This window comes from Hordeum vulgare, chromosome 4H (assembly GCF_904849725.1).
Source record: "Hordeum vulgare subsp. vulgare chromosome 4H, MorexV3_pseudomolecules_assembly, whole genome shotgun sequence".
Lineage (NCBI taxonomy): Eukaryota > Viridiplantae > Streptophyta > Magnoliopsida > Poales > Poaceae > Hordeum > Hordeum vulgare.
In genome coordinates, this window is record NC_058521.1 from 36,154,690 (window position 1) to 36,298,868 (window position 144,179).

Genomic DNA, 144,179 nt, shown 5'->3' on the forward strand with positions numbered 1-144,179 from the left:
TGCCTGTGTTGGGTGCAATTTGTTTGTTCTTTTGTGTGCAGCCACTCAAGACGGTTGTGGTTGATAATCCTATTGGTTCGATAAATCTTGGCTTCATAACTGAGGGAAATACTTACCAATTTTGTGCTGCGATAACGTATTTCTCTTGACAGAAAGCCCAATGTTGATCACGAGTATCAAGGACATGCCATACCAGGGCCAGCCTCTCCCCATGGTTGAGCATGGATGCACACCAAGTTGATAGATTCCTTGGCAAGTTGTCGATGAGTGGCACAAGGGTGGTTTAGTTGACCCTGCGCACTGATAGCGGGAGTGTAAGGTATTTGATGGTGAATGATGACACCTAGCAAGAAAGAGTGATGCCCAAGGCACCCATGATGTCGTGTGACACTAGATTGGTGTAACCGAGCATTTGGTGTAGTTGGTGCAAAGGCCATATGTCGCATTAAAAGACTATAGGATGCTCTTGACGGTCATGAGCACGGAGTGGTCCTGGTGGCAAAACATGACCACATCATCAGAAAAAAGAGATGCTCGAGGCGACCTGCATGAGGTGATGAAGTGAAGATCTCTTCCATTGATCTCACGTTACTTGGGGGAGTTCAATGCGTCAATGATGAGGACAGATAGCATTGGGGAGAGGGTGTCTCCCTGGCGATGTCCTCTAGCATGGATCGCGGGCGGCCTGGGCCTCGCTTTGATTATCACTCATGTCTTGGCGGTGGATATGAGGGTCGATATTCACTCCTACCATGTGGGGCCGAAGCTAAGGTGCTAAAGCATCTTGAGAAGGAAAGACGAGGTGATGGAGTAACACTATAGCAATGTTAAGCTTGAGAAAAGTCCATGGCACACACAACTGGTGGAGGTACGAAGTTGTATGTTGCACCAGGAGGAGGTTTTTATGCACAAAGAGTCCATCCGTGAATGCGTTCTGGTTCCTGGACACAAGGTCACCAAGATGCGGCATGAGCCGCAACAATAAAACCTTACCTAAGAGGTTGATTGTTTCATGCTAATATTCTACAACTTTCATATACTTTTGGCAACATTTTATATTATTTTTAGGACTAACTTACTTATCCTGTGCCCAATGCCAGTTCCTGTTTTTTGTGTATTTTTTGTTTCACAGAAAATCCATATCAAACAATGTCGAAACGCGATAAAAATTTACGAAGATTTTTCGAAATATATGTGAGTTTTGGGAAGAAGAATCAATGCAATACGGTTCCCGATGTGTTGATATGTCTCCAACATATCTTAAATTTTCGATTGTTCCATGCTACTATGTTATCATTCTAGAATAGTTTTTGTGAACTTATCTACCAATTTATATTACTTTTGAGCACTAACATATTGACCTAGTGCCATGAGCCACTTGATGTTTTCTGCAAGTGTTTCCACTTATTAGGTTCTAGTACCAAACGAATCCCAATTGACCTGAAACGTTTTATGAATTTTTTCTGGACCAAAACAAGACCGTGGAGCATAGGAAGAAGGCCTGGAGGCGCACGAGGCCCCCACAAGCCATTAGGGCGCGGCCTGTGGGGAGGGGCTGATAGCTTATGGCTGCCTCGTGGTTCTCCCGACCCCGTTCTCTGGCCTATGAATTCATATTTACCCTAAAAACTCTAGAGGATGTCCCGAAACACTTTTTACGCCGTCGCAAGTCTGTGTTCTGATGGGAGGCCATCTAGAGCTCCATTCTGGCACTCTCTCACCGGGGGGGGTCAATCACAGAGGGATCTTCATCAACCTTGATGCCCTCAAGATGATGTGTGGGCAGTTCACATAGACCTACGGGTCCATAGCAGTACCTAGATGGCATCTCTCTCTCTTTGATCTTCAATACAATGATCATCACATCTTTTCTTTGATCCATATGATGTAACTCTTTTGTACGGTGCTTTTGTTGGGATCCGATGAATTGTGGGTTTATGTCCAGATTATTCATGATAAATATTTTAGTCTCGTGTGATATATAATATGATTCTTATGTGCATGATTATTGTAGATTCGTAATTCTCTTTGATCTATTGAAATAATTTTGCCAACTAGATTGATATTTCTTCGTTGAGAGAGGTGCGTTGTAGTAGGTTCAACCTGGCGAGCTATATATCCCAGTGATAGAAGGGGACAAGTTGCATATTAATGTTTCTCCTACTAAGGGTAAAACGATGGGGTTTATTCATATTGGTTGAGTTTACTTTTTCTACATCCGGTCATCTTCCTCCAAGCATTAATTCGTTCATCATGAACTTAGTACGTAGAGAGGCAAGCATCAAAGCGCTCTTGAAGTGAAGTAATAGTAATAGGTTAAGGCAGGAGTCGACCTATTTCTTTATGGACGCGATGCTTATATTTACATGATCATTTCCGTGAAAATCGCATAACTATCCGCTTCTATCAATTGCCCAATAGAAATTTCTTCACCCATTGTATGCTATTTTTATGAGAGATACCATTAGGGAGAGCTATGGCCCCCGGGTCTATTCACAACCTATTGCTAAAACCTCCAATACCTTGAAGCCATTTATTTACTTTTATTTTATTTTGCATTTTACAATTATCTACACACCTCATTCGCTTGCAAATAATGAGACCAAGCGAATGGACAACCCTCTTGCCCTTGTTGGGTGCAAGCTGTTTGTTCTTTTGTGTGTAGCTGGTGAAGACGGTTGCAGATTGATATTCCTATTGGTTTCAGGACTGAGAGAAATACTTATGAACTTTTTGTTTTGATTACTCGTTCCTCTTCACGGAAAACCGAATGCAGATCGCGAGTATCAGGAATGATTTGTGGCGCCATTGCCGGGGAATATCATCACCAACTATCAAGTAACTCGATACGAGTTTTCATTCACTTGTTCCTCTTTTTATTTGCTAGTATATTTAGTTTTACGCTTATAAAAAAATAAAAATACAAAAATATTTATCTTAGCTTGTGTAGCTTGTCACTAGATTGCATCTTTGCTCTCTAGTTTACTTTCCTAGCTATGCTATCCTTAGCTTCATCACACACTAACAGAAAGTAAAAGGCAAAAATAAATATAAATGGATCCTCATCCACTAGCTAATATTTTCAAAAGACCCATTTATGTTGAAACAATTGGCAGTGAGGGTGTACTAGATTATCATTATGAGGTCTTGCTTGAAAATCATGAATAAAAAATTTGTGATATTTATGAAGTGATTCATGATAGTTCCTTGAATGAAAAGCATGATTGCTATATTGTTGAATTTGAATACGACCTTACATGTAATCATTATGATAGAGGAAACTATGCTTATAGAATTTTTTATGTTAGTCATTTACCTCTCTTGATATTCAAATTCTTAATGCTTAATTCTTCCTACTTGCTTATGCTAGGCACTTCTTGTCTTGACAAACTTTTTTCTTATAAAATGCCTATGCATGTGAAGTATGTTAGACTTAAATGTGCTTGAAAAATGTTTTATAATGCTCTCTTTGTGTTTCAAATCTTATCTTTTATGTGAGCATCATTAAAATTTCAAGCCTATCTTAATGACTAAAAAGAAAGAGCTTGTTGGGAGACAACCCAATAGCTATCATTTTTATATTAGTGTGTGATAAAATGATTATTACCTCTGTAATAATTGTGTTTTTATATTTTAGTTAGTGTTTCTGCCAAGTAAAGCCTTTTGTATGATTTGCATGACGAATAGATTTGATACAGTGAAAAAACAAAAACTTTGGCGCCCAGTGCAGAATTTCTATGATTTTATTGATATGTTTTTTTAAGATGAATTTATTAGACAGTACTGATATACAAATTAGTTAGGTCTTCCTAAGTTTTAAGAATTTTTGGAGTTACAAAACTATGAAAATTAAATATATTACTACAGACTATTCTGTTTTAAACATATTCTATTTTAGCATGCAGAATTTGCTTGTTTTGATTATGCTATGGATCATATCACGGGGTATAAGCCATGGAGAATTATAATACATTACCTTAAGCTAAAATAGAAGAATAATAATTTATAACAGTACCTAAAAGTGTTTATTATGTTGCATATACTAACGGATCTCACGAAGTTTTGTTGACTTTTGTGTGATTGAAGTTTTCAAGTTTTGGGTATTATGTCGATGGACAAAGGAATGAGAAGTGGCAAGATACTAATCTTGGGGATGCCCAAGGCTCCTCAAGTTAATATTCTAGGGATACTCAGGCATCTAATCTTGGGGATGCCCCGGGAAGGCATCCCCTCTTTCATCTCAATCCATCGGTATGTTACTTGGAGCTACATTTTTCTTCATCACATGATATGAGTTTTGCTCGGAGCATCGTTTGATTTTGTTTACTTTTACTTTCAGTTTGCCACAATCATTTTTTGCTGCACACACCTATTTGAGAGAGAGAAACCATCATCATGATTTGTTAGAATACTCTATGTGTTCACTTATATCTTTTGAAGTTAGGAGTTGCTCTAGTACTTCACTTATATCTTTTTGAGCACGGTGGCGTGTAGATTTTATAGAAATAATGTGATATAGTTCTTTACTTATATTTGTTTGAGAGTTAATAAATAGTGATGGTAATTTGCATGGGCCATACGACTAGATAAAAAATAATGAGTGTTCAATAAGTGATAATTAAAACCATCATGTAGCACATATAGAGAAATTATGGTTAACGATATTGATGTGGTGATATGAAAAGGTGTGAGTGCATAATCATTAATTCACGGAGGTGTTGATATTAAGAGATGTTAAAACTTCTTGAACATCTCAAAAGTTAAAATGGCATGGTGATGATGTGGGAGCATTTATATTCCTCATTGAAAACCTAATGTTGTTTCGAGTCGGAGTCGCGCGATGGTTAATTCCTACCAACCCTCTCCCTCGGGGCATGCGAGTAGTACTTTGATTTATATAAGAATAATAAAGCTTTTCAATAAGTATATGAGTTCTTTATGACTAATGTGACACCATGGACATACGCAATCTTACCTCCTCATATTTGCTAACTTCTCTAGTATTGCGCATAGCCCATTCTCACTCTGGATTGGTGCAACTTTTGCCGGTGCATCCAAACCCCGTGACATGATACATTGTGTTGCACATAAGCCTTATTATATCCTCCTGAAAACAGCCACCATGCCTACCTATTATGTTATTTATATAGCCATTCCGAGATATATTTCCATGCAAATTCCATCGTCACTTCACATGACTACTTTGGTCAGCATCATATTGCTTTGCATGATCATATAGGGCTGACATAGTATTTGTGGCAACGTCACCATTCATAAGAGAATTTGTGGCAAAGCCATTGAATATCATATGCTGAATACATGTCATGCTAGAGCATTGCACATCCCGGTACACTGCCAGATGCATTCACATTGGAGTCATGTTGCTTCATCCATCATATCGAGTTATCCATGAGTTGTAAGTAAACAAAAGTGTGATGATCATCATTTTTAGAGCATTGTCCCAATGAGAAAATAAAGATTGGGGCCGCAAAATGAGCCCACCATTAAAAATGAGAGAAAAAGAGAGAAGGGACTTTGCTACTATCCTTTACCACACTTGTGCCTCAAAGTGGTAGCATGTTCATCATGTAGAGAGTCTCATGTTACATCATTCATATGCTAGTGGGAGTCAAAATAATAATAAACTTTGCTTGCATATTCCAATAACGGGCTTCCTCTAATGCTCGTGGTCTTCATGAGCAAGTAAGTTTGATGCACACCCCACGTAGCTTTAGTGGAGTTTTCATACACTTATAGCTCTAGTGCATGATTTGCATGGCAATCCCTACTCCTTGTGTCAATATCTATCGATGGGTATCTCCATAACGCGTTGATACGAGACTATCTACTTCACTTTTGAACCACTTTGAAACCTACCACTTTACTCTATTCCACCTATATGCTATGTCCAATGGTTTACACTCATGTATAGCGTGAAGAATAACAAGTTAATGCATATTGAAAAAGTATTATCCAATTGCCTGAATTGGGCACCGAGGTGCTTGACATTTGTAGTTTTGTGATGAATATGGAGCTATGCCTTGCTAATATAATAAAGATGGAAAGGGTTGAAACAATCTTTGAGGGTCGTTGCTACGGCAACAAAAGACCTTCCCCGGCAACAGCGCCAAAAATCCTTCTGCTACTGGCTACGCCTATAGGGATTTCCTTGGCAAATATGCAAAGGATTCCCCCGCGGCCTTGGAGCCTTGCGTTGGTGTTCCCTTGAAGAGGAAAGAGTGATGTAATACTCCGGCTGTAAGTATTTCCCTCAGTTTGAGAACCAAGGTATCAATCCAGTAGGAGGATCGCGTCAAGTCACAAGTACCTACACAAACACAAAGAGCTTGCACCCAACGCTATGAAGGGGTTGTCAATCCCTTATAAATTGTTTGCAAAGTGAGAACTGAAAGCAAAAAGTAAACAAAGCAAAGTAAAAGTGAAAGCTGAGATGATAGTTGTGAGTAGACCCAGGGGCCGTGGTGTTCACTAGTGGCTTCTCTCATGAAAGCAAGTAGACGGTGGGTGAACGAATTACTGTCGAGCAATTGATAGAACCGCGCAAAGTCATGACGTTATCTATGGCAATGATCATACATATAGGCATCACGTCCAAAACAAGTAGACCGATACTTTCTGCATCTACTACTATAACTCCACACATCGACCGCTATCCAGCATGCATCTAGTGTATTGAGTTCATAAGAACAGAGTAACGCCTTAAGCAAGATGACATGATGTACATGGACAATCTCAAATCTATGATGAAAACCCATCTTGTTACCCCTGATGGCAACAACACGATGCGTGCCTTGCTGCCCCGTCTGTCACTGGGAAAGGTCACCGCACGATACGAACCCAAAACCAAGCACTTCTCCCATTGCAAGAATCATAAATCTAGTTGGCCAAACAAAACCCAAGACTCGGAGAGACTTACAAGGATATCAAATCATGCATATAAGAAATCAACAAAGACTCAAATATAATTCATAGATAATCTGATCACAAATCCACAATTCATCAGATCTCGAAAAACACACCGCCAAAGAGGATTACATCGGATAGATCTCCATGAAGATCATGGAGACCTTTGTATTGAATATCCAAGAGAGAGAAGAAGCCATCTAGATACTAACTACGGACCCGTAGGTCTAATGTAGACTACTCACGAGTCATTGGAGAGGCAATGATGTTGATCTAGAAGCTCTCCAGCTCCAAAGTCCCCTCCGGCAGGGCACCAGGAAGGGTCTCCAGATGAGATCTCGCGGAAACGGAAGCTTGCGGCGGCAGAAAAGTGGTTTCGTGGACGCCCTGATTTTTTCTGGGATTTTAGGGAATATATAGGCCAAAGAGCTAGGGCAGGGGAGCTCCAGGGAGGCCACAAGCTTGGTGGCCGCGGGGCCCCCTGGCCGCGGCCACAAGGCTTGTGGGCTCCCTGTGGGCCTCCTGCCTTGGCCCTCAAGTCCCCCGATCTTCTTCTGTTCTGGAAAAATTCATTTCAGGGATTGTATTCCGTTTGGACTCCGTTCCAAAATCAGATCTGAAAAGAGTAAAAAACACAGAAAAAACAGGAACTGGCACTTGGCACTGAATTAATAAGTTATTCCCAAAAAAGATATAACAGGTATATAAAACATCCAAAGTTGACAAGATAACAACATGAAACCATCAAAAATTATAGATACGTTTGAGACGTATCAAGCATCCCCAAGCTTAACTCCTGCTCGTCCTCGAGTAGGGAAGTGATAAAGAATGAATTTTTGATACTTCCATGCTACCTAGAATAGATGTCCTTTGTAACTCCTCTTATGTGACGTGAATGTTCAGATCCGTTAGATTCAAAACAATAGTTTGCTATTGACGTGGAGACAATAATACTTCAAGCAAACTAGCAAGGTAATCATGAACTTTCAAAATAACAAGGCCAAAAGAAAGTTATCCCTACAAAATCATATAGTTTGCCTATGCTCTATCATCCTTGCACAACGAATTTAAATCATGCACAACCTCGGTATTGGCCAAGTAATTGTTTTCACACCTTTAATTTCTCAACCTTTTTCAACTCTCACGCAATACATGAGCGTGAGCCATGGTTTTAGCACTATAAGTGGAATGGAGTGTAGTGGAGGTTGCAAGGCAAACAAGGAGAAGATGGTCACATTGACTAGGCATATCGATGAGCTATGGATATGCTCACCAATAGATATCAATGTGAATGAGTAGGGATTGCCATACAAATGATGCACTAGAGCTAAGAGTATGTGAAAGCTCTTAAAGAAAATTAGTGGGTGTGCATCCAACTTGCTTGCTCACGAAGACCTAAGGCAATTTTGAGGAAGCCTATCATTGGAATATACAAGCCAAGTTATATAATGAAAATTTCCCACTAGCTATATGGTGGTGACAAAACGAGAGACTCTCAATCATGAAGATCATGGTGCTTAATATGAAGCACAAGTGTGGAAAGATAGTAGCACTGTCACTTCTCTCTTTTTCTCTCTTTTTTGGTGGGCTATTTGGCCTCTTTTTTATATATTTTTGTGGGCATCTTTGGCCTCTTTTATTTCCTCACATGGGACAATGCTCCATCCAATGATGATCATCACACTTACAACTCAAAACTTAGAGCAATGATGACTCTATATGAAATGCCTTCGGTAGGGTACCGTGACAATGATCTAGCATGGCATAGACATCAATGGAAACATCATGCTAGCTATCTTATGATCATGCAATGGCAATGTAGAAGTGGTGGCACATGTAATGACGGTAGTTGCATGGCAATATATCTTGGAATGGCTTTGAAAAAACCATAGTAGGTAGGTATGGTGGCTGTTTTGAGGGAGGCTAATGGCGGTTTTATGCACCGACGGAAGTTGCACGGCACTAAAGAAGATAGTGATGGTGGAAAGTGAAAGTGCATCTAAACCATGGACACAACATTAGTCATGAAGAACTCATATACTTGTTGCAAAAGTTTTAGTAGTAATCGAAACAAAGCATTCAACGCATACTCCTAGGGGAAGGGTTGATAGGTATAAACCATCGCGCGATCCCGACCGCCACACAAAGGATGACAATCAATAATCAAATCATGCGCAGACTTCATCACACAACGGTTCACCATACGTGCATGCTACGGGAATCACTAACTTCAACACAAGTATTTCTAGATCCACAACACCTTACTATTATAACTTCAATATTACCACAACCACAACTCAAAACTAATTGAGATGAATAAAACTTCTCTAACTACTCAATGCACATGAAGGTGGAAGTTTTCATATCCCATAGGATAACTACCCCTTTTGAGACTACTTTCATAGCATAGATCAACTACCACGCCACGCGCTTCCGTTCTCTAAAAGATAGAAGTGAAACACCTAGAGCAAAATCAACTAGCTCAAAAGATATAAGTGAAACACATGTGAGCTGAATTGTCTAACCAAAGGATATAAGTGAAGCTCGACAAAATCACGGTGAGTGCATGTCTCTCTCTCTAGGTGTGCAGCAAGTAAGATTGTGACACAACAAAAATAAAAGACTCCTACGATACAAGACGCTCCAAGCAAAACACATAACATGTGGTGAATAAAAATATAGCCCCAAGTAACGTTACCGATGGATTGAAGACGAAAGAGGGGATGCCTCCCCGGGGCATCCCCAAGCTTAGGCTTTTTCGGCATCCTTGAATCAACTTGGGGTGCCTTGGGCATCCCCAAGCTTGAGCTCTTTCCGCTCTTTATCTCTTTGTCCATAAGAACTTCACCCAAAACTTGAAAACTTCACAACACGAAACTTAAACAGAAACTCGTAATATCATTAGTATAACAAAGCAAATCACCACTTCCTTAGGTACTATAGCAAACTTAAATTCTACTTATGTTGATGTTGGATTACTTTATTTTCAATCTTCCATGGCTAATACCCCCCGATACTATCCATAGTTTCATCAAAATAAGCAACCAACTCAACAAAAACTGAATCTGTTAACAGCAGACCAGTCTGTAGCAATCTGTATACTTCGTATATTTCTGGTACTTCAAAAATTCTGAAACATTACGACAGTCTGAAGAATTTGTGTAGCAATCAGCATAAAAAAGAATCAACTCAAAGCTCTCACAGAAAAAAATGAATATTCTTTTCGTGAGCAGAAAGTTTCTGTCTTTTCTAGCATGATCAAACGATCAGCCCCAAGACTAATCATAACGGTTTTACTTGGCACAAACGCAAAAGAAACACAAAAAGCACAATCTTAACAGAATTATGAAAGTGTGGAAAACACAAAACAGAAAGAAAATGATAGATTCGTTGGGTTGCCTCCCAACAAGCGCTATTGTTTAACGCCCTTAGCTAGGCATAAGGTGATGGAATCACGTATAGTCATCTTTGGTGCTCAAACCATAAGTAGTGTGATCATTTATCATATTAAGACCTTCATATTTATTGGATGACTCACCACTAGCTTTAGGAACAAAAGCAGACTTGACGGTCTTTTTGAGAGTGAGATTTGGAGTATTTTGCATAGCGGCAAAAACGAAACCCAAGTTGGTTATGACATCTTCTAGTTTGTCAATTCTAGAGGAATCATTAACTATAGGTTCCTTCTCCCTTGAATTTTTCAAAACCATTCCCACTTTGGATATGTACTGAGTAATTTGATTGTGGATCTTTCTATCCAAATCCTCAATAAGTTCAAGTGTGGCAATTTTCTTTTCAATGTCATCAAGCCTTTGCATCACGTGTTCCAAGGTCAAGCTAGTTCCATTAACCATGAGCGGGGGTGAGCCTACCAAATTCATGATAGCTCCATAGGAGTCAACAGTATGGCTCCCCAAAAAATTCCCGCCTTCGATGTTATCAAGAATATACCTATTCCAAGGATATATTCCAACATAAAAACTGCGAAGAAGAATGGTAGTGGATTGCTTATGAGTAGATCTACTTTGAGCATTGCAAATCCTGTACCAAGCGTCCTTTAAATTTTCTTCCTCATTCTGCTTGAAATTGAGAACTTTGTTCTCTGGGGTATCATTTGGACTAGTGGGTCTAGCCATTGATGGATTATCCCACACACAAACGAGCAGGAAGTAAGCGAGTGAAACTGGCAAAAGAGAACGGCAAAAAGGAAAATGAAAACGGCAAAGGAGAAAGGCAAATGAAAACGGCAAATGTGAAGTGGGGGAGAGGAAAACGAGAGGCAACTGGCAAAAAAGGTAAATGCAAGAGATGAGTTTGTGACACTTACTTGGAGAGATCTTGACTTGATCTCTCCCCGACAACGGCGGAGAAATCCTTCTGCTACGGCAACAAAAGACCTTCCCCGGCAACAGCGCCAGAAATCCTTTTGCTGCTGGCTACGCCTATAGGGATTTCCTTGGCAAATATGCAAAGGATTCCCCCGCGGCCTTGGAGCCTTGCATTGGTGTTCCCTTGAAGAGGAAAGGGTGATGTAGCACTGCGGCGGTAAGTATTTCCCTCAGTTTGATAACCAAGGTATCAATCCAGTAGGAGGATCGCGTCAAGTCACAAATACCTGCACAAAAACAAAGAGCTTGCACCCAACGCTATGAAGGGGTTGTCAATCCCTTATAGATTGTTTGCAAAGTGAGAACTGAAAGCAAAAAGTAAACAAAGCAAAGTAAAAGTGAAAGCTGAGATGATAGTTGTGAGTAGACCCGGGGGCCGTAGTGTTCACTAGTGGCTTCTCTCATGAAAGCAAGAAGACGGTGGGTGAACGAATTACTGTCGAGCAATTGATAGAACCGCGCAAACTCATGACGTTATCTATGGCAATGATCATACGTATAGGCATCATGTCCAAAACAACTAGATCGATACTTTCTGCATCTACTACTATTACTCCACACGTCGACCGCTATCCAGCATGCATCTAGTGTATTGAGTTCATAAGAACAGAGTAACGCCTTAACCAAGATGACATGATGTAGATGGACAATCTCAAATCTATGATGAAAGCCCATCTTGTTACCCTTGATGGCAACAACATGATGCATGCCTTGCTGCCCCTTCTGTCAGTGGGAAAGGTCACCGCATGGTATGAACCCAAAACCAAGCACTTCTCCCATTGCAAGAATCATAGATCTAGTTGGCCAAACAAAACCCAAGACTCGGAGAGACTTACAAGGATATCAAATCATGCATATAAGAAATCAGCAAAGACTGAAATATAATTCATAGATAATCTGATTACAAATCCACAATTCATCGAATCTCGACAAACACACCGCCAAAGAGGATTATATCGGATAGATCTCCATGAAGATCATGGAGAAATTTGTATTGAAGATCCAAGAGAGAGAAGAAGCCATCTAGCTACTAACTACGGACCCGTAGGTCTGAAGTAGACTACTCACGAGTCATTGGAGAGGCAATGATGTTGATGTAGAAGCCCTCCAGCTCCAAAGTCCCCTCCAGCAGGGCATCGGGAAGGGTCTCCAGATGAGATCTCGCGGAAACGGAAGCTTGCGGCGACGGAAAAGTGGTTTCGTGGATGCCCTCATTTTTTCTGGGATTTTAGGGAATGTATAGGCCAAAGAGCTAGGGCAGGGGAGCTCCAGGGAGGCCACAAGCCTGGTGGCTGCGGGCCCCCTGGCCGCGGCCACAGGGCTTGTGGGCTCCCTGTGGGCCTCCTACCTTGGCCCTCAAGTCCCCCGATCTTCTTCTGTTCTCGCAAAATTCATTTCGGGGATTTTATTCCGTTTGGACTCCGTTCCAAAATCAGATCTGAAAAGATTCAAAAACACAGAAAAAACAGGAACTGGCACTTGGCAGTGAATTAATAAGTTAGTCCCAAAGAGATATAAAAGGTATATAAAACATCATAAGTTGACAAAATAACAACATGAAACCATCAAAAATTATAGATACGTTTGACACGTATCAGTCATACACTTTGAAAAACTAATTTGTTTGTTGCTTATACTCATAAATATTGTTGTGTTAATACTTGTTAATTCATCGTTTCTCAATGAGCATACATGCATAATAATACATCATGGATAGAATGTCACATCAAAAATTCTGTTTTTATCATTTACTTACTCGAGGACGAGCAAGAATTAAGCTTGGGAATGCTTGATACGTCTCCAACGTATCTATATTTTTTATCTAGCCATGCTATTATGTTTTCATTGTAGAACACTTTTTGTGAACTTATATACCAAGTTATATTATTTTTTAGCACTAACCTATTGACCCAGTGCCAAATACGAGTTGTTGTTTTCTTCATGTTTTTTCACTTTTTAGGTTTCAGTACAAACGAAGCCCAATTGACCTAAAACTTTTTGTGAATTGTTTTTGGAACAAAATAAGACCGTGGAGCATCGAAAGAAGGTCGGGAAGCGCACTAGCCCCCCACAAGTCATGAGGGCGCGGGCTGAGGGGGCCGCGACCTGATGGCTTATGGCCGCCTCGTGGCTCTCTCGACCCTGTTCTCCGGCCTATAAATTTATATTTAGCATAAAAACTCCACACGAGGTCTCGAAACACTTTTTACGCCACCGCAAGTCTCTGTTCCGATTGGAGGCCATCTAGAGCTCCGTTCCGGCACTGTGTCAAAGTGTGGATCAATCACGGAGGGCTTCTTCATCAACCTTGCTGCCCTCATGATGATGTGTGAGTAGTTCACCACAGAACTATGGGTCGACGGCAGTACGTAGATCGCATCTCCCTCTCTCTCTCTATCTATCTATCTATCTCTCTCTCTCCCTCTCTCTCTCTGGTCTTCAATACAATGATCATCGCATCTTCGCTTTGATTTATATGATGTAACTCTTTTGTACGGTGCATTTGTTGGGATTCGATGAATTGTGGATTTATGTTCAAATTATTCATGATAAATATTTCAGTCTCCTTTGATATATAATATGATTCTTATGTGCATGATTATGATAGCTTCGTAATTCTCTCCGATATATTGAAATAGTTTGGCCAACTAGATTGATACTTCTTCAGTGAGGGAGGCTCATAGTTGTAGGTTCAACCTGGCGAGTTTCTATATCCCAGTGATAGATGGGGACAAGTTGTGTCTTTGTGTTGCTGCTACTAAGGGTAAAACTATGGGGTTTATTTGTATTGGTTGAGTTTACTTTGTCTACATCATGTCATATTACTCCAAGCATTAATTTGTTCGTCATGAACTTAATACGTAGAGAGGCAAGTATAGAAGCGCTCTTGAAGTGAAGTAATAGTAATAGGTGCAGGCAGGAGTCGGCCTATTTGTTTATGGACGTGATGGCTATATTTTCATGATCATTGCCGTGAAGATCGCATAACTATCCGCTCTTCTATCAATTGCCCAATAGTAAGTTGTTCACCCACCGTATGCTATTTTTGTGAGATATGCCATTAGGAAAAGCTATGGCCCCTGGGTCTATTCACAACATATTGCTAAAACCTTCAATTCCTTGCTACCATTTATTTACGTTTATTTTATTTTGCATTTTACAATTATCTACACACCTCATTTGCTTGCAAATAACGAGACCAAGGGGATTGACAACCCTCTTGGCTGTGTTGGGTGCAAGCTATTTTTTCTTTTGTGTGCAGCCGCTGAAGATGGTTGTGGATTGATATTCCTATTGGTTCGATAAACCTTGGTTTCATAACTGAGGGAAATACTTACCCACTTTGTGCTGCGATTACTCGTTCCTGTTCATGGAAAACCTAACACAGATCACGAATATCAAGGACATGGCATACCAGGGCCAGCCTCCCATATAGGGGGAGAAGACGGAAGAAGAAGGAGTAGGGGGGCTCTCCCCCCTCTCTCCCGATGGTGCCAGAACGCCGCCGGGGCAACCATCATGACGACGATCTACACCAAGAACTTCGCCGCCGTCATCACCAACTTTCTCGTCCTCTATGAAGTAGTGTAAAACCACTCTTACCCGCCATAATCTCTACTTAAACATGTGCTTAATGCTATATATTATTATCCAATGATGTGTGGCTATTCTTTCATGTTTGAGTAGATTCCTTTGTCCTATGGGTTAATTTATGATCGTGTTTGGCTTGAGTTGTATGTTTTATATTTGGGTTGTCCTAAGGTGCCTCCCGTGCCGCGCACACGTGGGGGATTCCTGCTGGAGGGTATTGTAATATGTTCATGATTTTCTTATAGTGGACGGCTAAAGTGACAAAATCTTACACCCGAGTAAGAGTATGTTTACGTATGGGAGTAAAGGGGACATGATGTGTTAATGCTATGGCTGGGTTTACCTTAATGCTTTCTAGTAGTTGTGGATGCTTTCTAGATGTCCGATCATAAGTTCATATGATCCAAGTACGGGAAGTATGTTAGTTCATGCCTCTCCCTCATATAAAACTGCAATAATGATTACTTGTCTAGTTATCGATTGCCTATGGACAAATCTTTCTCTTGTGTTATAAAAACACTTTATAGTAAACAACTAACTTAATTAATATTTATTTAAGTAGCCCCTAATTTTCCTACTAAGTACTTCTAGTTTTATTCCCGCAAAATAGATTCATACTTGTTCTAGGTAAAGTAAAGATTAGCGTGCGTAGAGTTGTATCGGTAGTTGATAGAACTTGAGAGAATATTAATTCTACCTTTAGCTCCACACTGGTTTTGACACTCTTACTTATCAATAAAGGCTACAAATGACCCCCTACACTTGTGTTTTATTAAGGCCTTTTGTGGCGCCATTGTCGGGGAGCAATAGTGTAGCGGTTGTTATTCCCGTGTGTGCTTATTTGCTTTATCACTAAGTAATTTTATTTTCTATTCTAAGTTGTTTTCTATCTTTAGTTATGCATGTGAAACATGAACACCAAACAAATAGCTATACTTGCTACTCATGGAGATGGGGAACCTCCTAAAATCCTCGATTCTGGTCATGTGAAAAACATTAAATACTACTTTGATAATCTTGAGAAATCACCGTTCATCTTGATAATGGTATACACGTTGGATCAACGTGAGTAATTTAGGGATTATCGCTTGACTCAAAAAGGGAAACACTTACGAGATCAAATTAAAATGTTGCATTGGTATGCTTGGAATTTAGTTTTGAGATGTGATTATACTTGTTGATATGAAATGGAGGCTCCACACCTTCCCTTTCAATGTGAATCTAATGATTATAAAACATTGTCTTCTTATGCTAATGGTATATACAATTACTATAATGTGGAACCAATAGAAGAATTTGATGCTTTTAAGGGTGCTGATGAAATTCCTTCTTTGATTGAAAAGTATGATACTATTCTTTATAAATATGAAAAACTTGCCATACTTAAATATTTCTATGAGAATTAGTCATAAATAAACTCATATACTTATTGCAAAGCATTATTAGCTTTCTCGAAGCAAAGCACTACCCGCATGCCCCTAGGGAGGAGGTTGGTAGGAGTTAACCATTGTGCGCCCCTGACCTAAACAACTCCTGGATTTGAACGAGGAATAAGAATGCTCACACATCATCACCATGCCATAACCAATATTTAGATGATAAACAAGTTAACACCCTTTAACTATCGATATATCTACTAACCAACAACCATGTACTCACGCCCTTTCATATTACCACATCAATATCATTAACCCACAATTTCTCTTCAATGAGCTACATGAAAGTTTTATTATATCCTTCTTGAAAACCAATCATTTTTGAACTACTCTTATAACCCATGTAAATTACCGTTACCCCCTATTAGAATCTCAAACAAATATAAGTGAATGACGAGAGTGCAATTATTTCTACACAACCTACACGCCATCGTGCTCTAAAAGATATAAGTGAAGCACTAAAGCAATTGCTTAGCTCAAAAGATATAAGTGAAGCACACAATGTATTCTAATAAATCATGATGAACATGTGTCTATCTCAAATAGGTGTGTCCATCACATAATGATTGTGGAAAACTAAAAAAATAGAACTATAATACACGATGCTCCAAGCAAAAGACATATCATGTGATGAATAGGGGATGCCTTTCGGGGCATCCCCAAGGGACATACTGATGGGATGGAGACGAAAGAGGGGATGCCTTCCGGGGCATCCCCAAGATTAGACTCTTGAGTATTCCTAGGATATTACCTTGGGTTGCCTTGGGCATCCCCAATCTTAGGGTCTTGTCACTCCTTATTCCTTCATCCATCGTGATCACACCCAAAACTTGAAAACTTCAGCACATAAAACTCAACAGAAACCTCGTGAGATCCATTAATATAATAGGAAAACAATAAACTTTAGGTACTCTTATAAATTGATCATATTTAATTATTTCATAATATACTGTATTCTAACTTCTCTATGGATTATACCCCCCCCCCCCGATACAATTCATAGCATAATGATCAGCACTAAAACCATATTCTTGTAACTCCGAAAACTGTGAAAAAATAGGAAAATCTGAGGAATTTATATATCAATAATGAGTAAAAAAATTCAACTTAAAAACATGTTCCGGTAAAACCACAAAATTCTGCACTGGACGTAAAAGTTTCTGTTTTTGCACTATATCAATTTTACTTATCATCCAAGTCATCCCACAGGCTTTCCTTTACACAAACACTAATTATAACATAAAAACACAATCATTAAAGAAGAAATAATCATGCAAACTGAAAATAAATATAAAATAGAACATAAAAATAAGATAACTATTGGGTTGCCTCCCAACAAGGGCTATCGTTTTACGCCCCTAACTACACATAATGCATAGTTTCAAGTGTTGTTGTGTTTTTCATCCACCTTAGCTACTTTAGAGGGACACTTATCGGACCCCAGAGGCTCCTTTTGTTTATTCATAACCTCTGAAAGTGAAGTCACCAATTTCTCAAGGGACTCAAGTTTTTTCTTGGAAGTAGTGAGGAAACAATTCATGCGATGAAGGCTAGGGCCTAATTTTTTCATAGGTTCATTAACTTCTCATATTGCACTTATATTTTTGGGCAAACCCCCTAACTTTTCTAATATTTGGATCCCTCATGTGTAACATAATATGTTCCTATCATTCCTTAACTTGTCTATTGGACATTCCTAGTACTATATAGAAATTACGAAGGAGGATCATCATATCATTTTTTTATGGTAGCATTACGATGAGACTCAATTATATGGTACCATCCATCTTTAATATTATCACCTTGTTTTTGTTTAAAGTAGAGTACTTAAAAATCTAGGGAAACATTATAGGGTGGTCCACACATTGTAATAAGCAAGGCGATCAAGTAAACTAGCAAAGAGAAATATTTTTGTGTTTTTGATATTTTTAGTCAAGCAAATATAAAGACATGTAAAAAATAGAACAAGTGAATGATAATTTGTACGTAGGTACATGATAGGAATGTGGTGATACTCCTCGACAACGTCACCAAAAATTCTTCCTCCTACTTGTACACTGCGTTGAGATTTTTCCCAAAGAGGATCAGAGATGCAACAGAGTAGAGATAAGTATTTCCCTCAATGAGAAGCAAAGTTGTCGAACCTATAGGAGAACCATGCAAGTTCCCATGTTCAGCGCCTACACACAAAAGAGAAAACACTTGCACCCAACGCGAGCAAGAGGGTTGTAAATCCCCTTACACTCATTACTTGCAAGCGATAAGTAATGGTAGATAGATAATATAAATATAAAAAACATAAAAGTAAATATAATGCAGAAATATTTTTAGGGTTTTAGTAATATTTGTGAAGACCCCGGGGCTATAGATTTTCCTAGAGGCTTCTCTGTTGAAGAAAGCATATTGTGGGTAAACAAATTACTGTCGGGCAATTGGTAGAAAAGCGCGTAGTTATGTAGTATTTATTCTCAAAAATTATCACATATACAGGCATCACGTCCATAAGCATGTAGACCAACTCCTGCCTGCATCTACTACTATTACTCGACCCATTGACCTCTATCCAACATGCATCTATAATATTAATTAAAAATAGAGCAATGCTTGAAGCAAGATGACATGATGTAGACAAAGTAAACTCAACTAATATGAATAAACCCCAACTTTTCTATCCTTAACGGCAACAATACAAATACATGCCATGCCCCCTTCTGTCACTTGGATTGAGCAACACATGATTGAACCCATTACAACGCACCACTCACGTTGAAGATAAATCAATCTAGGTGGCCAAACCAAACTGGTAGATAGGAGAGAAATACAAAGCTATCATAATCAAGCATATATATAACCAGAAAATACTCAATATATTTTCATGAATAATCTGAACATAAAACCCACAATTCATAAGATCCAAAAACACACTGCCAAGATGATTACATAGGATTGATCATGGTGGGAATCGGGGTGATCTTTGCATTGAAGAACATAAAGAGATATAGCTATCTAGGTACTAATTACGGACCCATAGGTCCATGATAAACTACTCACACATCACCATGGGAGCAGCAAGGTTGATGTAGAGGCCCTCCGTAATTGATCCCCCTCTGGAGGGCATCAGAAGAGGGCTCCAGATGGGATCACGGTGGAATAGAGACTTGCGCGATGGAAAAATTATTTCGGTTGGCTCTCTTGTGTTTTCCCAACATATTAGGTTTTATAGCACACTCTCAGAGGTGATCCCAATCCATCAGAGCTCGGCCATCCCCCTTGGACACGCCCTGTTGGCTTGGCGCCACCCCGTGTGGCCTCCGGTCTCCCTCCGAAACTTCCAGTTCTTATTTTTGTCCAGAAAAAATCATTAAAAAGTTTTGTTGCATTTGGACTTCGTTTGGAACCGATTCCCTAGAAAGCCAAAAACACGTAGAAAACAACAACTCGCACTAGGCACTTGGTTAAGAGACTAGTTCCCAAAAATGATATAAAAGAACATATGGATGCATGTAAAGTATTCAAGATTGAAAATATAATAGAATGGAACAATAAAAAATTATAAACATGTTGGATAAGTATCAGGGGGTATCCTAGTGCCTCCACTTCGGTTAGTAGTTTAGGTTAGGGAGTTTTAGTCCTCGTAGGTGTGACACTCCGACAGATGGCATGGCTTCTTCTTCGAGTTTGTCTTCCAGGCTTCAATCCTCCTCGTGTTTGTTTGTTTGGACGTAGTCGAGGGAGCTCCGACATAGATTCATGCCTTCTCTTTGGGGTAGTAAGGTTAGGTTTTCTCATCATGTGGCGAGATGTCGTGTCCGGTGCTTCACATATGTGCAAGTGTTCAACAATGAAGGTCGTGACTCTAGGGCATTGGTCCTTAGGGGTACGTGCATGAAGCTTTTTGGCTCTCATGAATAAAGTTAAGCCGACCCCGGTATGGGAGCACCAATGGTGGCATGTCAGTGGCACATTCTGGCAGTAGTAATTGTCATACGACGATATGAGAATCTTGATGGAAATTGAAAATACAGTATGCTCCTTTATTTTGGAACTTAGAATACATTTGGTGGCATTAGTTGTCATCCAGTGGTCTCGGAATCATTAAATTGAGGCGTTCAATTTCAAATTTTATTCATGATTTTGATTGAGATTGTTTTGAATTTGGTTCATACACTAGTAGAAAAAGGGCCTATAGCCCCGGTTCGGTTGGGTCATTAGTCTAATGAATTTTTCACGAACCAGGACTAAACAACCGGGACTAATGCTAGCCCCGATTCGGCCCCGAACCGGGGCTAATGGTCCTCCACGTGGTGGAGTTTGGAGCGAGGGGGGGAGGGTATTAGTCCCGGTTCTTATTACAAACAGGGACTAAAGGCTCCACCTGTTTATTTTGTTTGACCCGAAAAGGTAGAATTTTTTGTCAAATTTTATTTTTGAATATTTTTGATTTTTTTTATGTTTTATTCCAATTTTAAAATCTTTGAATTATTTGACAATTTAATCTCTAATCACCCAAACAATTCATGATTGTTTTGAATTTGGTTCATACACTAGTAGAAAAAGGGTCTATAGCCTTGATACATCTCCAACGTATCTATAATTTTTTATGGTTCCATGCTATTATCTTGTCAACTTTGGATGTTTTATATGCATTAATATGCTGTTTTATATATTTTTTGGGACTAACCTATTAACTCAGTGCCAAGTGCCAGTTTATGTTTTTTCCGTGTTTTTGGCCCATTTTCAGACGGAGTCCAAATGGAATGAAACTTTACGATGATTTTTTTGGACCAAAAGAGACCCCCGAAGCTTTAGAAGAAGGCCAGAAGAGCCACGAGGGAGTCACAAGCCCTGACACCGCCACCACCCCCCTAGGTGGCACATGGCAGGCTTGTGACCTCCTTGTGGGCCCAACCAACGTAAATCCACCACCATAAATTCCTATAAATTCAGAAACCTCCAAAAAGAAACCAAGATCGGGAGTTCCGCCGCCGCAAGCCTATGTAGCCCCCAAAAACCAATCTAGAGCCCGTTCCGGCACCCTGTCAGAGGGGGAATCCATCTCTGGTGGTCTTCATCATCCCGGCGATCACCATGACGAGGAGGGAGTAGTTCTCCCTCGGGGCTGAGGGTATGTACCAGTAGCTATGTGTTTGATCTCTCTCTCTCGTGTTCTTGAGATGTCTTGATCTCTATGTACCATGGGATTTTCTACTATAGTTGGATCTTATGATGTTCTTCCCCCTCTCCCTCTTGTAATGAATTGAGTTTCTCCTTTGGAGTTATCTTATCGGATTGAGTCTTTGAGAACACTTGATGTATGTCTTGCACGTGTCTATGTGCTATGATCAACTTGCGGGTTTGTGACATTTGGAACCTATGCATATGGGTTGGCACACGTGGATTCATGTGAGTGCTTGATGTATGTTTTGGTGATAAACTTGCGGGTTCGTGACATTGGGAACCTATGCACACGGGTTGGCACACGTTTTGACTCTCTGGTAGAAACTTTGGGGCACTCTTTGAAGTTCTATGTGTTGGTTGAATAGATGATTCTGAGATTGTGTGATGCATATCGGATAATCATACCCAGGGATACTTGAGGTGACAATGGAGTATCTAGGTGACATTAGGGTCTTTGTTGATATGTATCTTAAGGTGTTATTCTAGTACGAACTCTATGATGGATCGAACGGAAAGAATAGCTTCGTGTTATTTTACTACGGACTCTTGAATAGATCGATCAGAAAGAATAACTTTGTGGTGGTTTCGTACCCGACAATAATCTCTTCGTTTGTTCCCCGCTATTAGTGACTTTTGAGTGACTCTTTGTTGCATGTTGAGGGCTAGTTATATGATCCAATTATGTTATCATTGTTGAGAGAACTTCACTAGTGAAAGTATGAACCCTAGGCCTTGTTTCCACGCATTGCAATACCGTTCGTGCTCACTTTTGTTACTAGTTACCTTGCTGTTTTTGTAATTTCAGATTACAAAAACCTATATCTATCATCCATATTGCACTTGTTTCACCATCTCTTCGCCGAACTAGTGCACCTATACAATTTACCATTGTATTGGGTGTGTTGGGGACACAAGAGACACTTTGTTATTTGGTTGCAGGGTTGCTTGAGAGAGACCATCTTCATCCTACGCCTCCCACGGATTGATAAACCTTAGGTCACCCACTTGAGGGAAAATTGCTACTGTCCTACAAACCTCTGCACTTGGAGGCCCAACAACGTCTACAAGGAGAAGGTTGCGTAGTAGACATCAAGCCTCGGTTCGGTTGGGTCATTAGTCCCGGTTCACGAACCAGGACTAAACAACCGGGACTAATGCTAGCCCCGATTCGGCCCCGAACCGGGGCTAATGGTCCTCCACGTGGCGGAGTTTGGAGCAAGGAGGGAGGGTATTAGTCTCGGTTCTTATTATGAACCGGGACTAAAGGCTCCACCTGTTTATTTTGTTTGACCCGAAAAGGTAGAATTTTTTGTCAAATTTTATTTTTGAATATTTTTGATTTGTTGCTCCACCATGAAGCACTTATTCTAAATCGTCTAACTTCCCGACCGATTACGCATCCTCTCACTTCTTCACCCCTAGTTACCAAGTCTGCACTTGTTGTTTGCGTGACAATAATAAGCTATCAATCCTAAACAACCTTAGGTCTTGATGTCATGTCACATGATTTGATTTTTCGAATTCCAAACAGTTATTAAAATAAACAAAATAAGTAACAATAATAGTGAATTTCAATAAAAACAACCTAATATTTTTAAATAAAATTATTTTTTCTTATTTTTCTAGAAAAAACTTCTTTTTAAAATAACTTTTTCCATTTGGAATTTTGAGAATCTTAGAAAACTTCAGCGGGCAAGCCTGGGTGAAATCGAGTCCCAATTTTTCTCTAGTTTTTTTATATATATATTAAACTTTTTTTTGACATCGTATGCAAAAGTTATGGCCATTTTACATTTTTTTTCCTTTTTTTTGCAAAATCGGTCAAAATTCATATCTCAAAATTTCTATACCAACTAGACACTAAAACCTAACTACATCTCAAAGGATTTAATTTTTTGAAGATTTTATCATTTTTGTTTATTTTCTACAAAACTAAAAAAGACGGTCCCCGCTAGAGTCACAACTAAGGTTAACCAAGAGTCCAATCATACCCGTCAACTACATCTGCTAGCACCGTCCCTGCGAGAGTCACAACTAAGGTTAACCAAGCCAGAGTTAACCCTTTCTAACTTTATTTGCTATTTTTCATGCATTTACTGATTTTTTTGAGCTCAATGATCCTGAAATTGAAAAGCACTATAATGAACTTTGAAAATGCTGAAACTTGGCATGGTATCATCATTTCACCCACATAGTTTGTGCTAAAAAGTTGAGAGGGTTACGGCAAAAATTGGATACACTTCGTGTACAAACTGGACCATCTCCTTCGAAGTTCATTATAGTGCTTTTTGTGAATGGATTTCATTTTTTTGAACGAAACTCATCTGTTGCGAATGGATTTCATTTTTTTGAACTTATTTGAACTCCATACTTTTTGTGTGTTCAAAATGCACCATTCAAAGGCACATCAAAAATTTCAACATTTTCAGACTTCATTTGGTATTTTTCATTTATTTAGTTATTTTTTGAGCTAATTGACCCTGAAATTGAAAAGCACTACAAATGAACTCTAAAAAGGTTCAAAGTTGGCATGGTATCATCATTTCACCCACATGGCATGTGCTAAAAAGTTGAGAGAGTTACGAGAAAAACTGCATGCACTTCGTGTACCAAACAGAAAATCTCTTTCGAAGTACCACGGTTTCGAACGAGAACTCATCTCTTACAAAGGGATTTCGTTTTTCGAACTTATTTGAACTCCATACTTTTTGTGTGTTCAATATGCATCATTCAAAGCCACCTCATAAATTTTGAACCCTTTCTCACCTCATTTTCTATTTTCTATGCATTTAATGATTTTTTCAAGCTAAATGACCCTGAAATTGAAAAGCGCTACAAATGAACTCTGAAAAGGCTGAAACTTGTCATGGTATCATCATTTCACCCACATGCCATGTGCTACAAAGTTGAGAGGGTTACGACAAAAACTAGATGCACTTCGTGTACAAACTGGATCATCTCCTTCGAAGTATCAAGGTTTCAGACGAAAACCCATCTGCTACAAACGCATTTTTTTAAAATTATTTCAACTCCAGACTTTTTGTGCATTCAATATGCACCATACTACAACATGTTAAAATCTACAGAAAGAACTAAATAAAAATAATAAAAATAACAATTAAATGACTAAAACAACTATATAAGCAAAACAATATTGTTTTAATTAAAGTCCTAATTTAAATTATTCTAAAAATAACAAAATGAATCTTACTGTGACAACAATCTAACACATGACTAGGAGCAAAAAGAATTAAATTAAAAACTATTTGTAAATTCAAGTTATTCACAATCTGGGTTTGAAGCAAATTTGAACAAATTCAAATATAAACCCTTCAAATTTGAAAATTAATGGCACAAACAGAAACTAGACAAAATTTTGAATCTAGTACAAAAAGAATCACTCAAAAACATCAAATATCTTAAAAGATATAAGCAATTTAAAACAAAAATTTAAAAACAGGAAAAAAATCTGAACCCCTTTAGTCCCGGTTCGTGTCTCGAACTGGGACTAAAGGGTAGAGGTCTACCCTTTAGTCCCGGTTCAAGACATGAACCGGGATTAAAGCCTCCAAACACTTTTGTCCCGGTTCAAGACACGAACCGGGACTAAAGGTCTCATTTAAACCGGAACTAAAGCCTCCAAACCCTTTAGTCCCGGTTCGAGACACGAACCGGGACTAAAGGTCCCATTTGAACCGGGACTAATGCCCGACTGGCGCCCTTGCCGATCGAACTGGGACTAATTCTAACATTAGTCCCGGTTTGTAATGGAACCGGGACTAATGTGTAAATCGAGCTGGGACGAAAGCACTTTTTTCTACTAGTGATAGCTTTATTCAATTGAGGTGTTAAATTTTTTTTGATATGGTTCACAATTTTGATTGGGTCAACGATTTTGATTAAGCTTTTCAATTTGGAATTTGGTTCTTGATTTTGACCAAGTCGTAAGAACCGCCCTCGGAAAAGACATGAGTCCCCAACACCTTCTCTTGACCTGCAAAAAAGAATCATCAACAGGTGACACTATAGCACCAAATATAATCAGTAGCGGAGCAAGGACAAAATGATGGACGAGGGTAGCCCCCTATAGCACCGTAGCTACATTCATAGAAGCAATTTTTGTCCATGCCCTAGGCGATGGCCTTAGCTACAGTCAAGGAAGCAACTTTTGTCGGATTTTTTCACTATTTTGATCCTAGGGGTGCAAGTTAATCACGCAACGAACTCGTTTCGAAAGAATTTCATGTTTTGACCCTTTTTTGAAACGCCATAGGTCGTGGCGTTGCAGACCTGTTATGAAACGTCACTCTACAGTGGCGTTGCAGACCTTCGTAGGAACGCCTGTCTAATGTGGCGTTGCAGACCTGAGGCGAAACGCCTGTCTATTGTGGCGTTGTAGACCTGAGGTGAAACGCCAGTTGCTATGGCGTTTCTTGCCTTTATATTCTGCCACCCCGACCCCCTCACCCACCAACCTCCATTGCTCCTCTCCTCTTGTTCTTCTTTGCACGAAAAAGCTCTCCCTTGTCCTCAAGATCTCCCCCTTCGATCTCCCTCCTCCCTCAACCTTTTAGTTGGTTCTTTGGGGCAAATCGAAGAGGCCGGTAAGCTCCTCCAATCCCGGTCACGTAGGACGAGGGATTGGAGGAGCTTACCGGCCTCTTCGATTTGCCCCAAAGAACCAACAAAACGGTTGGGGGAGGAGGGAGATCGAAGGGGGGATCTGGAGGAGGAGGGAGAGCTTTTTCGTGGAGGAAGAAGGAAAGAATAGGAGGTGGACGAAGGGGCGCGCGGGGTAGTTACATAGCCCCCCTGCAACGCCAGCCTCATTGGCGTTTCTACTAAGGTCTGCAACGTTCAGTAGACTGGCGTTGCACATGAGGCCTGCAACGTCCAGTAGACTCGCGTTTCGCATAAGGCCTGCAACGCCACGATTTCTGGCGTTTTCAAAAGGGTCAGAACGTGAAATTCTTTCGAAACGAGTTCGTTGCGTGATTAACTTACACCCCTAGGATCAAAACAGTGAAAAAAAATCCACTTTTGTCCATGCCCTAGGCGACGATCCAGCTTGCGTGGGGCTCACGTTGCCGCTGAATATAATACATGAGATAGCCAAAATACCTCATTATAAAAAAAACATACACCATCCTTCCTCTCGCGTCAAACCGATTTTTAGAGACATCCGGATAACACAAAAGCATCAACACAGTGTGCACGACCCTTCTAGTTTTTATTATGAATGAGATGTTTTGTATTTTTAATGAATTTGTATAATATGTTTGTTTTTTTCCTATAAAAATAGTTGGACGTATTGCATTATGATCGATTGTCAGTCTTTATATTAATTGATATAAGGTTTATTTTCAAAACACACAGACACACACATATGTGTAGCAGAGCTCCACACACAAAACGGTGCCTATTGGCGCGGCAGGATTAAGTGTCAACCCTACCTTTGGAACTGGTAGGTACAAAGCGACTTGACAGTATAAGCAAGATCGTTCAAATGACTGGACAGAAAAAGGTCTGATAGATGACAGAATATGACTGGTACGGAAATAGATTGATGGAGTGCTTGAAGCATGCAAAGCTACCGGCCAGACCGACGACTGGACTGGCGCCGTTATTCGTACCGGCCAGCCCTTGTTCCCACGAATATAAATAAGAATATTTGCCTATTACGTGAAGTCCTACCGATGAGTAATTGCGTATCAGTGGCTTCAGATCAGTCATCGATCTCTAAAAAGTCACTGAAAATGACCGGTGAGAGTCCCACGAGGAATCATGGACTACGTGGACTGTATAAATACGTATGTTTATTTCTTGGCCACTTGAAATGCGTTTTTTTTTCTTGGACCCTGATAAATGTCATACGTGTGTCATAAAGTAATTGAATCTTGACATTTTTAAGAATAAATTTAGTTAACCGAGAATGACAACTTTTGTTATGAAGCATGACAACTTTCTGTTTAAATGATAAATTTTAGTTTTCTGGAATTTTTTTGTATGACAATTCTTGATGTAAAAACGTCGACGGTGTTACTTTTTCCATTTTGAAACCTCGGTTTTTTATTGCTTAGCCATCAGTGTTACATCGTTTATTACAAAAGGCAAAAGAAAAGGGGTGGATCACCATCCCAACTAAGACCAGAGTGAGTCGCCAGTTGATCATTTGGGTTTTCTTTTGAGGATTGACAATGCAGATTTGAAACGCGAAAGTAGAGAAAATACGTCACACATAGGGTACCAAGCCTGTCATATCACGGAGATACGTCGTTCGAGGAGCTTTTGAGACCATATGGACACCAATACCGAATGCTCCACCACTGTCGTGCGAATTGGTGTAGCTCGCATAGTTCGAGCATCTTCGTGCGGCACCTTAAATTATTTTTACAGCATTGAAATATCATTTTTAACGCGCAGCAGGACGTTTGCTCCGTTAGAGCAAGTACAATAGTATAGCCAGCTGCTGGCTATAAGCCATTGACATGTCATCTATAGTCCGTCTTATAGCCAACATGTACAATAGTTCATTGCAAAAGTGTACTACTTTTTTATTATATGGTCCACCTTTCATACTCATAAAATGCCTAAGAGCGCATGCTAGAGCTGGCTCTTAGCTAAGAGCCCGCTTACCTTCTCTCTCTTCTTCTCTTTCCTCTAACTAAACAAAAATATATTAGTTTATTCCTTATAGTCAGCTGACTTAGCTTTATTGTACTTGCTTTTAGACGTTGTAAAGTACTACACGACGTTATAACTTCAGCAGACGCGTTAAATTTACAGCACGCGCGGAACACAACAACAAATCTTCAATACATCGCGCGTGTTCAAACATACAAAAAAAATCAACTAGTTCATCAACAAATATTGAAATTCAGATACAAACTAACAAACAAATTGAAATTCATAAAGCATACTAATAAAATAAAGTACATCTAGACTACTCCTCCTCCTCCTCATTGCTTTAGTCCGTCGTTGGTAGCATCTCGTCCTTCCACCGCTCATCGTTCGAGTCCCAGGTCGTGTCCGGGTTCCCCATCTGGGAAAGCGCTAGTAGCTTGCACCTACGCTTTTCCTGACGTTGCGCGGCTTGCTCCGCCCTCCTGCTCGCCCAGAACCCATTCTCGACTACGACAATGTTTGGGTGGCGCGCCACTCTGCCATGGCGGCCTCGTCCTCTTGCCGATCAAGAGGCGGCGCTCCCGATTGCCCTGGACGCGGCGGTCCTACTCGGTGACCACGCGCGGGGGAGGCACGACTTCGTGCGAGCGCTGTCACATGAAAATGTCGCTTGAGGACGCTGGGGGCGTCAAGCCGCCGCGTCGTTTGCGTCGGCGGACTCATGGGCGATCTCGAAGGTGCTGAGTCCGAGGCGCATGTCATCGGAGCGAATTTGGTAGAACATGCCGAAGGGACAGTGGCGGACGGCAAGGAAGCCCGAGCTGCTCTGGGAGCGCGACGGCATGGCGACGTCAGGGAAGAAGGTGGCAGGGGTAAAGAGAGAGACGAGGAAGGCGGAGAAGAAGGGCGCAGCGGTGGCCAGGCATCGGCGGAGGCGAAGAGAAAGGCAACGGAGACGACGGTTGGCGGGCGCCCGCACGTGGGTTTTATAGAGCGCGTCGAACACCGCACGTCAAATCTGCCATGCGCGTTGCCGCTTCTTCCCGCGTGCAAATTTTTTAGCGCACCTAACTTTCCCTCACTTACTGGAACGCGCCAACGCGGCACACGCATGCAAAAAACAACGTAATTTCCCACGCACGCCAAATCTGGTGCGCGTGTTGGAGATGCTCTTAGACTCGCGTTAGAACCATCTCGTCAGGTTTTTTTAGATTTAGCATTTGTACTCGTATTTTTGGGATTTATTTCATACTTTGTGGAGATGCCCGTCCTTCCCGTCAGTGTTGACTCAGTATTTTAATGTTGTGTTTGGATGTTGATATTCAAGGCCACGGAATTGAATTGGGCTCAATATCAAATCTTCCTGACTTTGATATTGACATTGAACCCAAATTTTGTTGTTCAGATGTGCTCAGAATTCACACTTGGAATTTGCATGAGAGGCTCAGTTCTGTAGCTTGTTTGGATGTCCATACGATACATTGGAATTGCTTTGGATCTTCCTGCTTAGTGGGGACCCGCTCAAATGCATTGACCTGCAAAAAGGAAAAAAATCTCGACATACAAGCACATGCGATGGGCAGTCACTGCAGGTGGGGATTAGAGGATTAGGTTACGGTGGCCACAAGGGCTAGAAGAAGAAACTTCCACGGGGTGGGGGGAGGGGCTGCCGTGCCATCAGTCATGGGAGGCGGGCGCGTGGTAGTGGGTCAGCCATGGGAGGAGCAGATCCGCCATAGAGAAGAGAGGAGGACGACGAAGAGGGGCTGACCTGCGCCGTCGGGAGCTCCGTTGCCGCGCCTCTGTCCGCCTCCTCTTCCCATCGTTCGCCTGTTCCTTTCGCTCGAGCGCGGCGAAGCGGTAAGTCGAGCTCTTGACCTTTAAATTCGGGAATAGCTACACGGGCTGTGGGAGCGGGCCAGCGAACATCTCGGGCCAATTCAGCGACTCAATTCTCTAACCATCGAAACAATGGCATTCGGGCTACCCAATGCCAATATCAATGTCTGCGTTAATAACAACATCCAAACAAGGTGTAAAGTAGGATGTGCATGCGTGCAAATATATGTATAAGTGTATATGCATGTATGTGAAAATCTGTCGTTTGTACTATATTAAAAAACATATCTTTAGAGTCAACTCCTTGTGATGCAGACATCAGAAGCGCGAGAAAAAGAAAATCATGTGCCACAAAATGAATCATGGGCGACGATAAATCTATCGGTCACGATTTAAAAAGCAAGTTGTGTATGATAAAGGACACGCAGTTTAACAGAAAGAGGCATATGTGCATGGTTGTCATAACACACACAATTGAAATGCTTCAATAGATCACATTGATTGACAAATGATTTAAATTTATGAATTATATGAGATGATTGAAATCATCGCATATGTAGCATAATATGCGCACCATATGTGAACTCCCGCACGGTTTTTTAAGGGAACTTGTTTGTGATAACTCGTGACAACGTGTATGATTGTATAGTGAGAATTGTGTACTCTACCAGACATACAATTAAAAAAATTTGTTTCAGCAAATTTGGTTGTTATTTTGTGTTTACAAGGTTGAACAAAAGTATTTCAGAAATACAAATTATATTGCAAATGATTTCAGCGTGTAAAGATTTTTGAAATGTTTCATGGACGGGAGAGAAGCTTGCATGCACCTCGGTTTTAATGGTGAGTAGCATGTTGCATGTACCACTAACGCAACGCTTTTTTGCATGCGGAGACACACCATTTAGGACCTGTTTGAAACTACTCTACTTTATAAAATTGAGTTTGGCTTCATTATATTTACTTTGGAACGGTTTCATATAGAAGTTGTAACTATTTCAAAAAGGGTGTTTGGCTTTCATGTAGATCCAGCTTCAAGAATTAGAAATTTGATGAATATAATATAGCTGATTGGATGAGTGGGAAGAAAGGAAGGGGTATCCACATACTGGTGGCAGTGGTGGGTAATTTTCTTCCAACTCTAGATTCTATATTTTTTGAGAGCACCTCCTTAAGAGCTTCACAAAAACATGGGGTTGTATCCCAGATTCAGTTTTTTTACGCAGGGGCATGTCGTGAAGCTATCCTATTTTGCTTGCTTTTTTTTGCGAGTGAAACTTTGTATTACTCAAGTGGAAATACCACAGTCTGCATTACAAAGTTCAATAATCTCCGGTAAACCAAAGTTGAGCCAAACTACTGTTCTACTCTTCATTCTAGCATACTTTGCCAAATAATCACTAACATTATTTTGATTACGATGAACATAACTAAAAGTAGTGCTACGTAGGTTCTTCAGAACCTTGATTTCTTTCACCAATGTCGAGAGGATTGATAAGTCAATTGAGTCACTCATGATCATGTTCAAAGCCTCCCGTGAGTCCATTTCTACTTGAATAGGTAGTTCTGTTATCGGAATAGCCAGCAAAAGACCCTCCATACATGTGCTTAATTCAGCCTCCAATGCATTTCTACAGGAAAAGACCTCCCTGCATGATGTGTATATGATCTGACCCTTGCTGTCACGAAGAACCATACCTGCACCTGCTCGCCCATCGGATGTCCAAGAGCCATTGATGTTGAGCTTAGCCCAACCCACCGTAGCCAAAACCCACGTAATGTTTGGAGTAGGAGGCGGGAACACTCGTGATCTAGGAAACTCATCATAAGCAACCACTTGCTTCCCCTTCAGCAGTTCCTCCTCTAAGTATTTTCGTGATAGTAGTGACTCCAAGTATCCCATCAGGAAACATTTAGATGCCTCAATCGGAGAGTTTCTTTGTAGTGAGTAACCTCATTCCGATTGTGGCACACCCTCCATAAGGTCATCAGTAGCATGCCTCTCTCTATCATAGAAAGAGGGTGAAGTGCATCCAGCAACCATTCAGTACCTAAGTTCTTCAAATCCTCACGCTTAGGCAGGCGCCAAACTGACTCCATACAATCTTAGAGTTGTACTGCTAGAGGGCATTTGCAGAGAGCATGGAAAGTATCTTCCTCTTCCCGCTCGTAGATTGGGCATAATTCAGTCGTTTTTAGGGTGCGTTTGAATTTGTTCTGCCAAGTTGGAAGGGAATTCACCGCAACGCGCCATGCAAAGTTTTTGACCGTAGGGGGCACGAAACTTCCCCAAATAAACTTCCAGCACGCGCGACGACCATCTGGAGCACACTTGACGATTCCGTCGTTGTTCTATATGTTTCCTCGAAGGAAAACTCATAAGCTGATTTCACCGAGAAGACTCCAGATTTCACCGGTCCCCATGCGAGCACGTCCTCCTCTAGCCTAGGAGAGGCTCGGATTTTCAGAATCTCCTGAAAATCACAAGGCATAAATGCTTCTTAAAGCAGATTATAATTCCATGCACCATTTTGTTGGAGCAGCTGAGAGACATATCAAAATCTGCAAGTACCTTGAGATGATATGGGCCTGTAAGAGAAGGGTCTAGGGATCCAAGGATCCCTCCAGATTCTGATATTGTTCCCATTCCCTACTCTCCATATAAGCCCTTTCTTAAGAAGATCTAGGCCATGGCTGGTTGCAATCCAGGTTGAGGAGGCATTTCCTGAGAAGACCGTATCCTCCAGTTTACCAATGGGATAGTATTTGCTCTTAAGCAATCTTGCACACATGCTATGAGGTCCAGTCAACAATCTCCATGCCTGTCTAGCCAACAGAGCCTGATTAAATAGGTGATAGTCCCTGAATCCGGCACCACCTTTGCTCTTCGGACGTTGCAGCTTTTGCCAAGATTTCCAATGAGTTTTGTGATGCCCCTTTGTCGATCCCCAATAAAAGTTTCTGACCATCTCTGTGAGATCGTCGCACACCAAAAAGGGAAGCTTGAAAATAACCATGATGAAAACTGATAGTGGCTCTGCAACCGACTTAATAAGGGTTTCCCTGTTTGGTTGGGCTAGATGCCCATCACCCTATTGAACTAGTCTCTTCATAAGCCAAGCTTGAAGATTTTGAAATCGACCTTTCATCATTCTCCTGTTAGGGGTTGGCAACCCTAAGTACTTCTCTTTAAACCTTGCGGCAGGAATATTCAAACATCCCAAACGTCCTCCTATGTAGTAAGTGGGCAAGCTTATCCAAACATAATCGAACATTTATCATAGTTAAGAAGTTGGCCAGTAGAATTTGCATAAAGATGAAGACAATCTTTAACTTGTTCAGCTTGATCTCTTGAAGCCTCAAAGAAAAGGAGTATATGATCCGCAAACATAAGATGGGAGATACCCGGGGCGCGCTGACAAATCTTTACAGGTAACAAAGATCACATGTCCACACGTTGTCGAAGGAGTGTGGAGAGTCCATCAGCAACAAACAGAAACAAGAAGGGGGAGAGTGGATCACCTTGCCTCAGACCACACGACGGTGCAAATGAATCCAAGAGGGTTCTGTTAAATCTTATCGAATATCTCACTGATGTGACAAAAGTCATAAGCTAGTCAATCCATCGATGATCAAAACCCAGCTTTTGCATCAGTTGCGTCAAGAAGTTCCAATCTACCCGATCATATGCTTTTGAAATATCAAGTTTATAAGCACAAAAACTTTTTGTTGGATCTTTTTCTTGGTCAATGTAATGAATGCACTCAAAGGCATTTAGTGCATTATCAGTTATCAATCTGCCAGAAATGAAGGCGCTTTGCTTAGGTGAATAATGTCATCCAACAGTGGCCATAGTCTGTTCACCACACACTTGGCACCACCTTGTAAGTCACATTACATAAGCTGATAGGTCTGAATTGGGAGAGTCTTGTGGGATTAGAAACTTTAGGGATTGAGACAATAGAAGTGTCATTCACCCCTTCGGGCATTAGACCCGAACTGAAAAACTCCTTTATTGCCTTGATAATGTTTTCCTTCAATACATCCCAATTACGTTGGAAAAATCTCGCTCGGAACCCATCCGACCTAGGTGCCTTAAACGGTCCTATCTGAAAAAGAGCCTCTGAGATCTCCTTCTTAGAAAATTCTGCACATAGTTTCTCGTTATCTACATCAGTGATCACTGTGTGCAGCAATTCCACAACTCTAGCCGCATTTAGGCTCAGGTCAGCTGTGAAGATATTTTTAAAATATGAAGTAGCCATGTTACCCATAATATCTTCAGCTTTGAAGACAGTACCATTACTGTCATGTAGATCTCTAATTTTATTTGTCCTTTCTCTCCAAACTGACTTGCTATGGAAAAACTTTGTGTTTCTATCTCCTTCCTTGTGCCAAATTATTCTTGAGCGTTGAAGCCAAAGCATTTGTTATTTATAAAGACATTCATTAAGTTTATCTCACACTATCCATCTCTCCCATCTGTCAGCATTCATCCCAATCAATTACACTAGTTGGTTGCGTGACTTGCTTATCTCCCTGGTGACGTTTCCAAACCTTCTGTTGCTCCATGTTTTGAGAGCACTCATGGTGGATCGAAGATCCTCATTTACCTTTCCCAAGTTATCAATGGTGCCCAAGGCATCCCATGTATTTTTAATGACGTCCGGGAACCCAGCATCCCATTTTGAGAAGATCTCATACCTCCTTGATTTTTTGACTGGAAAATAGTAGGAGAGGCTCCTACTATGCTATATTATAATAAATAATATTTACATGAAGAGGAGGAAAGTCCTCAAAGTAAGAGAAGAGCAAATCAAAGATAGTCTAGAGATTGTTTACAAGTGAAGTGATATAATCACTCAGATCAGTAGACACTCTATATCTAAGCCAACTAAGATCAGCCTTAGTCCTTTCAATCCAACAGTTATGTGTAGGATTGATCTAATTGAAGATATAATTGTTCCTCTCTTTCCAAATATTCCAGGCAGCAATAGTGAATATTTCAAAGAATAGTCTGCCAGAATAATTTTCTTTTGCTCTAATTGTAGCTTCAATTCTGGATGTATTGGAGTTGTAAGAAATACCAATCTTGGTCCGGCAATGTTGTCTGAATTGGCAATTAAAGATTAAGTGGTCAATGGTGTCTTCCTCTTGAGCTGAACATAGAACACATGATTCTATGTGAAAGGATCGATATGGTTGGCTAGAGGGGGGGGGTGAATAGACAACGACCACTTTTTAATTAATCTTAACAAGTTAAGGTAAACACTATACGGGTTCACAAATAATATGACAATGAGGTGAACCCTATAGAAGCTAACAACAAGAGCTATTAAGATAAGTAAGATATAGTCACGAGCATAAGCAAATACAAAGTAAAGGGTAGAGATAACCACAAGTGGAACAGATGGAGACGAGGATGTGTTACTGAAGTTCCCTTCACTTTGACAGGAAGTACATCTCCGTTGGAGTGGTGTGGAGGCACAATGCTCCCCAAGAAGCCACTAAGGCCACCGTATTCTCCTCACGCCCTCGCATGATGCAAGGTACCGTGATTCCACTATAGGTGCCCTTGAAGGCGGCGACCGAACCTTTACAAACAAGGTTGGGGCAACTCCACACAAAGCTTGGAGGCTCCCAACTAAACCACGAAGCTTCACCACAATAGAATATGGCTTCGAGGTGACCTCAACCATCTAGGATGCTCAAACACCCAAGAGTAACAAGATCCGCAAGGGATTGGTGGGGGAATCAACTTTTCTCTTGGTGGAAGTGTGGATCTAGGCCTTCTCAACCAATCCCTAAAGAATCAACAAGTTTGATTGGCTAGGGAGAGAGATCGGGCACTTTAGAGCTTGTGGAGCAACAATGGAGCTTAGAGAGGTAAGAGATAGGGTTCCTCAGCTAGAAGAACCCTTTATATAGTGGGGGGAAAATCAGACCGTTTTCCCACTCTCTGCCCGAGTACCAGCGGTACTACCGCTGTGCCGGAGCGGTACTACCGCTGCCTGGCGGTACTACCGCTGGCTGCAGCGGTACTACCACTAGGCCTCCAGCGGTACTACCGCTGACACCAGCGGTACTACTGCTGGGCCTCCAGCGGTACTACCGCTGGCCCCTTGGTAGTGCACAAGCACTACTACCGCCGGGAAAGTCTTCGCAAAAGGGTCCGTCCACGAACTACCGCTAGGTAGGTGGAACAAAACACCTGGAGCGGTACTACCGCTGACCAGGGGCGGTACTACCGCTGGCTAGCGGTACTACCGATGGATGCAGCGGTACTACCGCTAGCAGTCCAGCGGTACTACCGCTGGCACCAGCGGTACTACCGCTGGGAACCATTTTGTAGAGATAATCGAGACGAATAGGCGAGGGCCGCTCCAAAAGATAAGGAAAGGGAGAATGTGAAGTGTGCGTGTGTAAAGATAGATTCCACCCAAACCTTTCCACTACGGATCCCCTCTTAATAGTACGGCTATCCTATGACTCAAATAAAGAGAATCGTAGAGAGCGCCGTGCTTCCGTTCCAGAAGAGAGGAGACGTGTCGTCTTGTGCCGTTGACGAGTGTTACCTGAAACCTTGACACACACGATTAGTCCTGTACGGTACTGTCATAAATCACCAAAATTACTTAGGCATAAACTATGCCTCAACAATCTCCCCCTTTTTGGTGGATTGATGACAATACTGGATTTGCACAGAGAATAATATGAGAACAAAAAGATAGAGATATATGACAATACGGGACATATGACTCACAGCATATGATGGAAATAAATCTCACATAAGATCATGTCTCACAAAAGATAGCAAACGAGAATCAAACCAAGTTCGAAGCAAACCATACGAGATAAAGCAAAGCAATGCAAAGTTCGAAATGAAAGAAAATCCTAGACTCTCTCCCCCTTTGGCACAAGACACCAAAAAGGGGCACACCTAATGCCACAGGTAACTACTCCTCGTCTTCAGGATCACCAGACTCGTCTGTCCCCTCCTGGTCGGTCTGCTCCTCCTCTTCTGCCTCATCGCCAGACCACTGGTACCCCTGAGCCTGCATCCAAGTGGCCTCAGGAGTGATGTCGTCCTCTGAGCCGCTGGAGATGTCCACATCCAAGGTCCTGAGAACACGCTTATGCCTCTGGCGGCTCTGCTTCTGAGCCACATGTGTATGGTACTGACCCTTGGCCTGCATACAAAAAAGTGTCTTCATCTTGTCCTGCAGTTTGATAGCCCAAGATGGCATGGCAGACGAGCGGGACTGAGAGGCAGTTCCTCTGTCAGCAGCGGTCTCTGTATCAGTATCTATGTGCTGAGAGGATGTAGATGGGTTGGCCCACTTGTCCTTGACGCGAAGCCTGATCGGGTCATGCACAATGTAATCAGACTGTGCGTAGAGCACCTCATCCGGAAAAGCCTGTTCCCACTTATGCAAATGTATGGGAACAGGTAAGGCCCGTAGATAGGAACCTTACGATTGATGATGCAGTTCCAGAGCTCTGTGAACATCACATCTGAAATATCCAGCTGAGCAGACTCTTGAGACATAGCCTCCTCACATAGTAACAACATCTCAGCCAAGTAGCCATGGACCTCATCAAAGTTACCACTCCGAGGGAAGAGGGTGTTGCGAAAGATCCGATGCATGATGTCCAGGTGCTTGGGAAGCACCCCCTTCCTCAGATACCGTGACTGCAGTCTGTCCTTTGCGGGGGCCCTATCGGAGGGGGCTGCAGCATGAGGACGCAGCCCAAGAGGAGTGTCAGCACCCTGAAAGTCAATGTGAAGGAACTGATGAACTCAGTCCAGGAACCGGTCATCTTCTTCGACCCAGTCATCCAGATCATGGAACGCTGTGCATCAGGAGAGAAATGGACTGTGACATAAAACTGAGCCACTGTAGTGGGATCAAAGTCCGTCTTGAAGGTGATGATGTATTTGATGCCCAGTTTGTCAACCAGAGAGAGGGCATCACCAAAGTAGTCCATGTTCCGCTGAAGATGTGCCAGATCAATCCACTGAACAGAGACATGGTTCTTCTTGAAGGAAGCAATAACATCCCGATAGATCCTGCACTGGTCCCTGGCCCAGACATTTTCAACCCCATCGATCACTTCCCTCTGCTTGAGATAGGGGTTCTTGGTGCGAAAGTGCAGAAAGTCCTTGGGGGACATTGTATGGATATTGACCCTCTTGTCCTTGTGAGCGACCTTCTTGAAGGACTTCTTCTTAGGAGGCAGACCAGACGTGGCAGACCCCTCGGTCGCCTCTGTGTTGCGAAACTGTTTCGACGCCGTGTCCCGTGGGGGGTTCGAACGGCGAGCAGAGCCACCTGTGACACAGACCACAAAGCGAAAAAGAGGCGACAAGAAAAGTCAAGGCAATGAATCTTGAAAACGCAAAAAAAGTAAACACGCATTGCTAAGCACAAAACACACAAAAATACACCGTGAATGCTCCTGGCGGTAGTACCGCCACCCCTGGCGGTAGTACCGCTGGGGGTCATAGCGGTAGTACCGCTACCCATGGCGGTAGTATCGCTGGGGTCCTAGCGGTAGTACCGCTACCCCCTGGCGGTAGTACCGCTGGGGGTTTGACTTTCAGATCTGACATATAAAACTCGTTTTCGAGGGCATGGACTGAATATGAACACTAAGACGTACACCCCAGCCCTACTGTCATGAGGAACACTTAGTAACAAGAGGTACAAACATGCCTAGGCAATAGAGAGCACGTTTTAGATCTAATCCAAAAGTTCAAGTATTCGATCTAAGACGATGAAATCCTAGAGCATGGCAGCAAACACAACAACAAACCATCGGACCTATACTCCCCTCAAATATTTCCTTCATGCCATCCAATAACTAGCCATAGGATCAACAAGATGAATCCGATCCCCAATGCTCCTAACCCTAGAACACGAAGAACAACCAAATAGAAGAAGGGAGGAGCTTTACCGGGATTCATGGCTCTTGGAGTAGGAAGAAGAGATGAAGCAACCCTTCCACACCAACGGGGAGAAGGAGCTCCACGAAGTGAGATCCAAACAGGGGGTTTTCGGGCTAGGGGAGGGAGGAGCCGCGAGGAAGAAGAAACAGATGTAAAAATCGGGCTCCCCCTCCCTTTATATAGCCCAAGGGGTACGGGCCAGCGGTAGTACCGCTAGCTGGCGGTAGTACCGCCAGGTGCAGCGGTAGTACCGCTAGGGTCCTGGCGGTAGTACCGCTCCCCCTGGCGGTAGTACCGCTCCCCCTTGAAACCCTAGAAATTTTCTAGCTGGTTGTGTTAGATTTTGAATCCTTTGGTAGTACCGCCATACCTGGCGTAGTACCGCTGGGGTCCTGGCGGTAGTACCGCTACCCTGGCGGTAGTACCGCTGTACATGTTTCAACACGGCTAAGGAAAAAGGGAAACTTGGGCACATGACAAGTGAGTAAAAAGGGATGACAACCAAGAAAATGTACTGACTTGTCATTGTATATCCTCTCCTTTATACGCAAGAGAGGATGAAGGGGCGGTGGCCGAGGCCACCTATGTTTGAGATAATGGCATGACACCGCGAAGAATTATCCTTGGGTTCATGACCAATGCTCGTCTTTGAAGCACAAGTGCCATTTGACAATGGGTAAAGTGAAAGACTAGATTGATTTACGCATAATGGGGGGAGGAAGAGTTCATTGAGAGAACCACACTCCCCCTATGTCCATGCCTACATCTAGACCAAGATGAAATGTAAAGTGAGGTGCAACATGCCTAGTTTCAATCCACATTACTTGAATCAATGATATTTAGCTCATGCCTTAACTCCCGGAACCTTGCTTCATCTAGTGGCTTGGTGAAAATATCTGCAAGTTGCTCTTCAGTGTGGATGAAGTGAACCTCAATATCACCTAGCTTGATATGTTCACGGATGAAGTGATGACGAATATCAATATGTTTGGTTTTGCTATGTTGCACTGGGTTGAGGGAAATCTTGATGGCGCTTTGATTGTCACATAGAAGAGGCACTTTGTCACAAGTGACACCATAATCCTTTAAAGTTTGCCTCATCCATAGCAATTGTGCACAACAACTTGCAGCTGCCACATACTCAGCTTCGGTGGATGATAAGGAGACACAGTTCTGCTTCTTTGACGACCAACTTACCAAAGAGCGACCAAGGAATTGGCACCCTCCAGATGTTGACTTCCTCTCCACACAATCTCCAGCCCAATCTGAGTCGGAATAGCCAACTAGATTGAAGTTTGCTCCTTTGGGATACCAGAGGCCAAAGTTTGGGGTATGAGCCAAATATCGAAAGATTCGTTTGACAGCCATGTAATGACTTTCTTTTGGTGCGGATTGAAACCGTGCACATATCCCCACACTCAACATAATATCCGGTCTAGATGCACAGAGGTAAAGGAGGGATCCAATCATGGAGCGGTATACCTTTTGATCCACTGCTTTACCATTGGGATCACTGTCAAGCTTGCATCTGGTTGGCATGGGGAACTTGACCGGTTTGACATCTTCGAGCTCGAACCGTTTGAGCATGTCTTGAGTGTACTTGGCTTGTTTGATGAATGTCCCTTCTAGACCTTGTTTAATCTCGAACCCGAGGAAAAACTTCAACTCTCCCATCATGGACATCTCAAACTTCTCAGTCATTAGCGCAGCAAATTCTTCATTGAATGAAATGTTAGGAGAGCCAAAGATAATATCATCAACATATAGTTGGCATATGAACAAATCCCCTTTAACCCTCTTAGTAAAAAGAGTGGGATCAATCTTCCCAATTTCAAACCCACGATCTTGTAACAACTCAGTAAGGTACTCATACCACGCGCGTGGGGCTTGTTTAAGGCCATAGAGTGCCTTATTGAGTTTGTACACATGATTGGGGAGCTTGGGATGTTCGAATCCCGGGGGTTGTTTGACATATACCAACTCATTCAAAGGACCATTAAGAAATGCACTTTTCACATCCATTTGCTGTAATTTGAAGTTATGATGAGAAGAAAATGCAAGTAACATGCGAATAGATTCTAGACGAGCAACAGGGGCAAAGGTTTCACCGTAGTCGATACCCTCAACTTGGGAGTAGCCTTGAGCCACCAATCTTGCCTTGTTTCGAATCACAATTCCATTTGCATCTTGCTTGTTCTTAAATATCCATTTGGTCCCAATGACATTATGTTCCTTCGTTGGTCGAGGCACTAAATCCCAGACTTGGTTACGCTCGAAGTTGTTAAGTTCTTCGTGCATGGCCATAAGCCAATCCTCATCATCGAGCGCTTCCTGTACCTGTTGAGGTTCACAATACGAGACAAACGCGTGATGCTCACAATAATTCCAAAGCTGTTGACGGGTAGATACTCCCCTTTTTAAACTACCAAGAACATTCTTCATAAGATGTGACTTGGCTCTCAGCTTGTTCGCATTCTTGGCTGCTCGACGCTCCAAGAGTTCTTCATTAGATAACGGAGGAGCATCGACTTGTATCTTTTGTTTGCCCTTGCATCTTGAGCTGGTTGTTGGAGCTCCAGAAGGGAATTGTGAGACAGTCTCCTGATCATCTTGTCCTTCGACTTGAGCAGGATCACTAGTTTGATCTTGTATTAGTGGTTGCTCTTGATCTTGATCTTGTGCTGGTTCAGGGTCTTGTAGTAGTGCTTGAATATCATGGGGCATATCACCATTGTTAGGCAATTGATCTTGACCGTGAGCTTGATCAACTTGTTGAGAGTCTTCTCTTTGTTCATCGGAAGCGTGTGGGGCTTGTGGGGGTGATGGCTCCACTTGAGTAGAGCATTGTCCTTCTCCTTCGGCCACAAGGGGTTCCTCAATGGGGAGTATTTGACCAATCCCCATTCTTCTTATGGCTTCGGGAGGAATTTCATCACCTATATCACAAAGACCACTTTGCTCCACTTGGGAGCCATTATTTTCGTCAAACTCTACGTTACACGTCTCCTCAATTAGTCCGGTGGACTTGTTGAGGACACGGTAAGCATGAGAGTTTGTAGCATAACCAACAAAGATACCCTCATGTGCTCTAGAATCAAATTTAGCTAACCGAGCTCCCTTTTTAAGAATGAAACACTTACAACCGAATACCCGGAAGTACTTGAGATTGGGTTTGTTTCCAGTTAGAATCTCATACGGAGTCTTGTTCAAGCCTTTGCGGATGTAGAGCCGATTGGACGCATGACATGCTGTGTTGATGGTCTCTGCCCAGAAGTTGTATGGAGATTTGAATTCTGCCATCATTGTTCTTGCAGCGTCTATCAAGGTCTGGTTCTTCCTTTCTGCCACGCCGTTTTGCTGAGGGGTATATGGTGCAGAATATTGGTGCTTTATTCCCTCATCACCTAGAAACTCATCTAGGGTGTAGTTCTTGAACTCGGTGCCGTTGTTACTCCTAATCATCAAGATCTTTGCTTCATGTTGACGTTGCGCTTCATTAGCAAAGTTGATGACCGTTTGTTGAGTTTCACTCATCCTTTTGAAGAAATATACCCAGGTATATCTTGAGTAGTCGTCAACAATCACTAAGCAATATTTTCTGCCTCCAAGACTATCAGATGTTGGAGGACCAAACAGATCCATATGGAGAAGTTCCAATGGCCTCTTAGTGTAGATAAGAGTCATTGGACGATGAGCAGTTTCATGAATCTTTCCTTCAATGCAAGCACTGCAAACACTATCTTTAGCAAAGCTCACATTTGTTAGTCCACGAACATGGTCCCCTATCAGAAAACTTTGCAAAGATCTCATATTGACATGAGCTAAACGGCGATGCCAAAGCCAGCCCACGTCAACTTTAGCCATTAAACATGTCGCAGTCTTAGTGGGTCGCTTCGAGAAGTTCACCACATAGAGACCATTTTCGACATGTCCAACATAGGCTACTTTAAGAGTCTTGCTCCTTAGGAGGACCATAGTGTCGATATTAAAGAATGTGGAAAAACCCATGATTGCAAGTTGACGAACCGAAAGTAAATTGTAGGCAAGTGACTCAACAAGCATGACCTTCTCAATAGATAAATCTTGAGAGACGACCACCTTACCAAATCCCAATACCTTTGACGAGGATGCATCGGCGAATTAGACATGGGTGGGCATAGATGGAGAAGGATGCACATCCACCACTAAGTCCTTGCTTCCGGTCATATGATTTGTTGCTCCACTATCGAGCAACCATGACACCCCACCGGAAGCAAACTCCTGCAATAGATCAAGGCTTGGTTTTAGGTACCCATTTTTTAATGGGTCCTTTCATGTTAGAGACAAGGGTCTTAGGAACCCAGATAACCCATTCAGTATCTTCATCGTAGGAACCAACAAATCTGGCATAAACATGCCCATCACTATCACAACATAACACATAAGAGGAATTGAGTTTGTCGGCTGTGTTAGTAGGAGCGGTTTTGCCCTTCTTGGGGTTCCCATAGTCCACCTTGTTCCTGTTCACCTTCTGAGTCCCCTCACCCTCTTTGACAAAGATGTCCATGAGGGTGAGAGATCGTTTGTCCTTGTTCTTCCTTTTACCTTTTGACTTGGAGGTAAGTCCAAGTCCTTCCTTTCCTACAACACCCTTTTGAGTGCTCAAAAGATCGTTCAGACTCTTGTCACCTTGTCTGCATGCCACAAGGCCCTTCTCAAGTTTCTCCTTTAAATTGGCATTTTCCTCCACAAGATGAACATGCTCACAACAAGGGTTAGTTGCACAAGTATTATCAATTAACACAAAGGGAGGACAAGTAGAGATCTCCTTGGTAAGCTTTGCTTGGAGTTGATCATGAGACTCTTTCAGAGAGAAATGAACACCTTTCAAGGCTTTGTGGGCCTTGTCAAGTATGTCAAACTCTTCCTTGAGTCTGTCACGACCAACTTCAAGAGCATACTTTTCAGATTTAAGCATGCGAGTAAGAACAACATCATGATCTAGTTTCTTTTGCATTTTAGCGCAGTCATCATTATATGACTCCTCAAGAGCCAAACGAAGAGTGCGTTCTTCTTCTAGAGCACTAGATAATTCGGCAATTTCATCGGCATAGTCACGGCTATGTCCCTGAAGCTCGGAGATGGTCTCCTCATGAGACTCAATGAGGTCAGTGGCCTCATCCAGTTGTTCCAAGAGAGCAATAAAGTGCTTCTTGGGTTCTCCCTTAATAGTGCATAGAAACTTATCAAGATCATGCTCATTAAGTTCTCCAACATCACTACCTTCTACACAATTTAACAATGAAGGAGCAGAAGTAATGTTGGTCTTAATGATGGGAGTTACCTGATTGGTACCTTTTGCCATGAGGCACTTGGTGATGTGGTTCTCGTTGGGGGCGTTGAAGAGAGACACCTTCTGGGAAGAGGTAGTGACGATAGCAACAGTTGCCGTTGCCACTGTATCATCATCATCGCCATCATCATCAGAAGGATACTCCTCCAGGGCCACCATCCCTTTTGGGTGAGGTTTCTTCACAAAGTTGTTCTTGATTGGAAATGATTTGGTTTTGTCTTTGCGAATGAGCTTGCCTCCGTTGTCTTCCCTCTTCTCATAGGGACATTCTGCCACGAAGTGACTCACGTTGCCACAGTTATAACATGTCCTCACTCGTTGTTTGGGTTTGAATCCACTCGAGTTGTTCTTGTTGAAGGTGGGTCTTGAGTTCCTTTTATTTCCCCAGAATTGCCTTGATGCAAGAGCCATGTGCTCATGATAAGCATACTTTGTGTCTTCAGGGCAGCTCTCCTCTTCCTCATCTTCTTATTCTTCTTCTTCAAGCATTGCTCTTGCTTTCAACGCAAGGTTGGGTGAAGTGGTTTTTGATCGGACATGAGCAAGTGCATTGTCGGCTGTTTCGTTCATGATTGACATTGCAATGAACTCATCCAACACTTCACTGGAAGACAAGGAGTGGAAGTCTGGTCGCTGACGAATGACAGATGACATGGCTTTATTAAAAGGCATGATGGCTTTGAGAAACTTGCGCTTGACCCATGTATCATCCACATCCTTACTCCCATGATCCTTTAGTGCCACAACAATAGCAGTCACCCTCCGATAGAGATCACGAGGGTCCTCGTCTTCCTTCATCACAAACTCATCGGCCTTATAAAGTATCACTTCATAGTTGGATCGCTGAATACTTGAGCTTCCCTTGTACAGTACCATAATATGCTCCCAACAATCCTTGGCCAATGTGAAGGGACGCAAGTGGGGAAGATCTTCAGGTGGCACAGCAGACTGGAGAATAAACAACGCAGAGTGATTATATTGATTGTCTGCATCTTCTCTTGGAGTGAGGTTGCTTGGGTCATGGGGATAATATCCTTGCTCGATAATTCTACACAAGTTTGTTGAGCTGTGATTCAAATGAGACTTAATAGAAAATACCCAGTTAGCAAAGTCACCTTTCACAAGTTTAGGAGGAGGACCAACAGGATTAAGACGAGATGCGAGAACGGGTCCTCTATATGTCATGGGAGGTGGAACCAAAGCATATGTTCCCGTCCCATCCTTTTCGTGAGGTGAAGCAGGTTGCATACCTTTAGCCGCTTCCTTAGAGGAGTTGGCCTCCGAATCGAAAATGGTGGGTTTAACCACTAAAGCCGGTTCGGGTGAACTTTTAAGACCATCAATTAATTCTTTAAGCATGGTTTTGACTTCGCTCGTCAAGGACGTCTTGAGGGCTGCCATAGCCGTATTCAAGTCGTCCCTTGTGACCGAAGTCAAGTCCATGTCCTCGGGTTGCCCACGGTTAACTTCCTCTCCGCCTTCCATACTCTTCGGGTGGTTAAACCCTTAATAAAGAGACGTGGCTCTGATACCAATTGAAAGGATCGATATGGTTGGCTAGAGGGGGGGGTGAATAGACAACGACCACTTTTTAATTAATCTTAACAAGTTAAGGTAAACACTATACGGGTTCACAAATAATATGACAATGAGGTGAACCCTATAGAAGCTAACAACAAGAGCTATTAAGACAAGTAAGATATAGTCACAAGCATAAGCAAATACAAAGTAAAGGGTAGAGATAACCACAAGTGGAACCGATGGAGACGAGGATGTGTTACCAAAGTTCCTTCCCTTTGACAGGAAGTACGTCTCCGTTGGAGCGGTGTGGAGGCACAATGCTCCCCAAAAAGCCACTAAGGCCATCGTATTCTCCTCACGCCCTCGCACGATGCAAGGTACCGTGATTCCACTATAGGTGCCCTTGAAGGCGGCGACCGAACCTTTACAAAGAAGGTTGGGGCAACTCCACACAAAGCTTGGAGGCTCCCAACTAAACCACGAAGCTTCACCACAATGGAATATGGCTTCGAGGTGACCTCAACCATCTAGGATGCTCAAACACCCAAGAGTAACAAGATCCGCAAGGGATTGGTGGGGGAATCAACTTTTCTCTTGGTGGAAGTGTGGATCTAGGCCTTCTCAACCAATCCCTAAAGAATCAACAAGTTTGATTGGCTAGGGAGAGAGATCGGGCACTTTAGAGCTTGTGGAGCAACAATGGAGCTTAGAGAGGTAAGAGATAGGGTTCCTCAGCTAGAAGAACCGTTTATATAGTGGGGGGGGGGGAAATCAGACTGTTTTCCCACTCTCTGCCCGAGTACCAGCGGTACTACCGCTGTGCCGGAGCGGTACTACCGCTGCATGGCGGTACTACCGCTGGGCCTCCAGCGGTACTACCGCTGACACCAGCGGTACTACCGCTCACACCAGCGGTACTACCGCTGGCCCCTTGGTAGTGCACAAGCACTACTACCGCCGGGAAAGTCTTCGCAAAAGGGTCCGTCCACGAACTACCGCTAGGTAGGTGGAACAAAACACCTGGAGCGGTACTACCGCTGACCAGGGGCGGTACTACCGCTGGCTAGCGGTACTACCGATGGATGCAGCGGTACTACCGCTAGCAGTCCAGCGGTACTACCGCTGGCACCAGCGGTACTACCGCTGGGAACCATTTTGTAGAGATAATCGAGACGAATAGGCGAGGGCCGCTCCAAAAGATAAGGAAAGGGAGAATGTGAAGTGTGCATGTATAAAGATAGATTCCACCCAAACCTTTCCACTACGGATCCCCTCTTAATAGTACGGCTATCCTATGACTCAAATAAAGAGAATCGTAGAGAGCGCCGTGCTTCCGTTCCAGAAGAGAGGAGACGTGTCGTCTTGTGCCGTTGACGAGTGTTACCTGAAACCTTGACACACACGATTAGTCCTGTACGGTACTGTCATCAATCACCAAAATTACTTAGGCATAAACTATGCCTCAACACTATGTCATCAATGTGAAAGTGTCTCCTCTTTAGCATGTCCCTTGTGTTAAGTCTGTCAGCTAGTAAGAACCACATGAAAACCTTCAGTTTCATTTGTAGTTTTGATTTCCATATCCATTTGAAGGGCTCTGGGAAGGTAATGTGTCTATGGCAGTGTTTATAATTTTTTTAGCTGAATAGACAGGTCCCCATGGGTATGACCACATGTCTTCATGTTCAGAGTGCAACACATTTGTGGGTTTTAAACTATTTATAGATTGCAACTCTGTGAGTGCCTCAGGGGAAGGTGGCAGATAGAACAGCAATCTCAAATCCTGAGTGTCATAATATGTGTGAACTGATATATCTTCCTCCTTTGCATAAGAGAATAGACATCCATAGTTTTCAGCCAGTATAAGATCATTCCAATTATCATGCCACATGGAGACATGTTTGGCATTTTGAACTCCACATTTGGCCAGTCCTCTGTAAATAGGCATTAATTTGATCAAAGATCTCCACCAAAAAGAGCCACACTTAGAGATAGCATGAGGGACAACACCTTCATAATATGATTCCCATAGCAATTTTACCCATTGAAGGTCTGCATGATTGTAAAACTTGTCCAAGAATTTCAAAAGAAGAGCTTGATTATCTACTCTACTGTTAATTACTCCAAGGCCACCTTTATCTTTAGGGAAACATACTCTATTCCAAGCAACCAAAGAGTTACAGGACTCACCATGTTCATTGTTTTTGTGCCATAAACATCTCCTTCTAATCTTTTAAAACACATCAAAGAACTTAACTGGCAGTTCTAGGGTGCAAGACACAAATGTGATCATTGAGGATACCATTGAGTTTATGAGGGTTATTTTCTGACCATGGCACATAAGAGCTGATGTACTAGAGATGTGGCGTTGTACTCTATCAATTAATGGCATGAGATCATTCATGGATGGTTTTGTGGTACCTAGAGGTAGTCCAAGATAGGTAAATGGGAAGGATCCAACCGAGCATCCAAATATACTTGCAAGCTGGGAAGCTTTCTCAGCCGAAATATTAGTTGGTATAAGATTTGACTTTTGAAAATTTATCCGAAGCCCAGTGGATATAGCAAAGTCATTCAATACTGATTTGAGGTTAGCAAGTTGAACATGGCAAGCTGGGATGATCAAGAGTGTATCATCAGCGCATTGAATAATCGGGTACTTGACAGAGCGGTGAACTGGGAGTTGCAGCCTGCCCTCATTGTACTCATTGTTCATAACATATTGCAGTAGATCAGCAGCTAGCAAATAAGAGAGGTGAAATTGGATCCCCCTGGCATACCCCACGTTTGCAACGAAAACTCTTCCCAGGAATTTGATTTAAGAGAACCGAAGATTGACCGGATGAAAGAATAGAGTTTACCCAGTGAATACATTTAGAGTCAAATCCCAACTTTTCCAACATCAAAAGAATGACATCATGTTCAATCAAATCAAAGGCCTTTTGAAAGTCTAATTTGAGAATGATCACTTCATTTCCAGATTCCTCACATTGGAAAATGTATTTAAAGGCCCACGATTCTCTTGTTCGGTTGATAATTTCAGAAAAGGGGCACATGATCCGAACAGGAGGAGGCAAGGTGATACACCGAGGAGAAAGCAAACAGATTCCTCCAATCATTCATAGAAACCGCGTGATCTCGATGTACACGAACATTAGCGGCTGCAGCTCGCATGTTATCATATGTGTAGGGGACTCCAGTGAAGCCCAAGTCTACCAATTCACATGCCGTCAACACGCCACGAAAGGCCACCATCTGTGCTTCAGGCCGGGAATTCAGAGACATATATTCAAAGCTCCATAATGCCTCATTAGAATCACCAACAACTAGCCATAGCAAGTCCGAAACTTGCTTCAACGCTTGAATCTGAGACCACATCAGGTGTCTGTTTTCAACGCAAGGCTCATCGTACACAACAGTTAATCTCCATTGAACACCTCCAGGGCAGGTAACCGAGATATCAATGTAGCGATAATCAGTTCCTAGTACTAAAACCTGATATGATTCATGCGAATACAGAGCTAGACCTCCACTGAGACCCTTACTATCAACTCCTTCAAAGCCTTGAAGACCTAGATGACCTGTAATTCTCTTCATTCTACTGAATTTCTGTCTTGTTTCACACAAAACACGAACATGGAGGAATGCGACCGAACAAGTGCTGCAATATCACGAACTGTTCGGGAGTCCCCCCCCCCCCCCCCCGACAGTTCCAACTTAGTATATTCATTGGGAACGGCGATCCTCCTCTAAGGAGGCCGCAAAATCATTTGGAGAAGAGGTCTCCACTGCCACACCATCTTAATTCCTCATTTTTCCGATTGGCATTTTTTGTGTGGTGTGCCAACCAGACTTATCGTTGCGAGATCCTGTCATGCTTCAAACTGGTTCACCATGACACACGTGTTCCCCGTAGGAACTATGGCACCACTATTGCTGGATGATGCAGCCTTTGGCAAGGCCAGGGTAGATGAGTCCACCGCGAGTCTCTTACCAAGGGACAACATGTCCTCTTTGTTTCCTTCATGGCCAGATGTAGAACCATCTGCCTCCCTAGCAGCATTACTGGTAGGATTCTTCACGTTAAAATGCCAACTTTGCGTCATAAGCTAGTTGTTTTGCTCCCTAATATCAGGGTCTTCTTCTTCACCGTGGTATAAGTCATTATTCATCTAGTTATTGTGCTTTGAAGTAGTCCTGTCGGGACCTCGTCCTCTCCCAAAGGTATTTGTAGGTTCATCTCCCGACTTACGATCTTTGTCTGAAGCACGACCAGGACCGCAACCCTGGCCTCTGCCACATCCTCCACGTCCCCTCATGGGAGATAGAATAAACACCCCACTCCATATTATTTGTATCATGTTCACCAATCCCGCATTCCTAATGCCAGTGCCCAAGCAAACCACAGTTGTAGCAAAAAACTGGTAGATTTTTGAACTTAACCTAATAGAAGTCAGTCTGCCCTGCTTTGGTAAAGCTCACAAATCGCGTCAGCTTCTTATTGACATCAAGCCGCGCTCTAGCTCTAACAAACTCTTCCATAAATCCATTGGGTAAAACATTTTGAAGCTCTAGCACTTCCCCGATTTGTGTTGCCATTGCTTTCATGAAATTTACGCGCTTTAACACCATATCAGGCGGCGTATGGATTTGATACCATGTTTTAATTCTATCTAGTTTCACCAACTCAGGTTTTATGAAGCCGTCGTACTCAGCAATCACAAGTGCCATACTTTTTAAATCCCAAGGTCCTTGATGGATCGCCTTGTTTAAATCCGCCAAGCATTGAAATTGCACCGAAAACAGGTTGGAGTTGATTCTCTACCAGATAACATCTCGTGCCGGATTCCAAGCAGCCTTCTTGTCCGCGATGAGGGCTCCTTGACCATAGGTTTTCTCTGTGAAAACCCTAGCAAGCGCAAGCCACTTAGGTTTTTCATCTGGTTCATCAACCTCATCTTCCCAGACTAGGTTGTCACGTTTGCCCTCTTCGAGATGCAGCCTCTCCAGGAAAACACTTCGATCACCTGGTTCCTTCCCCCCACCAGCAGTTGCACCCACAGTCCAAGCCATTGACAGTCTTCTGCGGTTTTCCCAAAACCCTAGATGAGTTCCGGTCGACAGTAGTAAAAGAAGTTGAAACCCAGGTTAGCGTGCGTGCACGATCTCCGGGGATGGATGAGCAGCACTGCAAGACCAAGCCCCACGGTTGCAAGATGGGAACCCATGGCGGCGACGTGCTAAGGGGACTAGAAAACCCCAGGTCGAAGCCTTAGGGGACGAATCCTTTTTCTCTTTATCTTTTGACTCTTGGCTTGCGTTTTCTAGAATGGAGCTAAATTTCACATAGCGGAGTAGTCCCAAACAGGCCCTTAATGTAGGCATCGGGGTGCTTAGTACGACCTCTGCGCACGCCTTGGTAATGCCACCCACGCAGAGTTGTGGTTGAAGCAAGACCGTGCAGGGTTGTGTTGGAACTTGGAAGCGAGATCATGCGACACGCAACACAGAACACCCCCGTGCAGGTAGGGAAGACTTGTATGAGATCTTAGGGTGTGTTTAGTTGCAGGGATGGACCGGAATGTCACGGGTCTGACCTATTCTGAGACCTTGTTCTCGCGTTTAGATCTTACGTGGAATGGCCACCAACTCGTTCCCGCATATCGAATATACGGTCTACATGTGGAACGAGGTGAGACCTCGGAAATGGGTGCACGATGCGGAACCGGTCGCCACACTCGCATTCCCGCAGCCGAACCGTAGTACCGCTCCTATTTCCTGGTGCGCCACCTCACCGTCTCTCTCTTCGTCCATAGATCTCAGCTGCGCCGCCCCGACTCTTTTCTTCCCGGTGGCTGATTTCTTCCTTACTGGCTGTCGGCGGACTCCTTTCTTTTCTTTATCGTTGTGCAGCAGTACACGGCAAGCCATAACAGGAATCAAACCTGTCTCGATCTGGATTGGCGGGTCTTGTCGAGGATTAGCAGAACGGTGATGGCTTCCATTGGGCTGCTAGCGGCAGCAGAAGCGTAGTGCAACTTCTTGTCCCAAGTCCTAAAGGTACACACACTATTCCTTCAATTGTATGTGCTACTTCTTCTCATGGATCTTCCCACTCGAGAGAGAGATATGCTGCTGATACGTCTCCAACGTATCTATAATATTTGATGGTTTCATGTTATTATCCTATCAAACTTTGGATGTTTTGTGTGCCTTTTATATCTTTTTGGGACTAACTTATTAACTCAGTGCCAAGTGCCAGTTCCTGTTTTTTTCGTGTTTTTGACCCCTTTCAGAGGAGGATTTTAAACGGAGTCCAAATGGAACGAAACTTCCAAAAAGATTTTTTCCGAAACAGAAGAAGATCGGGAAACTTGAAAACCAAGGCAGGGGGCCACCAGGGACCCCACAAGCCCCCTAGCCGCGGCCAGGGGTGCCGCGCCTCCCAGGCTTGTGGGCTCCCTGGGCCACCTCTACCCTAGGTCTTTTGCCTATATATTCCCTATAATTCCAGAAAAAATCAGGACATCATCGAAAGTACTTTTCCGCCGCCGCAAGCTTCTGTCTCCGCAAGATCCCATCTGGGGCACGTTCTGGTGCCCTGCCGGAGGGGGATTCGGATACGAAGGGCTTCTTCATCAACACCATGACCTCTCCTATGATGCGTGAGTAGTTCACCATAGACCTACGGGTCCATAGCTAGTAGCTAGATTGCTTCTTCTCTCTCTTGGATCCTCAATACAAAGTTCTCCATGATCTTCATGGAGATCTATCTCATGTAATCTTCTTTTGCGGTGTGTTTGTCGAGATCCGATGAATTGTGGATTTATGATCAGATTATCTATGAATCTTATTTGAGTTTCTTCTGATCTCTCTTATGCATGATTTCATATCCTTGTAATTCTCTTCGAGTTGTGGGTTTTGTTTGGCCAGCTTGATCTATGATTCTTTCAATGGGAGAAGTGCTTGGTTTTGGGTTCATACCGTGCGGTGACCTCACCCAGTGACAGAAGGGGTAGGGAGGCACGCATCGTGTTGTTGCCATCAAGGGTAAAAAGATGGGGCTTTCATCATTGGTTTGAGTTTATCCCTATACATCATGTCATCTTGCTTAAGGCGTTACTCTGTTCGTCATGAACTCAATACACTAGATGCATGCTGGATAGCTGTCGATGTGTGGAGTAATAGTAGTAGATGTAGAAAGTATCAGTCTACTTGTCTCGAACGTGATGCCTATTGATACGTTCATTTTGCATCATGCTTTCATGTTGATATTTATCGCTTTTTGGGCTATTATTTCACTTCACGGTACAGTACTTATGCCTTTTCTCTCTTATTTTGCAAGGTTTACATGTAGAGGGAGAATGCCGGCAGGTGGAATTTTGGCCTGAAAAAGGAGCAAGTTTGAGATGCATATTCTATGCAACTCCAAAAGCCGTGAAAATCAACATGGATTTTTTTGGGAATATATAAAAAATACTGGGCCGAAGAAGTGCCAGAGGGGCGCCAGCAGGTGGCCACAAGCCTGCTAGGCGCGGCCACCCCCTGGACGCGCCTAGGGGGCTTGTGGGCTCTCTGCTGGCCCACTGGCCCCCCTCTTCTACTATATGAAGGGTTTCATTCTAAAAAAAATCAAGAGGAGGCTTTTCTGAGGATTCGCCGCCGCCACGAGGTGGAACTTGAGCAGAACCAATCTAGAGCTCCGTCAAGACGATCCTGCCGGGGAAACTTCTCTCCTGGAGGGGGAATCGTCGCCATCATCATCACCAACACTCCTCTCATCGGAGGGGACTCATCACCATCAACATATTCATCAGCACCATCTCATCTCCAAACCCTAGTTCATCACTTGTAACCATTCTCCGTCTCGCGACTCCGATTGGTACTTGTAAGGTTGCTAGTAGTGTCAATTACTCTTTGTAGTTGATGCTAGTTGGATTATTTGGTGGAAGAGTTTATGTTCAAATCCTTGATGCTACTCATTACCTCTCTGGTCATGAATATGATTATGCTTTGTGAGTAGTACTTTTGTTCCTGAGGACATGGGATAAGTCATGCTAATAGTAGTCATGTGAATTTGGTATTCGTTCGATATTTTGATGTGTTGTATGTTGATTTTCCTCTAGTGGTATTATGTGAACGTCGACTACATAACACTTCACCATTATTTGGGCCTAGAGGAAGGCATTGAGAAGTAGTAAGTAGATGATGGGTTGCTAGAGTGACAGAAGGTTAAACCCTAGTTTATGCGTTGCTTCGTAAGGGGCTGATTTGGATCCACTAGTTTAATGCTATGGTTAGACTTTGTCTTAATTCTTCTTTCGTAGTTGCGGATGCTTGCGAGAGGGGTTAATCGTAAGTGGGATGCTTGTCCAAGTAAGGGCAGTACCCAAGCGCCGGTCCACCCACATATCAAACTATCAAAGTAACAAACGCGAATCATATGAACATGATGAAAACTAGCTTGACAGAAATTACCCGTGTGTCCTCGGGAGCGTTTTTCCTCCTATAAGAGTTTGTCGAGGCTTGTCCCTTGCTACAAAAGGGATGGGGCCACTTTTCTGCACCGTTGCAACTTTTGTTACTTGTTGCTTGCTATGAATCATCTCACCACACAACCACTTGTTACCGATAATTTCAGTGCGTGGAGATATTACCTTGCTGAAAACCACTTGTCAGATCCTTCTGCTCCTCGTTGGGTTTGACACTCTTACTTATCGGAAGGACTATGATAGATCCCCTATACTTGTGGGTCATCAAGACTCTATTCTGGCACGGTTGCTGGGGAGTGAAGCGCCTTTGGTAAGTGGAACTTGGTAAGGAAACATTCATATAGTGTGCTGAAATTTATTGTCACTTGTCACTATGGAAACTAATCCTTTGAGGGGCTTGTTCGGGGTATCTTCACCTCGAACGGAAGCACAAAGAGTTGCTCCTCAACCTGCTGCACCTACTGAAAATATTTGCTTTGAATTTCCTTCGGGTATGCTTGAGAAACTGCTGGCTAATCCTTTTACACGAGATGGAACATCACATCCAGACTTGCATCTAATCTTAGGAGTATGCGTTTAGCACTTTGTTTCGATTACTAATAAAACTTTCCAATAAGTATATGAGTTCTTCATGACTAATGTGAGTCCATGGTATAGATGCACTTTCACCTTCCACCGTTGGTAGCCTCTCTAGTGCCGCGCAACTTTCGCCGGTGCACAAAACCACCATATACCTTCCTCAAAATAGCCACCATACCTACCTATTATGGCCTTTTCATAGCCATTCCGAGATATATTACCATGCAACTCCCACCGTTCCGTCTCATGACTTGTGCCATCACTTTCATATTGCCATTGCATGATCGTAAGATAGCTAGCGAGATGTTTCAACGTCATACGCCAACCTAGATCGTTGCACATCCCGGTACACTGTCGGAGGCATTTCCTATAAAGTCATCATTGCTCTAAGTATTGAGTTGTGATTAAATAAAAGTGTGATGATCATCATTATTAGAGCATTGTCCCGTGTGAGGTAAAACAATAGGCCAAAGATTCCCACCAAAAAAAAGAGAGGCCAAACAGCCCAAACAAAAAAGAGAGGCCAAAGAGCCCAAACAAAAAAAAGAGAGAAAAAGAGAGAAGGGACAATGCTACTATCTTTTTCCACACTTGTGCTTCACAATAGCACCATGTTCTTCATGATAGAGAGTCTCTTGTTTTTACACTTCCATATACTAGTGGGAATCTTCATTATATAACTTGGCTTGTATATTCCAATGATGGGCTTCCTCAAAATTTCCCTAGGTCTTTGTGAGCAAGCAAGTTGGATGCACACCCACTAGTTCTCCTTTTGAGCTTTCACACACTTATAGCTCTAAGTGCATTCGTTGCATGGTAATCCCTACTCATTCACATTGATATCTATTGATGGGCATCTCCATAGCCCTATGATACACCGAGTCGATGTGACCATCTCCTCCTTTTTGCCTCACAACCTCCACCACACTCTATTTCACCTATAAGTGTTATATCCATGGCTCACGCTCATACATTGCGTGAGAGTTGAAAAAGGTTTGAGAAAGTAAGAGTGCAAAAACAATTACTTGGCAAATATCGTTGTGCATGATTAAAATTCGTTGTGTGGGGATGATGGAGCATAGCCAGACTATATGATTTGGTAGGGATAACTTTCTTTGGCCTTGTTATTTCAAAAGTTCATGATTACCTTGCTACTTTGCTTGAAGTATTATTGTTTTCATGTCAATAGCAAACTATTGTTTTGAATCTTACGGATCTGAACATTCATGTCACATGAAAGAAGTTGCAAAGGAGAAATATGTTAGGTAGCATTCCACATCAAAAATTCAGTCTTTATCACTTCCTTACTCGAGGACGAGCAGGAGTTAAGCTTGGGGATGCTTGATATGTCTCCAACGTATCTATAATTTTTTATGGTTCCATGCTATTATCTTGTCAAATTTGGATGTTTTGTATGCATTTTATATCTTTTTTTGGGACTAACCTATTAACTCAGTGCCAAGTGCCAGTTCCTGTTTTTTCCGTGTTTTTGACCCTTTTCAGAGAAGAATATCAAACAGAGTCCAAACAGAATAAAATCTTCGGAATGATTTTTTCCGGAACAGAAGATACGCAGGGAACTTGAGAACCAAGGCAAAGTCTCCAGGGGGAGGACACAAGCCCCCTAGCCGTGGCCTGGGGGTGCGCCTACCAGGCTTGTGGGCCCCCGTTGGCTCCTTTGCCCTACTTCTTCCGCCTATAAATTCCCTTAAAATCCAATACTGCTAGAGAGAGCCACGAAAATACTTTTCCGCCCCCGCAAGCTTCTGTTTCCACAAGATCCCATCTGGGGACCGTTCTGGTGCCCTGCCGGAGGGGGGATTCGGACACGGAGGGCTTCTTCATCAACACCATTGCCTCTCCGATGATGCATGAGTAGTTCACCATAGACCTTCGGGTCCATAGCTAGTAGCTAGATGGCTTCTTCTCTCTCTTGGATCTTCAATACAAAGTTCTCCATGATCTTCATGGAGATCTATCCGATGTAATCCTGTTTTGCGCTGTGTTTGTTGAGATCCGATGAATTGTGGATTTATGATCAGATTATCTATGATTATTATTTGAGTTTCCTCTAATCTCTTATATGCATGATTTCGTATCCTTGTAATTCTCTACGAGTTGTGGGTTTCGTTTGGCCAACTTGATCTATAATTCTTCCAATGGGAGAAGTGCTTGGTTTTGAGTTCATACCGTGCGGTGTCCTCACCCAGTGACAGAAGGGGTAGCGAGGCACGCATCGTGTTGTTGCCATCAAGGGTAAAAAGATGGGGTTTATATCTATTGCATGAATTTATCCCTCTACATTATGTCATCTTGCTTAAGGCGTTACTATGTTTGTTATGAACTCAATACACTAGATGCATGTTGGATAGCGGTCGATGTGTGGAGTAATAGTAGTAGATGCAGAAAGTATCGGTCTACTTGTCTCGGACGTGATGCCTATATGTATGATCATTGCCTTAGATATCATCATGACTTTGCACGGTCCTATCAGTTGCTCGATGAAAGTGCGTTGTATCGACTAGAGGGGGTGAATAGGAGATTTTTAGAATTTCATCACCGAGGAAATTCCTTTTGAGGAAATTCCTCACTGATGACTAACTTACAGCGGAAACAGTAAAGGATCAGAAGTGCAAAGTTTCACGACAGCAATTTTTCAGAGTGAGGAATGTGAAAACAGATTGCACAGTGAGCAGGCATGCAGAAAACAGATGAGGATTAACTAGTGTGAAGAATTTGGGGTCGAGGAATTTCAGAGAAAGTCTTCAGCAAATTCTTCAAACAGTAACAGCGAAAGTCATCAACACATAATCTGAGGAAAGTAAGGAGTTGAGGAATTAGAACCCGTTTCACAGCGAAGACAGTAGTTGATGACCCAGTTCCAACTGCTGTGACAGTTGTACATCTGGTTTGGAGCGGCTTGGTATTGAAACCAAAGGACACACATTCCCGGGTAACACAGTCCCTACCGTGTTCTCCTTGGGCTAAGAACACGCAGTCCTCGCCCAACACTAGTGGTAAGTCTTCAGGGCAGACTTCCAAACCCTCACAAACTTGGTCACCTGGCGATCCACAATTGACTGCTGGAAAGCTCTAGACCATGACGCCTAACCGTCTGGAGGATGCAAAGTCCTCAAAGGTAAAAGGCTTCAGTCCCACACAGGAACAACTTCTTCAGTGATGCTCAATCACTTGGTTCTATGTTTGTGGTTTCGGTGTATCGGGTATTTCCTCACTGATGAATTACTCTCGAAGACTCTGAGGAATTGGGTTGCTCTTATGACAAGTGTCAGTTCCTAACGGAGCATCCAACCAGCTAATGGTTGTGGGGGCGGCTATTTATAGCCTGGGAGCATCCCGACATGATTTGACACTAATGCCCTTAAATAATATGACCGTTGGTGTGGATAAGACCAATGACGTGGCGTGGCTATCGAAACGGTCGGAACCCTCAATTGTGAGAGTCCTCATGTCACTCGTATTCCTCACTTGAGGCTTTTGGTAGGATTAGGCATGGGTTGAGCATCATGAGGAAATTCATTCCAAAGTGTAACTTCGACCCCCTTTAACAGTACGGTGTTCCTATTACTCAAGTGTGAAGAAAATAAAACAAAAAGAGTAAATATTCATGCTTCAAAGTCTTCAAAATGATTTTCTTCAGGACACACCGAATTCCTCAATTTCAATATCTTCATGAGGAATATCAATTTCATCGCAGATTCTTCGCGATTTCATTATTCAGCTTCAGACCAATTTCTTCAACCGAAGATATATATTTTTAGGGGTCGATATTCATCAAATATCTCAAACTCCTCAGTGACTTATAGATCCTGTGTACACTCACAAACACATTAGATACTTAACCTATAAGTCTTCAAACCACCAAAATCACTAAGGGGCACTAGATGCACTTACAATCTCCCCCTTTTTGGTGGTTGATGACAATTAGGTTAACTCTTCAACAGGGATAAAAATATGAAGTGTAAATACTTATTTGAGGAATTTGAAATCAAGATTCAGAGAGACTCCCCCTGAAGATGTGCATATCTTGAGGATTTTTCTTTTCCCAGCAAATGCACATTGATGATTTATATCATGGAGATCTCCCCTGAGTCTTGTAAATCATGCATACATGTAACATATAGTATGAAGAAAATGAAGATGCATGATGACAAATGGTATCTGAAGAATTCCAACATGTCATAAAAAACTTGAGGAATAAGCATGCGAAGAAAAGCGTTCAAAAGCGTCAGAGTACCATCGGGCTTAAGTTACAACTCATTACATAAAAACTTCAGAAGAGCCAAGAGTTTGCAACTTAAATATAGTTCATAAGCCCCAAAATATTCTGCTTGAAGACTAACTCTCAAGTTTCTCCCCGTTTCTCATCAAGTGACAAAAAGGGACAAACTGAGGACTAACGCCCGTGAAGACTTCACTTCTTGGCGGTTGATGAAGAGGCGTGATGCTTCTTGGGAGTAGACTTCTTCCTTGGACCAGTGGCAGTGTCGAGCTGTTCTTCATCAGATTCAGCAGTGTGGAATGAAGAAAAGGAACTGTCTTCAAGGTCTGGAACTGGAATGGGCCTGAACTTCTTCTTGGGAGGCCACGACCAGTCAAAGTCTCGCTCAAAGTCCATTTCTTCAATTTCTGTCTGAGTCTTCAGATGAGCAAGTGTAGCCCAGGTGCGATCAAAAACCTCATGCAGATAGTGATGGTTAAGCTTCACAGAGTTCTGTGTTTCAGTGAGGGTTTTCACAATGGCGCCAAACTGGCGTTTGACCCACTTGTGGTTGCGATCCACCTTCTGGTGAAGACTGAGGATAAGCTCTCTTGTATTCATCACGCGAGGAGCAACAGGGCTTGCCGGGTGAGTCTCAGTGTCATCCCATGAAGAATAAGCTTCTGGCTCTCTGAGCTGGCCATCAAGGGGCCTACGGCCTTCTTCAATCACTGACTTGCCTTTTCCTTCAACTGGCTCGAAAGTCTTCTTGTTGACCCTGATAGGAGGCATATAACCAACATGGTTGTTGAAATCAGCATGGAAGTTGATGCATGTCCTTGTCCTGATGAATCTCATGATCCATGGGGCATATATCTTGTGATCAAATGGACACGTAGCATTGTCGGCCAAAGTCCTCAAGAAGAAATCATGTATGTTGATAGGAATACCATGGATGATGTTGAAGAGGATATTCTTCATGATACCTACTACATCTTCTTCATCATCATGGCCTTTGATCGGCGCGAGCACACTGCAGAGGATTCTATAAACAGACCTTGGTGTATATTTGAGCTCGTGGACGAGGAAGGCTTTTCTCGGTGATTGCCCTTCAGCCAAAGGCTTCATGAGGACTTCCATCATCCCGTTGGGCAGCTCACGCTCACTGTAAAGCTTCACAGCCTCCTCTGAGGGAATTGATAATGGCAGTTCACGCAGGAGCTCAGTAGCAGGAGCCTTGTAGTGAGTGTTTTGCGTCATCCAGTCAAACACCCAGGTGTTAATGTCTTCAGGATCGCCAGATATGTGAATAGTGGCATGAAACTGAAGAATGAGCTCACTGTTCCAATCAGAGATGTCTGAGCACATTGGTAGCAGGTCAGCTTCATGAACGACATTTAGGACTGGAGCTAGGCATGGTATTGCTTCAAGTTCAACGTGAGGAATATGCGTGTGCTGGAATATCTTGTTTCTTCCACACAGCACAGAGGCATAGTAATTCAGTTGTGTCCTCGTCCAAAACTTCAGATGTCTCATTTGAGGCTTATCATAGGGATTTTCTCCAATGAAGTACATGCGTTTTTCAAAGAAGTTCTACTTTTGATACTTTGGACGCTTGGAGAATGGCTGACGCTGCATTGGCTAAAGATTTTGCTGAGGAACAGGAGGGGAGACAACAATTGCAGTCTCGGGGTTGAGCACGACGAAGGCATTGTCTTGATCAGGTGCATTTTCTTCAGCATTGTCCTCAGGGTGAGGAATTTCATCAGCTTGGGCTTCAGGCTGAGGAGCTTGCTCATGTTGTGCTTCATGTTGAGGAATGGGATCTGACTGGGCATCACGCTGAGGAATAGGTTCATTCTGAGCCTCAGTGTGCTGATCTTGCTCAGGTGGAGGAGTTGGGTCAGCCTGTTCCTCATCTTGAGGATTTTTCTCAGGACTTTGAATTTCATCAGCTTGAGGAATTTCACTTTGCTCTTCCTCAGCTGGCTTGGTTACAGAGGCAGTTTCATCAGCTGGTGCAGCTGATCCTTGTGCAGTGTCTTCCTGAGGAATGGAGGGCTGAGGATTGTTGTCAATACGAATTTCTTCGTCAGTGTGTTCCTCAGATGCGGCAACATTCATTTCCTCATCTCTCCCTTTCTCTTGGTCTGCAAGGATGACCATTTCATAAGACGGAGCGACGTTGAGGGGCACAAGGTCCAGTGGAGCATTATCTTCAAGCGCTTTGAGGCGCTTGGCCTCTGTTTCTTCTTCTGCTGAGGAGGCCTTTCTCTTTTTGGCTTCCTTCTTAGCAGCGCTGGTTTTCTTCACGTCTAATGTAGACGGAATCATCTTCTTCACCTTTGAAGCTTTTGGTGAAGGGGTTCTCTCGACAGATTCATCAGCTGGCTTTCAGGAACCAGCTGGAGCAGAGTCATCAGCTTGCTTTGATGAAGCAGCTGGGTCAGGAGCAGTCTCTCCAGGTGTAGCATATTCATCAGCTGGATTTTCCATGGTGATTTCTTCAATAGCCGGTACATCCACACGACTTTCGTGAGGTATTTCCTCAGCTTGAGAAGTTTCATCAGCTTGAGGAGATTCATCAGCTGGCTCTTCAATCAAGGGCTGAGGAGTTGGTGCTGGAGGGGCAGCCTTCTTGTTGTAGTCGTCAACAGCTCTAGTGGCAAGTTTGATGAAACTGCTCTTGAGACTCTGACGATCAGATAGCTTGGAGTACTTATCAGTCAATGTCTTCAACTCAGCCTGTGTTGACACCAGTGCATCAGGCGTCAAGTTGAGGAGATTCTGCTTGAGGAATTTCTCCTTTTTAAGCTTAGCAACCTTGGCATGCTTGGCTTGCTGTTCTTTCCACTTGGCCTCGTTGATGAATGTGACCACCTTGTGGCTGATGCCAGGGGGAAGTTTCAAATCATCAAGCGGAGTGTTTCGGTCCTCATACCAGATGTTTATGTAGTCTAGGAGGACCTTGGGATCCATGGCCAGAGTAATGGCGCTACCAGATGCTTGAGCTACCCTCTCCTGCTTGTTTCTGATTATTGCTTGCAGAGTTTGATCATCATATTCATCACTACCCTCTGATGCAGATGGGACTGTGATGATTTTGCTGGGGCTTGGTTGTGTTGCTCTTTCAGCAGACAGCTGAGTCTTCACAGGAGGTGGTGAAGACTTTGTCTCCGAGTTGGTTGCAACTAGGAGTGAGGAGCTGGAGGTAGCGGGCATTGGCTTCATGACCGGCTTCAGTGCTGGTTTCTCTTGAGGCTTTGGTGGTGGTGCTGAGGATTTTTGCGCTGAGGATTTTGGTGCTGAGGGTTTTGTAACTAATGCCTGAGTTGGTTTGTCTTGAGTCTTTGGAGCCTTTGTTTTTGAATGCACAGACAGTGGTTGAGGAATTGCTGAACCAGAGGTCTCAGCGGCAGAGGAAGTAGCCGCAGTTGAAGCAACAACTGAGGATTCATTGAATTTCCTCACTGCAGCATCTCCCTGCTTCTTAAGCTTAGCCAAATGCTTGTCCTTTTCATCAGGATAGTCATCAATGGTCTTGAGGCTTGAGGGGTGTGCTACTTGATGAGCCTCAAGTGGGGCCCGTTTGCCAGGAGGCTTCAGGGCGAATTTCTTTGCATACTTGGCAGTTACAAATATGTATTCCTTCCATTCCTTAGCCCATCGGCGTTCTATCTTCTGAAGCCGAATCTTTCTCTTGGCCATTATTTCATTTTCATCAGATGTGCAATAGTCCAAGTAAATATCCTCAGGGATATCCAAAGTTGTGTTCTGCTCAAGTTTCTTCCCTCCCTTCTGCTTTCTGTCATCCTCCATTTTCCTCAGCTGAGGATTTTGTTGATGAGATTGAACTCTTGAGGATTCTGATGAGACTTGAAGATTTTCTTCAAGAAATGCTGCAAATGAGTTAATGTGATGAGAACCGAGAGATTCATCAGCTGACATGTGTGTACCTATGAACAGAGTATAGTTGTGAGGAATTTGGAGAGGTCATATGCGTTCTCAGATTTGAAGAAAATGAAAAAGTTTGACAGTTGAGGAAATTAACCAGTGGTTGAGGAATTTGCCTAAGCATATCGTTCTTGGGTTTCAGAGTTGTACAGATCCGAAAATTCGCACAATTGAGGAATCTCGTGAAAATCTTAGATGCTTAGTGAAGTTCATCAATGGTGTGGTGATAGGCAGTGTTTGAGGAATCAAGTGCATATCGATTCTTGAGGAAAAACAGATTTCACATCGGAGATGTAAAATAGTAGATCTAACTTGCTATAAAAATGGGGTTTTTATTTACCCTTGAAGGCGCGCACGAAGAACACAGAAAGGTTGTAGAGAGAAGCTCTTCGGTTGCGTGTCCAATGCGCCCTAACCCGGCGATAGAGGACGTCTACGGCGGCGGCGTACGAAGATGGTCCGACTCCGGCGTGGTTCCGGCGACGGAGAAGTCGAGGCAGTGAAGCTCTTCTTCGCCGGCGACGAGACTTCCAACGGTGGCGCTAGGGTTTGGTGCTTTTTGCTGTAGCAGGAGAGTGATGGGGCGAAGAAGTGTTTGCCGAGGGGGATAAGGACATATTTATAGCCAAACAGTTACTGTTGGCGCGAAGAATTCGGACCAAACAACCCCTGCCTCTACGTCTTCGCAAGACACGTGTAGCTCCCGAGCAAGGCGGTGGAGATAGTGGAGATCGTGGTTATCCGAACATGGGAAGTGGGGTTCAGTTACTGTGCATTAAAGAAACTTTTTGAAGATTTGAGGATTTTTGTTACAAAATCATCAGCTGACAAGGTCGCAGTGAGGATTTTGAACAAAGTTTCAAGTAGAACGCATATGAAGAATCGAATAGACTGGATGAGAATAGTATAGAGGGAAAGTAGGGTCCAGTCACATTCACTTAGATGAAATATCAACTTGAAGAAATAGCTATAAGTGAATGCTGTTGAGGACTTGAAATCACAGTCTATCTAGTCACACGAAAGTCATCAAGTGTTTTTGAAGATTTGAGTAACTTGAGGATTTTGTAATAAATCGTCACACTGAAGAACAACTGTTTTGACAAAAACACACTTTGAGGAAATGGAATATTGAAGAAAATCAACTTGAGGAATTTCACGTTGGGCGGTGGCGTGACCCACCATATAAGAGTGTTGATTACAGACGCCGCGTACAATTGTCATAGGGCCCTGAGAATCAATTTCTTCGTTGATTTCTTCACATTCAGAGTGATATTCTTCATCAGTTGAAGAAAATAAATTCATCATGTGTTGCACATCTAAGTCATCAATTTTGCATAAGTGTTAGGATGTGTGCATGTTTTTACAAAACATTTGAAGATTCTAAGATATTTAGCTCACACCGCAACTTGCAAAACCTTTTCTCATCCAAGGGCTTAGTGAAGATATTTGCCAGTTGACCATCAGTCTTCACATGGTCGATGAGGATATTACCCTTGAGGACATGGTACCGAAGAAAATGATGACGAATCTGTATGTGCTTAGTCTTCGAGTGCTATACTGGGTTGTATGCAATCTTGATTGCACTCTCATTGTCGCAGTAGAGAGGCACATTCTTCATGTTGATGTCGTAGTCCTTGAGGGTTTGCTTCATCCATAGTAATTGAGACAGCATGAACCAGTAGCAATGTACTCAGCTTCGGCAGTGGAGAGTGATATGCAGTTTTGCTTTCTTTGAGGACAAGCAAACTAGTGATCTTCCACAGAAATGGCATGTACCAGAAGTTGACTTGCGATCCACCCGATCACCAGCATAGTCAGAATCAGAATATCCTACCAGATGAAGATTGGAGCCCTTGGGATACCATAATCCTAGTGTTTGTGTGTGAGCTAAGTATCGAAGAATATGCTTCGCAGCCTTATGGTGTGATTCCTTCGTTTTGCTTGAAAACATGCACACATGCAAGCACTAAGCATTATATTTGGCCTAGATGCACATAGATACAATAAAGAGCCAATCATAGAGCGATATACCTGCTGATCAAATTCTTTACCATTTTCATCAGTGCCGAGATGGCCGTTGGTAAGCATTGGAGTCTTGGCACCTTTGCATTCATGCATGTTGAATTTCCTCAGAACATCCTTGAGGTATTTCTCCTGTGATATGAAGATTCCATTGCGTTGTTGACGAATTTGAAGACCTAAGAAGAATTTCAGCTCCCCCATCATAGACATCTGATATTCTTCACTCATCTGTAAGCAAATTCATCACTGTATCTTTTGTCAGTACAGCCAAATATGATATCATCAACATATATTTGGCACACAAATAGCTCATTATCATAGGATTTAGTGAAAAGAGTTGGATCGAGTGAACCAAGTTTGAAGCCTTTCTTCATGAGGAATTCCTTCAATGTATCATACCATGCCCGAGGGGTTTGCTTGAGACCATAGAGCGCCTTTTTGAGTCTGAAGACTTTATCTGGATTCTTTGGATCCTCAAAACCTGGGGGCTGAGCAACATATACTTCTTCCTCAAGCTTACCGTTGAGGAATGCACTTTTCACATCCATTTGATATAAGATGATGTTATGATGATTAGCATAAGCAAGTAGTATCCGAATAGCTTCAAGTCTAGCAACAAGTGCAAAAGTTTCATCGAAATATATTCCTTCAACCTGGGTGTAGCCTTGGGCTACAAGTCGTGCCTTGTTCCTCACCACTTGACCGTCCTCATCTTGCTTGTTTCGGAAAATCCACTTGGTACCGATGATGTTGTGCTTGCGAGGATCTGGTCGTTTGACGAGCTCCCATACGTTATTCAGCTTGAATTGAAGAAGTCCGTCTTGCATAGCTTGGATCCACTCTGGTTCCATGAAAGCCTCAACAACTTTTGAGGGTTCTGTGATGGATACAAAGAAAAAGCGCCCACAAAAGTTAACTAAGTGTGAAGCTTTTGAGCGAGTGAGAGGACCTGGCACGTTGATGTCGTTGAGGATTTTGTCAAGTTCCACTTCATTTGCAATCCTTGGATGAGCTGGTTGAGGATTTCGTGTGGGCTGAGGAAGTGGTTCTGGTGCAATTTCCTCAGGAGCATCTTCTTGATTTTCATCAGTGATGGGGATCGTTTCTTCATCATTTTCCTCAGTGGGAACAATATCTTCAGTAGGTTTGAGCTTTATTGCTTCCTCAGGAGACAGCTTATCTGGATCAGAAGGCAATTGCTCTCTTTGTGAGCCATTAGTTTCATCGAACCGCACATCTACAGTCTGAACAACTTTGTTGTGATAGTCGTTGAAGACTCTGTAGGTGTGCGAGTCCTGTCCATAACCGAGCATAAAACCCTCATGTGCCTTAGGTGCAAAATTTGAGCTATGGTGAGGATCTCTAATCCAACATTTTGCATCGAAGACTTTGAAATAACTTACATTGGGTTTCTTATCAGTGAGGAGTTCATATGATGTTTCCTTGAGGAATTTGTGAAGATATACCCTATTGATGATATGGCATGCAGTGTTGATTGCTTCAGGCCAAAAGCGACGAGGAGTCTGATATTCTTCAAGCATAGTTCTTGCCATCTCAACCAGAGTCCTGTTCTTCCTTTCGACGACACCGTTCTGCTGAGGAGTATAAGGAGCAGATAATTTGTGAGTAATACCAAGTTCATCAAGATAATCATCAAGGGCAGTGTTTTTAAACTCTGTTCCATTATCACTCCTGATATGTTTGATCTTGATGCCAAAGTTCGTCGAGGCCCTTGAAGAAAATCGTTTGAAGATTTCCTGCACTTTAGTTTTATATACTATGATATGCACCCATGTTTATCTGGAATAATCATCAACTATGACGAAGCCATATAAAGATGCTGCATTGGTTAGTGTGGCATAGTGAGTAGGTCCAAATAGATCCATATGAAGCAATTCGAAGGGACGAGTAGTGGTCATGGTAGTCTTCGAAGGATGCTTGGATCTGGTCATTTTCCCAGATTCACATGCACCGCGGAGATGATCCTTGAGGAATTTGACTGATTCGATGTCGATGACATGCTTCTTCTTCGCGAGCGTGTGCAAATTCCTCATGCCTGCATGACCTAGTCTTCGGTGCCACAGCCATCCTTCTGATGTTTTTGCTAGTAAGCAAGTGGCTGGTTGAGGACCTCTAGAGAAATCAACAATGTACAAATCCCCTCTTCTTACACCTTCGAAGACTTTGGATCTGTCAGATTCCATGATGACTACACATCTATATCTACCAAAGATAACAATCATATCAAGATCACAAAGCATCGAGACGGACATGAGGTTAAAACCAAGGGATTCAACAAGCATCACTTTGTCCATATGCCTGTCCTTGGAAATAGCCACTTTGCCAAGTCCCAATACCTTGCTTTTACCTTTGTCAGCATATGTGATTTGCTTCAGAGGTGATGGAGTTAGTGGCATATTCATCAACAAGCTTTTGTCATCAGTCATGTGATGTGTGCAACCACTATCAAGAACCCACTCAGTGTTCTTGGGTTTATCATCCTGCAGATGAATTAGTACAACTTACCATCTCATATGCTTCAGATTAGAAGAATATGATATCAATTTCATCAGATAAGAATTTCATCACAACAGAATTATAAGGACGTGTGAAATATTTCTATTTCATCAATATTAGCTTGCGTCCTATCAAACATTTCCTCAGGTCTCCAGCAAATTCTTCAGATGATGATTTTCATCTGGAGACCTAACCTGCAGAAGTGATTAGTTCGATTTCTCCACCACCCACATCTGAAGGGGTGGTAAAGCATTCATCATCCTGCGAGCACCATATGAGAAAGGTGCCATTGAAGCTAATGCACTTCTCTTAACAGTGGGGGGGGGGTTAAAGTACTCATATGAATATGCAGAGAACTGGTTTGAGGACTTGTGAACATAATGATTTGAAGACTAACGCTCATATTCATATTCCTTGTAGTTTCCCTTCATGTTAGACGCATTAGCACGGGTACGAGCATAATTTTGACCAGTTGAGGATTTTGATCCTCTTGAAGACTTTGGTCCTCCTGAGGAATTTGATCTGGGGTCCAGATTCTTCATTGGTGGTGTCATGAGGACATTCACCTGAACATTTTCAAGACAACTTTTGGGAACCCAGATTTTCCTCAAGGGAGGAGCATTCCTGCAGTTAGTTCCAACATATCGAGCAAATACTTCACGAGATTGATTTTTGAACAGTTTATAGTTGGAGTCAAATGACTCATCTGAGGAATAGGATAATTCACATGAAAAGCCAGTTCGATTGGATGGATCAAAAGGAGGCCCAGTAGCAGCTGTTGGGGAACGTCGCATGGGAAACAAAAAATTTCCTACGCGCACGAAGACCTATCATGGTGATGTCCATCTACGAGAGGGGATGAGTGATCTACGTACCCTTGTAGATCGTACAGCAGAAGCGATGTGAGATCGCGGTTGATGTAGTGGAACGTCCTCACGTCCCTCGATCCGCCCCGTGAACAATCCCGCGATCAGTCCCATGATCTAGTACCGAACGGACGGCACCTCCGCGTTCAGCACACGTACAGCTCGACGATGATCTCGGCCTTCTTGATCCAGCAAGAGAGACGGAGAGGTAGAAGAGTTCTCCGGCAGCGTGACGGCGCTCCGGAGGTTGGTGATGATCTTGTCTCAGCAGGGCTCCGCCCGAGCTCCGCAGAAACACGATCTAGAGAAAAAACTATGTAGGTATGTGGTCGGGCAGCCGTGAGAAAGTCGTCTCAAATCTGCCCTAAAAGCCCCATATATATAGGAGGAGGGAGGGGGACCTTGCCTTGGAGTCCAAGGGACTCCAAGGGGGTCGGCCGAGCCAGGGGGGAGGACTCTCCCCCCCCAAACCGAGTCCTACTTGGTTTGGTGGGAAGGAGTCCTTCCCCCTTCCCACTTCCTCTTTTTTTTTTCTTTCTTCCTTTGATTTTTATTCCTTGGCGCATAGGATTTAGTGGGCTGTCCCACCAGCCCACTAAGGGCTGGTGTGACCCCCACAAATACCTATGGGCTTCCCCGGAGTGGGTTGCCCCCCTCCGGTGAACCCCCGGAACCCATTCGTCATTCCCGGTACATTCCCGGTAACTCCGAAAACCTTCCGGTAATCAAATGAGGTCATCCTATATATCAATCTTCGTTTCCGGACCATTCCGGAAACCCTCGTGACGTCCGTGATCTCATCCGGGACTCCGAACAACATTCGGTAACCAACCATATAACTCAAATACGCATAAAACAACGTCGAACCTTAAGTGTGCAGACCCTGCGGGTTCGAGAACTATGTAGACATGACCCGAGAGACTCCTCGGTCAATATCCAATAGCGGGACCTGGATGCCCATATTGGATCCTACATATTCTACGAAGATCTTATCGTTTGAACCTCAGTGCCAAGGATTCGTATAATCCCGTATGTCATTCCCTTTGTCCTTCGGTATGTTACTTGCCCGAGATTCGATCGTCAGCATCCGCATACCTATTTCAATCTCGTTTACCGGCAAGTCTCTTTACTCGTTCCGTAATACAAGATCCCGCAACTTACACTAAGTTACATTGCTTGCAAGGCTTGTGTGTGATGTTGTATTACCGAGTGGGCCCCGAGATACCTCTCCGTCACACGGAGTGACAAATCCCAGTCTTGATCCATACTAACTCAACTAACACCTTCGGAGATACCTGTAGAGCATCTTTATAGTCACCCAGTTACGTTGCGACGTTTGATACACACAAAGCATTCCTCCGGTGTCAGTGAGTTATATGATCTCATGGTCATAGGAATAAATACTTGACACGCAGAAAACAGTAGCAACAAAATGACACGATCAACATGCTACGTCTATTAGTTTGGGTCTAGTCCATCACGTGATTCTCCTAATGACGTGATCCAGTTATCAAGCAACAACACCTTGTTCATAATCAGAAGACACTGATTATCATCGATCAACTGGCTAGCCAACTAGAGGCATGCTAGGGACGGTGTTTTGTCTATGTATCCACACATGTAAATGAGTCTTCATTCAATACAATTATAGCATGGACAATAAACCATTATCTTGATACAGGAATTATAATAATAACTATACATTTATTATTGCCTCTAGGGCATAATTCCAACAGCAGCAACCCATGAGGTTTTGGGATACTGCTCAGTTTTCCAATAAGATCCATCAACATTTAATTTCCTCTCAAAGGCAATTCCTTCTTTCCTCGGGTTCCTGTTCAAGATCTGCTTTTTGAGCACATCACAAAGGGTTTGATGTCCTTTGAGGCTTTTGTATATGCCTGTCACATACAATTCCTTCAACCCTGCATTTTCATCAGTAACATTTGTGTTTTCCTCAAGGAGGAAATAGACACAACACGTGCAGTTGAAGAATTTGTAGCAATAGAAGCATTTGATGATTCTGGTGAAGAATTAGCAATTTGGCGTTCAATGCATTTAAGACATGGAGGAATGAATTCAGCTTGAGCAGCGATGATCTGTTGAGCTAGTAATGAATCATTTTCCATGCGAAGATCATCATGAGAAATCCTCAGCTTCTCTAGATCAAGCTTCCTTTGAAGAAATTCATAGGAAAGTTTCTCATGATCAGCGAGGAGTGTATCATAACGATCTTGAAGATTATCAAATCTAGACTGAAGACTTTTCACATCTTCAGTGAGGATTTGGGTAAGATTCATTTCATCATTCAACAGATCATCACTTCTATCTAGCAGTTTCTGAAGCTTTTCCAGGGAAGATTGTTGTTTAGTGGCAATGATAGCAAGTTTACTGTAACTGGGTTTTTTATAAACATCAGGTTCACAGTCACTTGAATCAGAGGAGGAAGCATCATTTGGTACCTTTGAACCTTTTGCCATGAAGCAATAGGTTGGAGCAAAGTCATCAACATAGTCATCAGCGTGGATGATGTGATCATCTTCTTCAAGGTTGAAGATTGACTTGCTGACGAAAGTGGTTGCCAGTGCAAGACTAGCCTGTCCGGATTCTGAGTCTTCAACAGAACCCTCTTCTTCATCACATTCCTCTGATTCTGCGTCGGAATCCATTTCCTTGCCAATAAGTGCCCGAGCCTTTTTGAAACTAGTCTTCTTGTGCGATGAGGGCTTTGAAGATGAGGATTTTGAAGATTTCTTCTTCTTCTTCGAGTCATCAGAACTGTCATCCTTGTATTTCTTCTTCTTTGATTCCTTTCCCCAACAGGGACAGTCAGCAATGTAATGACCTGACTTCTTGCACTTGTGGCAGCTTCTTTTCTTGTAGTCCTCAGATGAAGATTTTGATTTCCTCATGTCTCTTCTTGAAGATTTACCGAACTGGCCACGTTGTGTAAACCTCTGGAATTTCCTCATGAGCATTGCGAGCTCCTGTCCAAATTCTTTAGGTTCACCAATGTTGTCATCCGAATCTTCTTCTTCAGATGAGGAAATTCCTCTAGCCTTCAGTGCACGTGGTCTAGAATAGCTTGGTCCATATAGATCTTTCTTTTCTTCTAGCTGGAACTCATGAGTATTGAGTCTTTCGAGTATATCAGCTGGATCAAGCATCTTGTAGTCTGGTCTTTCTTGAATCATCAGTACTAAAGTATCAAATGAAGAATCCAAAGATCTTAGCAGTTTCTTCACAACTTCGTGATCAGTAATGTCTCGATCTCCCAGTGCTTGCAGTTCATTTGATATGTCAGTAAGGCGATCAAAGGTGTCTTGGCAGCTTTCATTGTCATGCCTCTTGAAGCGATTGAAGAGATTGCGCAGAATATCAACACGAGAGTCACGCTGGGTTGATACTCCGTCATTTACTTTGCACAGTCTCTCCCAGATCAGTGTTGCAGAGCCCAAAGCACTCACTCTTCCAAACTGCCCTGGGCTCCAGATGGCCACAGATGATATTCTTCGCTTGAGAATCAAGTTGCTTGAATTTCTTCACATCAGCAGCAGAGACACTGGCAGAGATGATGGGGACGCCATGTTCCACAATATACCAGAGATCACTATCAATAGCTTGTAGATGCATTTGCATCTTGTTCTTCCAGAAGGGAAAGTTCTTTCCTTCGAAAGTAGGACATGCTGCAGTCACCTTAAACATGCCTGCAATCGACATAACTAAAACTCCAGGTGGTTAAACCAAAATCACACAGAACAAGGGAGTACCTTGCTCTGATACCAATTGAAAGTGTGTTATATCGACTAGAGGGGGGTGAATAGGAGATTTTTAGAATTTCATCACCGAGGAAATTCCTTTTGAGGAAATTCCTCACTGATGACTAACTTACAGCGGAAACAGTAAAGGATCAGAAGTGCAAAGTTTCACGACAGCACTTTTTCAGAGTGAGGAATGTGAAAACAGATTGCACAGTGAGCAGGCATGCAGAAAACAGATGAGGATTAACTAGTGTGAAGAATTTGGGGTTGAGGAATTTCAGAGAAAGTCTTCAGCAAATTCTTCAAACAGTAACAGCGAAAGTCATCAACACATAATCTGAGGAAAGTAAGGAGTTGAGGAATTAGAACCCGTTTCACAGCGAAGACAGTAGTTGATGACCCAGTTCCAACTGCTGTGACAGTTGTACATCTGGTTTGGAGCGGCTTGGTATTGAAACCAAAGGACACACATTCCCGGGTAACACAGTCCCTACCGTGTTCTCCTTGGGCTAAGAACATGCAGTCCTCGCCCAACACTCGTGGTAAGTCTTCAGGGCAGACTTCCAAACCCTCACAAACTTGGTCACCTGGCGATCCACAATTGACTGCTGGAAAGCTCTAGACCATGACGCCTAACCGTCTGGAGGATGCACAGTCCTCAAAGGTAAAAGGCTTCAGTCCCACACAGGAACAACTTCTTCAGTGATGCTCAATCACTTGGTTCTATGTTTGTGGTTTCGGTGTATCGGGTATTTCCTCACTGATGAATTACTCTCGAAGACTCTGAGGAATTGGGTTGCTCTTATGACAAGTGTCAGTTCCTAACGGAGCATCCAACCAGCTAATGGTTGTGGGGGCGGCTATTTATAGCCTGGGAGCATCCCGACATGATTTGACACTAATGCCCTTAAATAATATGACCGTTGGTGTGGATAAGACCAATGATGTGGTGTGGCTATCGAAACGGTCGGAACCCTCAACTGTGAGAGTCCTCATGTCACTCGTATTCCTCACTTGAGGCTTTTGGTAGGATTAGGCTTTTGTTGAGCATCATGAGGAAATTCATTCCAAAGTGTAACTTCGACCCCCTTTAACAGTACGGTGTTCCTATTACTCAAGTGTGAAGAAAATAAAACAGAAAGAGTAAATCTTCATGCTTCAAAGTCTTCAAAATGATTTTCTTCAGGACACACCGAATTCCTCAATTTCAATATCTTCATCAGGAATATCAATTTCATTGCAGATTCTTCGTGATTCAATTCTTTAGCTTCAGACCAATTTCTTCAACCGAAGATATATATTTTAGGGGTCGATATTCATCAAATATCTCAAACTCCTCAGTGACTTATAGATCTTGTGTACACTCACAAACACATTAGATACTTAACCTATAAGTCTTCAAACCACCAAAATCACTAAGGGGCACTAGATGCTATCATGAGAGAAGCCTCTAGTGAACACTTTGGCCCCCGGGTCTACTTCACATCATATTTTCAGCTCTACACTTTTACTTTGTTGCACTTTCCACCTTCAGATCTCACCTTGCAATTAATCGTGAAGGGATTGACAACCCTTTGATAGCGTTGGGTGCAAGTTTGTTTGTTTTTGCGCAGGTACATTGGTGACTTGCCTTGATACTCCTACTGGATTGATACCTTGGTTCTCAAACTGAGGGAAAAACTAACTGCTACTGTGCTGCATCGCCCTTTCCTCTTCAATGGAAAAACCAACGCAAGCTCAAGAGGTAGCAGAGCTCTTCCCCAACCTATCCCTCCTCCTTGTTGTACGTGTGTTGGACGCGGAGGTGCCGTGGTTCGGCACTAGATCGGAATCACACCGCAATCTGAATCGCAACGAGTACGACTCCATCAACCAATTTCTAGCAACGCTTCCGCTTAGCGATCTTCAAAGGTATGAAGATGCTCTCACCCCTCTCTCATTGCTGGTTTCTCCATAGGAAGATCTGAATATGGCATAGGAAATTTTTTGAATTTTGCTATGTTACCCAACATGCTATTCCGTGGAAGTTAAGGAAATTCACTCGACAGAAGAAACGTTACCTTCAAGCATGTCGAACATCTTCTTCGCAAAGTCTCCCAAGTATTTCTCCAGACCGCTCCTTCTCTTAGTCAGTTATTCGGCCCTTTTCATCCAATCGACCCATTCTTGCTTGAGTTTGGCATTCTCTTCTTCCAACTTACCGGCTGCGGCAAGCTTCTTCTCAGCAGCCTTAGTTTTCTCCCTCGCCACCTTCTGAACATCAGTGAGTTCCTGGTCTTTATCTTCAAGCACTTTCTTCACAGTATCTAAAGAAATGACATTGTTGATTCACGCTTGGAGTCGGTGGTTCTCGTAACACATGCATGTTCGAGTGTGGACACTTGGTTCAAAGGATAGAAGATGAAAATGATAGTGCGATTGGTCGACAAGGATTACCTTGCAGGGTCTTCAGCTCGGTCTGTGGACCGTTCAGGTCGTTCTAGGTCACCTCCAGATCTAGCTGAAGCTAGTTTTTCTCCTTCTCCAGGTTGACATACTGAGTGCCAAGCTCACTAGCTTTATAAAATCAGCAAATAAGTAGTTCAGTCGACACTAATATTTCTCCACTCCCGAGTGGAAAAGAGCAAGTTCAGTCGGCTGGAGGGCGGCCCACCGCCCCACCCACACCCCTACAAAGTGCCATATCATGGTTGGTGGAAATGATGTCCATGAAACCTACATGATAAGTCTTGCGAGTTTGTACCTTTTCATCCCTATGACAAGCATTCAAAGGTAGAGACACTAAGAAAAAAAAACTCACTCGCCAGACCGAGTGACAAGCGTACTCCAAGTACGAAAAAGGGCCCCGAGTCCAAGTTCTTAAGACCACTGCCAATCGTAAACGATCGACATCAGTCTCGGGGACTACACCCAGTGGGTGCACCCAGTGTGCCCCCACTAGATACAACACCACTCGACCAGGTCCGACCTGTCTGAGTAACAAAAAAAGGGAGAGCAAACATGCAAAAATGTCTCTATCAGACCCCCGCCGATGGAAGCAATCGACGACGGCTCGGAGACTACACCTAGTGGGTGCACTCAGCATGCCCCCGCTGGACCTACTATCAGTCAACCAGGTCCGGCCAGTCGAGTGTCAAACAACTATCAAAACAAATCTAAGACCCCTGTCGATGTCACCGCCATTCGACAGCGATCTCGGGGACTACAGCCAGTGGGTGCACCCCCACTGGACCAGAAACCACTCGACAAAGACCTGATCTACTCAAGGGGAAAACAAGCAAGTATGCACGAAAAGAAAACACCTAGTGGGTGTAGAGTCAAGATGGACAAGAATTCAATCAAAAACGAACTTACAATCGCATTTACTCGAACATTGGCACGAAGCGCTGAGGTGGCATCATAAGCCAACTTGCTCGCCTCGTATGCCTCCTTCACTCACAGCATCATTTTCTCAGCCTAGATCATGGCCTCTTTACCAGCTCCGGTCTGGTCCTCTGGGATGCGGTGCAGAGAGAATGCGGGCGTCGGATGAGTTGGATCTGCAGCTGAGGTCACAAGAGTGGCCTGAAGTTGCCCAATTGGCGCCGATACCACCAGAGTTGAAGTTGTTGGTGGGGCACTCGATAGCGGAACCTCAAGTCCAGTTGTGGCTCGTGAAGAGTCGCCAAGTTCTTGAGACAATGTAGCAGTCGACCTGCGAGGCTCCTCATTGTCATCCACGTGGATGACGTCTGTAGCTGTCAATCGACAACGCCAACTAATTCAATTGATGAATCGTTTCCAAAAAACAAAGTAGGGTGAAGATTTCTTATACCTCATTGAGAGGTGGCCGCATCAGCAGTGTCCACTTCCAAGTGATCCTCCTCATCTCGTGGAGGCGACGTCACCGAGGTAGCAGCTCTGACAAGAAAATTCCACTCGTTCAGTGAAGACATGAAGTTCCACAACAACATAAGAAGGAAAATGAACACTCACGTTGAGGCGATAGGCACGGCGATCTTCATACGCGGCAGAGCCTTCCGAGGTTATGGCAGGGCAGATTTAGGCTGCTTCGCAGCCTTTTCATTTGACTCAGAGGTTGCAGCCCGATTGCGCTTTGGATTCGTGGTGCACGATGCCAAGGTTCTGCTTGGGAAAGCTGCTGGGTCTTGGCACTGCTTGGATCGTTGCTCGGTGCGTGGAGGAGACCGAACATCTTCCTCGCTCTCCTCTGAGTCATCATCACCACCTTCACTGTCATCGGCATAATCAGGTTGTCCTCCGTTTGGTACGGGTGAGTACATGTTCATTAACTCCTACAAGATACAAACAGTAAAGTCAGTTGGCTAAAGACCCGATCATTCGACGAAACATGAAAGCATTCAACAAAGATATAATTCACCAGGTTTGGTGGCGGGTTCTCGGCAGAGAAGGGAAGGATTCGCTTGGCTCCTAGAGGGTTGTCACAGGCTCCAGTGATGCTACTGAGCTACTGCGCAACAACCTCCTCAGAGACTTCTTGTGGATGTGTCCGAGTGGTGTATTTGACGCCTGAATAATGCCACATAGTGTTGTCCCTCGCTTGAAGGGGCTGGATTCACGGATTGAGAAATGCCTCTAATAGGTACATACCAGTCACTCCGCCATAGATCAAATTTACTACTACATTCACTAAAATTCCTACCTGGACTTTCTCTCCCTCTGTCACGTTCAACGTTCTGGGAGTAGTGGGTCGCTCTAATGTGAAGGGAGGAAGGCCAGTCGACATATTGGGAGATGCAATATCCTTACAATAAAACCAAGTCGATTGACAGCCCCGAACAGATTTAGGGAAGGTCATCGTCAGAAACGCACTCTTGCTCCTCTTTTGGAGTCCCAGGCCACCGCATAGCTGGTGACATGGGTCTTACTATCACTAGATTTGGCATTTTTGACCGACTGAGACCGAATGGTGAAGATGTGTTTGAAGAGGCCACAGTGAGGAGAACAGCCCAGGAAGAATTCGCACAATGTTATGAATGCAATGAGGTACGCAATGGAATTGAGAAGGAAATGGTGAAGTTGTGCGTCGAAGAAATTCAAGAACCTACGGAAGAACGGCTAGGGAGGCAGAGCAAAACCTCGCTCGATGTGGGAGAGGAGGAGGACCCGCTCACCTTCACGTGGCTCTGGCTCGTTTCTCCCTCCGGCAATCTCCACGACCCGTCAGCTATCAGCCTGTCGGTGATGAGGTTCTTGGCGTCCTCCGCCTTGATGGTCGACCGGAGGAAATCTCCTTGGATCCATCCCGGCGGCGCTGAGGACCGGGCGCCGGATGGCTTCTTCCCCTTGGCTCCCTTCTTGGTGCGCTCGAGCTTCTCTGTCTTCCCCTTCGTCATCGCGGCGGCGATCGTCGAGGCGGAGTTGAGCGGCGTGTCGAGCAGAGAGGGCCAGAGGAAAACAGGGGAATGGAGGAGGAATGCAGTACTAGCCCTAGCACCGTCCCGTTTTATAACTGCTCGAGTGAGTCGCTTACATGTGGGTCCACCGGATCCCTGTGTATCCAGATTTCAAATGAAGCACAGTACATGGCGCTAAAGACGGTGCGATAATTGAGGCGTCATGCCCCCACTTGCCCCGGTTGTTGCGTCATCATCGCGTGGCACGCGCTTACCAAATTTTCGACTACTGTGAAATCGAGACGTGAAGAAGCAACGGATCGCGTTAGAAGACCCAGCTAACCACTCAAACCCAATTCCACGCTCAAGTTCACTCAGGCGTATTTCAAGACAGAGTCGATCAGGGTGAATGAAAAAGACTCCAATCGACGCAAGTTTTTGTGAAGCCCTACAATGCATTCAGAATTTGTGTGTCTTATGAGAATCTGCATAGATCCTTTTTCACTCGAACCCGGATCCATTCACGGGCTAATGATGGGGACATGTACCTAGGGTAGGGTCTTGGGACTCACTTACAAGACCCACCCAAGGACACTACATTGGAGGACTTAAAGACTACAAGGAAGACTCCGACGAAAATAATAGTGGCGCATGAGTCACTCGAGAGAACATCCACTCGGAGGTTTCTCCTTCTATTCGACAATTGCCTTTCACTCGGAAGAACCAGAAGTCAGTCGACCGCAGAAGATTAGAAACCACTCCAAGGAGGGCAACGGGCAGGCATTCGACTGGTCGCTGCTACTGCAACAAAAGACCTTCCAACGGCGCCAGAAATAGGCACGTCGACGGGAGAATACTTGGCTTGATCTGTCTGCTCCGGCTACGCCTTAAGGGACTTCCTAGGCAAGTATGCAAAGGATTTCCCCCGTGGCCTTGGAGCTCTGCATTGGTGTTCCCTCGAAGCGGAAAGGGTGATGTAGCGTAGCGGTGGTAAGTATTCCCCTCAGTTTGAGAACCAAGGTATCAATCCAGTGGAGGAGTATCTCAAGATCCTGCACAAACACAAAAACTTACTCCCAACGCTATGAAGGGGTTGTCAATCCCTTATAGATTGTTTGCCAAGTGAGAACTGAAAGCAACAAAGTAACAAAGCAAAGTAAAAGCGGAGATGTAAACGATGGATGTGAATAGACCCGGGGGCCGTAGTGTTTACTAGTGGCTTCTCTCATGAAAGCAAGTAGACGGTGGGTGAACAAATTACTGTCAAGCAATTGATAGAACCGCGCAAAGTCGTGATGATATCTATGCAATGATTATTTCTATAGGCATCATGTCCAAAACAAGTAGACCGATACTGTTTGCATCTACTACTATTACTCCACACGTCGACCGCTATCCAGCATGCATCTAGTGTATTAAGTCCATAAGAATAGAGTAACGCCTTAAGGAAGATGACATGATGTAGAGGTATAATCTCAAACCAATGATAAAACCCCCCCATCTTTTTACCCTTGATGGCAACTACTTGATGTGTGCCTTGCTGCCCCTACTGTCACTGGGAAAGGTCACCACATGGCAGAACCCAAAACCAAGCACTTCTCCCATTGCAAGAATCATAGATCTAGTTGGCCAAACAAAACCCAAGACTCGGAGGGACTTACAAGGATATCAAATCATGCATATAAGAAATCAGCAAAGACTCAAATATATATCATAGATAATCTGATCATAAATCCATAATTCATCGGATCTTGACAAACACACCGCCAAAGAAGATTACATCAGATAGATCTCCATGAAGATCATGGAGAACTTTGTATTGAAGATCCAAGAGAGAGAAGAAGCCATCTAGCTACTAAGTACGGACCCGTAGGTCTGAAGTGAACTACTCATGAGTCATTGGAGGGGCGATGATGATGATGAAGGAGCCCTCCAACTACAAAGTCCCCTCCGGCAGGGCGCCGGGAAGGGTCTCCAGATGAGATCTCGCGGAAACGGAAGCTTGCGGCGGCGGAAAAGTATTTTCGAGGCTCCCCTGATTTTTTGCGGAATATTTGGGAATTTATAGGCCAAAGATCTAGGTCAGGGGCGGCGAGGGAGGCCACAAGCCTGCCCACCACCGCCTCCCCCCTGGTGGCGGAGTGGGGGCTTGTGGGCTCCTTGGAGCCCACCTGGCTTGGACCAAAGGCCCCCTGATCTTCTTCCGTTCAGGAAAAAATCATTTCAGGGTTTTTCTTTCGTTTGGACTCTGTTCCAAAATCAAATCTGAAAAGAGTCAAAAACACGGAAAAAACAAGAACTCGCACTTGGCCTGAATTAATAAGTTAGTCCCAAAAAAGATATAAAAGGTACATAAAACAACCAAAGAAGACAAGATAACAGCGTGAAACCATCAAAAATTATAGATACGTTTGAGACGTATCAAGCATCCCCAAGCTTAACTCCTGCTCGTCCTCGAGTAGGGAAGTGATAAAGAATGAATTTTTGATGCTTTCATGCTACCTAGCATAGGTGTCCTTTCTAATTCCTATTATGTGACGTGAATGTTCAGATCCATTAGATTCAAAACAATAGTTTGCTATTGACGTGGAAACAATAATAATTCAAGCAAACTAGCAAAGTAATCATGAACTTTCAAAATAACAAGGCCAAAAGAAAGTTATCCCTACAAAAGCATATAGTCTGGCTATGCTCTATCATCATTGCACAATGAATTTAAATCATGCACAACCCCGGTATTGGCTAAGTAATTGTTTCACACCTTTACTTTCTCAAACCTTTTCAACTCTCACGCAATACATGAGCATGAGCCATGGTTATCGCACTATAGATGGTGTGGAATGTAGTGGAGGTTGCAAGACAAAAAGGAGAAGATAGTCACATTAACTAGGCATATCAATGAGCTGTGGAGATGCTCATCAATAGATATCAATGTGAATGAGTAGGGATTGCCATACAATTGATGCACTATAGCTATGAGTATGTGAAAGCTCTTAAAGAAAACTAGTGGTTGTGCATCCAACTTGCTTGCTCCCGAAGACCTAAGGCAATTTGAGGAAGCCTATCATAGGAATATACAAGCCAAGTTATATAATTAAAATTTCCCACTAGCTATATGGTGGTGACAAAACGAGAGACTCTCAATCATGAAGATCATGGTGCTTAATATGCAGAAGTGTGGAAAAAGTGGTAGCATTGTCCCTTCTCTCTTTTTCTATCATTTTTTTATTTTGGTGGGCTCTTTGGCCTCTTTTTTTTGGTGGGCTTCTTTCGCCTCTTTTATTTCCTCACATGGTATAATGCTGCATTAATGATGATCATCACACTTTCAACTCAAAACTTAGAGCAACTATGACTCTATATGGAATGCCTTCGGTAGTGTACCGTGGCAATGATCTAGCATGGCATAGACATCAATGGAAACATCATGCCAGCTATCTTACGATCATGCAATGGCAATGTAGACGTGGTGGCACATGTCATGGTGGAAGTTGCATGGTAATATATCTCGGAATGACTTTGAAAAAGCCATAGTAGGTAGGTATGGTGGCTGTTTTGAGGGAGGCTGATGGTGGGTTTTATGCACCGGCGAAAGTTGCACGACACTAAGAAGATAGTGATGGTGGAAGGTGAAAGTGCATCTAAACCATGGACTCAACATTAGTCATGAAGAACTCATATACTTGTTGCAAAAGTTTTATTAGTAATCGAAACAAAGGATTCAACGCATACTCCTAGGGGAAGGGTTGGTAGGTATAAACCATCACGCGATCCCGACCGCCACGCAAAGGATGACAATCAATAGACGAATCATGCTCGGATTTCATCATATAGCGGTTCACCATACGTGCATGCTACGGGAATCACTAACTTCAACACAAGTATTTCTAGATCCACAACACCTTACTAGCATGACTTTAATATTACCATAACCACAACTCAAAACTAATTGAGATGAATCAAACTTCTCTAACTATTCAATGCACATGAAGGTGGAAGTTTTCGTATACCTTTGGATAACTACCCCTTTTGAGACTACTTTCAAAGCATAGATCAACTACCAAGCCACGCACCTCTGTCCTCTAAAAGATATAAGTGAAGAACATAGAGCAAAAGTATCTAGCTCAAAAGCTATAAGTGAAGCACATGTGAGCTGAATTGTCTACCAAAAGATATAAGTGAAGCTCGACAAAATCACGGTGTGTGCATGTCTATCTCCCTAGGTGTGCAGCAAGGATGGTTTTGACACAAAAAAAATAAAAGACTCCTACGATACAACATGCTCAAAGCAAAAAAACATAACATGTGGTGAATAAAAATATAGCCCCAAGTAACGTTACTGATGGATTGAAAACGAGAGAGGGGATGCCTTCCCGGGGCATCCCCAAGCTTAGGCTTTTACGGCATCCTTGAATCTCTTGGGGTATCTTGGGCATCCCCAAGCTTGAGCTCTTGCCACTCATTATCTCTTTGTCCATAAGAACTTCACCCAAAACTTGAAAACTTCACAACACGAAACTTAAACAGAAACTCGTAATAACATTGTTACAAGAAAGCAAACCACCACTTCCTTAGGTACTGTAGCAAACTTAAATTCTACTTATGCTGATGTTGGGTTACTGTACTTTCAATCTTCCATGGCTAATACCCCCCGATACTATCCATAGTTTCATCAAAATAAGCAACCAACACAACAAAAACAGAATCTGTTAACAGCAGACCAGTCTGAGCAATCTGTATATTTCGTATACCTATGGTACTTAACAAATTCTGAAAAATTACGACAATCTGAATAATTTGCATAGAAATCAGCAGCAAAAAGAATCAACTCAAAAGCTCTTACATAAAAAAACGAAAATTCTTTTCGTGAGCAGAAAGTTTCTGTCTTTTCCAGCATGACCAAACGATCATCCCCAAGACTAATCATAACAGTTTTGCTTGGCACAAATGCAAAAAGAAACACAAAAACACAATCATAACAGAATTATGAAATTGTGGAAAACACAAAACAGAAAGAAAAATGATAGATTCGTTTGGTTACCTCCCAACAAGCGCTTTTGTTTAACGCCCTTAGCTAGGCATTCAATGATGCTCTCACGAAAGACAAGAATTGAAGCACAACGAGAGCATCCTAAAGCATGTGAAAATAACATCCAAGTCTGACATACTTCCTATGCATAGGCATTTTATAGGAAAACAGATTGTCAAGACAACCAATAGTTGCCATATGCAAGGAAGAAGAAAGAGACAATAGCAATCTCCACATAACGAGAGGTAATTTGGTAACATCAAAGTTTCTACCAAAATATTTTCCTCTCTCATAGCAATTACATGTGGGATCATATTCAAATTCCACAATGTAGCTATCACATAGGATATTCTAATCATGATCCACATGCATGCAAAGTTGACGCTCTTCAAAAATAGTGGGATTGTCATCTAAAGTCATGACTTCTCCAAACCCACTTTCAATCTTATTGCAAATATCATATTCATCATGAGGCTTAAACAAAATTTCAAGATCATAAGAAAGATCATCACCCCAATCATGATTATTGCAACAAGTAGTGGACAAAGCAAAACTAGCATCCCCAAGCTTAGGGTTTTGCATATTTTTAGCATGATTGTCACTAATAGGATTTATAGTGAAACCATTGCAATCATGCTTTTCATCCAAGGAACCCTCGTGAATCACTTCATAATTTTCTTCCACACAATTTTCAGATTCACGCCTCTCAAGCAAAACTCCATAAAGATAGTCAAGTGTCCTCAACTCACTAGCAATTCGTTCAACAATAGTGGGTCTCTTAAAGAGACTAGCTAGTGGATGAGGATCCATATATATATAGATTTTCAGCAAGCGAAGATGCAAGCATATTGAAGGCACATGTCACACAAGCGAACAGAAAGCAAGCGAGAAAAAAGGGCGAATGAAAAGGCAAACGAAAAAGGCAAAGGAGAAAGGCAAATGAAAACGACAAATGTGAAGTGGGGGAGAGGAAAACGAGAGGCAACTGGCAAAAAAGTAAATGCAGGAGATGAATTTGTGAGACCTACTTGGATAGATCTTGATCTCTCCTCCCCGGCAACGGCGCCAGAAATACTTCTGCTACTGCAACAAAAGACCTTCCGACGGCGCGAGAAATAGGCACGTCGACGAGAGAATACTTGGCTTGATCTTTCTGCTGCAGCTACGCCTTAAGGGACTTCCTAGGAAAGTATGCAAAGGATTTCCCCCATGGCCTTGGAGCCTTGTGTTGGTGTTCCATCGAAGCGGAAAGGGTGATGTAGCGTAGCGGTGGTAAGTATTTCCCTCAGTTTGAGAACCAAGGTATCAATCGAGTGGAGGAGTATCTCAAGATCCTGCACAAACACAAAAAACATGCTCCCAACGCTATGAAGGGGTTGTCAATCCCTTATAGATTGTTTGCCAAGTGAGAACTGAAAGCAACAAAGTAACAAAGCAAAGTAAAAGCGGAGATGTAAACGATGGATGTGAATAGACCCGGGGGCCGTAGTGTTTACTAGTGGCTTCTCTCATGAAAGCAAGTAGACGGTGGGTGAACAAATTACTGTCAAGCAATTGATAGAACCGCGCAAAGTCGTGATCATATCTATGCAATGATTATTTCTATAGGCATCATGTCCAAAACAAGTAGACCGATACTGTTTGCATCTACTACTATTACTCCACACGTCGACCGCTATCCAGCATGCATCTAGTGTATTAAGTCCATAAGAATAGAGTAACGCCTTAAGGAAGATGACATGATGTAGAGGTATAATCTCAAACCAATGATAAAACCCCCCATCTTTTTACCCTTGATGGCAACTACTTGATGTGTGCCTTGCTGCCCCTACTGTCACTGGGAAAGGTCACCACATGGCAGAACCCAAAACCAAGCACTTCTCCCATTGCAAGAATCATAGATCTAGTTGGCCAAACAAAACCCAAGACTCGGAGGGACTTACAAGGATATCAAATCATGCATATAAGAAATCAGCAAAGACTCAAATATATATCATAGATAATCTGATCATAAATCCATAATTCATCGGATCTTGACAAACACACCGCCAAAGAAGATTACATCAGATAGATCTCCATGAAGATCATGGAGAACTTTGTATTGAAGATCCAAGAGAGAGAAGAAGCCATCTAGCTACTAAGTACGGACCCGTAGGTCTGAAGTGAACTACTCATGAGTCATTGGAGGGGCGATGATGATGATGAAGGAGCCCTCCAACTCCAAAGTCCCCTCCGGCAGGGCGCCGGGAAGGGTCTCCAGATGAGATCTCGCGGAAACGGAAGCTTGCGGCGGCGGAAAAGTATTTTCGAGGCTCCCTGATTTTTTGCGGAATATTTGGGAATTTGTAGGCCAAAGATCTAGGTCAGGGGGCGGCCAGGAAGGCCACAAGCCTTCCCACCGCCGCCTCCCCCCTGGTGGCGGGGTCGGGGCTTGTGGGCTTCCTGGAGCCCACCTGGCTTGGCCCAAAGGCCCCCTGATCTTCTTCCGTCCGGGAAAAAATCATTTCGGGGTTTTTCTTCCGTTTGAATTCCGTTCCAAAATCAGATCTGAAAAGAGTCAAAAACACGGAAAAATAGGAACTGGCACTTGGCACTGAGTTAATAAGTTAGTCCCAAAAAAGATATAAAAGGTACATAAAACAACCAAAGAAGACAAGATAACAGTGTGAAACCATAAAAAATTATAGATACATTTGAGACGTATCAGTCGCCATAAGTAGCATTTATTACATACATTATGAGTAACGTTCACCTTTATTACCACAAGTGAACCCTTGGTTGCCAAGTATTCATGAGGGGCAACGCACTCAAGATAAGTCACCCCTCCCCTCTGGCACAAGGGTTCGCACCCCTTGTAACCTACACATTCCACACGATAGAAGCTCCTGAGCACTGAGACGTATGGCTGTTACCTCCACGAGAGGGGCTTGAATTCATACATTCGTGTGTACAATCTCGCCATAGCTAGGAATCTGCCCTCTCCTTACATACCCCTAACCTCTATTATTAGGCTCGTTTCCATGACAGACAATTTATCATATCTCATAATTGAAATATGTATTAGTTTCAAGTATAGTTCGAACCGACTTTCAACATTGCTATGGCGAGACAACAGCAAAGCAGTCAAAGGCAAAGTTGTTCTATCTCAACTCTGTGACTTCAAGGAAGATGTAGGGGCTCATGGTGGCCTGATAAAGCCAATTTTTTGGCGAACCAAATATTTTCATAGAGGACTACATCATCTCTCTTTCAGGATAGATTCCCACACTACATTTTGTTGCTGGGGTGGACATAGATTTCTCTCTAAAGGCGAAGAAAATGAAGTGGGCGAACACTCGACCCACTGGGCTAACATGTGGGCTCCGACTCCGCACACCTGCTCACACCTTTTGAAGCACCAAATTATGATATTCACTAACTTGAATATGGTTTTCTCACAAAAATCACGATTTGAGTCTTCCGAATGGTTTACCAAGATCTAATCTTGAATTATTCATATGGATATCATCACAAATTATTTTGGCATCATGCAAATTTCAGAGTGAGGGCCCATGAACGCTTCCTTGTGTATCGTAGGTGCATCGTTGTCTAAAAATAATATTTCGTTTGTATACCTTAAATGTTTGCACGAGTTTTGCCTACGTAGTTCAACTACGGGTTCGTCCAATGTATGTACATCTCATGTAGAGGCTTCCGTATCAGTCATAGGAAACTCTAGGTTACGTCCTATGTTTCTTTCCTTCGATCTGACGGCAAAGATTATGTTATCTCGTCGAGCTGAACTAATCCTCCCAATCGCCTTTTTTTAGGAAACGTTTTCTTCAAAATATACCGCTCTATGTGACAAACACTTTGCCTCAGTATAGTGATGGAGGAATAACCCGCAATTTAGCATAGCCAACAAAGTAACACTTATCTAATTTAGAATACATTTGTAAACAATTTACACACGTCTAATATTCCAAATGTTAAGAGAAGACAAAACATTGTTTGGCGTACCATACCATGGCATTATTTCAACAGATTTTATGGCACTTTTTCAGTGTAAAAGTGCACTCTATAAATCATTACTTCAAAAGAATTAAAACCAAATCTATTGTAATGTGCATACGATAAGCATATCACGAGAGATTTAGAAGTAGAGCACAAGCTCCACAATGCAAATGTATAACAATTTCAAACTTGCATCATTCAATTGATGTATATTCATGTTTATATTTCGATTCCCAAATAATTTTTGCATGTTGGAGGTATACCCAATATCAAGAATATTTCTCAGCCAAGGTTTGAAACAAAAAGTGACAAGAAGATGCAAGATTGATAGACTACTCGAGACAAAGATACACAAGGTTTTCTATGTATAACTCTTTAGATTTGAAAACTTTGGTTTGGAAGTTGGAACTGTTGAAAATTTCTCATATATATATTGCTTTGAATTAACAAATACGAAGATATGTGATAGAACTAGCTACAATTATTAAACCTACATATATTTCAATTGTGGGGTTGGCTCCAAAACAGAAATGAAAGGCCATCCCAGAGCTAAAAATGCAGGTGTTTCAGCAATACACATAACTGAGAATTCAGAACTACTTTGGGCACTTCTTTAGCACGACCCGCATGGACATCTTAAGTATTAGAAGCGGGCCCTTTGGAGAAACTGTTTGTGACGTTTGGTACTAGAGACGATTCTGAAACCGCCTTCAATAGCATGAGTATTAGCGACTGTTGGCTACAAGCGGAATGCAAAATCACAACATAGGTTTTCCCAAGAATCGCCTTCAATGCCCTATTATGTACTATTGGATTTACAAAACTACATATACCACTGTGTTAGTGGTGACAATTCCGTGCCCCCTGTTACTTATAGTACTGACGAGCCAACCCATAGTAGATTTTATCATCATTAATGGGCCCCCCATAATCATATTTCTTGACTGCTACATCTAGCTTTCCGACGCACCATGTAAGGGTGGTCACCAACAAGCATGCCCGTTAGAGTTTTATCGTCTCTGTTGACGCGCCAACTACTTGTCATTGCCTCAGTGATGAGGTATTCTATAGTAGTGTTTATGTATGGTCTCTCCTCTTATGGGTATCACTATGGTGATCACACTGGCCGATAAGATTATCAGTTGTTGGCAAGTGGAGGGTTGCAACAACATCAGCTAGCGTTGCCGCCACTGCGAGGGATTTTTTTGTCCACACGCCTCTGGCTGCCATCTTGGCACTCAGAGGTGAGGGTACATCACATATTCAATAGTTCTATGTTCTTTGTCAATGTCTAGTTGTGAGAATAAAATTATTCTTGTTCTTGTGGCGGTACCATGAGGTTAGAGAGTTTTCTGTCCTCGTCGGTCCGATTATTCGGATTTGATGAGTTATATTGACGTGTCAAGCTTTTTTTTGTTGGATTGATTTTTTGTGATGGTGAAATCTTTCATCAACATCATGGTGAATATATTGTGATTCGACGGCATGCTCTTCTAGGGGGTCGTCCCTGGCCCAAGTACATTCTCCGATCAAGGCTTCCCATCTTTTTGGAAGGGAGACTCAAGGTGCTTCAAAAACCAATATTGATAATGTTCTTGTGGGTGAAAGAGTGACAACATCCTTGCTCCAGTTTAATTACATCCCGTTTACGGAAGTCTTTGGAGGGTTTCTTGTAGCAGAGATTGATATCGCAAAGAAGGTGTTTCCAAGATATTTCATTGCAATTCTTAGTTATAGAAGTTATTTTGTTTTTATTATTGGATCTTAGATGCAAACCAGTGTACATGTAACATTACAGGTGTTTCTCGAAAAAAAATTAATTGTTGGCTTGCTCAGGAAATAAACAAGAAACATATCTCAGTATAATTAGTCTCTCTTGTCTTTCCGGTTAACTTGTACTATTCCGACTAGTATCTGCACTCTTCATTGTGTTATTTACCACACAAAAATGTCAATCTACAGGGGTATCTTAATTTCCTTTCCCTCAAAAATCATGGGAATGGAAACTGACCCCGTATATGAATCTAAATCCCTAGGGATTGCACCAAGTCACTAACTTGAATTGCAGTCATTTGCCACCTCCAAGCAGCATCAAAACTTTGTCGTAGATCGAATTTTCTTGCTTTGCGTGCCAGCTCCACCCCTTGTTTTTTAACCTTTGCCACCTTTAGGCACTTGAGGAAGCCTAGGTAAGCTTCCAAGTCATGCACACACGCAGGGTCTCTTGCCTTGAAGAAGTCTAGGGCAAGCTCAACGCCAATATGTGTGTAGCATGCACAGCTCCATGGAAGCTCTAACCTGCCTCCCAAAACTCTAGATTTCTCATTCAAGAAGATGCCGGGCAGCTTTGTGATTGGATCGTTCACATTCACCACTCTCAGAACCTTCACTCCTAGCTCGTCACACCGGTTCTTGAACCCCATGTTCCCAACCCTTGGGCCGGCGAAGGAGTAGACGGTGATCGGCACATGGTCGCCCCTTGCGTCGCGATTCAGGCCGAGCTCAGCGAGGTCGTAGCCAAGGAGGAGGGCGAGGGAGCTGCCCATGCTGTGTCCGGCCAGCGTGATGCTCACGTCCTCGTGCTTATATTGTTTCATGAGCCGTGTCACCTCGGAGAGGAGCTGGTTCCGGCAGCTGCCGCAGGTAAACCTGCCGGCGCCGTCGTCCGATGTGTACACGGACAGGAATCCGGACTCGACCTTCACGTCCGGCCGAGGATCCGCCGGGTCGAACCGCGCCGGCGCGAGCGAGCTCATCATGTTGGCCACCCACTCCGACCCTGTCACCGTACCCCGGAACGACACGACGATGTCCCGGCGGCCGAGCCGGCGCGCGGTATCGTCCGACGCCACCGCCACGTACCCAACCCACCGGCTCGGGCAAGCCCCCGCGACGCCAGGGAGGGAGACGTCCGGCGCGGCGTAAATGTACCTCGTGACGGCGTACCCGGCGCCGGCCATGCCGACCTCCTCGAGCATCCGCGCCTTGCCGTACTTACAGTTGAGGTACCGCTTGGAGCCGGCGTCTAGGTCGAACGCCTTGTACGTCGCCGCCACGAGCTCGCCGTAGCGAACGATCTCGGCGCGGAGGAGCGGGTGCAGCGGTTCCACCAGGCCGGCCCAGTCGCCTTCGCCCTGGATCTCCCGCCACATGCTCGCCAGCGTCGTCTTGTCACCATTTCTCCTCGCCGGCGCGAAGACCGGAGCCACCGGGGCCGCGTGCCTGGTGTTCACCGCGATGGTCGACGGCGCCGAGAGCCGCGTCGTCTGGGGGGCGAAAGTCGAAGGTGGCGCGGCAACCGCGGCAACGGCGCCGGCGGTGGACGTCGTCGACGTCGAGGCGTGGCCACGCTGCTGGCGCTGCGGACTAGCGTAGATCCCAGCCGGGCAAGCGTTAGACACCGGGAGGCGTATCGTCATTGCTGATCGACCGACTAGCTAGCTAGCGGGTGTGCTGATCGTACTTGCTAACTTGCTTCGACGTGCTGAATTGATGATGAGAGAGACGGATGATGGGCGAGAGAGATGAGCAGCGATCGAGAGGAAGGTGGAGTTTTCTGTGTTTAGGATTGGGGCGCGAGCTTATATATATATAGCTAGTGTGTGTGGGAAAAATGACGCGGCACAACGTTTTCTCGCGAGACGTGTTGGCTAATTGGAAAGGGACGGGGAGGGCAGTTGAGCCGCACATCTTGCACGTTGAGCGCGGGGTTTTGACTGGATCGAGTGGGGCGTTGAAGTGATGGTTCCGTTTCCTTTTCGCTCCTTCTTTGCTCGCCCTATTGCGTTTGAGTCCTTGTTCTTCAATGGTATTTACAACCTGATGTTTAGCTATGTTCTCCTTAATCATTTGAAGGATATTCTTTTTTTTTTGTTAGAAACGTTTGAATGAAACGCTGCACTTGGTTTATAATCTAGCAATTAGTAGGCCAAGTTGGTAACCCAAATGTCAAATACGCAAAAACTGGTAGGTCAAACGGGATTACATGTGTAATGCCAACTGGAACCAAAAACCTATTGTCCAACCAACAGCACCAACTTGTTAGAGTGTACTAAGAGTGTACTCTTTATCTCCCTCGCAAAATAAAAGGAGTGTACTCTCTCTACTCCCCTATACGAGACCTCTCATATATTGAGTGAAACTTTGGAGAATAGTTTAACTAAGTTGATACTCCCTCCGTCTGGAAATACTTGTCACAGGAATGGATGTATCTAGATGTATTTTAGTTCTAGATACATCCAGTTTTATACATTTGCGCGACAAGTAATTCCGGACGGAGGGAGTATATGTTATATGCCTAAAAAAATATACTATGGGATTTGCATTCATAGATGTTCCCAGCAATATAAGGTGTATTAGTTTTTTGGAAGTCAAACACTTGCTTGTTTGACCAAATTTTAAAAAAAAAGTATCAACATCTACTCTTCCAAACTTGTATCATTAGATCCATCATGGAAAGTATTTTCATATTTTATTTCTTTTTTATTTTAGATGTTGATATTTTATTCTATAATCTTCCTCAAACATACATAAGGCGATGTAATGCCAACGGAACAAAATACAGTGTACCAAGAAAACGACACGAGGGGCAAGGCAATGTGCAAGGCCACCTTGACCGACAAACGGGGTGTATATATGTGTGCAAAAGAGTGGTAATGCAGGGAATGTCGTAGTCCTGCGAAATAAACCTCCAGGAAATATTTGCAATACAAAAGAGCCACAACGTAAAGTGAGTGACCACAGTTTCAAGAATATTGTCCAAAATAATGTTAACACCACTTTGTTCCTACTCATACGAACAAGTATTTCATAGGCAGTATAATATCAGTTTCCAGATAACGTTTGTCGTGAAACCGAGTAGCACTGAGGATTTGCAAAGACCATGGCCGCAATTTAATACGAGAGCATTTGACAAAGCTGAATTAAAGATTCCAGTCCACTATGGGTCTGTGACCACACCAGCTATAGCTTGTGGCAAAAGTTGCCCAAGAGAAAAAGGAGGTCGCACTGAAGATTTTAGGATACGTTAGGTGCTTATATACGAAACTTCGGAGTGGTCGGTTGGGGGCTCTCCATGTCTCCATGTGGCATATGTGTGTACGTATGTACTTGTGGTTATCGGCCGGCTGATCATGCAGCGGGCCCAGGCGGGGAAGCTGCACTCGTCATCATCATTTAATAGGAGTAGTTGAGATCCGCTCGTGCTGCAGGCTGCAGCCGCGCTGCTACCCGTTACGCGCCACGCAACGCGAATGGCCGTACAGGTGCGCCGAAATCTTTGCCAACCACCTGTGAAGATGTCTCTGTTGCATTTGACCGGCTAGATTAATTCTGTTCAAGTTAATTTTTTTGTGAATTAATTCTGTTCAAGTTGACATTAATTAGCTGTATAAGGCTGCAAAATTGGTACAAAGTTGAGTCACTTAATTTGAGAAGGAGGAAGTACATGTTAGTCTTTATATTGACTACAGATGACATGGCAATGTGCTATAGCCAGCAACACACTATATCATTAATCATGCTCTTGTAGCTAGTATCATGTATGTCAACCAATTTTGATGAGGTGACATAAAATTAAATCAAAAAAGAGGAGTGAATATCATATCATGATACCATATCTTAGTAAAGATTGCATTATTATATGTCTTGCATGGTAATAAATAAAGTCATCTAAGATAATAATTTTGTGATACTATTCATTACGGAAGTAATATCATACACAAGTATCATATGGATGATGAAATTTACACGGCACCCTAAGCGACTCATTTCCTTCTTCTCAAAATGGCATCGACACTCTGATTTGCTAGTGTCAATTAATAATTTCCCAAATTTATGGAAAAATAAAATCGGGTCAAATAAAAAATCAAAATTCGTTAGTGATTGCTTAATCTTAGCAAGATTGGATTAGGAGTTGATTGATTTAATGATATTGTGGCTCAAATTAAATTTGGGAATTATTCAAAACCCTAAATTGTCATTTTGGGCTTCTCTAAGGTGGACCCCAAATTTCCTCCCGCGCCCGTCCGTGGATAGGGGGTCCAGTCCACCAACACACATGCGGGAGGACGCCATCCAACCGTAACCGCATATATCCGACCTTCCTCTTTTTTCAAGTACGCACGATCCAACCTTACTTGGATTATTATTTTTCAAGTACGCATGTTATTGTTGGCGATTGTTGCATGGGAAACAAAAAAAAATCCTACGAACACCCAAGATCTATCTATGGAGATACATAGCAATGGGAGGGGAGAGTGTCTACATACCCTCGTAGACCATTAAACGGAAGTGTATAAAATATGGTAGATGTAGTCGTACCCTTTATGATCCAATCACGATCCAATTCGATCCAGTGCCGAACGGACGACACCTCCGCGTGTGCGGATCGCTAACATCTCCGCCTCCTTGATCCAGCAAGCAAGGGTGGAGAAGTAGATGGGATCTTGACCAACATGATGGTGTGGTGGAGATGGTGGTGGTGTAGTGCCAGCAGGGCTTCGTCGTGCGTTGGCAGAACTACGAACGGAGGAGAAACGAAGTAAGGGGAGAGAGAAGGGGCCCAAGGGGTTGGTGTCCTTTTGGTGCACCCCGCCCCTCTCTTTATATAGGTGGAGGGGCTAGGATTCCAGCCTCTCCACTCCTAGGGTGGGCGGCCAAGGGGGAGGAGTTGGACTCCTAGTCCTCCTCCATCCTTTCCATAACAGGTGGACTTTCCACCTTTCCCAGATGCATGTGCCTTGAGGGACTTGTGCGCTCGCCCAATAATGCCAGGGCGCCTCCCCTCATCCCGAGCCGGCCCTTGGGATATGGTGGAACCCTTGGTGGAATTACAGACTCTTCTGGAAGTCTCCGGAACCTTCGGTAAGCTTCCCGATACATTCCCGGAAAAATCCAAAACTTTTTCGGTAGCCCAAATATGACTTCCCGAATATAAATCTTTACATCCAGACCATTCCATAGCTCCTTGTGATGTCCGAGATATCATCTGGAACTCGAAACAACATTCGGTCACCAACATACATATCCCTATACTTCTCTAGCATCACCGAACGTTAAGTGTGCGGACCCTATGGGTTTGAGAATCATTTAGACATGAACGAGGCACCTCTCCGGCCAATAACTAATAGCGGGACCTGGATGCCCATATTGGTTCCTACATATCCCAAGAACATCTTTATCGGTTGAACCACGATGTTGAGGATTCAGTCAATCCCGTATGCAATTTTCTTTGTCCATCAGTATGTTACTTTCCCGAGATTCGATCGTCGGTATCTCATACCCAGTTCAATCTCGTTACCGAGAAGTCTCTTGATGACCACAATTGTAGGGGATATATCGTACTCCTTTCTATAAGTAAGAGTGTCGAACCCAACGAGGAGCAGAAGGAAATGACAAGCGGTTTTCAGTAAGGTATTCTCTGCAAGCACTGAAATTATCGGTAACACATAGTTTTATGATAAGGTAATACGTAGCGGATAGCAAGTAACAAATGTAACAATGGTGCAGCAAAGTGTCCATTCCTTTTTGTAGCAAAGGACAAGCCTGGACAAACTCTTATATAACGCAAAGCGCTCCCGACGATACATGGGAATTTCTGTCAAGCTAGTTTTCATCATGCTCTTATGATTCGCGTTCGTTAATTTGATAATTTGATATGTCGGTGGACCTGTGCTTGGATGTTTCCATTACTTGGACAAACATCCCACTTATGATTAACCTCGCTCGCAAGCATCCGCAACTACGAAAGAAGAATTAAGATAAATCCAACCATAGCATGAAACATATGGATCCAAATCAGCCCCTAACGAAGCAATGCATAAAGTAGGGTATAAGCTTCTGTCACTCTTGCAACCCATCATCTACTTATTACTTCACAATGCTAGTGGTTGTGGGGGCGTCTATTTGTAGCCTGGGAGCATCCCGACATGATTTGACATAAATGCCCTTAACTATTGTGACCGTTGGGTGGATAAGATCAGTGAGGTGGCGTGTGTCACGGCAACGGTCGGAACTTTCAACTATGAAAGTCCTCATGTCTCTCATATTCCTCACTTGAGGCTTTTGTAGGATTAGGCTTGGGTTGAGCATCATGAGCAATTTCATTCCGTAGTATTACTTCGACCCCCTTTAACAGTACGGTGTCCCTATGACTCAACAATAAAGAAAATTAAACATAAAGAGTAAATCTTCAAGCTTCAAAGTCTTCAGACTATTTTTCTTCAGGACACACCGAATTCCTCATATTCAATATTTTCATGAGGAATATCAATTTCATCGCAATTTCTTCGTGATCAAAGTCTTCAAGTTAAGACTAATTTCTTCAGTCCAAAACATTCATTTTTAGGGGTCGATATTCATCGTATAACTCAAACTCCTCAGCGACTCATAGAGCATGTGTACACTTACAAACACATTAGTTCCTTAACCTACAAGTCTTCAAACCACAAAAATCACTAAGGGCACTAGATGCACTTACTGTTGGAAATATGCCCTAGAGGCAATAATAGATTAGTTATTATTATATTTCTTTGTTTGTGATGAAATATGCCCTAGAGGCAATCATAAATAGTTATTATTATATTTCATGTTTAAAGATGATCGTTTATTATCCATGCTATAATTGTATTGAATGAAAACATAGATACATGTGTGGATACATAGACAAAACAATGTCCCTAGCAAGCCTCTAGTTGGCTAACCAGTTGATCAATGATAGTCAAGGTTTTCTGACTATGTACAAAGTGTTGTTGCTTGATAAATGGATCACATCATTACGAGAATCATCTGATGGACTATACGCGAACTATGAACATAGCATACTGATCGTGTCGTTTTATTGCTATTGTTTTCTGCGTGTCAAGTATTTATTCCTATGACCATGAGATCATATAACTCACTGGCACCGGGGGAATACCTTGTGTGCATCAAACGTCACAACGTAACTGGGTGACTATAAAGGTGTTCTACACATATCTCCGAAGGTGTCCGTTGAGTTAGTATGGATCAAGACTGGGATTTGTCACTCCGTGTGACGGAGAGGTATCTCGGGGCCCACTCGGTAATACAACATCACACACAAGCCTTGCAAGCAATGTGACTAATTGTAAGTCACGGGATCTTGTATTACGGAACGAGTAAAGAGACTTGCCGGTAATAAGAAATAGGTATGCGGATACCGACGATCGAATCTCGGGCAAGTAACATACCGAAGGACAAAGGGAATGACATACGAGATTATATGTATCCTTGACACTGAGGTTCAACCGATATGATCTTTGGAGGATATGTAGGATCCAATATGGGCATCCAGGTCCTGCTATTGGATATTGACCGAGGAGTGCCTCGGGGCATGGCTACATAGTTCTCGAACCCGCAGGGTCTGCACACTTAAGGTTCGATGATGTTTCAGTATAGTTGAGATATATGTGTGGTTACCGAATGTTGTTCGGAGTCCCGGATGAGATCACGGACGTCACGAGGGTTTCCGAAATGGTCCGGAAATGAAAATTGATATATAGGATGGTTTCATTTGGTTACCAGAAAGTTTCGGGCAATTCCAGAGGTGTACTGGGAGTGACGAATGGGTTCCCGGAGTTCACCGGGAGGGGCCCACCCACCCGGGAGTGAGCCCAAGGCCATAGGGTGGCGCCACAAGTCCGTAGTGGGCTGGTGGAGTCAGCCCAAGGGGACCATGGCGCCACATAAGAAAATACCAAAGAAAAGAAAAAGGGAAAAGGAAAAGGGGAGGTGGGAAGGAAGGAGTGGACTCCTTCCCCCAAACCGAATTGGGGTGCGAGTCCACCTCCCCCTTGGCCGGCGCACCCTTGAGGGCTTGGCCCTCAAGGCAAGCCTCCCCCCCCTCCCTCCTATATATAGTGGTCTTTTAGGGCTGATTTGAGACAATTTTTGCCACGTGCAACTCAACCCTAAACCACATAGTTCCACCTCTAGATCGGATTTCTGCGGAGCTCGGGCGGAGCCCTGGAGGAGTAGATCATCACCACCACCGGAGCGCCGTCACGCTGCCGGAGAACTCATCTACTTCTCCATCTTGCTTGCTGGATCAAGAAGGCCGAGATCATCGTCGAGCTGTACGTGTGCTGAACGCGGAGGTGCCGTCTGTTCGGCACTAGATCGGAACGGATCGTGGGACGGATTGCGGGACGGTTTGTGTGGCGGATCGAGGGACGTGAGGACGTTCCACTACATCAACCGCGTTTCTTAACGCTTCGTGTTGAGTGATCTACAAGGGTACGTAGATCCAAATCTCCTCTCGTAGATGGACATCACCATGATAGGTCTTCGTGTGCGTAGGAAATTTTTTGTTTCCCATGCCACGTAAAACATGCAACAACAAATTAGAGGACATCTAACTTGTTTTTGTAGGGTATGCTTGTGATATGATATGGGCAATGATGTGACGTGATATATTGGATGTATGAGATGATGATGTTGTAATAGTTAATATCGACTTGCACGTCGATAGTACGGCAACCGGCAGGAGCCATAGGGTTGTCTTTAAACTAACGTTTGTGTTTGCAGATGCGTTTACTATATTGCTAGGACTTAGCTTTAGTAGTAATAGCATAAGTAGCACGACAACCTCGATGGCGACACGTTGATGGAGATCATGGTGTGGCGCCGGTGACAAGAAGATCGTGCCGGTGCTTTGGTGATGGAGATCAAGAAGCACAAGATGATGGCCATATCATGTCACTTATGAATTGCATGTGATGTTAATCCTTTTATGCACCTTATTTTTCTTAGAATGACGGTAGCATTATAAGGTGATCTCTCACTAAAATTTCAAGAAAAAATTGTGTTCTCCCAGACTGTGCACCGTTGTGACAATTCCTCGTTTCGAGACACCACGTGATGATCGGGTGTGATAGACTCAACGTTCACATACAACTGGTGCAAAATAGTTGCACATGCGGAACACTCGGGTTAAACTTGACGAGCCTAGCATGTGCAGACATGGTCTCGGAACACATGAGACCAAAAGGTCGAAAATGAATCAAATAGTTGATATGATTAGCATAGAGATGCTTACCACTGAAACTATTCTCAACTCACGTGATGATCAGACTTGAGTTAGTGAATTTGGGTCATGTACCACTCAAATGACTAGACAGATGTACTTTTTGAGTGGGAGTTTAGCAAGTAATTTGATTAGTTAAACTCTTATTATCTTGAACATATTCTAAGTCCACTTTGAAATATTTGTGTTGTAGATCAATGGCTCACGCGAAAATCACCCTGAATTTTAATACGTTCCTAGAGAAAGCTAAGTTGAAAGATGATGGAAGCAACTTTGTAGACTGGGCTCGTAATCTTAAGTTGCTCCTGCAAGCTGGGAAGAAGGATTATGTCCTTAATGCTGCGCTAGGAGATTAACCACCCGCTACGGCTGACCAAGATGTTAAGAACGCTTGGTTAACACGTAAGGAGGACTACTCCGTAGTTCAATGTGCAGTCTTGTATGGCTTAGAGCCGGGACTTGAACGTCGCTTTGAGCGTCATGGAGCATTTGAGATGTTCCAGGAGTTGAAGTTTATCTTTCAAAAGAATGCCCGGATCGAGAGGTATGAGACCTCCGATAAACTCTATGCTTGCAAGATGGAGGAGAATTCGTGTGTGAGTGATCATGTGCTCAAAATATCGGGGTACTCAAACCGTCTAGCTGAGCTGGGGATTAAACTCCCGCAAGAGGCTATCACTGACAGAATTCTTCAATCACTGCCGCCAAGCTATAAGAGCTTTGTGTTGAACTATAACATGCAAGGGATGAACAAGTCACCCGGTGAGTTATTCGCGATGCTGAAAGTCGCAGAGTCAGAACTGCGTAAAGAGCATCAAGTGTTGGTGGTGAATAAGACCACTAGTTTCAAGAGAAACGGCAAAGGAAAGCCAAGAAGAGCAGCAAGCCTGTTGCCAATCCGACTAAGAAACCCAAAGCTGGACCTAAGCCTGAAATGGAGTGTTATTATTGCAAGCGACTGGGTCACTGGAAGCGCAACTACCCCAAGTATTTGGCTGATAAGAAGGCGACCATGGAAAGATCAGGTATATTCGATATACATGTTATTGATGTGTACTTAACCAGCTCTCGTAGTAGTGCCTGGTTATTCGATACTGGTTCTGTAACTCATATTTGCAACTCGAAGCAGGAACTGCGGAATAAGCGAAGGCCGGCGAAGGATGAAGTGACGATGCGCGTGGGAAATGATTCCAAGGTTGATGCAATCGCCGTCGGCACAGTTTCACTTCAGTTACCATCAAGATTAGTTATGAACTTAAATAATTGTTATTTAGTACCTAAGTTAAGCATGAACATTATATCTGGATCTTGTTTATTGCGAGACGGTTACTCGTTTAAGTCAGAGAATAATGGTTGTTCTATTTCTATGAGTAATATCTTTTATGGTCATGCACCCAATGTGAGAGGATTGTTCATATTGAATCTTGATAGCGATGATACACATATACGTAACATTGAGACCAAAAGAGTTAGAATTAATAATGATAGCGCCATGTTTTTGTGGCACTGGTGCTTAGGTCATATTGGTGTAAAGCGCATGAAGAAACTCCATTCCGATGGACTTTTGGAGTCACTTGACTTTGATTCACTTGACACATGCGAACCATGCCTCATGGGCAAGATGACTAAGACTCCGTTCTCCGGAACAATGGAGCATGCAAGGGACTTGTTGGAAATCATACATACCGATGTATGCGGTCCGATGAGTGTGGAGGCGTGCGGCGGATATCGTTATTTTCTCACCTTCACTGACGATTTGAGTAGATATGGTTATGTCTACTTGATGAAGCACAAGTCTGAAACGTTTCAGAAGTTCAATCAATTTCAGAGTGAAGTTGGAAATCATCGTAACAAGAAGATCAAGTTCCTACGGTCTGATTGTGGAGGTGAGTATCTGAGTTTCGAGTTTGGTGCTCACTTAAGACAATGTGGACTTGTTTCATAGTTGACACCGCCTGGAACACCACGGCGTAATGGTGTGTCCGAACGTCGTAATCGTACTTTATTAGAGATGGTGTGATCTATGATGTCTCTTACCGATTTGCCATTATCGTTTTGGGGTTATGCATTAGAGATAGCTGCATTCATTTTAAATAGGGCACCATTAAAATCCGTTGAGACGACACCATACGAACTGTCGTATGGCAAAAGCCCAAAATTGTCGTTTCTTAAAGTTTCGGGATGTGATGCTTATGTCAAAAAGCTTCAGCCTGAAAAACTAGAACCCAAAGCGGAAAAGTGCGTCTTTATAGGTTACCCAAAAGAGACAGTTGGGTATACCTTCTACCTCAAATCCGAGGGCAAAGTGTTTGTTGCTAAAAACGGAGCTTTTCTTGAGAAGGAGTTTCTCTCGAAAGAATTGAGTCGGAGGAATATAGAACTTGATGAGGTTGTCGAACCTCTAATCCCTCTAGATGGTGGCGCAGGGCAAGGGGAAACCCCTGTTGCTGTGGCGCCGGTTGAGGAGGAAGTTGATGATGATGATCATGAAACTTCGGATCATGTTCCTATCGGACCTCGCAGGTCGACAAGATCACGTACTGCTCCTGAGTGGTACAGTAATCATGTCTTATCAATTATGTTGTTAGACAACAATGAACCTGTGAATTATGAAGAAGCAATGGTGGGCCCGGATTCCAACAAATGGCTGGAGGCCATGAAGTCTGAGATAGGATCTATTTACGAGAACAAAGTGTGGACTTTGGAAGTACTACCTGAAGGTCGCAAGGCTATTCAGAACAAATGGATCTTTAAGAAGAAGATGGACGCAGACGGTAATGTGACCGTTTATAAAGCTCGACTTGTGTCAAAGGGTTTTTCACAAGTTCAAGGAGTTGACTACGATGAGACATTCTCATCGGTCGCGATGTTTAGGTCCGTCCGAATCATGTTAGCAATAGCTGCATTTTTCAATTATGAAATCTGGCAGATGGATGTCAAAACGGCGTTCCTTAACGGTTTTCTTAAGGAAGAGTTGTATATGATGCAACCCGAAGGTTTTTTCGATCCAAAGAATGCTTAGAAAGTGTGCAAGCTCCAGCGATCCATTTATGAACTGGTGCAAGCATCTCAGAGGTTGAATAAGCGCTTTGATGAGGTGATCAAAGCATTTGGGTTTATACAAGTGGTTGAAGAATCTTGTATTTACAAGAAAGTGAGTGGGAGCTCTGTGGCGTTTCTAATATTATATGTGGATGACATATTGCTGATTGGAAACAACATGGAGTTTTTGGAGAGCATAAAGTATTACTTGAATAAAAGTTTCTCTATGAAGGACCTAGGAGAAGCTGCTTACATTCTAGGCATTAAGATCTATAGGGATAGATCGAGACGCCTGATAGGACCTTCACAAAGCACATACCTTGATAAAGTTTTGAAGAAGTTTAAAATGGATCAGTCCAAGAAAGGGTTCTTGCCAGTATTACAAGGTATAAAGTTGAGTAAGACTCAGTGCCCAGCAACTGCAGAAGATAGAGAACAAATGAGTTTCGTTCCCTACGCTTCAGCCGTAGGTTCTATCATGTATGCAATGCTGTGCACTAGACCAGAATGTTGGGGAACGTCGCATGGGAAACAAAAAATTTCCTACGCGCACGAAGAACTATCATGGTGATGTCCATCTACGAGAGGGGATGAGTGATCTACGTACCCTTGTAGATCGCATAGCAGAAGCGTTAGTGAACGCAGTTGATGTAGTGGAACGTCCTCACGTCCCTCGATCCGCCCCGCGAACAATCCCGCGATCAGTCCCACGATCTAGTACCGAACGGACGGCACCTCTGCGTTCAGCACACGTACAGCTCGACGATGATCTCGGCCTTCTTGATCCAGCAAGAGAGACGGAGAGGTAGAAGAGTTCTCCGATAGCGTGACGGCGCTCCGGAGGTTGGTGATAACCTTGTCTCAGCAGGGCTCCGCCCGAGTTCCACAGAAACGCGATCTAGAGGAAAAGGCGTGGAGGTATGTGGTCGGGCTACCGTGGAAAAGTCGTCTCAAATCAGCCCCAATACCTCCGTATATATAGGTGGGAGGGAGGGGACCTTGCCTTGGGGCTCAAGGAGCCCCAAGGGGGTCGGCCGAGTCCAAGGGGGGAAGGTTCCCCCCCCCAAACCGAGTTGGACTTGGTTTGGTGGGTGGGAGTCCTTCCCTTCCTTCCCACCTCCCTTTTTTTTTCTTTCTCTTTGATTTTTCTTTGTATGGCGCATAGGGCCCTTTTGGGCTGTCCCACCAGCCCACTAAGGGCTGGTGCGCCACCCTTATGGCCTATGGGCTTCCCCGGGGTGGGTTGCCCCCCCGGTGAACTCCCGGAACCCATTCGTCATTCCCCGGGGCGGCTATTTATACCCTAGGAGCATTTCGACATGATTTGACATAAATGCCCTTAGCTATTGTGACCGTTGGGTGGATAAGATCAGTGAGGTGGCGTGTGTCGTGGCAACGGTCGGAACTTTCAACTGTGAAAGTCCTCATGTCTTTCATATTCCTCACTTGAGGCTTTTGTAGGATTAGGCTTGGGTTGAGCATCATGAGGAATTTCATTCCGAACTATTATTTCGACCCCCTTTAACAGTACGGTGTTTCTATGACTCGAGAATAAAGAAAATAAAACATAAAGAGTAAATCTTCAAGCTTCAAAGTCTTCAGACTGTTTTTCTTCAGGACACACCGAATTCCTCATCTTTAATATCTTCATGAGGAATATGAATTTCATCGCAATTTCTTCGCGATCAAAGTCTTCAAGTTAAGTCTAATTTCTTCAGTCGAAGACATTCATTTTTAGGGGTCAATATTCATCATATAACTCAAACTCCTCAGCGACTTATAGAGCTTGTGTACACTTACAAACACATTAGTTCCTTAACCTATAAGTCTTCAAACCACCAAAATCACTAAGGGCACTAGATGCACTTAGTGTTGGAAATATGCCCTAGAGGCAATAATAAATTAGTTCTTATTATATTTCTTTGTTTGTGATAATTTTTTATTATCCATGCTATAATTGTATTGAATAAAAAAATAGATACATGTGTGGATACATAGACAAAACAATGTCCCTAGCAAGCCTCTAGTTGGCTAGCGAGTTGATCAAGGATAGTCAAAGTTTTCTGGCTATGTGCAAGTGTTGTCACTTGATAACTGGATCACATCATTAGGAGAATCATGTGATGGACTACACCCAAACTATGAATGTAGCATATTGATCGTGTCGTTTTATTGCTATTGTTTTCTGCGTGTCAAGTATTTATTCCTATGACCATGAGATCATATAACTCACTGGCACCAGAGGAATACCTTGTCTGTATCAAACGTCGCAACTACAGGTATCTCCGAAGGTGTCCATTGAGTTAGTATGGATCAAGACTGGGATTTGTCACTCCGTGTGACGCAGAGGTATCTCGGGGCCCACTCGGTAATACAACATCACACACAAGCCTTGCAAGCAATGTGAATAAGTGTAAGTCACGGGATCTTGTATTATGGAACTAATAAAGACACTTGCCCGTAATGATATTGAAATAGGTATGCGGATACCAACGATCGAATCTCGGGCAAGTAACATACCGAAGGACAAAGGGAATGACATACGGGATTATATGAATCCTTGACACTGAGGTTCAACCGATAAGATCTTTGGAGAATATGTAGGATCCAATATGGGCATCCAGGTCCCGCTATTGGATATTGACCGAGGAGTGCCTCGGGGCATGTCTACATAGTTCTCGAACCCGCGGGGTCATGCACACTTAAGGTTCGATGATGTTTTAGTATAGTTGAGTTATATGTGTGGTTACGAAATGTTGTTCGGAGTCCCGGATGAGATCAGGGACGTCACGAGGGTTTCCAGAATGGTCCAGAAACGAAGATTGATATATAGGATGGTTTCATTTGGTCACCAGAAAGTTTCGAGCAATTCCGGCAGTGTACCAGGAGTGACGAATGGGTTCCGGGAGTTCACCGGGAGGGGCCCACCCACCCGGGAGTGAGCCCAAGGCACTAGGGTGGCGCCACAAGTCCTTAGTGGGCTGGTGGAGTCAGCCCAAGGGGCCCATGGCGCCACATAAGAAAATACCAAAAGAAAATAAAAGAAAAACGGAAAGAGGGAGGTGGGAAGGACGAGGAGGACTCCTCCTTCCCAAACCGAATTGGAGGAGGACTCCTCCTCCTCCCTTGGCCGGCGCACACTTGAGGCCTTTTGCCTCAAGTCTAGCCCTCCCCCCTCCTATATATATTGGTGGTTTAAGGCTGATTTGATACACAACTTTGCCACGTGCAACTCTAGCCTATTCCACATAGTTTTACCTCTAGATCGGTTTTCTGCGAAGCTCGGGCGGAGCCCTGCAAGAGTAGATCATCACCACCACTGGAGCAACATCCCGTTGCCGGAGAACTCATCTACTTCTCCGTTTTTCTTGATGGATCAAGAAGGCCGAGATCATCGTCGAGCTGTATGTGTGCTGAACGCGTAGGTTTCGTCCATTCGGCATTAGATCGAAACGGATCGTGGGACGGATCACGGGACGGTTCGTGGGACAGATCGCGGGACGGTTCGTGGGACGGTTCGAGGGACGCGAACACGTTCCACTACATCAACCGCGTTTCTTAAGGCTTCCCGATGTGCGATCTACAAGGGTACGTAGATCCAATCTCCTCTCATAGATGGACATCACCATGATAGGTCTTCGTGTACGTAAGAATTTTTTTGTTTCCCATGCAACGTTTCCCAATAGTGATATCATGAGCTAGGTTCATGCGTAGATGTTATCTCGAGTAGAACACAAAAGGTTTTGTGGACGGTGATGTTAGATTTGCTGCCCTCCTTAGTATTTTCTCGATTCGGCTGTATTGTTGGATTGAAGCGGCCCGGACCTACATAACTCGTACACTTACGAGAGACTGGTTTCATCGATTGACATGCAACCTAGTTGCATAAAGATGACTGGCGGGTGCCTGTTTCTTCAACTTTAGTTGAATTGGTTTTGACCGAGGCGGTTCTTGGAGAGTTTAAATAGCAATTTGCACATCTTCGTTGTGGTTTTTGCATAAGTAAGATACGATCATACTAGATACCCATAGCAGCCACGTAAAACATGCAACAACAAATTAGAGGATGTCTAACTTGTTTTTGCAGGGTATGCTTGTGATATGATATGGCCAATGACGTGATGTGATATATTGGATGTATGAGATGATCATGTTGTAATAGTTAATATCGACTTGCACGTCGATGCTACGGCAACCGACAGGAGCCATAGGGTTGTCTTTACACTAACGTTTGTGTTTGCAGATGTGTTTACAATATTGCTAGGTCGTAGCTTTAGTAGTAATAGCATAGGTAGCATGACAACCTCGATGGTGACACATTGATGGAGATCATGGTGTGGCGCCGGTGACAAGAAGATCATGCCAGTGCTTAATTGATGGAGATCAAGAAGCAGAAGTTGATGGCCATATCATGTCACTTATGAATTGCATGTGATGTTAATACTCTTATGCACCTTATTTTTCTTAGAACGACGGTAGCATTATAAGATGATCTCTCACTAAAATTTCAAGATAAAATTTTGTTCTCCCCGACTGTGCACCGTTGCGACAGTTCGTCGTTTTGAGACACCACGTGATGATCGGGTGTGATAGACTCAACGTTCACATACAATGGGTGCAAAACAGTTGTGCGTGCGGAACACTCGTGTTAAACTTGACGAGCCTAGCATGTGTAGGCATGGCCTCGAAACACATGAGACCGAAAGGTCGAGCCTGAATCGTATAGTTGATATGATTAGCATAGATATGCTTACCACTGAAACTATTCTCAACTCACGTGATGATCGGACTTGAGTTAGTGGATTTGGATCATGTACCACTCAAATGTCTAGAAAGATGTAATTTATGAGTGGGAGTTTATTAAGTAATTTGATTAGTTAAACTCTAATTATCATGAACATAGTCAAAAGGTCTTTGCGAATTATGATGTAGATTGCGCTATAGCTCTAGTGTTTTTTATATGTTCCTAGAGAAAATTTAATTGAAAGATGATAGTAGCAACTTTGCGGACTGAGTCCGTAAAACTGAGGATTCTCCTCATTGCTGCGCAGAAGGCTTATGTCCTTAATGCACCACTCGGTGTGCTGCACCTTGAGCGTTGTCTATGGATGTTGCGAACATCTGACATGCACGTTTTTGATGAGTACGTGATAGTTCAGTGAGTAATACTTAATGTCTTAGAAGCAAGGCGTCGAAGACGTTTTGAAACGTCACGGAACATAAGAGATTTTCTAAGAGATGAAATTGAGATTTCATGCAAGTTCCCTTGTCGAGAGGTATGAGACCTCCGACAAAATTCTTTGTCTACAAAGTAAAAGAGAAAAGCTCAATCGTTGAGCATGTTCTTAGATTGTCTGAGTACAACAATCGCTTGAATCAAGTGGGAGTTGATCTTCCAGATGAGATAGTGATGGTTCTCCAAAGTCACTGCCACTAAGCTACTAGAGCTTCGTGATGAACTATAACATATCAAGGATAGATATGATGATCCTTGAGCGATTCACAATATTTGACACTGCGAAAGTAGAGATCAAGAAGGAGCATAAATTGTTGATGGTTAGCAAAACCACTAGTTTCAAGAAGGGCAAGTGCTAGAAGGGATACTTCATGAAACGGAAAACCAGTTGCTCCTCTAATGAAGAAACCCAAGATTGAACCCAAACCCGAGACTAAGTGCTTCTGTTATGAGGGGAACGGTCACTGGGGCGGAGCTACCCTAGATACTTGATAGATGAGAAGGCTGGCGAAGTCAACAAAAGTACATTTGATATACATGATATTGATGTGTACTTTACTAGTACTTCTAGTAGCACGAGGGTATTAGATACCGGTTCGATTGCTAAGTGATTAATAACTCCAAATAAAAGCTACGGAATAAACGAAGACTAGCTAAAGGCAAGGTGACGATAAGTTTTGGAAGTGTTTCCAAGGTTGATGTGATCAAACATCGCACGCTCCCTCTACCATCGGGATTGGTGTTAAACCTAAATAAATGTTATTTGGTGTTTGCTGATACGTCTCAAACGTATCTATTATTTTTGATGATTTCACGCTGTTATCTTGCCTTCTTTGTATGTTTTATGTACCTTTTTATATCTTTTTGGGACTAACTTATTAATTCGGTGCCAAGTGCCAGTTCATGTTTTTTTCGTGTTTTTGACTCTTTTCAGACCTGATTTTGGAACGAAGTCCAAACGGAAGAAAAACCCCGAAATGATTTTTTTCCCGAACGGAAGAAGTCCAAGGGGCATTTGGGCCAAGCCAGGTGGGCTCCAGGGAGCCCACAAGCCCCCACTCTGCCACTAGGGGGGAGGCGGCGGTGGGCAGGATTGTGGCCTCCCTCGCCGCCCCCTGACCTAGGTCTTTGGCCTATAAATTCCCAAATATTCCGCAAAAAATCAGGGGAGCCTCGAAAATACTTTTCCGCCGCCGCAAGATTCCATTTCCGCGAGATCTCATCTGGAGACCCTTCCCGGCACCGTGCTGGAGGGGAATTTGGAGTTGGAGGGCTTCTTCATCATCATCATCGCCCCTCCAATGACTCATGAGTAGTTCACTTAAGACCTACGGGTCCATAGTTAGTAGCTAGATGGCTTCCTCTCTCTCTTGGATCTTCAATACAAAGTTCTCCATGATCTTCATGGAGATCTATCCGATGTAATCTTCTTTGGCGGTGTGTTTGTCGAGATCCGATGAATTATGGACTTGTGATCAGATTATCTATGATATATATTTGAGTCTTTGCTGATTTCTTATATGCATGATTTGATATCCTTGTAAGTCTCTCGAGTCTTGGATTTTGTTTGGCCAACTAGATCATGATTCTTGCAATGGGACAAGTGCTTGGTTTTGGGTTCTGCCATGTGGTGACCTTTCCCAGTGACAGTAGGGCAGGAAGGCACACATCAAGTAGTTGCCATCAAGGGTAAAAAGATGGGGGTTTTATCATTGGTTTGAGATTATCCCTCTACATCATGTCATCTTGCTTAAGGCGTTACTCTGTTCTTATGGACTTAATACACTAGATGCATGCTGGATAGCGGTCGACGTGTGGAGTAATAGTAGTAGATGCAGAAAGTATCAGTCTACTTGTTTTGGACGCGATGCCTATAGAAATAATCATTGCCTAGATATCGTCACGACTCTGCACAGTTCTATCAATTGCTCGACAGTAATTTGTTCACCCTTCGTCTATTTGCTTTCATGAGAGAAGCCACTAGTAAACACTACGGCCCCCCGGGTCTATTCACATCCATCGTTTACATCTCCGCTTTTACTTTGCTTTGTTACTTTGTTGCTTTCAGTTCTCACTTGGCAAACAATCTATAAGGGATTGACAACCCCTTCATAGCGTTGGGTGCAAGCTTTTGTGTTTGTGCAGGATCTTGAGATACTCTTCCACCGGATTGATACCTTGGTTCTCAAACTGAGGGAAATACTTACCGTCGCTATGCTACATCACCGTTTCCGCTTCGAGGGGACACCAACGCAAGGCTCCAAGGCCACGGGGGAAATCCTTTGCATACTTGCCTAGGAAGTCCCTTAAGGCGTAGCCGTAGCTGAAGGATTCCTGGTGCCGTCGACACAACTATTTCTGGCGCCGTTGCATGGGATACACAACAAACATCAGAAGTATTTCTGGCGCCGTTGCCGGGGAGGTGACTTCAAGATCTATCCAAGTAGGTCTCACAAACTCTTCTCTTGCATTTACTTTTGTTGCCAGTTGCCTCTCGTTTTCCTCTCCCCCACTTCACATTTTCCGTTTTCATTCGCCTTTCTCCTTCGCCGTTTTCTTTTGCCCTTGGCGTTTTCCTTTGCCGGTCTCTTGGTTGCTTGTGTGCTTGTTTGTTTGTTGAAGACATCATGTCTGAAAACACCAAACTTTGCGACTTCTTGAGCACTAATAATAATGATTTTATTAGTACTCCGATTGCTCCCGCCACTAGTGCGGAATCGTATGAAATCAACGCAGCTTTGCTGAATCTTGTTATGAAAGAGCAATTCTCTGGCCTTCCTAGTGAAGATGCCGCATCCCATCTCAATACCTTCATTGAGCTTTGTGATATGCAAAAGAAAAGAGATGTGGATAATGACGTGATTAAGTTGAAACTTTTTCCTTTCTCGTTGCGAGATCGCGCAAAAACTTGGTTTTCTTCTTTGCCTAAAAATAGTATCGATTCTTGGGATAGGTGCAATGATACTTACATATCCAAGTATTTTCCGCCGGCTAAGATCATCTCCTTACGTAACGATATCATGAATTTCAAGCAACTTGATCATAAACACGTTGCACAATCTTGGGAGAGGATGAAGCTTATGATTAGAAATTGTCCTGCTCATGGCTTGAGTTTGTGGATGATTATACAAATCTTTTATGCTGGCATGAAATTCGCTTCTCGCAATATCTTGGACTCCGCCTCAGGTGGAATGTTCATGGAAATCACATTAGGAGACGCTACAAAACTCCTAGACAATATCATGACCAACTACTCTCAGTGGCACACTGGACGGTCGCCTGCTAGCAAAAAGGTGCACGCTATAGAAGAGATTAACTCGCTTAGTGCTAAGATGGACGAGTTGATGAATTTGGTTGCTAGTAGAAATGCTACCATAGATCCTAATGACATGCCACTATCTTCTTTGATTGAGAGTAGCAACGCCAGCTTGGACGTGAATTTTGTTGGTAGGAACAATTTTGGCAACAACAATGCTTTTAGAGGAAACTATGTTCCTAGGCCTTTTCCTAGTAACTCCTCTAACAATTATGGAAATTCCTATGGAAACACTTATGGAAATCACAACAAATTACCCTCTGATTTAGAGAGTAATATCAAAGAGCTCATCAACTCTCAAAAGATTTTCAATGCGTCCATAGAGGAAAAACTACTCAAAATAGACGATTTGGCTAAGAGCGTTGATAGGATGTCTTGTGATATTGATGCTTTGAAAGTCAGATGCGCTCCTCCCAAGATCAACTTGGATGAAACTTTGAAAGCTATGTGTATCTCCATGAATGAGAGCAAAGAAAGAACCGCCCAAATTAGCGCTAGACATGAATGGTTTAAAAGGGTGCGTTCTAGTGATGCAAATCACGAAGATCTTAAAGTGTTTGGTGTGTCTCCTCTTGAATCTTTGTTTTCGCATGTCAAACCTACTTATGGAGGGGCTGGATATGAATCCACTTTGGTTGAAAAATGCCCCAATGATTTGGAGTCCACCTATCTTGATGATAAAGGTGTGGAGAGTGGAGTAGAAGAAGTCAAAATTTTGGGTAGTAATGAAACTCCCACTTTGGATTTCAAGGAATTCAATTATGATAATTGCTCCTTGTTTGAATGCATTTCTTTGATGCAATCCATTGCAAACTCTCCACATGCTTATAGCCAAAGCAAAGCCTTTACCGCGCATATCTTAGATGCTATGATGAAATCTCTTGAAGAGAAGCTTGAACTAGAAGTCTCTATACCTAGAAAACTTCATGATGAGTGGGAACCTACTATCAAAATCAAGATCAAAAACTATGAGTGCAATGCTTTGTGTGATTTGGGTGCTAGTGTTTCCACGATTCCAAAGTCTTTATGTGATATTCTTGGTTTTCATGAGATTGAAGACTGTTCTCTTAATTTGCATCTTGCAGATTCTACCGTCAAGAAGCCCATGGGGAGGATCGATGATTTTCTTATTGTTGCAAATAAGAACTATTTACCCGTGGATTTCATTGTACTTGACATAGATTGCAATCCTTCATGTCCCATTATTCTTGGTAGACCTTTCCTAAGGACTATTGGTGCTATCATCGATATGAAGGAAGGGAATATTAGATTTCAATTTCCCTTAAAGAAGGGCATTTAGCACTTTCCTAGAAAGAAAATAAGATTGCCTTATGAATCTATGATGAGGGCTACCTATGGTTTGAGCACCAAAGATGACTATACGTGATTCCATCCCTTTCGCCTAGCTATGGGCGTTAAACAAAAGCGCTTGTTGGGAGGCAACCCAATGAATCTATCATTTTTCTTTCTGTTTTGTGCTTTCCACACTTTCATAATTCTGTTATGATTGTGTTTTTTGTGTTTATTTTTGCGTTTCTGCCAAGCAAAACCGTTATGATTAGTCTTGAGGATGATCGTTTGGTCATGCTGGAAAAGACAGAAACTTTCTGCTCACGAAAAGAATTTTCATTTTTGTTCTGTAAGAGCTTTCGAGTTGATTCTTTTTTCTGCTGATTTCTACACAAATTCTTCAGACTGTCGTAATTTTTCACAATTTGTGAAGTACCAGAGGTATACGAAACATACAGATTGCTACAGACTGGTCTGCTGTTAACAGATTCTGTTTTTGTTGTGTTGGTTGCTTATTTTGATGAAACTATGGATAGTATCGGCGGGTATTAGCCATGGAAGATTGAAGTACAGTAACCCAACATCATCACAAGTAGAATTAAAGTTTGCTACAGTACCTAAGGAAGTGGTGGTTTGCTTTCTTGTACTAATGTTATCACAAGTTTCTGTTTAAGTTTCGTGTTGTGAAGTTTTCAAGTTTTGTGTGAAGTTCTTATGGACAAAAAGATAAAGAGTGGCAAGAGCTCAATCTTGGGGATGCCCAAGGCACCCCAAGAGATTCAAGGATGACGTAAAAGGCTAAGCTTGGGGATGCCCCGGGAAGGCATCCCCTCTCTCGTCTTCAATCCATCAGTAACGTTACTTGGGGCTATATTTTTATTCACCACATGTTATGTGTTTTTGCTTGGAGCGTATTGTATCGTAGGAGTCTTTTATTTTGTTGTGTCACAATCATACTTGCTGCACACCTAGAGATAGAGACATGCACACACCGTGATTTTGTCGAGCTTCACTTATATCTTTTGGTAGACAATTCAGCTCACATGTGCTTCACTTATATCTTTTGAGCTAGATACTTTCGCTCTATGTGCTTCACCTATATCTTCTAGAGCGCAGCGGTGCGTGGCTTGGTAGTGGATCTATGCTTTGAAAGTAGTCTCAAAAGGGGTAGTTATCCAAAGGGATACGAAAACTTCCACCATCATATGCATTGAATAGTTAGAGAAGTTTGATTCATCTCAATTAGTATTGAGTTGTGGTTATGGTAATATTGAAGTTATGCTAGTAAGGTGTTGTGGATCTAGAAATACTTGTGTTGAAGTTAGTGATTCCCGTAGCATGCACGTATGGTGAACCGCTATGTGATGAAATCTGAGCATGATTAGTCTATTGGTTGTCATCCTTTGCGTGACGGTCGGGATCGCGCGATGGTTTATACCTACCAACCCTTCCCCTAGAAGTATGCGTTGAATGCTTTGTTTCGATTACTAATAAAACTTTTGCAACAAGTATATGAGTTCTTCATGACTAATGTTGAGTCCATGGTTTAGATGCAATTTCACCTTCCACCATCACTATCTTCTTAGTACCGCGCAACTTTCGTCGGTGCACAAAACCCACCACTAGCCTCCCTCAAAACAGCCACCATACCTACCTACTATGGCTTTTTCAAAGTCATTCCGAGATATATTGCCATGCAACTACCATCATGATATGTGCCACCACGTCTACATTGCCTTTGCATGATCATAAGATAGCTAGCATGATGTTTCCATTGATGTCTATGCCATGGTAGATCATTGCCACGGTACATTACCGAAGGCATTCCATATATAGTCATAATTGCTCTAAGTTTTGAGTTGAAAGTGTGATGATCATCATTATTGGAGCATTGTCCCATGTGAGGGAATAAAAGAGGCCAAAGAAGCCCATAAAAAAAGAGGCCAAAGAGCCCACCAAAATAAAAATAAAAAAATGAGAGAAAAAGAGAGAAGGGACAATGCTACCATTTTTCCACACTTGTGCATATTGAGCACCATGATCTTCATGATTGAGAGTCTCTCGTTTTGTCACCACCATATAGCTGGTGGGAAATTCTCATTATATAACTTGTCTTGTATATTCAAATGATAGGCTTCCTCAAAATTGCCTTAGGTCTTTGTGAGCAAGCAAGTTGGATGCACACCCACTAGTTTTCTTTAAGAGCTTTCACATACTTGTAGCTCTAGTGCATCATTTGTATGGCAATCCCTACTCATTCACATTGATATCTATTGATGAGCAGCTCCACAGCTCATTGATATGCCTAGTTAATGTGACTATCTTCTCCTTTTTGTCTTGCAACCTCCACCACATTCCACACCATCTATAGTGCTATAACCATGGCTCACGCTCATGTATTGCGTGAGAGTTGAAAATGTTTGAGAAAGTAAAGGTGTGCAACAATTACTTGGCCAATACCGGGGTTGTGCATGATTTAAATTCGTTGTGCAATGATGATAGAGCATAGCCAGACTATATGCGTTTGTAGGGATAACTTTCTTTTGGCCTTGTTATTTTGAAAGTTCATGATTACTTTGCTAGTTTGCTTGAATTATTATTGTTTCCACGTCAATAGCAAACTATTGTTTTGAATGTAATGGATCTGAACATTCACGTCACATAAGAGGAATTACAAAGGACACCTATGCTAGGTAGCATGAAAGCATCAAAACTTCATTCTTATCACTTCCCTACTCGAGGACGAGCAGGAGTTAAGCTTGGGGATGCTTGATACGTCTCAAACGTATCTATAACTTTTGATGATTTCACGCTGTTATCTTGGCATCTTTGTGTGTTTTATGTACCTTTTTATATCTTTTTGGGACTAACTTATTAATTCAGTGCCAGTTCCTGTTTTTTCCGTGTTTTTGACTCTTTTCATATCTGATTTTGGAACGGAGTCCAAACGGAAGAAAAACCCCGAAATGATTTTTTACCGAACGGAAGAAGTCCAGGGTGCTTTTGGGCCAAGCCAGGTGAGCCCACAAGCCCCCACTCCACCACCAGGGGAGGCGGCGGTGGGCAGGCTTGTGGCCTCCCTGGCCGCCCCCTGGCCTAGGTCTTTGGCCTATAAATTCCCAAATATTCCGAAAAAAATCAGGGGAGCCTCGAAAATACTTTTCCGCCACCGCAAGCTTCCGTTTCCGCGAGATCTCATCTGGAGACCCTTCCCGGCACCCTGCCGGAGGGGACTTTGGAGTTGAAGGGCTTCTTCATCATCATCATTGCCCCTCCAATGACTCGTGAGTAGTTCACTTAATACCTACGAGTCCGTAGTTAGTAGCTAGATGGCTTCTTCTCTCTCTTGGATCTTCAATACAAAGTTCTCCATGATCTTCATGTACATCTATCCGATGTAATCTTCTTTGGCGGTGTGTTTGTCGAGATCCGATGAATTGTGGACTCGTGATCAGATTATCTATGATATATATTTGAGTCTTTGCTGATTTCTTATATGCATGATTTGATATCCTTGTAAGTCTCTCCGAGTCTTGGGTTTTGTTTGGCCAACTAGATCTATGATTCTTGCAATGGGAGAAGTGCTTGGTTTTGGGTTCTGCCATGTGGTGACCTTTCCTAGTGACAGCAGGGGCAGCAAGGCACACATCAAGTAGTTTCCATCAAGGGTAAAAAGATGGGGGTTTTATCATTGGTTTGAGATTATCCCTCTACATCATGTCATCTTGCTTAAGGAGTTACTCTGTTCTTACAGACTTAATACACTAGATGCATGCTGGATAGCGGTCGACGTGTGGAGTAATAGTAGTAGATGCAGAAAGTATCGGTCTACTTGTTTCGGACGTGATGCCTATAGAAATAATCATTGCATAGATATCGTCACGACTCTGCACAGTTCTATTAATTGCTCGACAGTAATTTGTTCACCCTCCATCTATTTGCTTTCATCAGAGAAGCCACTAGTAAACACTACGGCCCCGGGGTCTATTCACATCCATCGTTTACATCTCCGCTTTTACTTTGCTTTGTTACTTTGTTGCTTTCAGTTCTCACTTGGAAAACAATCTATAAGGGATTGACAACCCCTTCATAGCGTTGGGTGCAAGCTTTTGTGTTTGTGCAAGATGTTGATATACTCTTCCGCCGGATTGATACCTTGTTTCTCAAACTAAGGGAAATACTTACCGTCGTTGTGCTACATCACCCTTTCCGCTTCGAAGGAACACCAACGCAAGGCTCCAAGGCCACGGGGGAATCCTTTGCATACTTTCCTAGGAAGTCCCTTAAGGTGTAGCCGTAGCTGAAGGATTCCTGGTGCCGTCGACACAACTATTTCTGGCACCGTTGCAAGGGATACACAGCAAACATCATTTGCGTTGAGCATGAACATGATTGGATCGTGTTTATTGCAATATAATTATTGATTTAAAGAGAATAATGGCTATTCTGTTTGCTTGAATAATTACCTTGAATGGTTTATTGAATCTCGATCGTAGTGTTACGCATGTTCATAATATTGGTGCCAAAAGATACAAAGTAATAATGATAGTACCACTTACTTGTGGCACTGTCGCTTGAGTCATGTCGTTATAAAATGCATGAAGAAGATCCATGTTGATGGATCTTTATACTCACTCATTTTTGAAACGTTTGAGACATGCAAACCATACCTGCTGATGTAAACGCATGAAGAAACTCCATGCAGATGGATCGTTTGGACTCACTTGATTTTGAATCACTTGAGACATGCAAAATCATACCACATGGAACAAGAGAGTAACTTGTTGGAAGTAATGCATTTTTGATGTGTGCAGTCCAATAAGTGTCGAGGCACGCAGTGGATATCGTTATGTTCTTACTTCACTGACGACTTGAGTAGATACAGGAGTATTTACTTGATGAGTCACAAGTATGAAATATTAAAAAGTTCAAAGCTATTTCAGAGTGAAGATCGTTGTGACAAAAGGATAAACTGTCTACAATATGATCATAGAGATGAATATCTGAGTTGCAAGTTTTTGGTACACAGTTGAGGCAATGTGGAAATTGTTTCGCAAATTCATGCCACCTGGAACACCATAGTGTGATGGTGTGTCCGAACGTCATAGCCGCGCCCTATTTGATATGGTGCATACTATGATGTCTCTTATCGAATTACCACTATCGTTTATGAGTTATGCATTTGAGACAACCGCATTCACTTTAAATAGGGCACCACGTATTTCCGTTGAGATGACACAGTATAGACTATGGTTTGGAGAAACCTAAGCTATCGTTTCTTAAAAGTTTGGGTTGCGATGCTTATGTGAAAAAGTTTCAGTCAGATAAGCTCGAACCCAAAGCGGATAAATGCATCTTCATGGGATATCCAAAATAGTTGCGTACATCTCCTATCTCAGATCCAGAAGCGAAGTGTTTGTTTCTAGAAACATGTCCTTTCTTGAGGAAAGGTTTCTCTCGAAAGAATTGAGTGGGAGGGTGGTGGAACTTGATGAGGTTAGTGAACCGTCACTTCAACCAGTGTGTAGCAGGGCGCACGAAGTTGTTCCTGTGGCGCCTACACCAATTGAAGTGGAAACTGGTGATGGTGGTCATTGAGCTTCGGATCAAGTTACTACAAACCTCGTAGGTCGACAAGGTCGCATACTACTAAAGACTAGTGCAGTAATCTTGTCTTGGAGGTCTTCTTGTTGAACAACAATGAACCTACGAGCTATGGAGAAGCGATGGTGGGCCCGGATTCCGACAAACGGTTGGAGGCCATGAAATCCGAGAGAGGATTCATGTATGAAAACAAAGTGTAGACTTTGGAAGAACTACTTGATGGCCGTAGGACTGTTAAGTAAAGATGGATCTTTAAAGAGAAGACACACGATGATGGTGAAAAGTCACCATTAAGAAAAGCTTGACTTATCGCAAAGATGTTTTCGACAAGTTCAAAGAGTTGACTATGATGAGACTTTCTCACTCGTAGCGATGCTAAAAAAATCTGTTGAAATTATGTTAGCAATTGTTGCATTGTTTGTGAAAATTGCACATAGGATGTCAAAACATTATTTCCTCGACGGTTTCCTTGAGGAAAGGTTGTATGTGATACAACCAAAAGGTTTTGTCAATCCTAAGGATGCTAACAAGTATGCAAGCTCCAGCGATCCTTCTATGGACTGGTGCAAGCATCTCGGAGTCAGAATATACACTTTGATGAGATGATCAAAGCTTTTGGGTTTGTACAAGGTTTATGAGAAACTTGTATTTCCAAAGAAGTGAGTGGGAGCACTATAGAATTTCTGATAAGTATATGTGGATGACATATTGTAGATCGGAAGTAATGCAGAATTTTTGTGAAGCATAAAGGGTTGTTTGAAAGGAGTTTTTCAAAGGAAAACCTGGATAGAGCTACTTGAACATTGAGCATCAAGATCTATAGAGATAGATCAAAACGCTTAATAGAACTTTCGACGAAAAGCATGCCTTGACAAGTTTTTGAAGGAGTTCAAAATAGATCAGCAAAGAAGGAGTTCTTTGTTGTGTTGTAAGGTGTGAATTTGAGTAAGACTCAAAACCCGACCATGGCAAAAGAAGGAGAAAGGACGAAGGTCGTCCCCTATGCCTTATCCATAGACTCTAAAGTATGCCATGTTGTGTACTGATACGTCCATTTTGCATCATGCTTTCATGTTGACATTTATTGCTTTATGGACTGTTATTATACTTTGTGGTACCATACTTATGCCTTTTCTCTCTTACTTTGCAAGGTTTATTTGAAGAAGGAGAATACCGGTAGCTAGAATTCTGGACTGGAAATGGAGCAAGTCTGAGTCCTCTATTCTACGCAACTCCAAATGCCCTGAAAATCAACGTGGAATTTTTTGGGAATATATAAAAAATATTGGGCGAAAGAAGTGCCAGAGGGGAGCTGCCAGGGGCCCACAAGCCTGGTGGCCGCGGCCTGCCCCCCTGGCTGCGGCAACAGGGCTTGTGGGCACCCTGATGGCCCACTAGCCCCCCTCTTCTGCTATATGAAGGGTTTCGTCTGGAAAAAAATCAGGCCGGACCTTTTTCGTGGATTCTCCGCCGCCACGAGGCGGAACTTGAGCAGAACCAATCTAGAGCTCCGGCAGGACGATCTTGCCAGGGAAACTTCCCTCCCGAAGGGGGAAATCATCGCCATCGTCATCACCAACACTCCTCTCATCGGAGGGGACTCATCACCATCAACATCTTCATCAGCACCATCTCATTTCCAAACCCTAGTTCATCTCTTGTAACCAATCTCTGTCTCGCGACTCCGATTGGTAGTTGTAAGGTTGCTAGTAGTGTTGATTACTCTTTGTAGTTGATGCTAGTTGGATTACTTGGTGGCAGAGTTGATGTTCAGATCCTTGATGCTACTCATTACACCTCTGATCATGATTATGATTATGCTTTGTGAGTAGTTACTTTTGTTCCTGAGGACATGGGATAAGTCATGCTAATAATAGTCATGTGAATTTGGTATTCGTTCGGTATTTTGATATGTTGTATGTTGTTTTTCCTCTAGTGGTGTTATGTGAATGTCGACTACATAACACTTCACCATTATTTGGGCCTAGAGGAAGGCATTGGGAGTAGTAAGTAGATGATGGGTTGCTAGAGTGACAGAAGCTTAAACCCCAGTTTATGAGTTGCTTCGTAAGGGGCTGATTTGGATCCACTAGTTTAATGCTATGGTTAGACGTTGTCTTAATTCTTCTTCCGTAGTTGTGGATTCTTGCGAGAGGGGTTAATCATAAGTGGGATGCTTGTCCAAGTAAGGGCAGTACCCAAGCGCCGGTCCACCCACATATCAAACTATCAAAGTAACAAACGTGAATCATATGAACATGATGAAACCAGCATGACAGAAATTCCCGTGTGTCCTCGGGAGCGTTTTTCCTCCTATAAGACTTTGTTTTGGCTTGTCCCTTGCTACAAAAGGGATTGGGCCACTTTGCTGCACCATTGCTACTACTTGTTACTTTTCACCTACTAAGTTTCACCTCACTACACCATCACTTGTTACCGCTACTTTCAGTGCTTGCAGTTATTACCTTGCTGAAAACCGTTTATCAGAGCCTTCTGCTCCTCGTTGGGTTCGACACTCTTACTTATCGAAAGGACTACGATTGATCCCCTATACTTGTGGGTCATCAAGACTCTTTTCTGGCACCGTTGCCGGGGAGTTGATACGCCTTTGGTAAGGAAACATTTATATACTGTGCTGAAATTTATTGTCACTTGTCACTATGGAAACTGTTCCTTTGAGGAATTTGTTCGGGGTATCTTCACCACGAACGGAAGCACGAGGAGTTGCTCCTCAACCCAGGGTACCTACTGAAAATATCTTTTATGAAATTCCTTCGGGTATGCTTGAGAAACTGCTGGCTAATCCTTTTACAGGAGATGGATCATCACATCCAGACTTGCATCTAATCTATATAGATGAAGTTTGTGGTTTATCTAAGCTTGCAGGTTTGCCCGAGGATGAGGTAAAGAAGAAAGTCTTTCCTTTATCTTTGAAGGATAAGGCGTTGACATGGTATAGGCTATGTGATGATACTGGATCATGGGACTACAGTCGGTTGAAATTGGAATTTCATCAAAAGTTTTATCCTATGCATTTAGTACATCGTGGTCGGAATTATATTTATAACTTTTGGCCTCGTGACAGGGAAAGCATAGCTCAAGCTTGGGGGAGGCTTAAATCAATGCTATATTCATGCCCCAATCATGAGCTCTCGAGAGAAATTATCACTCAAAACTTTTATGCTCGGCTTTCTCATGAAGATCGTACCATGCTTGACACTTCTTGTACCGGTTCTTTTATGAAGAAGGATATTGACCACAAGTGGAATTTATTGGAAAGAATAAACTTAACTCTGGAGATTGGGAGCTTGAAGAAGGTAAGGAGTCAGGTATGAATTTCCAGTTTGATTGTGTTAAATCTTTTGTTGAAACAAACACTTCTAGAGATTTTAGCGCTAAGTATGGACTTGACTCTGAGATAGTAGCTTCTCTATGTGAATCTTTTGCTGCTCATGTTGATCTTCCCGAAGAAAAGTGGTTTAAGTATCATCCTCCTGTAGAAGTCAACATAGTTAAACCCAATGTAGTTGAAGAGGAAGTCATTGCCTATAATGATCCTATTGTTCCTTGTGCCTACATTGAGAAACCACCTTACCCTACTAGGAAAAATGATTATTCTAAAGCTCCAACTTTGATATGTAGGGGTTACATTAGACCACTTGCACCCCCTGAGGAAATTAGAGTTTAACCTAGTGTTTCTATTATCAAAGATCTCTTAGCCGGAGACATAGACGGACATGTTATCAAATTCTATGAGGACTCCGCTAGAATTGCTAAACCTCACGCGAAAGACAAAGACGGACCTGTAGTTGGCCTGCCCGTTGTTTCTGTCAAGATAGGAGATCACTATTATCATGGTTTATGTGATATGGGTGCTAGTGTTAGTGCAATACCCCGGTCCCTATATGATGAAATCAAAGATGAGATTGCACCTACTGAGTTAGAACCCATTGATGTCACTATTATGTTAGCTAATAGAGACACTATCTGCCATGTGGGAATTGTGAGAGACGTAGAAGTCCTGTGTGGTAAGACGAAGTATCCTACTGATTTCCTCGTCCTTGCTACTGCACAAGATAGCTTTTGTCCCATCATATTTGCTAGACCCTTTCTCAACACTATCAATGCTCATATTGATTGTGTTAAACAGACTTTCACTGTTAGTTTCGAGGGTGTGTCTCATGAATTTAACTTCTCCAAGTTTGGAAGACAACCCCATGAAAAAGAGTCGTCTGGTAGGGATGAAATCATTGCTCTTGCCTCTATTGCCGTGCCTCCTACGGATCCTTTAGAGCAATAACTGCTTGAGCATGAAAATGATATGCATATGGATGAAAGAGATGAGATAGATAAAATTGTTTTAGAACAACATCCTATTCATAAGAATAATATGCATGTTGAACTGCTTGGGGATCCTCCCCCACCAAAGGGTGATCCTGTGTTCGAGCTAAAACAGTTACCAGATACACTTAAGTATGCCTATCTTGATGAGAAGGAGATATATCCTGTTATAATTAGTGCTCACCTCTCGAATCACGAAGAGAATAAGTTATTAAAAACTTTGAGGAAGCACCGTGCTGCTATTGGATACACTCTTGATGATCTTAAGGGTATTAGTCCCACTCTATGTCAAGACAAGATTAAAACCGATCATGATTCTAAGCCAGTTGTTGATCATCAACGGAGATTAAATCCTAGGATGAAAGAGGTCGTGAGAAAAGAAATATTAAAGCTTCTGGAAGCAGGAATCATTTATCCTGTTGCTCATAGTGATTGGGTAAGTCCAGTGCATTGTGTACCCAAGAAGGGAGGTATCACCGTCGTTCCTAATGATAAGAATGAACTAATCCCGCAGAGGATTATTACTGGCTATAGGATGGTGATAGACTTCCGGAAACTGAACAAGGCAACCAGGAAAGACCATTATCCTTTGACGTTTATCGACCAAATGCTAGAAAGGCTATCTAAACACACACACTTCTGCTTTCTAGACGGTTATTCAGGCTTCTCGCAAATACCTGTTGCACAATCTGATCAGGAGAAAACCACGTTCACCTGCCCCTTCGGTACCTTTGCTTATAGACGTATGCCTTTTGGCTTATGTAATGCACCTACCACCTTTCAAAGTTGTATGCTGGCAATATTCTCTAACTTTTGTGAAAATATTGTTGAGGTTTTCATGGATGATTTCTCCATTTACGGTTCTTCCTTTGAAGATTTCCTCAGCAACCTTGATCGAGTCTTGAACTGGGAGAAGTGCCACTTCATGGTTAATGAAGGCATCGTCTTAGGACACAAAATCTCTGAGAAAGGCATTCAAGTTGATAAGGCTAAGGTTGATGCAATTGAGAAAATGCCTTGCCCCACAGATATCAGAGGTATACGAAGTTTCCTAGGTCATGCTAGTTTCAATAGAAGGTTCATTAAAGACTTCTCTAAGATTTCTAGGCCTCTTACCAACCTCTTGCAGAAGGATGTTCCTTTTGTTCTTGATGAAGATTGTGAGGAAGCTTTCGAAATACTTAAGAAGGCCTTGATAATCGCACCTATTGTTCAACCACCTGATTGGAACTTGCCCTTTGAAATCATATGGGATGCTAGTGATTATGCTATTGGTGCTGTTCTAGGACAAAGAGTTGACAAGAAGTTGAATGACATTCACTACGCTAGTAAAAATCTAGACAATATCCATTGAAACTATGCTACTACGGAGAAGGAATTTTTAGCAGTCGTGCTTGCATGTGAAAAGTTCAGATCTTATATAGTTAAATCCAAAGTCATTATTCACTCTGATCATGCTGCTATTAAGTACCTTATGGAGAAGAAGGACGCTAAACCTAGGCTAATCAGATGGGTTCTCCCGCTACAGGAATTTGATTTGCACATTGTTGACCGAAAGGGTGCTGATAACCCTGTAGCAAATAACTTGTCCAGGCTAGAGAATGTCCTTGATGACCCATGACCTATTGATGACAGCTTTCCTAATGAGCAATTGAATGTCATCTGTACTTCACATAGTGCACCGTGGTATGCTGATTACGCAAACTATATCGTAGCCAAATACATACCACCCAGTTTCACCTACCAGCAAAAGAAGAAATTCTTATTTGATTTGAGACACTACTTTTGGGATGATCCTCACCTTTATAAGGAAGGAGTAGATGGTGTTATTAGACGTTGTGTGCTTGAACATGAACAGGGACAGATCATGCAGAAGTGTCATTCCGAAGCCTACGGAGGACACCATGCTGGAGATAGAACTGCTCATAAGGTATTGCAATCAGGTTTCTATTGGCCCATTCTCTTCAAGGATGCCCGTAAGTTTGTCTTGTCTTGTGACGAATGCCAAAGAATAGGGAACATCAGTAAACGTCAGGAAATGCCTATGAACTATTCGCTTGTCATTGAACCATTTGATGTCTGGGGCTTTGATTATATGGGACCCTTTCCGAGTTCCAATGGGTATACTCACATCTTAGTTGCTGTTGATTACGTCACTAAGTGGGTAGAAGCTATCCCCACTAGAAATGCTGATCACCACACCTCTATTAAGATGCTTAAAGAAGTCATTTTCCCAAGATTTGGAGTCCCTAGATATCTGATGACTGATGGCGGTTCACACTTCATTCATGGTGTTTTCCGCAAGATGCTCGCTAAGTATGATGTCAACCATAGAGTTGCATCTCCTTATCATCCTCAGTCTAGTGGTCAAGTGGAGTTGAGTAATAGGGAGATCAAATTGATCTTACAAAAGACTATCAATAGATCTCGAAAGAATTGGTCTAGCAAACTTGACGATGCACTATGGGCTTATAGGGCTGCTTATAAGAATCCCATGGGCATGTCGTCGTATAAAATGGTTTATGGTAAGGCCTGTCATTTACCTCTTGAGTTAGAACACAAAACTTATTCGGCAATCAAAGAGCTCAACTTCGATTTCAAACTTGCCGGTGAGAAGCGGTTGTTTGATATCAGCTCATTAGATGAATGGAGGGCCCAGGCATATGAGAATGCCAAGTTGTTCGAGGAAAAGGTTAAGAGATGGCACGATAAAAGAATACAAAAACGTGAGTTCAATGTAGGTGATTATGTCCTGCTATACAATTCTCGCTTCAGATTCTTCGTAGGCAAACTTCTCTCTAAATGGGAAGGTCCCTACGTTGTCGAGGAAGTATATCGTTCCGGTGCCATCAAAATCAATAACACGGAACGTAATTTTCCTAGAGTGGTAAATGGGAAAAGAATCAAGCATTATATCTCTAGTACTCCCATAAATGTTGAGAGCAATATCATCAATATCATGACTCCGCAGGAGTACATAAGGGATGTTTATCAACCTGTTTCAGACTCTGAAAACGAAGAGGTATGTGTTTCGGTAAGTAATTGGACTCCAAAACTTTTCCACTAGGAAATTTTCTCCGTTTTGGAATTTATGGAAAAATAGAAAAATAAAAAGCAGTCCGGAGAGCGCATGAGGCGGCCACAAGCTTGGTCGCCACGGCCTCCCCCTGGCCGCAGCGACAGGGCTTGTGGGCACCTCGTGTGCCTCCCGGACTCCGTTTTCTTGCAGAGCACTCCTTCTGGTCCAGAAAAAATCATTATATATACGCCCGAGGGTTTTGATCTCCGTATCGCGCAGTTTTCCTCTGTTTTCGTTTTGAGCCTGTTTACTGCCGCATATCTAGGTCAAGATGTCTTCTCGGGATTCAGTGCGGGAGAGCTATGTGGCTGATTACCTTGCTAACCCCAAGGTCTATGGGGACTTGGAACCATATGGCTGGACCACTTACGGGGAAGAGGACTATGATCCCAAGGGGAAGGAACAAACGAGTTCCGATGAAGAGGAGGCTCCTCTACCTCAACCTGGACGCACTCATGTGGAGTTCAAGAAGTCGAGCCTCCCTGACTCAAGAAGGAAGCCTAAGAACTTGTTTATCCCTTCTCGTTTCTTGCAGGAGAGTAAGCAGGAACTTTGTCAAAGGGTGTTGAAGCTTGAGGAGGAAAATGATGATTTGAGAGAGCAGAATTTTATGCTCAAGTGGAAATTAGACAAGCTCAAGACCTCAGCAGCAACTCCTCCACCACCACTAAAGGAAGACAACTGAGCATTGGTATGGGCAATCCCCTTGGCTTTTGCCAAGCTTGGGGGAGTTTCCCTGGTATCGTGTCACCTTTATATCTTTTGCTTTTACCTTTGTTTTAGTTCTTTCGTTTTCAGTTTTTACTTTCTTCTCTTAGTGGGATAAGTCTTTAGTGTTTAGTTTGAGTCTTTTGCCTTGTGTCTCCCCCGATGTATTCGAGCTTGCGAGCTATATAATAAAGAGTATCTTAGTCAAGGGCTTTGTTTTGTGTCGTGATCAAAAGTTTGAAAAGAATGATAGCATGAAAGATCATGAGATGATCTTATGGAAAGTGATAGCTTCACATATAACAAGTATGATGATTGAAACTTGTTGAGAATAGACCAACATAGACCCCAGTCATTGTTGCAATTAATAAGAAGTAATAAGGAAAGGGAGTTTCACATATAAATATATCATCTTAGACACCTTTTACAATTGTGAGCACTCACCAAACTATTACATGCTTAGAAGTAGATGTTGAACAAGGAAGACAACATAATGAATTGTGTTTGCTTGATTCCAAACAATGTTATATGATTAGAGATCCCTTAGCATGTGACGACTGCTTCCACCTCATATTAGCTAAAACTCCCGCACCAAGTAGAGATACTACTTGTGCATCCATAAACCTTCAACCTAGTTTTGCCATGAGTGTCCACCATACCTACCTATGGATTGAATAAGATCCCTCAAGTAAGTTGTCATCGGTGCAAACAATAAAAATTGCTCTCTAATATGTATGATCAATTAGTGTGTGGAAAATAAGCTTTATACGAACCTGTGATGAGGAAGACATAAAAGCGACAGAATGCATAATAAAGTTCTTTATCACAAGAGGCAATATAAAGTGACGTTCCTCCGCACTAAGAGGACACGCATCCAAACCTCAAAAGTGCATGACAACATGTGCTTCCCTCTACGAAGGGCCTATCTTGTACCTTTACTTTTTGCCCTTGAAAGAGTCATGGTGATCTTCACCAATTCCTTTTTCGCCTTTATCTTGGCTACCGTCATATGCTTGGGAAAGATCTATATTCATATATCAACTTGGAGATGAGTACATATGCTTTATTATTGTTGACTTTACCCTTGAGGTAAATGATTGGGAGGCAAAATTACAAGCCCCTATCTTTCTCTGTGTCCAACTGAAACTTTGATACCATGAGTACCACGTAAGTTGTAACGATTGTGGAAAACAAAAGAGATGATTGAGTATGTGGATTTGCTTTACAAGCTATTATTTTACTCTTTCTCACGATATGATAATGAGCAATTGCTTCAATGACTATGGACTGTTGTTGGCTACTTCTCGGTAAGGTTTTTGTTTCATACTTTGCTTTGTGAAGGAATTGATACTTTCCCATAAGAGTCTTTATGATGTATTGATGTTCTATGTGTGACCATGATGCCCTCATGTCCGTATTATGTTTTTTCGACACCTTCATCCCTAAACATGTGGACATGTTTGTGGATCTTGGTTTTCGCTTGAGGACAATTGAGGTCTAAGCTTGGGGGAGTTGATACGTCCATTTTGCATCATGCTTTCATGTTGACATTTATCGCTTTATGGAGTGTTATTATACTTTGTGGTACCATACTTATGCCTTTTCTCTCTTATTTTGCAAGGTTTATTTGAAGAGGGAGAATACCGGCAGCTGGAATTCTGGACTGGAAAAGGAGCAAGTCTGAGTCTTCTATTCTGCGCAACTCCAAATACCCTCAAAATCAACGTGGAATTTTTTGGGAATATATAAAAAATATTGGGCGCAAGAAGTGCCAGAGGGGAGCTGCCAGGGGCCCACAAGCCTGGTGACCGCGGCAACGGGGCTTGTGGGCACCCTGGTGTCCCACTGGCCCCCTCTTCTGCTATATGAAGGGTTTCGTCCGGAAAAAAATCAGGGCGGACCTTTTTTGTGGATTCTCCGCCGCCACGAGGCGGAACTTGAGCAGAACCAATCTAGAGCTCCGGCAGGACGATCCTGCCGGGGAAACTTCCCTCCCGGAGGGGGAAATTATCGCCATCGTCATCACCAACACTCCTCTCATTGGAGGGGACTCGTCGCCATCAACATCTTCATCAGCACCACCTCATCTCCAAACCCTAGTTCATCTCTTGTAACCAATCTCCGTCTCGCGACTCCGATTGGTACTTGTAAGGTTGCTAGTAGTGTTGATTACTCTTTGTAGTTGATGCTAGTTGGATTACTAGGTGGAAGAGTTTATGTTCAGATCCTTGATGCTACTCATTACACCTCCAATCATGATTATGATTACGCTTTGTCAGTAGTTACTTTTGTTCCTGAGGACATGGGATAAGTCATGCTAATAATAGTCATGTGAATTTGGTATTCGTTCGGTATTTTGATATGTTGTATGTTGTTTTTACCTCTAGTGGTGTTATGTGAACGTCGACTACATAACACTTCACCATTATTTGGGCCTAGAGGAAGGCATTGGGAAGTAGTAAGTAGATGATGGGTTGCTAGAGTGACAGATGCTTAAACCCCAGTCTTTGCGTTGCTTCGTAAGGGGCTGATTTGGATCCACTAGTTTAATGCTATGGTTAGACGTTGTCTTAATTCTTCTTTCGTAGTTGCAGATGCTTGCGACAGGGGTTAATCATAAGTGGGATTCTTATCCAAGTAAGGGAAGTACCCAAGCGCCGGTCCACCAACATATCAAACTATCAAAGTAACGAACGCGAATCATATGAACATGATGAAACTAGCATGACAGAAATTCCCGTGTGTCCTCGGGAGCGTTTTTCCTCCTATAAGACTTTGTTCAGGCTTGTCCCTTGCTACATAAGGGATTGGGCCACTTTGCTGCACCGTTGCTACTACTTGTTACTTTTCACTTGCTACGTTTCACCTCACTACACCATCACTTGTTACCGCTACTTTCAGTGCTTGCAGTTATTACCTTGTTGAAAACCGTTTATCAGAGCCTTCTGCTCCTCATTGGGTTCGACACTCTTACTTATCGAAAGGACTACGATTGATCCCCTATACTTGTGGGTCATCATGTACCGCACCTAGTGTGTGCCTTGCCACAAGTCTGTTAAGAGGTACAGAGAGTGATCCAGGATTGAATCACTAAACAACGGTCAAAGTTATCCTTAGTAAATTAATGAACTAAGGAATTTTTCTCGATTATGCAGGTGGTTAAAGAGTTCGTCGTAAAGGGTTACGTCGATGCAAGCTTTGACACTAATCCGAATAACTCTGAGTAGTAAAACGGATTCGTATAGTAGAGTAGATATTTGGAATATTTCCGAATAGCACGTAGTAGCAGCATCTATAAGATGACATAAAGATTTGTAAAGTTGACACAGATCTGAAAGGTTCAGAACCGTTGACTAAAACCTCTCTCACAAGAAAGACGTGATCAAACCCCAGAACCATATGGGTGTTGGGTTCGTTAAAATCACATAGTGATGTGAACTAGATTATTGACTCTAGTGCAAGTGGGAGACTGTTGGAAATATTCCCTAGAGGCAATAATAAATTAGTTATTATTATATTTCTTTGTTCGTGATAATCGTTCATTATCCATGCTATAATTGTATTGAATGAAAACATAGATACATGTGTGGATACATAAACAAAATAATGTCCCTAGCAAGCCTCAAGTTGGCTAGCCAGTTGATCAAGGATAGTCAAGGTTTTTTGGCTATGTGCAAGTGTTGTCACTTGATAACTGGATCACATCATTAGGAGAATCATGTGATGGACTAGACCCAAACTATGAACGTAGCATATTTATCATGTCGTTTTATTGCTATTGTTTTCCGCGTGTCAAGTATTTATTCCTATGACCATGAGATCATATAACTCATTGACACCAGAGGAATACCTTGTGTGCATCAAAAGTCGCAATGTAACTGGGTGACTATAAAGGTGTTCTACAGGTATCTTCGAAGGTGTCCGTTGAGTTAGTATGGATCAAGACTGGGATTTATCACTCCGTGTGATGGAGAGGTATCTGGGGGCCCACTCGGTAATACAAAATCACACACAAGCCTTGGAAGCAATGTGACTAAGTGTAAGTCACGGGATCTTGTATGACGGAACGAGTAAAGAGACTTGCCGGTAACGAGATTGAAATAGGTATGTGGATACCAACGATCGAATCTCGGGCAAGTAACATACCGAAGGACAAAGGGAATGACATACGGGATTATATGAATCCTTGACACTGAGGTTCAACCGATAAGATCTTCGGAGAATATGTAGGATCCAATATGGGCATCCAGGTCCCGCTATTGGATATTGACCGAGGAGTGCATCGGGGCATGTCTACATAGTTCTCGAACCCGCAGGGTCTGCACACTTAAGGTTCGATGATGTTTTAGTATAGTTGAGTTATATGTGTGTTTACCGAATGTTGTTCGGAGTCCCAGATGAGATCACAGACGTCATGAGGGTTTCTGGAATGGTCCGGAAACGAAGATTGATATATAGGATGGTTTCATTTGGTCACCGGAAAGTTTCGGGCAATTCCGGCAGTGTACCGGGAGTGACGAATGGGTTCCGGCAGTTCACCGGGAGGGGCCCACCCACCCGGTAGTGAGCCCAAGGCACTAGGGTGGCGCCACAAGTCCTTAGTGGGCTGGTGGAGTCATCCCAAGGGGACCATGGCGCCACATAAGAAAATACCAAAAGAAAATAAAAGAAAAGGGGAAAGAGGGAGGTGGGAAGGAAGAGGATGACTCCTCCTTCCCAAACCGAATTGGAGGAGGAATCATCCTCCTCCCTTGGCTGGTGCACCCTTGAGGCCTTGTGCCTCAAGGATAGCCCTCCCCCTCCCTCCTATATATTGGTGGTTTAAGGCTGATTTGAGACACAACTTTGCCACGTGCAACTCTAGCGTGTTCCACATAGTTTTACCTCTAGATCGGTATTCTACGAAACTCGGGCGGAGCCCTGCAGGAGTAGATCATCACCACCACCGGAGCGCCGTGACGCTGCTGGAGAACTCATCTACTTCTTCGTCTTGTTTGCTAGATCAAGAAGCCCGAGATCATCGTCGAGCTGTACGTGTGCTGAACGCGGAGGTGTCGTCCGTTCGGCACTAGATCGGAACAGATCGTGGGACGGATCGCGGGACGGTTCATGGGATGGATCACGGGATGGTTCATGGGACGGTTCGAGGGACGTGAATACGTTCCACTACATCAACCGTGTTTCTTAACGCTTCTCGCTGTGCGATCTACAAGGGTACGTAGATCCAATCTCCTCTCGTAGATGGACATCACCATGATAGGTCTTCATGTGCGTAGGAAAATTTTTGTTTCCCATGCAACGTTTCCCAACACTTACAATCTCCCCCTTTTTGGTGGTTGATGACAATTAGGTTAAGTTTTCAACAGGATAAAAATATGAATTGTAAATACTGAGTTTGAGGCATTTGAAATCAAGATACTGAGAGACTCCCCCTGAAGATGTGAATATTTTGAGGAATTTGCTTTGCACAGCAAATGCACATTGATGATTTATATCATGGAGATATACCCCTGTATCTTGTAAATCATGCATACATTTGACGTATAATATGAGGAATTTGAAAATGCATGATGAAAAATTGTGTCTAACGAATTTCAGCATGCCTGCATTAATAGACTTTGAGGAAGAAGCATGCAAAGAAAAACGTTCAAAAGAGTCAGAGCACCATTGGGCTTAAGTTACAACTCATTACATCAAACACTTCAGAAGAGCCAAGAGTTTGTAACTTAATAAAGTTTATAAGCCCCAAAATAGATTCCGCTTGAAGACTAACTCTCATCTTTCTCCCCCTTTGTCATCAAGTGACAAAAAGGGACAAAATTGAGGACTAACGCCCTTTGAAGAAATTCACTTCTTGGCTGATGTAGAGGCGTGAGGATTCTTGGAGACAAGTTTCTTCCTTGGACCAGTCGCTGTGTCTTCTGGTTTTTCATCTGACTCAGCAGTGCGCAGTGAAGAAAATGAACTATCCTCCAACTCAGGAACTGGAATTGGCATGAATTTCTTCTTTGGAGGCCACAACCAGTCGAAGTCTTGAGTAAACTCCAATTCCTCAAGTTCCTCTTGAGTCTTCAGATAAGCCAAGGTGGCACAAGTGCGATCAAACACCTCATGAAGGTAAGAGTGATTTTTCTTCACTGCATTCTGAGTTTCGTTATGGGTTTTCACAATGGCACTAAACTCACGTTTAACCCACTTGTGATTGCGATCGACCTTTTGATGAAGACTGAGGAGTATCTCTCTGTTATCCATCACTCTCGGAGTAGTTGGGCTTGGAGGATCTTGGGTAGCAGTGTCATCATATGAAGAATAAGAATCTGCCTTGCGAAATTGGCCATCAAGGGGCCGATTTCCTTCATCAATTACAGACTTTCCTTTGCCGTTAACAGGTTTGAATGATTTCTTGATGAATTTGATAGGCGGAAAATATCCTAGGTAATTCTAAAAATCATCTTGGTAGTTGATGCATGGCCTGTTTGTGATGAATCTCATCATCCAAGGCGCATAAATCTTCAATTCAAATGGCGACAAGGCATTGTCAGCCAAAGTCCTCAAGAATAAATCATGAAGATTCATAAATATGCCATGGATGACATTGAACAAGATATTCTTCTTGATGCCTACGACATCTTCTTCATCATCATGCCCTTTGATAGGAGCAATGGCATAAGACAGGATTATGTACACTGTTCTAGGTTCATATTTTATGTCCTGTACCAGAAATCGAGTCCTTGGGGGTTGTTCATTGGCCAAAGGCTTCTTGAGGATTTCCATCAGCCTGTTGGGCAGTTCTCGTTCATCATACATCATAACTACATCCCCTGAGGGAATTGAGATTGGAAGAGTCGAAGGAATTCAGTTGCACACGCTTTGTAGTGCGTGTGTTGAGTCATCCAATCCAAAACCCAAGTGTTGGTATCTTTTAGGTCGCCGGAGATGTGCAGTGTGGCATAGAATTGAAGAATGATGTCAGTGTTCCAATCTCCGATGTCAGTGCAGAAAGGCAGTAATCCAGCTTAGTGAAGAACGTTGAGGACTGGAGCAAAGCAAGGTATTTCCTCCATATCATAGTGAGGAATATGGGTATGCTGAAATATCTTGTTTCTCCCACAAAGCACTGAAGCATAATAGTTAAGCTGATTTCTTGTCCAAAACTACCTATGTCTGATGCGAAGCTTGTCATATGGATTTTCGCCAGTGAAATACATGCGTTCTTCATAGAATGCCTCTTTCTGAAACTTTGGCCTTTTGGATAAAGGCTGGTTTTGCTACGGTTGAAGATTGTGTTGATGTTCTTGAGGAGTAGCCACTATCATTGTTGTTTTTGTGTTTACCACAACAATAGCGGTTTCAGTGTTGGGCGCAGTAGCATTTTCTTCAGTTGGAGCATTTTCCTTAGTTTGAGGATTTTCCTCAGGTTGAGGAATTTTCTTGTTGGAGGAGGCAGTTGCGGTATTCGTCGCTGCATTGTCTTCAGCTCATGCGGCTGATTCTTGAGTAGATTCCTCATGAATGATTTTACCGTCTGAACCTGTGAGGATTTCAGTTGCAGCAGGAGTCAGAGGAATTTGAGTTGACCTTGGTGAGCGAGGATGAGTTTCTTCCCAGAAATCATCATGAATTACTGGAGTGTTGCACCCAGTTTCATCATCACCCACTTGTTCTTCAGTGGTGTCTGGAGGAGTGGTGGACTGACAAATGTCATCTATCTGTATTTCCTCATCCATTATTTCATCATCTTCAGCATCATCCATTTCTTCATCTTCTTCAGGAATGACATAGTCAGCTCTGAAGGGAATGATCAAGTATGATGGTGCTACATTCAAAGGAGTAGCATCCACCGGGGCTGATGAAGACTCTGACTGAGTAACTTTCAGGCGTTTGGGCTCTGAGGTTTCTGAGGCCATTGAAGCTTTTCTCTTCTTGGCTTCTTTCTCGGCCGCTTTAGTCTTCTTCACGTGTGATGCAAACGGTGTCACTTTCTTCACCTTTGAGGGTTGTGGTGAAGGAACAGTTTCATCAGGCACTGATGAAGTGTCAGGCCTGACAGTTTCTTCAGCTGGAATATTTTGAGGAATTTCCTCAGCAACAAGTTCATTAGTCTCATCTTCCTCAGGTAGTTGAACAGTGTAGGTAGACTGAGGTGGTGTTTGCTGGTTTGGAGGATCAGTCCTTTTTTATATTCATCAATAGCAATTTTTGCAGCCTTGAGGAAATTCACCTTGACACCTTGACGATCAGAGTGAAGACTTGTATACTTGTCTATGAGGGTTTTGAGTTCAGCCTGAGTTGATACAAGTGCTTCAGGCGTCAGGTTGAGGAGATTCTGCTTGAGGAATTTCTCCTTTTCACTTTGGCAGCCCTTGCTTGCTTGGCTTGCTGCTCTTTCCACTTTGCTTCATTGATGAAAGTGGCCACCATATGGCTGACACGAGGGGGAAGCTTTATGTCATCAACAAGGGTGTTTGGATCTTCATATCAGAGGTCAATGAAATCCAGCACAACCTTCGGGCCCATGGCTAGAGGAATGGAGCTGCCGGAGGCTTGTGCAACCCGTTCCTATTTGTTTCTCATGATTGCTTGGAGTGTTTCCTCATCAAAGTCTTCACTTCCTTTTGATGCAGAAGGAACATTGATGACTTTACTAGGACTTGGCATGATCCCTCTACCAGCAGTCATTTTAGTATTCAATAAAGTGGGTGAAGACTTTGCAGCAGAGCTAGTGGCAGATGGCACTGAGGAACTTGATTGAGCAGGTTGATGCTTAATGAGTTGCTTCTGTTGTGGTTGTGAAGATTGTGGTGTTGTTGAAGATTTTGGTGCCGTTGCAGCCTTTTGAGGCAATTGCTATTTTGGCACTATAGTTGAGGCTTTGGGTTTCTTCAGCAAAGCCTTCTTCTGAGGAATTGCTGTAGCAGAGGCCTCGGCAGCTAAACAAGTGGCGGCAGTGGCTGCAGCAGCAGAGTCATCATTTAATTTCTTCGCAACTGCTTCTGCCTTCTTTTGTAACTTAGACAAATATTTGTCTTCCTCATCAGGATAATCCTCAATAGTTTCAACGCTTGAGGGATGAGCGACTTGTTGATCACCCTGTGGAGGCCTTTTGCATGGTGGCTTCAGGGCGAATTTCTTCGCATACTTTGGAGTAACATATCTGTACTCCTTCCACTCCTTAGCCCACCTGCATTCAATTTTCTGAAGCCTTATCTTGCGCTTCGCCATGGTTTCTTTACCATGAATTTCCTCATCCGGAGTGCAATAGTCAGCATATATGTCTTCAGGTATTTGAAATGATGTGTTATGTTCAAGCTTCTTTCCTCCCTTATGCTTCCGATCATCCTCCATTTTTTTCAACTGAGGCTTTTGCTGAGAAATCTGAACTCTTGATGATTCTGATGACACAGGTAGAGTTTCTTCAAGGAATGCTGCAAATGAGTTAAGTTGATGAGAACCTAGAGATTCATCACCTGAGATTTTTGTACCTGTGAACAGAGTATAGGTGCGAAGAATTTGGAGAGGTCATATGCGTTCTCAGATTTGAAGAAATTGAAAAAAAGAAGTTGAGGAATTTGACCAGTGGGTTGAGGAATTTGACTAAGCATTCTGATCTTGGGTTCCAGAGTTGTGCAGATTCGAGAATTTACACAATTGAGGAATCTCATGAAGAATTTTAGTTGCTTAGTGAAATTCATCAAGTGTTTGAGGAATGAGTGTGCCTGGCTGATAGACACTCTGAGGAAAAATAGATTTCGTGATTCTAAAGTGAATTAAAAGATCAAAAGAGGTAGTAAAATAGGATTTTAATTACCCTGAGCGAACAACATGAAGAACTGGACCAGTAAAAGAGGGAAGTTCCTCGGTTCAGATCTTCAGCGCCCTAACTTGGCAACTGAAATCAGCTACGGCGGTGGCGGAAGACGATTTTCTGCAGTCGGCGTGAGTCCGGCAACGGCGAGGGCAAGGGAGCGAAGCTTTTCCTCACCGGCGAGGAGATTGCTCGGTGGCGCTAGGGTTGAGCTCGAGCGGAGAAGACGAGAGGACGAAGAGTTTTGAATGAGGGGGTAAAGGCCTATTTATAGCTCAGGTGAAAAACTGTTCGGCCGAAACTTTCAGACTGAATTTTCCTGGCCCATCCGTCTCCACATGACACGTGGAGCCCACGACTGAAGTGGTGGAGTCTGTGGTTATCCGATCGTGACAAGTGGGTCCAAGCGCAGAGTTCACTGATGTCTAATACACAACCTTCTTCTTGTAGACTCGTGTTGGGCCTCCAAGCGCAGAGTTTTGCAGGACAACAACAAATTTCCCTCAAGTGAATGACCTCAGGTTTATCAATCCGTGGGAGGCGTAGGATGAAGATGGTCTCTCTCAAGCAACCCTGCAATCAAATAACAAAGGGCCTCTTGTGTCCCCAACACACCCAATACAATGGTAAATTGTATAGGTGCACTAGTTCGGCGAAGAGATGGTGATACAACTGTAATAAGGATGGTAGATATAGGTTTTTGTAATCTGAAAATATAAAAACGGCAAGGTAACAAATAGTAAACAACGAGCAAAACATTGTATAAATGCTTGTAAACAAGGCCTAGGGTCTATACTTTCACTAGTGCAAGTTCTCTCAACAATATTAACATAGCTGAATCATATATAAATCCCTTACGTGCGACAAAGAGTTCACTCCAAAGTCACAAATAGCGGAGGACAAACGAAGACATTATTGTAGAGTACAGAACCACCTCAAAGTTATCTTTTCTGATCAATCTTATGATCTATCCCTATAAGTGTCACGAACAGCCCTAGAGTTCGAACTAAAATAACATCTTAAGATACACATCAACTAAAACCTTAATGTCACCTAGATACTCCAATGTCACCACTGGTATCCATGGGCATGATTATAAGATATGCATCACATAATTTCAGATTCATCATGTTTAATCCAACACAAAGAACTTCAAAGAGTGCCCCAAAGTTTCTACCGGAAAGTCAAGACGAAATCATGTGTCAACCCCTATGCATAGATTCCTAAGGTCACGGAACCCGCAAGTTGATCACCAAAACATACATCAAGTGGATCAATAGAACATCCAATTGTCACCACAAATATCCCATCGCAAGACATGCATCAAGTGTTCTCAAATCCTTAAAGACTCAATCCGATAAGAAAACTTCAAAGGGAAAACTCAATTCAACACAAGAAGATAGAGAGGGGAAAACTCCATATGATTCATCTATATTAATAAAGCTCGCGATACATCAAGATCGTGACATCTCAAGAACATGAGAGAGAGATATTAAACACATAGCTACTAGTACATATACTCAGTCCCGAGGAGGATTACTCACACATTATCATGGTGAGAAAGACAGATTTGTTGATGGAGAGGTGCAGCCCCGAAGAGATGGAGGCGATGGCGGCCACGGCACCGGCGATGGGCGGCGGCCCCTTCCCCCTCCTTCTTCCTTGGTCTTGGTGCTGCAATGGAGGAGCATCTCCCTTTCTTGGCGGCTGCTAAGGGAGAGGCAAATTCGTGGCTCTTGGTGTCTCTATCAAAATTAGGGTTTTTTTCTCCTTATATGTGCCTCTATGGTGCTCTATGGCCCTACGATGGATGGATCCTTGATCCAATGGCTCTCGGGAACCTCTAGAACCTTCCTAGGGGCTCCTCAGAGCCCTCATCAGTCTCCAAAGTCGTGTCTTGGCCGAATATGTCTGATACGTTAAGAGTTGGACTCAATCACGTCAACAATTCTCGTGATCCAGTAATCAGATACTTTGCTTAAGTAAAACGAGTCTCCGGATCACATACGAACTCCGTTTTGGACGAATTTGTAGTCTAGAATCATTGCCATACAATTCCCGCACTTGCCTAGTTTTATATTTTTTCATTTGACACCGTTTTCGAGGGTCAAATGGACGATCACTCAAAACTATTCGTGGACAGATTTCAGGAGAGTAAGAATCCTCCTCCAACAAGGCTCCTTTTACGTTTTTTCGACAACTTCTAAATAATTCCTACAAATCAAAGTGTGAAACAAGAACTTGTGCAATTTTGCAAGCATTAATAGGTTAGTCCCAAAAAATAATATAAAGTTATAGTAAAATGATTGTAAAACATCCAAGAATGATAATATCATAACATGGAATAAGCAAAAATTATAGATACGTTGGAGACGTATCAGCATCCCCAAGCTTAATTCCTGCTTGTCCTCGAGTAGGTAAATGATAAAACAGAAATTTTGATGTGGAATACTGCGTAACATGTTCATCTAATTCTTTTCTTCTTTGTATAGCATAGATATTTGGACTTGTAAGTGATTCAAAGCAATAGTCTAGTTTTATCATAAGGACTTCAATACTCAAGCATGTCAACAAGCAACCATGTCTTTCAAAATATCAAGACTAAAGAAAGTTATCCCTAGCCATCATGCTCTATCATTGATCCATTCATGAAACACACTCAAATATTAGCTATGCCCAATGCTCAAGTACGATCATGGTGTTCCCTAGTTGGTGCTTATAAGAGAAGATGGAGACTAAAAGCAAAAAATAAAAATTGCATAAAGTAAATAGATAGGCCCTTAGCAGAGGGAAGTAGGGATTTGTAGAGGTGTCAGAGTTCAAGGTTTAAATTGAGAGAGAAAATTTATTTTGAGTAGCATGCTTTTCATGTCAACGAAAATGATAAAGTAGCTCACAATACTATCCATGCTAGATACATTATAGGCGGTTCCCAAACAGATTGATAAAGTTTTTACTCCCCCTCCACCAATCAATCACACTCCACGGCGAGCCGAATCCACGGGTACCGTCCATACCAACAACATTCCTAGGGCAATTTTATTTTATTATATTTGATTCGATTTTTTAGCTTGGAACTGGGCATCCCTAATACCAGCCACTTTCTCGTGAATGATAGTGAATCAACACATATCGTGAGAATAACCCACCTAGCATGGAAAAATATTGGATACTCCCCACCGTTTTATGAGCGGTACGGGCACACAAAAGAGAAAATTTATTTTGATATTTTAGAGATGGCACATACAAATTTGCTTGGAACGGCATGGAAATACCGCATATAGGTAGGTATGGTGGACTCATGAGGCAAAACTTGGTTTAAGGATTTTGGATGCACAAGTAGTATTTCTACTTAGTACAAATGAAGGCTCGCAAATAGATTGGGAACCAATCAAACCAAGAAATGAAAATTCACATAAGTGAGCATTAAGTCATAACTAACACCGAATAGTGCACCACGGTAGGATGTAACTTCATGGCATAAGTATTGACTTTTGTGCATGCATAGGCAATTGCTATGGGAACACACAACAGCGCCAAGAATTGACACGTTGATGGAGACTGGGCTTGCGTTGGTTTTTCCCTTGAAGAGGAAAGGGTGATGCAGCACAGGAGCAGTAAGTATTTCCCTCAGTTTGAGAACCAAGGTATCAATCCAGTAGGAGAATCGCGTCAAGTCCAGAGTACCTGCGCAAACACAAAAGAGTTTGCACCCAACGCTATGAATGGGTTGTCAATCCCTTCAAGATTGATTGCAAAGTGAGATTTGAAGGCGGAAAGTGCAACGAAGTAAAAGTGTAAGGCTGAAAATATGATGTGAAGTAGACCCGGGGGCCATAGTGTTCACTAGAGGCTTCTCTCAAAATAGAAAATATTACGGTGGGTGAACAAATTACTGTCGAGCAATTGATAGCACCGTGCAAAGTCATGACGATATCTAAGGCAATGATCATACATATAGGCATCACGTCCGAGACAAGTAGACCGATACTTTCTGCATCCACTACTATTACTCCACACATCGACCGCTATCCAACATGCATCTAGTGTATTGAGTTCACGACGAACAGAGTAACGCCTTAAGCAAGATGACATGATGTAGAGGGATAAACTCAAACCAATGATGAAAACCCCATCTTTTTACCCTTGATGGCAACAACATGATGCGTGCCTCGCTACCCCTTCTGTCACTGGGTGAGGTCACCGCACGGTATGAACCCAAAACCAAGCACTTCTCCCATTGCAAGAATCATAGATCAAGCTGGCGAAACAAAACCCACAACTCGAAGAGAATTACAAGGATATGAAATCATGCATATAAGAGATCAGAAGAAACTCAAATAAGATTCATAGATAATTTGATCATAAATCCACAATTCATCGGATCTCAACAAACACACCGCAAAAGAAGATTACATCGGTTAGATTTCCATGAAGATCATGGAGAACTTTGTATTGAAGATCCAAGAGAGAGAAGAAGCCATCTGGCTACTAGCCATGGACCCGAAGGTCTATGGTGAACTACTCACGCATCATCGGAGAGGTCATGGTGTTGATGAAGAAGCCCTCTGTATCCGAATCCCCCCTCCGGAAGGACACCAGAACGTGCCCCAGATGGGATCTTGTGGAGACAGAAGCTTGCGACGGCGGAAAAGTGTTTTCGAGGCTCACCTAATTTTTTCTGGGATTTTAGGGAATATATAGGCGCAAGACCTAGGGCAGAAGAGGCCCAGGGAGCCTACAAGCCTGGGAGGCGCGGCCAGGGGGCCGCGGCTAGGGGGCTTGTGGGGTCCCTGGTAGCCCTCTGCCTTGGTTCTCAAGTCTCCCGACCGTCTTCTATTTCAGAAAAAATCTTTTTGGAAGTTTCATTCCGTTTGGACTCCGTTTAAAATTCTCCTCTGAAAGGGGTCAAAAACACGGAAAAAACAGGAACTGGCACTTGGCACTGAGTTAATAAGTTAGCCCCAAAAAAGATATAAAAGGCATACAAAATATCCAAAGTTCGACAAGATAATAGCATGAAACTATCAAAAATTATAGATACGTTGGAGATGTATCAAGCATCCCCAAGCTTAACTCCTGCTCGTCCTCGAGTAGGGAAGTGATAAAGACTGAATTTTTGATGTGGAATGCTACCTAGCATAGTTGTCCTTTGTAACTTCTTTCATGTGACATGAATGTTCAGATCCGTAAGATTCAAAACAATAGTTTGCTATTGACATGAAAACAATAATACTTCAAGCAAACTAGCAAGGTAATCATGAACTTTTGAAATAACAAGGCCAAAGAAAGTTATCCCTACAAAACCATATAGTCTGGCTATGCTACATCATCCCCACACAACTAATTTAAATCATGCACAACCCCGGTATTGGCCAACTAATTGTTTTCACACTCTTACTTTCTCAAACCTTTTTAATCTATCACACAATACATGAGCATGAGCCATGGATATAGCACTATAGGTGGAATAGAGTGTGGTGGTGGTTGTGATACAAAAAGGAGGAGATGGTCACATTGACTCGGCGTATCAAAGAGTTATGAAGATGCCCATTAATAGATATCAATGTGAATGAGTAGGGATTTCCATACAAAGGATGCACTAGAGCTATAAGTATGTGAAAGCTCAAAACGAGAACTAGTGGGTGTGCATCCAACTTGCTTGCTCACGAAGACCTAAGGCAATTTGACGAAGCCCATCATTGGAATATACAAGCCAAGTTATATAATAAAGACTCCCACTAGCATATAGTGGTGATAAACGAGAGGCTCTCAATCATGAAGAACATGGTGCTATTATGAAGCACAAGTGCGGAAAAAGATAGTAGCATTGTCCCTTCTCTCTTTTTCTCTTTTTTTTATTTGGGATCTTTGGCCTCTTTTTTTTGGGCTCTTTGGCCTCTTTTTTTATTTCCTCACATGGGACAGTGCTCTAATAATGATGATCATCACACTTTTATTTACTCACAGATCAAAGCTTAGAACGATGATGACTCTATAGGAAATGCCTCCGGCAGTTTACCGAGATGTGCAACGATCTAGCTTGGTGTATGACGTTGAAACATCTCGCTAGCTATCTTATGATCATGCAATGGAAATATGAGAGTGACGGCACACGTCATGAGACGGAACGGTGGGAGTTGCATGGCAATATATCTCAGAATGGCTATGAAAATGCCATAGTAGGTAGGTATGGCGGCTGTTTTGAGGAAGGCAAATGGTGGGTTTGTGCATCGGCGAAAATTGCGTTGCACTAGAGAGGCTGGCAATGGTGGAAGGTGAAAGTGCATCTATACCATGGACTCACATTAGTCATGAAGAACTCACATACTTATTGTGAAAGTTTTTATTAGTAATCAAAACAAAGTGCTAAACGCATAATCCTAGGGGAAGGGTTGGTAGGTGTAAACCATCGCGCGATCCCGACCTCAACACAAAGGATGACAATCAATAGATCAATTATGCTCCGACTTCCTAACATAGCGGTTCACCATATGTGCATGCTATGGGAATCACTAACTTAAACACAAGTATTTCTAGATTCACAACACCCTACTAACATAACTCTTAATATTACCAAATCCACGTCTCAAAACTAATTGAGAGGAATCAAAACTTCTCTTTCTACGCAATGCACATGAAGATGGAGGTTTTTGTATCCTCTTTGGGTACCTATCACCTTTGGGACTACTTTCATAGCACAAGCCAACTACCAAGTCACGCACCGCCGTGCTCTAAAAGATCTAAGTGAAGCACATAGAGCAAAATTATCTAGATCAAAAGATAAAAGTGAAGCACGATGAGCATTCTAGCAAAATCACAATGAGTGCATGTCTCTCTCAAAAGGTGTGCAGCAAGGATTATTGTGACACAACAAAAAAGAAAAGACTCATATGATACAAGACGCTCCAAGCAAAACACATATCATGTGGTGAATAAAAATATAGCTCCAAGTAATGTTACCGATGGATTGAAGACGGAAGAGGGGATGCCTTCCCGGGGCATCCCCAAGATTAGGCTTTTTGGTGTCCTCGAATGACTTGGGGTGCCTTGGGCATCCCCAATCTTGAGCTCTTTCCACTCTTTATCCCTTTGTCCCTGAGAACATCACCCAAAACTTGAAAACTTCACAACACAAAACTTAAACAGAAACTCGTGATATCATTAGCACAAGAAAACAAACTACCACCTCTTTAGGTACTGTAGCAATCTTGAATTCTATTTATATTGGTGTTAGATTACTGTATTTTCACTTTACAATGGCTAGTACCCCCCGATACTATCCATAGTTTCATCAAAACAAGCAACCAACTCAACAAAAACAGAATCTGTCAAAAACAGACCAGTCTGTAGCAATCTGTATACTTTGCATACTTCTGGTACCTCAAATTTTTTGAAAAATTACGAATGCCTGGGCAAAAGGCATATCAACCAGAAGAAAAAAGAATCAACTCAAAAGCTATTTCTGAATAAAAATGAAAAATAATCTTGTGAGCGAAAAGTTTCTGTCTTTTTCCAGCAGGATCAAACAACCATCACCAAGACTAGTCATAAAGGTTTTGCTTGGCTCAAACACAAAAAGAAACACAAAAAACACTATCATAACAGAATTATGATGGTGTGGACGCAAAAAACATAAAGAAAAAGATAAATTCATTGGGTAGCCTCCCAACAAGCGCTATTGTTTAACGCCCTTAGCTAGACATTGATAATTCAATGATGCTCACATAAAAGACAGGAATTGAAGCACAACGAGAGCATCATAAATCATGTGACAACCATGTCTAAGTCTAACATACTTCCTATGCATAGGTATTTTATAGGAAAACAAATTGGCAAGACAACCAATAGTTACCAAATGCAAGGAAGAAGAAAGAGACAATAGCAATCCCAACATAATGAGAGGTAATTTAGTGATATGAAAGTTTCTACCACAATATTTTCCTCTCTCATAACAATGGCATGTGGGATCATATTCAAATTCAACAAAATAGCTATCACATAGGATATTCTTTTCATGATCCACATGCATGCAAAGTTGACACTCTTCAAAAATAGTGGGATTATCATCAACTAAAGTCATGACTTCTCCAAACCCACTTTCAATATTATTGCAAATATCATATTCATCATGAGGCTTGAACAAATTTTGAAGATCATAAGAAAAATCATTACCCCAATCATGATCATTGCAACAAGTACTGGACATAGCAAAACTAGCATCCCCAAGCTTAGGGTTTTGCATATTTTTAGCATGATTGACACTAATAGGATTTATAGTGAAACCATTGCAATCATGCTTTTCATTCAAGGAGCCCTCGTGAATCACTTCATAAATTTCTTCATCACAATTTTCAGATTCACGCATCTCAAGCAAAACTCCATAGATAAAGTCAAGTGCACTCAACTCACTAGCAAATGGATCAACATAATTGGATTTCTTAAAGAGATTAGCAAGTGGATGAGGATCCATATCACTAGATTTTCAGCAAGTGAAGATGCAAGCATATTGAAGGCACATGGCAACACAAGCAAACAGAAAGCAAGCGAGAGAAAAGGGCAAACGAAAAAGGCAAATATTTGTGTAAATTTTTGTTTTTCAAAAGTGGGGGAGAGGAAAACGAGAGGCAAAAAAAGTAAATGCAAGAGATGAGTTTGCGACACTTACTTGGATGAGTTCTTGACTTGATCCTCCCCAGCAACGGCGCCAGAAATTCTTCTGCTACAGCAACAGACAACAGCGCCAGGAATTGACACGTTGGCGGAGACTAGGCTTGCATTGGTTTTTCCCTTGAAGACGAAAGGGTGATGCAGCACAGGAGCAGTAAGTATTTCCCTCAGTTTGAGAACCAAGGTATCAATCCAGTAGGAGAATCGCGTCAAGTCCAGAGTACCTACGCAAACACAAAAGAGCTTGCACCCAACGCTATGAAGGGGTTGTCAATCCCTTCAAGATTGATTGCAAAGTGAGATCTGAAGGCGGAAAGTGCAACGAAGTAAAAGTGTAAGGTTGAAAAATGATGTGAAGTAGACCCGGGGGCCTTAGTGTTCACTAGAGGCTTCTCTCAAAATAGCACATATTAAGGTGGGTGAACAAATTACTGTCGAGCAATTGATAGAACCGCGCAAAGTCATGACGATATCTAAGGCAATGATCATACATATAGGCATCACATCCGAGACAAGTAGACCGATACTTTCTGCATCTACTACTATTACTCCACACATCGACCGCTATCTAGCATGCATCCAGTGTATTGAGTTCATGACGAACAGAGTAACACCTTAAGCAAGATGACATGATGTAGAGGGATAAACTCAAACCAATGATGAAAACCCCATCTTTTTACCCTTGACGGCAACAACACGATGCGTGCCTCGCTACCCCTTCTGTCACTGGGTGAGGTCACCACACGGTATGAACCCAAAACCAAGAACTTCTCCCATTGCAAGAATCATAGATCAAGCTGGCCAAACAAAACCCACAACTCGAAGAGAATTACAAGGATATGAAATCATACATATAACAGATCAGAAGAAACTCAAATAAGATTCATAGATAATCTGATCATAAATCCACAATTCATCAGATCTCGACAAACACGCCGCAAAAGAAGATTACATCGGATAGATCTCCATGAAGATCATGGAGAACTTTGTATTGAAGATCCAAGAGAGAGAAGAAGCCATCTAGCTACTACCTATGGACCCGAAGGTCTATGGTGAACTACTCACGCTTCATCGGAGAGGTCATGGTGTTGATGAAGAAGCCCTCCGTTTTCGAACCCCCCCTCCGGCAGGGCACCAGAACGTGCCCTAGATGGGATCTTGCACACACAGAAGCTTGCGGCGGCGGAAAAGTGTTTTCGAGGCTCTCCTGATTTTTTTTGGGATTTTGGGGAATATATAGGCGCAAGACCTAGGGCAGAGGAGGCCCAGGGAGCCCACAAGCCTGGGAGGCGCGGGACCCCCTGGCTGCGGCTAGGGGGCTTGTGGGGTCCCTGGTGGCCCTCTGCCTTCGTTCTCAAGTCTCCCGATTGTCTTCTATTTCGGAAAAAATCTTTTTGGCAGTTTCATTCGTGTGGACTCCGTTTAATAGTCTCCTCTGAAAGGGGTCAAAAACACGGAAAACAGGAATT

At 42.9% G+C, this 144,179-nt stretch overlaps 1 protein-coding gene across 1 annotated transcript; it reads right to left on the reverse strand.

Moving 5' to 3' along the window:
* Window positions 1-88,406: 88,406 nt before the first annotated feature.
* LOC123451123 (phospholipase A1 EG1, chloroplastic/mitochondrial-like) lies at window positions 88,407-90,116 on the reverse strand. Its single transcript, XM_045128133.1, has one exon. It carries the CDS (start codon window positions 89,992-89,994, stop codon window positions 88,600-88,602), a length of 1,395 nt encoding a protein of 464 aa, XP_044984068.1. The 5' UTR covers window positions 89,995-90,116; the 3' UTR covers window positions 88,407-88,599.
* Between the last annotated feature and the right edge of the window lie 54,063 nt (window positions 90,117-144,179).

Bases quoted from the DNA above. Each gene is read 5' to 3' on its own strand.
- LOC123451123 (XM_045128133.1), bottom strand. From the start codon at position 89,994: ATGACGATACGCCTCCCGGTGTCTAACGCTTGCCCGGCTGGGATCTAC.